The 142,228-nt window shown below is 46.3% G+C and overlaps 2 protein-coding genes across 6 annotated transcripts; one reads left to right on the top strand and one right to left on the bottom strand.

Moving 5' to 3' along the window:
- The first annotated feature begins 43,636 nt into the window (after nucleotides 1–43,636).
- Nucleotides 43,637–109,953, top strand: HPCAL1 (hippocalcin like 1). Of its 3 annotated transcripts, XM_037391179.1 has the most exons (5): nucleotides 43,637–43,777; nucleotides 59,889–59,935; nucleotides 104,223–104,625; nucleotides 105,792–105,897; nucleotides 108,880–109,464. In XM_037391179.1, exons 3-5 carry the CDS (start codon nucleotides 104,248–104,250, stop codon nucleotides 108,975–108,977), a joined length of 582 nt encoding a protein of 193 aa, XP_037247076.1. In that variant the 5' UTR covers nucleotides 43,637–43,777; nucleotides 59,889–59,935; nucleotides 104,223–104,247; the 3' UTR covers nucleotides 108,978–109,464. The 3 variants fall into 3 exon arrangements, with proteins under 3 accessions (XP_037247076.1, XP_037247074.1, XP_037247077.1); XM_037391177.1 differs by lacking the exon at nucleotides 59,889–59,935; XM_037391180.1 differs by lacking the exons at nucleotides 43,637–43,777; nucleotides 59,889–59,935 and adding an exon at nucleotides 44,215–44,382 and having other exon boundaries at nucleotides 108,880–109,953.
- A 22,064-nt stretch (nucleotides 109,954–132,017) lies between these two features.
- On the bottom strand, nucleotides 132,018–141,715 carry ODC1 (ornithine decarboxylase 1). Of its 3 annotated transcripts, none has more exons than XM_037392035.1 (12): nucleotides 141,624–141,715; nucleotides 138,755–138,860; nucleotides 138,455–138,600; nucleotides 138,066–138,239; nucleotides 137,730–137,902; nucleotides 137,302–137,436; nucleotides 137,039–137,120; nucleotides 136,628–136,711; nucleotides 135,199–135,361; nucleotides 134,999–135,111; nucleotides 134,499–134,713; nucleotides 132,018–132,499 (listed from the first exon to the last, which is right to left on the bottom strand). In XM_037392035.1, exons 3-12 carry the CDS (start codon nucleotides 138,554–138,556, stop codon nucleotides 132,358–132,360), a joined length of 1,383 nt encoding a protein of 460 aa, XP_037247932.1. In that variant the 5' UTR covers nucleotides 138,557–138,600; nucleotides 138,755–138,860; nucleotides 141,624–141,715; the 3' UTR covers nucleotides 132,018–132,357. The 3 variants fall into 3 exon arrangements, with proteins under 3 accessions (XP_037247932.1, XP_037247931.1, XP_037247933.1); XM_037392034.1 differs by lacking the exon at nucleotides 141,624–141,715 and adding an exon at nucleotides 141,386–141,612; XM_037392036.1 differs by lacking the exon at nucleotides 141,624–141,715 and adding an exon at nucleotides 139,601–139,882.
- Nucleotides 141,716–142,228: the final 513 nt, after the last annotated feature.

Genomic DNA, 142,228 nt, shown 5'->3' with positions numbered 1-142,228 from the left:
CAGTAAGAAACAGTTCTATAACTGCCACAATTACATTTTACAAATGCAAAAATGTTCATTCTACTGAACAGCTGCATAAAATCACCTTGAGTAGCTGGGCTGGGGTATATCCAGTTGCCCCTGGATGGGAGCTTCTGGAGCTGGCTGTTCCAGCCTGTGGTGCAGCAGAGATGCTGGGGTGCACCTTACAGAAAAGCTGTGCTGGAAAACATAGCTGGCACCTTTGGGGATGGGGTCAGGCTTTGCCTTCCAGTGCAAAGGCATGTGTGCTACACTTTAAAGTGCACTGTTGGCACTCGTCTGCATTAGCAGGCAAAAGTGACTAGAACTGCCCAGGGACTGACATTTCCCCAGTTGGCACAGATGGTGTAGTGTTGGTGTGATGGGAACTGCATCAGCTCACAGGTCTCAGCGGGTCCTGGCTCTGGCTGGCCCTACACTAGCTGTGCATGACAGGCACCTCCAATAGATCCTAAAACTGCTCTTGTGCTCTGTGCAAGAGACCTGATGCTTCTTAGTGATCTTGCAGGAGGGAAGCCTAGGAGTAGCCAGCAATGGGAAGAATCTGAATTATCTTCTTGGTAACTCTGTAACAAAGCACAGGGCAAGAGGTAAACATGAATGCTCTATGATGGACATTTATGCAAGCCAGTCTAGCTACATCCTCTTACTAGCATCGTCCCTCTGAAGAGCTGTTCCTTTTTTATGATCATGACGAGCACTTGTACAACGATTCCTGTTTGATGCTGAGGTCTTTGTGCTCTTTAAAGTTCTTGAGTGGGTCTTTTATAAGCACGAACAAACGTCAAATGTTCCCCTGACTTCACTTGTCAGCTGTGTTGGTCAGTCAGAAGAAGGGCTGCAATATGTTTCTGCTGCTGGAGTTTAGTCACCGACTTTTCTGTCTCGTGCAGTGTTGCTGGGACATTAGCACACTGGCTGATGTGGCAAACAACAGTGATGCTCTGGTTTGAACCAACGTGCTGGTAGAGGGTGTCCTGTCAACATGGAGTGGAGTGGATAGATTTAGAGTATATGGAAATCTTCACAAAAATACATGTCCTTTTTGTGTTGAATATTTTCTGTCTTTCACTTCTTTTTTATTAAAATAGATTGTCCTTTTTCTAGCCCTAGTCTCCACCCAACACCTGGTATTCTATCTATGTACTGTAACACTGTTATTTAAGTAAATACAACTATCTGCTGAAGTGGTATCTCAGAGTAGTTCCTTTCCTTTTGAAGCCCACTGGAATATTCTTACACAAACCATATTATCAGGACAAATAATATTCATCTGACTCCTTCACATATGATACGTTAAAACACTCCAAGTTCATGGCATGTAAGATGCCTCTTTCAGTCAGTACTGGCATCAAGTAAAGGAGGTAAAATAAATTATTCAGTGCAGTTCAGAATTGCTCATGCAAGTGAGTAAGCTCAGAGCTCTTGATCCAAAGCTCTGAAGTGTAGTAGCAGTCACAAGTCCTGCTGCCAGCCTTTCATAAAACCACCTTGTTGTTCCTCCCTATATTCAACGTTGCATATAATGTGCACTGGCTGACAATAAAACACTGCATGCAAGGCTGGAAGTAGAGCACCGTGTGTGCTAAAGCGCTTACTGAGCAGTTTAAGGAGCATTTAAGTTCCTGCCTCTTGGAGATGTTCTGTGGGAACTGTGTGCTGTTCCCATGTGTCCTCTCCAGAGAGGGGGAAGGACCCTTGAAAATATATGCTCATTCTTTCAAGCTGTCTTAGCTTCTTTTCCAAGTGGTAGACTTTGGGAGCAGAAAAAATTAGGTTTTCTGCTCTTAGTAGAGATGGCAACACTGGCAAGGAGTGGACATTGCCTTCCTGGACTCCAGGCTTGAAGGAAATGCAGAGGGAATGAAATAGGTCTCCTCTAATATAGCCAGGTGTTGGGGGGAGACAAGGTCAGGAATGGTCCGCAGATGGCTGGCAAAGAATAAGCAATTTACCAGTCCCTAATTAGAGCTTGGAGTAGGGGAAAACCTAAGGTTCTCACATATAAATTCCAAGGAAGCTGGTTTAGAAATCCCACAGGGTGTGAGGGGTGGAGTAGGTTTTCAAAGTCAAAGCACAGATTCAGTAGAAAGTTGCTTCATTTTTACTGTATTATAGTCACTTACCTTTGCTTGAAGAGCGTGAAGAGACATATTTTGATTTGACCAGAAGAGCCAGTCATTTACAGGAGCACTGTGATGAAGCCCTCCAAGATCAGGGGCCTGAAGTGTCTGGAGCTTGATGGCTAGTGAGGGAGACAGCAGCTCAGATGAGGAGGAAAATGAGATTTGAAGCAATGGACTCAAACACAGTAAAGCAATCATGCCATCATGAATTCCCAGATCGCAGGCTCACAGCCTTTACAGTGACTTTAACTACTGTTCAGTGGCAGTTGAGCAGCTACATCTTTGCTGAAGATGAAGGCCAAAGTTCTTATTACCTTTCTACTGTCACTTGCAGATGTCATTCTGGTTTAATTCCAGTCTTATTCCAGTTTACAAGGCAGAGAATCACAGCTGCAACTGCTGACATTTACTCTTCTCCACAGAGAAGCCAAGTACAAGGACCTGATTCAGTGCAGTAAAGTACAAAGTTTGTCTTCTCTTAAAGTTTGCCAAGCCTTGAAACAAATAGATGTGTGTGAGAAAGGGTGCATTTCAGTGTGTGTTTAATCACAAACCAGCACAGGATGAAAACCTGACTTTCCGCCACAGGTTAGCTAGTCGTCCAAGGCATGCTGGTTCAGTGATGCTGAGAAACGTATGGCAGCTTGACCCCCTCTGTAGAAGAGAAGGCATCTTCAGTCTCCAGGGGTGGTGTCTCAGTACTTCTTGCAACATTTAAATCATTTTGAAAGGTCTTTAGGAATTTACAGCAAGCCCTTGAGTTCTTCCACAGGCCACAAATTAATTAGCTTGCTCCTTAAATTCCAGCAAGCTGAGTGGAAATGCTTCAGAGGTTCCTTCCCTGGAAAATGTAAAACATCCTTTGATTAACTCCCCATTTCATGATAATGAAGGACTAGATTTTTTTTTTAAAGAAAGAGCTTGACGTGATTTTAAAAATTGTTTAAGTGTCAAAGTAGTTTTCCCATCAGAGTGTTTGAGATTAAACTGGTACTTTACTCAACGTTAGAGGGAAAGAATTTAGTTGGCTACCCACAAGGGGAGACCCTTCTGCCATGAGAGAGGGAACGTCCAGCTCTGCCTGCTGGCTGAGGCAGCCTGCAAAACAAAGAGCCCAAAGCAATGTACTGCTTCAAGCTGCAGATGGAGATGCACCAAAGGCTGGGGGCTGCAGGCCCTGTGGGTGCTCGGTATGGACTCCACATGTTAGCTGTCAGTTCTCATGCCCATCTGTGCTTGTCATGAGTCTGGAGAATGAGCCATAACTCATCAGACCTGTAAAGGTGTTTGAGAGAGACTTGTGAACTCTCCCCTGGACCAGGCTATACACGTCCTACCAAAGCATGGCTTGCATTTCCCTGCTGACCAGTCAGCTGTCTTTCTTGCAGTAATCTCTCGAGATGTTGGGATCCTGTGGCCTCCCCCTTGGGTTGCCTTTCCTGTACTGCATGAACACTTGCCCATCTCTTTCAACTGCTTTCAAAGGCAGTACTGGTTTTCCTCTCTTTGGTGCTTGTTTCTAAGGCACGTCCTGCTTCTTGGATCCTCTGGCTGGCAGATTTGAAGTGAGATCTCCTTATAGATCACAGTAAAGGAAAAATAAGCTTATTGCTTGGGTAGCTGCTAAATACAAAGGTCAGACAAAATCTCAAGGGATTTGAGAGGCTACAGTGAAAGAATGGGCTCTTTGAAGCTGCTAAAAGCTATGAGCTGGCCAGTCCCAAAGCAAAGAAATCATACTGTCATTTGTCTAGAGATAAAATAGTCAGAGGGCAGGTGGGATTTCTTGCAAGAAGCTCTAGTTCCAAACAACCAGCCAAGGTGAGTCTGTTGCCAGCTCCTGGTAGCAGGTCCTGTGGGGTTTGGACCATGGAGCTTCAGAAATGGTCAGACATTACCCCCGCCCTGATGCTGAAGCTTCCCCAGGCAAGGCCTTGGAAGAGCTCTGCAAGGGTGCATTGCAGTAGAGAATTGTCAGCAGGCGCAGATATGGCATATCTACGCCAAAATACACAGCTTCTCTGTGAAACAGGCAGCTGAGAGCCCTATCTGGGCCTTGAGCCAGCGACTGGCTTCAGACAAGACCTGGAGGAGCTGGCTCAGTTTAAAATTCAACTTTTCCCCGTTACAGATCTGTTTTCAGAACCTCTCTGCAGTGAGAGTCAGGGCTGGGGAGACATCTCCATGGCCTTCTGCAGCCATGATCACTTAAAAGACTGATATCCCAAGTCCTGGGTTTCCTGGTTCAGTTTCATAAAATTCTGGACAAGAAAACACTCTCACTGAGTTAACTGACATTTTTGCTTTGTAAATCCTGAAATCCTTCATGACTGAGAAATACTACACCTCCAAACTAGTGGTATTTATTTTCTGCCAGCACCAGTAAGCCCTGCCTGCAGGAGATGATGCCACAGAGCTAGATGCTGTACCATCACTACCACCTAGTTGAACTTGTGAAATAACAGACTACCCTACAGTTCTTGAAATGCTTAACACTTACGCTGCCCTGTAGGCTCCAAATACACAAGTGCCCCTGTCACATGAGAGAGCTTGTGCCGGCTCAGTGGTAAATTGCCTCTCAGGCCATTGCATGCAAGAGGGTCCTGGGTAAGATGTCCCCTCTCTCTTCCCTGCCCGTTTCTGCTCGATCCTCTCCCCAGATCTTATTTCTTTCTCTGTTTGCAGTTGCAGGGATGGCTCAGACCCACATTTGTGCCAGCTCAGTGAGACGCTGTATTTGCCTGGGGTACCCAGTCTTGCCAAGATTTTGTGAACAGTGGGTGGACCCCCAAAAGTAAACTTCAGCTGCCTGACAATCACCTTGATTTAGTTACCTAGTTTAATTTGGGCAAGGCAACTCTTGGCCTTGGTTTGTTAGCTGTTTGTGAATGCTTGCACTGTGTGTAGAGTGTGAAAACTTATACAAACTCTCCTGCTGGTTGTATCCTTAATGTACAAGTTGCTAAACTACAATTTATTGATGAACTGGCTCATAAGGGATGAGACTTGCAGGAGGGCAAATCTTGTCTACCCAATCCTTGTTACTAGCTATGTAAAGCTTGATTTTGTTTTTTGGAGGAAGCAAAGTATATAGCTGCCAAGGGTGAAAGATCTGGACAAAAGGCAGTTGAGAGGGAAGATGAGAGAGTAACGAACTGAAGCCTAATGAAAAGGCATTCTTAGAGGGCAGACAGAACAAGCACTTGGGCAGTAGGTCATGAAAGTCTGGGGAGGACAACCATCCCAGCAAAACACTTTATCGCTACAGGATGGTTGCTTCTGTATTACAGCTATTTAAATGCTTTCATCCATCTTCCAAATAAGAATAATGTAAAAACGCTTTCATACTCTCAAGTCAAAAGATACTGCTTTATTTTTCCTTCAGTGGATACATTGTGGAAGGTTATAAATTAGAAAATATCGAAACATTGCTATGTTGCTGCAGGAGAACCAAGTTCCTCTCCCTCTAATGACAGCTTTGCACTCTAATACGCCTGTATTTCTGTATCAGCTTACTGCTCCTTTTACTTAGGTTGTAACGTAAGGCAGGATACAGATTGTGTATTTCAATGAGTGTAGTAGTATTTAAAGAGATAACAAAAGCCAAAGTAGCTGAAAGCAAACCACTCAACCTTATTATAAAGGGGAAACTTGCAAAGCAAGCGTGCTGCAAGGAGAGGCAGTTGTATAGTCTGAGAAAGTAGGTTAGAGTACCCAAGAGACAATTTAAATGAGCTAGTAAGGAAAAACAGATCTGGGACTATTGTGAGACATTCCTCTCTGTCAAGATTGTAGAAATGGGTAAATCCAAGGGAAAAAAAAATAAATCACATTTAATATATACTGTTTCATGATGTGCTGATTTCTTAAGACCTCATTGAACCATCTTTATCTAAACGCTGCGGGAAGAGAGGATGCCAGAAGAAGACTAACATTTGTGATCCGGTATAATAACGTTATGACAAAATTTATGAGGAAAGACTGGGTTTTGTTTTCCATGTTGGGGAACATTTGGGGGCCTTTGCTTTGTTGTGCACAGTGTGTATCCCTGCTAAACTGTTACGGTTGCTATCAGCAAGCAAGAATAAAAGTCTATCCTGACCGGGATGCCCCAATTTAGCAAGATACACAACAGGAGTTAACACGGTTTCTTGAGAGGGTGAAGGACAGGAGTGCATCATGGCACAAGTGAGATGAGGAACATGAATGGTGGCACATGGGCTGGGAAAAGGCTCTTGCTAAGGCTGCTCTGAGCACCATGCCTGCAGCTTCAGCAGCTGTGTCTTGATACAGAAGCTCACATAGTACAAATACAAGTCAAAAATCAGGAAGTGAACCACTGCAAAATGCAAACCATCAGTTTTGGCTCTTGCTAGCCAAAGGCAAGTCTTCATGCCTGAGGCTGGTAATGCAGGGGGCTGCAGCCAGCCTCTGCTGCAGTTTCCATGGCTCTGAGCACCTCTGAGGGTCCGGTGCTCTGGATGCTCTCCTTTAGCCATCCCAAGAGGAGCCCACAATAGAGTCAAGCCTCAGATCTTTCCACCTGGCAAGCTGGTAACCATCTTTTCTGTAGAAAGCATCCTCCATTTTAAACACACTAAATTACTGACAGGCAGAATATCCGTTGGTCCTACAGCAGCTTTTATGCCTTTGTTCAATTACGCTCCAGTTGTTCCTTCAACTGAGAACTTGCCATAGGGGAAAACACCACTTATGCCCTCTCCTTATAGCTTTGTAGCATCTCCAGGTGAACTACACAGTTTAAAGAAACCTCTCAGTATTACTTTCTATCTTCTTTATGACATGGGTCACCCACCTGAAAATAAGATCTTGTCCACTGGTAAAATCAGAAACCTTTGTGTGAAATCAAACTTATTTCTATAGCAGTTTGTAACTACATTTATGTCATTCGGGGTTAAACTCTGCAATTTCCAAATCAGTAACTATGAATGCTGGTGAACCTTATGTAGCAGAACTGCGATGCTGACCCCATTACAGTACATGGCAAAACTCCCAGCTCATCTGGAGCCAGGATTACAACAAGGGAACAGGAGCAGCATACAGATTTTCATCCAGATGTTCCCAGTTTTAACTGTCTGGTAATATCACTAGAGCAAAAGAAAGAGTGCACGTATGCAAGTTTGCTTGTAAATGTTTATATTAATATAGAAAATAGAATTTCAAAATTTGCATTAGAATCTTGAGAAAAAGAAGGGGTTAAAAACAGAGGATAAACTCTGTCCAGCAGCAGCAAATCAAGACAACCCATCTGATTTTTCATACCTCAGGATTTCCAAGATCAAGTGCTATTTATATTTCTACCTATTGGAAGAGAAGAAAGAACAAGCAGTTTTGTGTGCACAGGTACTGATGGAGCCTGATTTCCCATGATTTTGTCTGCCAGTGGACCACTGTCCCAATGAATTCTTCTTCCTAGGAACAGAGGGACCTCATAACATAGCTCACGTAGCTGACATTAATGTGTGAGCTTGGGCTACAGCTCTTCCATTTCTCCAGGCACTTACAGTCTGTTTTTTCTCTCTGCTACTCGCTCCGCCCTTGTGCTCATGAAGCTTGAGGAACTGGATTACTTCTGAGATTTGCTCTTCTTTTGTCAACTTCTGGCTGGGATGAGCCAAAGGGTACAGAGATTCTTAGGAAGAGATGAGAAGACAGTGTGTCTACTTAAGCCTTGTTCCCATAGAAACATGTCTAAAAAGTGTATTCATCGTCAAATGGCAGGAAGAGAGAGCTGCAGGGGATGGCTTGGTGCTCCTGAGAGCTTGGCTGTGGGCAAGGGGACACATGGTAACTGTTTGGTTTGCATCTCCATGTGCTCAATCCTTTGCGCTGTCAGCAGGGCAATAGCCAGGCACCGGGGAGGAAGGCTCCTCCTGGTTGCCTTGTTCTAGCTGCTGGTCCTGGGTGAGGTGGGGACTCTGTTTTGGAAAAGGAACTGCATGTCTGCACCCAGGGAAGGCATGTTTTCAACACAGCCTCCCAGAGAGCCAGGCAGTGGGCAAAGAGACCGGAAAGCTCCTGAGAAAAGTGTGCTCCCAGCTGGATTCAGAGAAGGGGGAAAGGAAGACCTTTTGTTAGGGCTCAGAGGGACGGCACAGGGCTCACTGCAAACTAACAGCCTCGTTAGGCTGACTGAAGGTTAGCCCAGAGACTGGGATCTGCACTGCAAGGCCATGGATGGCAAGGAAGACACCTGCTTACATCTTACCTGGCACAGCTGAGTGTAAAAGCTTAGATAAAAAGCTTATTTTGCAAGTAAAACATAGCCTTAGAGAGTTGAGACTCTCTTGGTGTTTTTGAGCACTCGTGTTAGACCCACCTTTTAGTTTGCACTGGTTTGTGGTAAACCAGCTGTCACAGGCACAGCGGTTTGCCATCGTGGGGTTTCACAACAGCATGCGGCTCTGCTAGAGCAAAAAGATGTGTAGCAGCAGAGCACAGCTGCTTTGAGCTGAGAGAGGGAATGATTTCACTGTGCCCTGATGACAAGGACTCTCTATTCCTATTACACAAATCTACATGGGTGTCCTGTGGTCCTTATGTCCTGCCACTGGGAATCTGGGGGCTTTTCTCACAGTTTATTGAGGGATACCAGGTAGAAGCTGGCCAGAATGAACAGAGTTTCTGGAAATTTGGGACAAACTTGCATATTTCTTCAATGCATCTTTGTAGAAAACTATATTCCAGTGTCCATGTTATCATGCTGTGCCAGGCAGTATGCTGTACCATTACAAAGCAACTTTTGCACCCAAGGTCCTCCCACGTTATTTCTCCATGACAAGTGCAATACATCCTAAAGCATCTTGACTTGTTCTGCACACTGAGAGTGTCCTTTGAACTTTTGACCAGCTGCATGTGCTTGGTCACCAAGCAGAGAGACAACAGGATGATGAGCTTTTGAAGACACAGGTTGTCAGTTCAGTAGACAAGCCTCTACTGGGTCTGCATGAAAGGCATTTTCTGAAAAACCTGTGCAGGGTATTCCCTGAACCGCTGAATAATGGGGGAAGAAAGGGAAGCAAAAACCAGACAAAATCCCCATAAGGGAACACCACATTTGGGGCTTACTCCATTGCTTTTGCTGATTATCTCTTTCAAGGTAGTTACAAAAACCTTCTGGGACCACATCCTGCTCAGCAGAGCTCCTCTTTTTGACACCTTCAGCAAGATTTCAGCCCTTAAATGGACTGCACTTAATGTAAGTTGACATTCCTGTATAAATCTAAGCTAACATTCCTGTGTACGAGTGCTCGCTGTGGTCATCTGGGCTGCTTTTGAAATCAATCATTTAGTGCTTAACAGAGCAACTGAAGCCTTGGAAATACAGAAAAAAGACATAGAAGGATAATTAAAATGGTAATAGGAAATCATATCAACCCAGTCGGTGGGTTGAGGTGATTCCTGTTCTGATTTCAACAGCACGATTCTGTCAGAAATGTTCCTTTTTCCCCACTGGGATGCTGTTGCAGCCTGGTAATGATCCAGGCTGGCAAGGTTGAAATGCCAGCCTGTTCTACCCTCCTTAGCTGCAACATTGCATCAAAGAAGATGAAAAGTCTTCAGTAAGTGTATGTGGAGACGTGGCTGAGGGGTGAGCAGTTAGCATTCTGGCAAAGGCCTGATAATACTCAGCCAATTAAAGATAATTCAGTATGTTTAGGTTCTGATTCAGTAACTGCAGGCTGTAAACAGTTTTTGCAGAAAACAAATACATTTTCTTCCCCAACTATTTGGAGTTGTTGGAGAATTTTGTTATATTTTTAAAGCAACTTTTTAAAGCATTGATTTTTTTTTCCCTCCATGTCACTTGAATCTGATAACTGCATATTTATTTGGGTAAAACAAGCTTGTTTTTCTTTACACTGAAGTTCTTTTCTGTTGGTCTCTGAAATCCTGAGGTTTTTTGTAATCAGCCTAAACTTGAGGAACTGATGAAGACAACCAATTTAAATGTGCTTTGAGAAGAACTGGGTCAAAAGTTCTGGCCTAAAATGTGCTGCTTCTTTTCTTAACTCATTTTCCTTTTGTTAAATCCTCTAAAATATTGGAATGGAAATCTTCAGGCTTTCAGAATGGCATTTTAAATGCACAGTCCTTTTTTAATGTCAACGGTCATTTGTGGGTGTAGCTCAGAGTTTTTGGAAAACTACTTCACTCTCTTCCACTAGAAAACGTCTTTAATATTACATATGTTGAATCCAGCAAACTGCACCTTCCGTAGGCTGATGTGAGATCTTTCCCAGACTATACACAACTACTTTTCTGTATAAGGTTTCTTTATTTCTCATTTGTCAAATGTATTTTCTCTTCCATGTTTCTGGAATTACATGTATAGACATGTAGCCATTTTGCAGAGTTGACACTTCTCTTTTATTTGCCTCTTTTTAGTTCATATCAGTATTCTGAGTTCACCATAGAGCTCTTCATCTAATGTGTGCTCTTATGGACAGAAGCCCCACCGACAGGTCAAGGCTAAGCATTAATGGCACAGCACAGCTGCCTGTGATTGCCAGAGCTGAAGCTGATAAGCCCAACAATCCTTTCTGCCCTGTGTTCCTGCTAGTGAGTTATAAAAGATAGGAAGTTATGTCCTTGTGCACCTCCTTGTAAAGTAACAACAGCAACTAACAGAAGACTGAATGCAGAGGTCCTGTGAAGACACAGGAGTTCTAAATTTTTGGTCATACTAGTTTGGGTATAACCCAAAGTTGTTGTTGTTGCCATTTTACAGTATTGCCATTCTTTGCCATCCAGTATTACCTAGAATAAACTTCTGATGGAGTTCAGCTGTAGCTTGTGCCAAGCACTTTGTAATCACTACTTAAAAGACCATCTGCTGGCTTCAGTTTCTTCTTGTAATGAAATGTGAGGCAAACTTTGGAGAGGAAACTCTTGCACAAGGAGATGAAGTGAGTCACTTGTGGTTGTGCTATCAGTCAGCTGCAGAGCTGGGACCAGCTCTCAGCTCTGGAGGGTCCCACCGAGGCAGCTCAGTCCTGTTTTTAGCTCGACTGATATGAGCTATAACTTCCAGCTGGAAAGAAGAGGTTGGTTGTGTCCTGTTGTGCTTCTTTGGGATGGTGGCAACTTGGGAGGGCTGAGGGAAATGTCCTTCTGAAGCAGAAATTGGGGGCTTTCATGCTTGGGTGGCTTAAAATTGTTTTCCTGTTAAGGGGTGTACTGTGCAGTCCATGTGTTTCTGACTGAATGCAGCCAGAGAGACCCATCTTATCAGTGTTTCTACCCACAAACATCTTTAGTCTTTACTCAGAAATGGGAACTATTTAAAAAACAGGCTGTGAATACAGACTCAATGATGTTGTTATAATTACTGTACCAGACAAGATGGCTCATTTTAGGAAAGGGAAAGTAGTTACAAAAACAGCATCTCATAAAAGAGACTTTAATTAAGTCGAAAGGCAAAATATAATAACAGTCTTTTTGATGTAGACATGTTGTATCAAAGATCCTCAGACTAACACGAAGATTAAGCTGGCTATGGTTTCTACGTCAGCATAACTGTTGAATTCGGCACTTGCTGAAATAAAGCCTGGATCATAAAATAGGTGAGTTCCCATATAGCAAGCTATGGAGTTTTCAGGGTTTTTAAATTTGGATGAATCAGTTCTATTTACAGTGAATGGTTTAATACCATGTACATTTGTATAATGAGAAATGGAAGATCCTTAAATTAATTAATATTACCCAGTGTTATGGTTTAACCACAGCTGCCAACTAAGTACCATGCAGCTGCTCTCTCGCTCTCCCCCTTGCCCCCCCAAGTGGGATGGGAATTGCAAAAAAGGTAAAACTTGTGGGCTGAGATAAGAACAATTTAATAATTGAAATAAAATATAATAATTATAATAATAAAAATAACAATTGAAAGGGAGAGAGAAGGAGAGAGGATAAAAAACTAAGAAAGAAAAATCCAAAGTGATGCACTGTACAGCTGCTCACCACCCGCTGACTGACACCCAGCCAGTCCCCGAGCAGCCATCAGCCCCTCCCGACCAACTCCCCCCAGTTATATACGGAGCGTGATGCTCTATGGTATGGAATATCCCTTTGACCGGTTCGGGTCAGCTGTCCTGGCTCTGCTCCCTCCCGGCTTCTTGCGCACCCGCTCACTGGCAGAGCATGGGGAACTGAGAAGTCCTTGACTTAGAGCAAGCACTGCTTAGCAACAGCTAAAACATCAGCGTGTTATCAACAGTATTCTCATACTAAATCCAAAACACAGCATTGTACCACTACTAGAGAAGAAAATTAACTCTATCCTGGCTGAAACTAGGACACCCAGATTCTACCTCAGTTCTTCCCAATGAAGTTAAATGCTGGGCACATATATACAGTGCTATTCGTATGTGCAGTGCTCCCACTGAAGCACTGCCAGGCATGGCAGCAGCTTCAATGACTTTTCCTATGTCCCACAGAAGCCCTTTAGTAATGGTCCTGTGATGCTCCCTGCTAAATCCCTCAATGACCTTCCCAAAGGTCCCCAGCCTTTGTGCCTCCCCAGAGGTGACTCTACATTCTACCGCATCTTGTCTGTGCTTGCATCCTTTCCCTGCTCTGTGTTGCCGCCCCTGCAAGGGGCAGGGCTTCTGTTTAGGTTGGGCTTGGGATGCAGGAATAACCTCAGTGGAAGCAAGTCAAGCTTTTTCTGTATTCTTATTCTCAAATAAGCAACAGCTTCGTTGTCTGATGTAGAAAGCCAGACTCCTTTGGCTTGATCACTGTCTTTGGAGTGAATGGTCCACCTGGGCTGGCTCCTGGACATCCCTACTACTTCCATGCCATGGTTAAAGCCCCTGGATTGGGCTGTTGTAGCAGCAGGTGAGACCATCAGGGACTGATGCTGGAGCTTGTACCCCAGGAAGGACAGGGTGAACTTTTCTGACAAATAAACTTCAATTGCCTCTTGCACTGTTGGTTTGTGCCACCAAGTCCTTAAGACCTTGTACTGAAATCAGAGGCATCGGTTCCTACCTTTGCCACAGACTTTTTTTTTTTTTTTTTTTTCCCCAAGTCAGATAGGTCCATGTCAATAAAGATAACTTTAGGACCCTGACTCCACTCAGAATGTTATTTATTTCTCGTTAACTTCAGTGTGACTTAAGCACTTGGCTCTAGATCTTCTCTATTTATGAGACGTGGCTCCTTTGCTTCTTATTTGCTAAATCTGGTAAGTCTGTTGCCCAAAATGCTAACTCTGTGTATGTGAAATAATTTGTATAATAGGACACTGTTACAGTAATACTATTAATTGTTAGTGAAATTCTGGCACAGAAGTAGTAAATGAGAGTTGAGGATCACTATCTGCTTATGCAACTTCATTGGGACTTTAAAATGGAGAGCAAAGCAAGAATACAGTGCTATAGACTAGACTGGAACTTCCTGATAATTTTATTTATGATGGTTCTTTTGAATGAAAGATATATTGTAAATGTTATTTGTAATCATTCAATACTTCAGAGCTACCCTGCTATTGCTGCCTGTCATTACCATGGAAAAGGAGGCCTTTGGAATTCAAATGAGATGCAGATCGTTCACCTGGCTGATTCCAGTTTTGTTGGCAATCTATCAAATACACTGCCAGTGGGAATCTGATTCTGCAAGATGAGGAACAGTCAAATCCCTGGGCCCCGCCACACCCCATGCTGATTTTCAGCCAGGTTTGAAGACAGGTTACTAAGTGTCCATTCTCAGCCACAGCTGGTGGTGGGGTTGATCATGGATGTTTGAAATTCTCTTGAAGGTAGGAATGTTTCACAGGCAACAGGAGAGACACTGAAGGCTCCTGGACCAGGGCCTTGTTGCAACATCATCAGCATTTTCATCAAAAAGATCCTCAGAAAAGCATTGCCTCTACCCATAAATATTTTTATTGCTTGGTTTTTTCACTCCTCAGGCCTGTTGGCAGTTTTTAGTAATGATGTAAGTAGCATCTGATTTCACTAGAAGTACATGCACAGCATTCTTGGGAGACAAGCAACCCTTGTCTGGTTAAGGGTTCAGATTGATAGTTTCTTCCATCCAACTTAGTTTTCATTTAACTAAGAAATTACAGGGAGGTGTTGCCTTGGTTTGGAGCCAGGAGGCAGTTTCCCAGAGCCAGGGTTATCTGCCTGTGTGTTTGGGTCAGCTCTCTGGCCACGGTCCCACAGGCGGGGACTCTCTAGGGACATCTGGACAAAGCCGCTGTAGCTGTCACAGTCTGTGTGCAAAGGCTGCTCTGTCCTGGGCTGCCTGGGAGACCCCTCCTCATCCAGGCTGCTCTGCAGCTTTCAGAGGTACCCTTCAGCTGCTTGGCTTCTGCTCTGGGACCGGCCATGCTACGAGCATCCCTCTCCTACCCTCCTTAGGGGGCCACTGGCTCCAGCTCATTCATACATCCCTGCTGTCCCAGGGCTCCCTGCCTTGCTGCCTGTGCTTCATCGCAAGCCCACATCTTATTAACAACTGACGGTTTCAAACCAGAATAGGAAAAGAACAGGTTAGGGAGTAGTTCCTGAAGTTAAGAGCTCATTCTTGCTTTCACCTTTGAAGATAAAGCAATGTGAGGACCATGACGGATGGATGAAGTATTTGGAAGTCCAGGAGCAAGCACACAGGTGTACTGAAGAGAAAGTGAGAGAAAAGACCCAGGAGTGAGTCAGACGAAGGTAACACCCTCTTACCTGAAAGCATGTGAAACAATAGGCTGTTGGAAAGCACCTGGAAGGGCCAGGTAAAACAGGCAGTAGCAAATACAACCTGGTCTCTTAAACTCCCAGCTATTTTCTCTTCATAGTAAGATAAAAGCCAACTGGCTGAAAGGATAAACAGGTACCAGAAATACTGCCCTCAGCCTTTGGATGTTCCATGTGAATGCCCCATCTGACCAGGAAGGGAAACATGGTCTGGCTGAACCTACCATGACATGTGAGGTTACGCGACAGTGTGTGAGGTTAGTTGATAACGGTGTATGAAGTGTGGTAATGGTTCACTTCAAAATGAAATGAGGTTGCCGTTGGGCATCGCTGCATCCGTCCTAATGCAGTTTTGCTCTGTGTCCTTCAAAGATTACCTGGATGATGGACCCAGGCAGGCTGAGCTTGTTAGTCTGCAGACAACATGCAACCAAGAGTATCTGCCAGTGCATTGGTGGGATGGGTGGGAATTCAAAATAACCTTAAAATTGGACTAAAACTGTAGGAGGTGAGTCAGTGATGGCAAATGCAAGGTGCCAATGTGTGGGGGAAGATAGAGAACATGAGGGTGGGTGGCAGCCCCTCTCTGGGGGAGGGATGACAGAGGCGGCAGGCTCATGGTGACCCCAGAATGGGGGTGCTGGGAGAGCCAGAGCAGAGGAGAAATCAGTTCTTCATGCCTTTGGTGAGCAGGATAAGAAATGAGAAGCTTAATTTTGCAGGAAGTAAGATTCAGGTTTTACGTTACCAAGAAACTCTCAAGCTGCCAGGAAAGCAAGGTAGTGGCAAAGCCGGGGGAGGAAATGTTTTCTTTTCTTATGTCCCCCTTCTGCCATCTGCCACATTATTAACGGCTGAATTATTTCTAATGGTGGACAGCCTTGTTCATCCAAATTGGTTTCAGGCAGGTGCTTCTTGTTTTTCAGACCAAAGTGCAGAGTTTGGTGCTCAGTCGTCTGCCTCCATGACAGCAAAACACTAATTTTGTGGGATGGGGAGGGGAGTACTCCAGGAGATTTAAATCAGGAATGTTTTGGCTCTTGAAACCTGGTGGATAAACACTGGTTTTGCTCCTGGCAGATGTTCTTAGCATGACTCTGAAAGTAAGTCAGATGGGAGGTTGGGCAGTAACCAAGTGCATAGGTGGTGCGGGGCGATGCGCTGGCACAAAGCGGGCTGGAGGAGAGGTGGTTCTGCCTCTCTTCACAAAGTGCTTGAGAACTGGTAAAACAAACGGTTAAATGGGAGCCTGGGATTGTTGTTAATGTTATAAATGAGATGTTAGACCAGAAAAAAAATGGAGAGACTGAGTCATTCCTTTTTGTCCCTTACCCTCTCTTGCCGTCTTTAGCTTGCCTCTGCCCATGGTGCCCTCTTCTCGCACAAGCAGGCTTTGGCAGGTCTCCCAGCCCTCCTCCGCAGTTTGACCACTGCAGCTGGAGATGATAAGTTCTGCTGCTGGCCACACTACCCCGAGAAGGTGGATGAAGACACTTCACTCAATGTGGGACTAGATGATAACACTCTTTAAAAATAATGGGTCCTAGATTTTGTGAAGATCTTGTCATGCCTCCAGCTGCACTTACTCCTCTACAAAATCCTTATGCAGTGAAGTATCCCAGCGCCTGCTGTGGTAAGGTGTAGAAATAGCTCACCTAAAGATGCAGAACAGCGATAAACTTGCTGGGTTATATTCCTAGGGGTGAATTGTCTTCTTACACAATGTTGGTCATTCATTTACTAGGAATGCCTGGGTAGGTGAAAGGCAGTGTTGGGTTTCTGTTGCTTTATGTTCCTTCTAAGTTGCTGTCAAACTGGAAATTTAAATAACATATGCAGGTAGAGTTCCAGTCAAGCTGTAGAGGTCCCATTTGGATGCTGAGTGTCAGGAGTATATTCTGATCCTTAAAGATGCTGGTATGTGTTTTGTGAGGGGGAGGCAGGCAGTGGTCAAGGATGCTTGGTTCTTTTATGACTTATTTGATAAATGATCTTTCATTGCTATTGTAGCAATCAGACTAATAGAATGAGTTTTCTGATTGCTTTTGGATATCATTTAGCAATTCCAAATGCTTAAGCACTTTCACAGGTTTTGATATCTGCAATACCAGAATTAAAAATATTAAATAGAAATAAGAGTAAACCTTGTTTGTTTCTCCATGAGAAGTATTTCCTATTTAATTTCTGAGATTTTACCAGTATCTTCATGATATTGGTATTATACTTAGGGAACGGTTTTACCTGGTAAAACACGACAACTATTAGCACAGTATTGGTTACGGGTTTAGGCACAAGGAATTGCTCAAGTGCATAATCCTGCCTAGATGACAATCCAGCCCTTCCCAGAAACATGGTGATTTTCAGAGTTATAGGAGAGTGAAGGTACAGAGTGAGCATATGGCAAAACATTCACACCTTTTTTCCATCTGCATCTCCCATGTGTTGAGAGCCACAGGTGGATTTCTCCAGGCTGATTTCAGTCAGCTGCCATCCTCCTCCACATTTGCGTAACTCCATTTTTTGCACCCACAAGTTTTTTTGTAACCTGTGGCAAGGAGCTCTAGAAATGTTTCATAATCAGGTATTTTCTGCATGTTCACCAGTTTGTCCAGTTGGAGAGCCAACCACATAGGAGCCAGGTTCAGCAACGATCAGTCTGTTTGCCCTCTTTGTCCCACTTGGACTTTGTAGCTCTCTGGGGTGCCTCCAACCCGTTGTCTCTACTAGCCTGAGGATAACTGGCGTGTTGAGCCTTCATTGCCTTTCCCTGTGTCTCTCCCAGCTCCAGTCAATGCTGCTGGAGATGGAGGGCACCTGGCCCGCACACTGTGTGCTAGATGGAGATGTTCCCTGCATGATCCCAATCCCACTGGGACAACTTCTTTCCTGTTCTTCACTTCTCTCTTTATTTTTATGCTCTCTACTTTTAACAGCTAGTGTGTTGAATTTTTCAAAAATTACCCCATCCATTAACCATATGAAAAAAGACAGTTTTAAAATTCATCATTGTGCAGGATTATAATTTTTTCCAAGTGTGTCACTTTCTATTTATCCATAAATTACCCACCAGCTTGCTGCCCAATTGCCTCCCAGTGAGGTCCTTATGAAATTCCTGTCATCTTCAGAATTTTTTTTTGTTCTAAATAACTCTGTATCATCAACAACATTTTTCATGTCATTATTCAAGCTCTTTACAGCTCATTACATCTATTATAACTTCAGGATCTTTTTCCTGAGTGGTAATGGTTTCACCGTTCTTCTCATGTTTATTTATCCACAGTGAATTTAATTTGCCATTATAGAAAATTCTGTTGCTTTAAAAAACAGAAGATATTTATTTAAAACAGATTTTGGTAAGAAGCAAAGTTAAAATTAACCTACAATAATGAAACAGATGATCTGTTTTAAGACATGAAATTATGACAAGCATATTAAGGTCAGAACTTGCTATAATACCTGAGAATTTAAGTTGATGTAAATGAAATATAATGTTTAAGAATAACATTGCTTATTTCCAAAGTTTGAAAAAGAAAGAGCATAAAGCTTGTAAAGTCACCGGAGAAGCATCTAAAACAAGTTTTTTGTCAAAATAATAAGACAGTTTTACAGCTATTTCATCTCAGCAGGAATTCAGTGGGGTTTTTCTTTCAGCATATTCATCTAGTTCAGCTCAAAGACAAGTTAATTGAAAGCTGAAAAATTGTTTCAAAATAGGAAAAGCAAAGTGTGATTTTTCTGCACTAACATAGAAATAAAAGTGGGATGTGAGGAGTCCAGCTCTAATGGTTTTAACGTCTTAAAGGACCTTGTGGTTAGTAATGGCCAGTTCAATCGCTTGTCATAGAAAATACATGTCAATAAATGAGAATTTTTTTCAATAGCAATCACATTTCATTAAGGATTTAAAAACTATCCAACCAGAATAACTGGTTTTTTTAAAGTTGCTATTGTGCTTTGTATCTGTATTTTTAGCCAAATACAGCTTAGGCCAAATTACCCAGGAAAAAAGTAACAAGCAAGTAACAGATCTTTAATTTACATTTTAAAATAGGAAATTATGAGCTGCAATAAAAATTTACAATCCAGATGTACAAACACAGCTCATCCCCCAGTCCTCAGAAAGTACCTTGTGTACCTCCATCTTTTAAGTTGTAAAATGTTGTATCCTGGTGGATGCCAGGCAGTAAGAGTGATATTTTTTTTCCAGTTAAACTGAAATACGCAAAGTATGATTAAAATTAATTTCTGTCTGCAGCTGGTGGAACTTGTTGAAACTGGGGAAAATTGCAAGTGGTCAGAGTCAGCTCTTTAGAAGAGAACTGTCACTGCACATATACTGCAGCATCCTCCAGTCAGCCGGCAGCTCAGTTCACAATTCTCCCTGGCTGATGAAATCAAAATAATCTTATAATCTGACTTCCAAGTCTGTAAGCAAGCTAGCACAGCCAGAGAGTCACACGTGGTACTGGTCTATGGCAGTAGGTTAAAACCAAGGGGAACGGCTGGGTGACTTGAGTAATAGATTTTGGCTAAAGCCTTAATGCAAGTTAGCAGCTATTCCAGGTAAACCTTAGCACTGATAATAGAGGTCTACTGACTGGGAACGAACTGGGGATTGCCTTCTAGATAATGCCTCTGACACCCTGGACTCTTTTGGCACCAATCTGAGTCTTGGCCAGAGCAAATCTGTGTGGCCACGTTGACTGCAAAGGAGGCCAAGTAACAGCAGCCATAGACTGAGCCTTGGTTTTGCATACTCGTGTGTTTTACCTGTACCATAAAAGAAATGTAACTGTCCATGTTGGCAATGGCCTCCCTTCTTCACCTGCCCCCTCGGAGGTATGAATTAGTTTTCTTGCTTCTTCTCTGATGAGCTAAACCAGGGTGGCCTTCTCAGAGGAGGATTCAATTAACATGCAAATATCAGATTGTAGAGAGAATAGCTGACACCTCTGTCTAGACCTTTGTGAACTTAATTCATAAAGCATTGTAAGCAAAATAATTGCTTCTTTTCTGAGGCTGTAATTGCTGAGTACATTATACTCTGTGTTCAGGAAGAAATTATCACTGTGGTATCAGACAAAAGATCAGGAACTAATAGGAAACACACAATTTTATGTCAGGGAAATACAAAACAAGGTCATGTAATTTCTGCACATAATTGTGATAATGTAAGGCCTAATTCTGCAAGACTCTGAAATTCACCCACTGAACAGGAGTCCTGATGGGGAGGGTAATTCAGGAGTGGGCTCCTATTAAAATAACAATTGTGAATAACATCTCTAACTAGATTTACATTAGTATAACAAAGCACTGCAGAAAGTATTTGGATAAGACATGTTAGATTTGATCATAAGATACATATATAGACAGTGACATTTAAAACTTTCAGGAAGTCAGCTGACTTGCTCCTATCACATGTAGCTTTTTAAATCAAATTATTATAACAGACTGCCTAATGAGGGAGATAGTATCTCAGTCGCTGGTTTGAGACAGAGTTTGAGAGTAGACACTTTTGCTCCAAATCAGTGGTCTAGTACCATCAGGCAGATTTCTTTTGACTGCAGTATTTTTGTGGATGGACCAGATCAAGGAGATGGAGATAGTCTTAAAAAGCAGATTAAAAATGTAAAAAAGAAAAAAAATGAAACAACTTCTTAACAAAGAAAATATTAATAGAACTATATTGGAAAAAGAGGATGTTAGATGCTGAAATCTCATGTACTAAACTTGTCTAAGCAAAATACCTGTAACACAGTTATATCAGCTTCAAAAGAAGGCTCGTGTTGGTCATGTTGCCCTCTGAGCTATTGCAGTGCTCCTGGGACAGCTCCGGCATCCAGAACACTAACAAAGCTGCATCTTTAAAAAATGAAGAGGAGAAAACAGTTGTCTCTTAATGTAGCATGGGGGCAAGTAATGACACTGGGTAAAGTAAGAGGAAAGGACTAGACCCCTGCCCAGGCTCTGCCTGGCTGGGTGGCTTGGAGCAGTTCAGAAAGCACCATGCCCTCCCCTTGGGAGCTGCCCTCACCAGGCACTGGAAGGGGATCATTTCAGGTACACCAGGGTATGTAAACACACACAGGAGCAGATGGGATCCTTGCCACCAGCTGCAGCAGGAGGACTGCAAAGCCACCCCCCACACAGCTCTCCCAGCCCCTCGCAGCTGGAGGGGATGGTTGTCAGCAGAGGGGCAGGGCTGGCCAGATTACATGTGCCTTGCCCCTTGGTGTTGACAAGGTGAAGTGCTTTGTAAGGGTGGATAAAGGCCTCAGATGTCCCTGTCCACACCAGAGCAGACAATCTGCAACAGCAGCTGAGAGCCAGTAACTAATGCAACTTGGTGCCCAGTACTAAGCTCACCTGTCTTAGTGCAAAAATGTGCTTCATCTTTCCACATGTGAGGCCCTGATGTGTCATAGTTGCATTCATTTTGAAAGGAGGTAGTAAGGACTGTCTAACTTGCTTTTTAATGCAACTCAGTACTGTTCAGGGAAGTGGACACGGGCTCACCTTGGACTAGGTGAGCGAGTAAGCAAACTCTGACACAACCGCTGTATAACAAGAGGTCAGATTACCCCTTGGAGAGAGATTTTCATTGCTACTAGATTAAGCTATTTAGGCTTACTTGTGCCAGGTATTTATGATTATGTTTAAATGGAAAAAAAAGTGCTCCTTTTTCAGGATTTGCTTACTGCCTAGGTACTGCTTGCCTTTCCCTGCCCTTCACCCATGTGTCAGTACCCAGTGGGAGCAGTCACAGCCTTTGCCAACTGGAGCTGCAGCTTCTCACAGAACGGGACCTCAGGTCAGGGCATCCAGATGCTGCCGTAGGGTAAACGGCAGCATATGGCTAGCAATGCATTACATAAACTATGGGAGAAAGAGATGTTAATATGAGTATGAGACATCCGCCACTGCACTCCTGAATTTCAGAAACAAATACCTTCTGCGTACGCACACCACTCTGTACCTGGGTTTACTGACATAATTTTAATTTATGTGATAAATACAATGCACTATAGTATTGGTGTGATATTGCAGCAATCTTCTTATCTTTCATTACCCACTCCAGAAACAAAGAATATTTTATGCGGGCATCTGCATTATTTGTAAAATGTTCTCCCTATCCGTCACAATAATTTTGTTTCTTCTCTCCTTCCATGTGCATATGCAATATATCAGCCAAGTTTCACCATTTTCTTTCTCTTATTGTTCAAGATTCAATTTCTCAGAATTGTATTTTCTCTTCCAAGTAAGGCTGGCCATGCAGTCTGATATTGCTTCTTTTCTGAGAGTATTAGATTTCTCAGCAGATGAAATACGGACACTATTAGGCAGCATTGAGTTTTTTAAAGCTGTAAGTAGTAACTGATAAAATCAGTAACACAGACCATTTTAAGCAACCTTTCATCCTCATCATTCTTTGGTTTAGTCTGATACGGAAATTAATTTTACATAACGGAAGAAGATATATTTATGGAGTCTTGAAAGAGCATATCTTCTGAGTTATTGAGATGAGCAGCTCTATTTTCTTTTTGAAGTTTGTTCATTCTTTGTGGTAAATGACTGAAGATGCTATTCGGCTCCATGTGTAAAATTTTGTGCTGTGGAAGATCTGGCCGTATAGTTATTACAGTCACGCTCTACGAGGGTTATAACTCCATGAGGGTCTACAAAAGGCAATCTGTAGCTGATGCTGCTTGGCTGTTTGGAGGTGGGTATTTGCAGGGGTTTATTCTCAAAGACAGTAACACCCTGACTTAGAGCAGTGAGATCAGTAAAGATGAAGTCGTGAAGGTGGGATGGCAAAGGTGCCTCTGCAGTGCTGGAGTCCTCTGCTAAGGCTGGAACAGCACCTGGAGAAAGAGCGTGTGGCTGAGGGTGAGGGTGTTGGGATGAAGCCACCTTGCCCAGGGGATATGATGTGCGCTCAGAGCATGTGTTTGGGGATGGTCCAGCGGCTTGTGATGTGTAAGGAAGATTTATGTGAATAGCTGAAACAACATCTAGCAGATCCCTAAGCCTGAGGCATTGGGTTTTTCTCCTTTACCCATAGATGGGTGGATAGAATAGATCCCCAATCCAGAAAAACTAGTGTCCCAGGCACCTCCAAAAATGAGCTGCAAGTGCGCACTAAGTGGAGGACAGAGTGCCCACTCTTGTTCAGAGACAAGTATCTGGGTCTGCGTGTATGGAGGGCGGAGGTGGGAGGGCAGCCTGCAGCGTTAAGGTCAGGATGGGACAGGAGCCAGAGGCTGCAGCTATGGCTGCTGCTGAGGTGAGAGCAATGGCACCTGCTTCTGTGAAGTGTGGAGATGGAAAGAGCGAGCTGGGGAAAAGCTGTGCTGGTAACAGAGAAGTAATATTGTTGATTCATACTGTTGTAGTTCTCGAAGGGCAAAGCTTGGGGGTCTGCTCTGTTGAGCGCTAGGTAAACACGTAATTGCCATCAGCAAAGGAGAGCAAATGTCAGCTTTGCTTTGAGGTGAGGACCCTTTTCTAATGAAGGGTAAACTAAAGCCTATGACGGGCCCAAGTTGGAAATATCACGTTCTGTAGTGTGGTGCACAGTAACGTAGAGGACCTACTGTTTTGGGTAATGGAGCAAGAGATTCCTGAGCTATAATACAGGACCATGAAAGGTCTTCCATCAGCTGGTAACTCAGTCTTGCATTTTTTGTCTTTCAGAAGTACTGGGTATTTAGGAGGGGCTTAAGATGACTACTGGCAGCAAAACTTGACATTTTTCTGGCACTCATTGAGATAAAGCTTGTTAAGTCTCTAATTTTTTGTGTTACTAAATATGAAGACTATTACAGGTAACTTGTAGTTTGTCAAGGTTTACCATTTCTCTGTGCCTCCAGACTCTTGGAGGTGAAGAACATTTAAAGTTTCACAGCTGTGTAGAGTTAGAGTTACTAAACAATTCCATCCTCAAGTCCTGTTTTTGGTTGCTTCTCCCTTGTCAAATTAAGATCCAATTGGATGATGTATTATACTGCCTATCCCAGAACCTGGTGGCTTTGCAAGCTTCAGCAAATCTAATCCAGCAAATCTGGAAAAAGTCTGATACAAAATTATTCAATTTCCTGAAGTCAGAGTTCTTGGAGTGCTTTAGCCCAGACTGCAGTACCTTGTTCTTGAGCAGGAAGTGAAGCTCAGTAGTGGGGTTTGATTTGCAACTGGATCAACTTCCAGTTTTCCCTCTGACCCAAATCTGGCCAAGATACAAACCTCTGAAAAAAAAAACCAACAAAACCCTTCATATTTCATCACACTTTATACGGTGGTGTGGGTAAGTTCTTGGATGATTTAATCTCTAAACCCAAGGCTCCAGCCCAGCATAGTCTCTGGAGCAATTCCTTTGTAATTGGGTGTTGGAGCCAAGAGCAAAGAAATGCTACACTTGCAGTTGAAGCATATGGATGCATAAGGCAGAGCTGTGAAAAGCAGATGAAGATGAGGCAGACTAGTGAGTGGGGAACAGATGTAAAGATAGACAGGGTAATCTGGGTGATAGGAATAGGAACAGGGTAAAAAGCATGGTAAGGAGCCAGGACATGAAGTAAGAAAAGATGGTGGGGAGGCAGGTGGGTCTGTAACCAATGGGACATATGACCTTCTAAGATCAAATTCAGGATGAGTGGGTTTCTTTAGCATCTTACCCAACAAACGGACTAGAAATAATGTCAAGTAAAACGTGAGTCTCCTCCTACACAGAAGGCAAGAGTTTGCTTTCTCTGCTTCCCTAGCTTAATTTGAAGGGATTCACAGACCAAAGCAGCCCAGTTTGGGTAATGAGTGCTTTGGGGTAGAGCATTGAGCCACATGAGATGCCCCATACACACAGAAGACAACAGGCCAGTGCATCAGAGGGAAGCAAGAAAGTGTTGAGACATTTCAGTGGAAAGCGTCCAGTCACTGCTGTGGGGCAAGGCTACCTCTGAGGAACATGACCGCAACATTAAGCAGACTAGTGTCTAGTGATAGCATTTGAATAATACTATCAAAATGCTGGCAGAAGTGTTTCAGAACACTCCAGTGTCTTATACAATGTCAGCCAAGGACTGAGTTGCTTTGCCAAGCTTCATCAAGACAACTGGGACAGATCTGCAGAGCACATCATATCAAGGATGCATGATACTTCAAGGGAGAGAAGTACAGAAGAGAGGAGATACTGAACTTAATATCTTTTGTATTAACGCCAGCTGCAGAAAATAAAGAGCTCTACGTGTTTCTATGCCAAACCTGAAGCGATCCATTCACCTTCATATGGCACATCCTAACACTTATTTGCCATCTAGCTTAAGGGTTTCCTTATCTCAGACAGCAGAAACCACTTGGGTGGCAATAAAGGACTATGAAGGGCTGACAGCATTTGAGCAGTGTTGATGTGGAGATGCAACGTATGGACCAGGCAGGTATTATAAACCTAGCAGGTAGCCAAGGGGCACTGACCACAGGAAAGTGACAGTCCTGCAGCTTCAGCATGGGCTGAGTGTGATACCTTGGCTGGGAGCAGGAGTAGTGAAAGGCTGGGGAAGAACTGAGGGATGCAGCTGAGTCATGATGGCAGGAGGATGCGAGTGTGTGTGTGGGTGCTTTGCGCTTCCATTCAGAGCCAGGGAGATGTGAGCAGCAGTATTTCACTTGTGAATGATGCAAGCCTGTTTTGAGGAAGCAGCCTTGAGTCTCTGTAAAATATTTATTGGAGGTAATGTTTGCAGGAGCAATACCTTTCCAATACAAGCTTAGTGCTCTTGAATCCAACCAAGGAAACTTTTGTGAAAGATGATTTGTCTTGCAGGGAGCTCAGGGGTGCACCCTTGTCTTGTTGGGGCATGGGGGCAAGGAGATCACCCAGCATTCTCGGTAGCCCCCCTGAGCAGCAGTGCGAGGGGCTGCCAGCTCTCAGAGCTGCCAGTTACGTCCTGACCACCTTGATGGGATGTTACATGAATGATCCCGTGGTCACTGAATGCTTGTTTGTAGAACTGCTAGAAAATAGTAATGAATTTGCAAAGGTAAACTCAAATAATTTAATTTACTAATTTGGAAATTTTTCCTGAAGCCTTGCTAGAGTTCTGTATGCCTTTAGCATATGTATAGCCTGTACATGCTAGGAAGAATTCTATATGCAGGTCATGAAATGGACCTTTCAATGGCCCCTCAGGGAAATGCAGGAGTATTTAAAACAAGACTGAAAAGTTCCCCTGTAGAGCAATGCTTTTCTGGCAGAGATTGCCTAAATTGTCCTTTGACCACCATATCAAGATGAAAAAGTGTGTCAGAGTCTTACTTTTAAAAATGGGTAGGAGTCAAAACTCTCAAATATTTGATTTAGCAGAAATATATAATTTAACAATTTAATGATAACAATATATTGATGTAAATTTCCTATTGAGTGCTGCTTCACCTGCACTTAGGCTGAGCCTGGAATAAGGCGCTTGTCTTTGGCCCCATCCTCTGCAGCCTCAGTCTGCCAGCTGGGACCAAGCTCAGCGTTTCTTTCCTGCAGAGTAAAGGGAGAAGCTAGCACATATACAGGTCCTGACGTGGACTTAGGCAATGTCTGGGTCTCTCTGTGTCCAGCAGAGCCTAGCGGATATTGTGTGTATCACCAACAGGCCTTTCCTTGCCTTACAGAGGTCTGCGTAAAAGCAACTAACCTTGAGACACACTTTTGATGGAGAAATAACGTGCTTAAAATACACAGAGAACACAAATGTACAAATAACACTTGATTGGAAACACTTTTTCATTGGACAGCCTTTTCTGTCAGTATTGATGTTTTACCTTGGAAATATGTTTCTGTAACTCTGCTCAAGTTTTTCATAGAAGTGAAAGAAGGTAAATTATGAGCTTCAGTGTATGAGTCAGGGCAGGTAGATAATGTCTGAGAGGGTTTGCAAACTGGTTCTGGTGGTGGCTGCATCATATTTCTATGAGTGCTGGTTTTGGTGCTGATACCACCAACATAGGCCTATTGCAGCAGCATTGTTTATCCAGAAGAAAAAAGAAAATAAAAAAGAAAATATCATTTTGGAGCTGAAGTTTACTTTTCCCTCTTCTTTTAGGCTCATGGCTTTTGTATTGCTCATTTAATTCTGTGCTGTGGTCACTTTTCAGGAGTTCCTGCAGGGGATTTTGCCACCTCCTCCTCCCTGGGAGGAAGGTTATACGGGGAGTTTCCAGCTGTGTTCCAGTACTGTGCAAATATGCATTTTTTAAAAAATCTGTCTTTTTAAAAGGTGACAGTCAGACATCTTTGCACAGAGTTGCAGGAAATGATGGATGAAGTTTGGAAGCTTGTTACAAACATGAATGGTTCTGCTGCCTGATCTATTTGTTTTGTACTTAATTGTGGCTCAGCTTTAAATGAAGCTAAATGACAGAACTGTCAATGTCAATCTAGCACAGAAATGGTACAAAATCTGGGAATCTGGCTGCAGAACTCATGTTGCTCAAGGCAACCTGCATTCATAGTCAAAGGAAAAGGTAGCCCATCTTGTTTTTCCTACAACACACAGTCAGCCATTAGGGTGATGTATATGCTACTGTCTACTGTAAGTGTCAGTGATACTTTCCACGTAGAAAATGCCATCATTGTGACAGATATTCACTGCCAACACGTTGAAATGGAAAGCCTGCTGCAATTCAAATAGAAATATCCTGGGAGATTCTCAGCTATGTTGAATTAAGGAAGGAAGAATAGATCAAATGTTTTTTTCTAAGCTCAGTTAACTCCACGAGAACAGGACACAGCAGTGAATCCCTTAAAGGCAGTACACATTCTCTGCCAAGTTAGAAGGCAATTATTCTTCATAAATCTGTCTTTTTAATTTCAAGCAGATCGATTGTCTCGTCCATCCTTTCCCTAAGCAAGCAGCCAGAAAAGCTCTTTTAGCACCACCTACGACTAAGTACCCCGCTTATCAAGAGAGCCACACCATGGAGGCAAGGAAAGCTCTGTCAGCCCTGTGTATCCCTTTATAAGGGTGGATGTAAAGGTATGTCCAGATTTTTAGTTTTAACCAAGACTTTTCTGTGATGTTTTTAGATGTTGTCTTGGCTTTAGATATCTGACCTCTATGCAAAGAAATAGGACACTCCTAAAAATGTATTGTCTACCTAATAGGCAGAAAAGTGTTGCAAGAAGTCAAGATAGTTTTCTTACATATACTGTCATCGTTGCATCAGCATAGGGCTTTCAGAGCTGTGTTAAACTGGCTTGGTTACAAGACTATAATCTCCTAATAGCCCTCTTCTGCCAAACCACCCTGGCTGTGAAAGTCAGAATGGTTTCTGCCCTTTCTGGTAACCTGTAATCACGGCTAGATGTTCAGCAGGTAAAGGGAAGGCAAGTATTGTTTAGTGCAGTTCTGAGCAAAGCCTATGTAAAAACACTTGTGAGACTCGGGAGGATCGGTTGCTTTCCAGGCTTTAAGGTGCTCATTGTGGTGTGAGTAACATGCTAGTCTTGATGTTTTTATTTTTTGTTTCAGTCTTTGTACAGTGTTTTTTTGGGGCTGTACTGATTACAACCATTACTGCTGTGGTGTGTCTTCTCTGGCTGACGTTTGGTGGATTTACTAAGGCCCTAAAAACCCAACAAACACTATGAGAAAGGAAGAGGAGTTAGCATAAATCATCCTCTCCCACGCTTTAGTGGCACAGCAATGAAAGAAAGGGTGTTCATTTATCTTTTTTTTAATATTATTTAAGACCACATTGGTATATGTTGCTTGTTTGCATTCTGTTGTAATGAAACAATGCAGCTTAAATGAGATGTTTGTCCTTATCAACCAGCCTCCAGAGCCCAGCAGGAGAAGTAAGACAAGGAGAGCCAAGGGGTGGGATACGGTGTGGAATAGAACCAGCAGCAAGTCCTGAGTCAGCTGCTTGGTAGGACTGGGGCAGCCTGGGCACACACACTAGTTGTTGCCAACTTAAATCCAGGGGAAAAGTGTGTTCTAGGTATGAAGAAGTATGGGAAAATCTGCTGTCAATTAGGAATTCTCTGGTTTACCTCTGTTGGTGTCATAGAAGAGCCCTCTGGGGTCTTAGTCCCACCTCTGTTCAGAGTATGGCCAGCTTCAAAATTAGGTGAGTTTGTCTGGGGCCTCATCCCATTGAGTTTTGAAACTCCAGGATGGAGACACCACTGCTTCCCTGGGCAGCTGATTCCTGTGCTTGATCACACACCCTCGTGATGAAAATTTCTCCTTCACTTGTAACCAGAATTTCCCTTGCTGTGTCTGTGACTGCTGTCCCTCGTCCTTTTGTGGTGCATACCTGCAGAGAGCCTGGCTTTGTCCTTCTCTGTCACCCAACATGCTATTAGGCAGTGGGAGGCATTGCTGCTTCCCCCAGAAATAACAAATGAAGGAACTAGAATGGAGCCAATAGATTCACAGTAGCCTCTGGGGGACTGAAAGGTTGTGTGAAGTTCAATTAGTGAATCATTTCTGCTACAAAATCAGAAGGAATTCAGAAAAGTCAACAGTTTGGCATTGGCACTTCCAGGACAGGAATTTGAGGGTTTTTTTTCTTTCACCTTGACTTTGAAGAGACCTAGATGTTGGCGAGGTATGATGGGGGACAAAGGGCTTAAACAACCTGGAAACTGAACAGAAATACTGCCCTTATTTTCACCCATCTGTAATTTGTTATTGATACTTCAGCCCCACAAAAACTGGAGAGGGAAGCTTTGAGTGTTCCTTTCTCAGGTCCCATGGAAACCAGAGCACAGCTCGCTGGGGACTTCACGGGGGCTTTGCACCGAAAGTCATGGTGTGTCACTGGGCTTAGACAAGGCAGCTTCCCCTTTCTCCCAATACCTCCACCGTGGCATTGGCCAGTAAAGCTACATTTTTAAACCCTGAAAAAGTGGAAAACTGCAGCTGTGAATCCTCTGATAAATCACAGAAAAACAGGGCTAGAAAGATTCACAAGCGCTCATTTAATCTTTTCTCCAGCTCGAGGCAGGTTGTACCACTTTTATCATCTCTAACCATGACTTTTCTGACCTGCTTGTAGTGTGATGGAAATTGCAAATCCCCCGCAGCGATACAGTCCGGTGGTCTGCTGCCCTTACCCACAGAATTTATTTTTCCCCATGCTTGCTCTGACTTACTTGCTTTAATTTAAGCTCATTGTTCTTCTTCACCACAGACGTACCCCTCCATTGACGACAACACTTAACATAGCTGGAGGATTACGTTTCACTTCAGGCTTCACATATTTAGGCTAAACCTCAGTTCGGTCAGCCCCTGCTTTTGGGGTGTTTTCAACCTCCCCACTTGGCAGCCGGGCTCTCTGCAAGTGCCATTCCTCAAGCCACAGTGCATCCCTCTAGCTGGTGTGGAGGGGTAACTGCCTGTTGTATGGGTTCTGCTCCTTGTGTATCTACCCTACAACACCTGTCTTCTCCACAACAACATGACGTTGCTGATTCATGTTCACTCTGCATTCCACAACCACCCTCTCAGACCTTTTTTTGGCAGAGCTGCTGCAGCTGAACCCAGGCTGTGTTTGCACAGCTGATTGCTCCTGCCCACCTCCCACACAAAAACAGGACACTACTGAATCGCATTCTTTTTTCCAGGCCTTTTCCCCAACTTGTCAGCATTGCTTTGAATTGTCATCCTGCTCTCCTCTGTGCCCGCAGCTCCTGCTTGCTTTGCCTTGTCTATAAGCTAATAAGCATACTCTCAATTTCTTCATCACCTGTACCCTTAGCAGCTGCTCTTCCCTTCAATTGGACCTAATGTTTTTGGACACAAGGGGAATATGTGATGCTTTACTTGTCACCCACTCAAGAGCTTAAAAGCTCTAAAGAGCTGAGTTTCATAGAGATGGCCCCTTGCTCTCCTTGCAGCAAGAATCCTAACGCAGAGCTGGGTGCTTTTTTTGACTGATTGGCTTCCTCTCTCCAATTGTGTTGGGTCATGTCAAACAGCTCCTGCACTTACAAATGAAGGAGAGGATATCTGCTTGTAGTACGTGCCTCCTCTTATGCACATTTTAAGTTCAAGGAATGGCATGGGCTCATAGGAGAGCCTTTTGCTTTGAAAAATGCCAATGCTTTTAATACATGAAGTCTATAGAAAATCATAGCTCACCTCTATGAAAAGAGCGCTCATTCGATAGCATGCTGACTGTACCCAATAACTTCATGCTGGGAATGAATAACAGGGAGCTCATGGAAATGTGAACTGATGTGGAACAGGCCCCTCTGCCATTCTGTATGTGTCTTTAGTCAGGAGGTATGACTGGAAGTGCCTGGTCCTATGCTGAGTCAGGCTGAAACAGGGCATTGGACATTGAAACAGCTCTTCTGAAGTAGTGATAATCTCCCTGTTTGTCAGGCTGTGAGCAGCCTGCCAATTCTGGCTTGCATAAAACTGATTCTCAGGTGATCTGTTGTTGTTATTGAAAAAAAAGGGCAATAAACCTGCCTCTCTGTGAGTATGCTTTTTTACCAGAAAGCAACGCATAAAAGCCAGAGTCTGTCCTGGGGAGCCCTGTGTGGAGCCTTAGGAAGCCCACTGAGATGCTGAGGGCATTGGGGTGGTGTGATGCCAGCCATAAACCAGTCACCCAACACTGGCCTCTCCAGTATTCAATTAAAATGTGCCCAGTATACAGCCTGACTACATATGTTAGTATGCAAACTATAAAAATCCCACATCCCCCTACATGAGAAGTGGTGAGTTAAATGAGCAGCCCCAAGGATTCAACGCCTTAAACTGGACGCTGTAATGACCGACTTAAAAATTGGGAAACTGGAAGAAAACATCTGTGTTTGCTTGCTGGTGACTCAGGGCTCAGGGTTAATGTTTCCAAACTTGCCGTGAAAAATACAGACAGGAAATATAGCTGGTTAGAAAATTGAAGGTCTGTGTTCACAAGCAACACGTGAATTCCAGCATCTGAAGCTTTGAAAAAAGCCCAAATGTGATAAGGTCTGCAAACAAACTGAGATTTCATAGAACCAGTTGTAACTCAGTAGATGTGATAATGGAGGCAGGGTGGGGGGAAGCAGGTTAAATTAACATTATAACAAAATATTTTGGAAAATATCACTCCCTATTTACACCTGGGGCATGAATGCTAATCCAAAACAATTTCACTCTTTTCTTTTATGCTTTCTATATTAAGAGGTGCTATTTTAGATTTCTACTCATTTCATCAATCTAACTGCAGGGTTTGCTTTCTCTCCCTGGGCTGAATCCATCCTGGGAGGAGCTCTGTAGAAGACTATGCAGTTCTGTTGAGTACGAATTTGACCCACTGTGCTCAGCTGTCCTACTAATGGATCTGTCTTGGATCCAAGTGTTCTCCTGATTTGTACTATAATTATCCTAAACCCAGATTTTTCTAAATTTCATTCCCTTGTAGCTTTTTATAGTTCTGGGAATTAATTATTCAGAGCTGTGGAAGTTCTCAGTAGCACTTTTCCCCAGCTCTTATGGACATGGATGCATTTGGCTCATGCATAGCAGAGTGCGCACTGGTGCTTCAGACTGGGACAAGGGAAGGACTTTGGCCAGATGTTAAACAGGCTGCATTCAGCATTTCCTCCTCTGACAACTTCTTCTTGAATATTTCCAGGCCTAGATAATCTCTGAGCCTAATAACATCTGTATTCCCTCCCTGGCATTCATAGGCTTTAAGGTCTCCCCTTACCCATTAAAGGCTGATGCCACCTGTAGCTTCATGGGGTAGGAGGGGCTGCAGTGAGTGTGAGGACCAGGGCAGCTGCAGAACCGGGCACTGCCAAAAACACTCTCATGTTTTGGCTGGGATGGGAGTGAAGTGGAACAGGGGTGCAGTGAGAGGCTGAAGGAGGCAGACTGGAAGCAGAAGCTGGGGCAAAATCAGCCATGCAATTTTGCTGGCTGGGAACGAGTGGATGTATGGTCGGGGGTGGCCGGGCTTTGGGGGACACACCTAAGGGATGGCTCTGGGGTGCGGGCTGGGGGAGATGTGTTCTTACAGCCATAAGACTTTGTGGGCTTTCACTTGAGTTGGAAGTTAGGATGGTGTGTTTGGGGAGTATGGGGGCACCAGCATGGACCTACATGGCTGCTGCCAGCACAGCTCCTCTGGCTTCCTCATCTGGGGACAGAGCAGTCTCCAGTGCAAGCACGTGGGGAGCAGTGCCCGCATTGGGGTGTCGCTCCCTCCCTCACCAGGCTCACCCTGTCTGCCTGTGGAGTCACAGCCACTGCTTTCACTGGGCCTTTTCCCTTGGAGGTTGCCACTCACACACTGGGTGTTTCCATCGCACGGAGCAGCGGTGGAAGGAAGGGTCTGAGCTGCAGCCGCTGGGCTCTGTGCAGGACATTTCCCCTGCAGTTCAACTGTGCAGAGGCAATACAGAGTGGAAAATGAGGCTGAGCCTCTTCTGCCTCCCACATCCTCGTTTGGGTAAGTGCAGTGTGTACTTTAATTAGCGATGATACATGAGGGAGACAGGAGATGAAGCAATGTTCAAATTAAGTATCTGCAGAGCTGCTGAGAAAGTAAATATGAGCTCCCAGACTTGGGGAATTTTTTGCAGTCCTTTCTTCTGCAGCAACAGTTTGAGTTTTAATTTAAAAAGCAAAGAAATCGTTGTTGCAGCATTTTCTTCCCCCCAAACCCAGCAACTTTGAGGTCCACCTTCACAGGCCCCTGGGCTTTACGGCACTGCAAAACCCAGGGAGGTGTAGCTGGGCTCCCACCGCAGTGGGGGACCAGGTCCCCCCCAGGCACAGCTTTGCATCAGGCAAGGGGCTGCTGCTCCCATGCTGCAAACCCACAAAGGAGAGCGATGGGTTGACAGCTGCATGACACCACCAACCCTCCTGCAGTGAATCGCCCTTTAACAGAAGCGAACCACAATAGGTTTGGGGGTCTTTCCTCAGGGATGGAGGCTTCGGTGACCTGCTAACTGGCCCGACTCCTGTCTCCCATCACTTTGCACTGTTGAGGAGGCTATAGCTGTACCTCTGCCCCCGTCCCTGCACGCATTTCTGCTCCCATGGTCGGGAAGTGCCACTCACAGCCATTTGCTTTGTACCGCTGCCCATTCCTGGGACATTCGTCCTTCACACTGAGTATCCTCATCCCTGCTGGCAGGGACAGGGGCCTCAGACTGAAAGTGGACAGGATGCTGAACGCAAATATTACACATGTATCAGGAGGATAAATGAAGGTTTATTGAAGAATAAATTAACTTTACCTTTCCAAGTGGTTGTTTCTTGAGCACCTGACTTCCTCTGTGCCCTATATGACAGATTTTTTTTGTTTGATTTTGTAAATAATACAGTATTTAATTCTTGGACAAAGCATGCTCCATAGCAAAATATGGTTTCTAATGCTTTTTAAGCTGCTAAATACCAAGTATTCGCATCCCCTTCGCTATGATTTTACTTCAATAATGGTTTTGGTGTTTCAGTATGAGTCAGGCAACAACACAGGAATTGCTGAAGAAATTTCACTGAAAAACTCTCTGAAAAAACAGTTATGAGTCAGAGGAAACACAGCCGAATTTTACTAGTTTGGGTCTGTAATTTCAGAAACCAAATTCCACATCTGGAATTGTCTACTGTTTGGCTATTAATAGTATGTCTGTATTTTTATTTCAACACTACCACCGAGAGATGGGACCTGCCTTGGGGAAGCTGGTGGCTGCCAGCTCCCACCACTGCCTGCCAGAGAAGACCCCACTAGAACAGGAGATTTCCTGCAGAGATAACTCAGAAGAAACAACCTTTTTTTCCAGTGGAAAAATGCATTGCCAATGTGAAAGAAAAACATACACAGAACCAGCCAGGAGAGGAAGACTCTGGAAGACCCCAAAGGCTCCAAAGTCCCTACTTTTTGCTTTCTGCCCCTGCTAGTGTAACTTGTTTATCTGCCTTTTTGTTACCGAAAATTAAATTTGATATGCCATTAAAGGCTGGCTGTTCCCAGCAGGAGCCCAAAGCAAGGCAGTTGTGTTGGTCTGGGGAATTCATGTGTGCAAGGGCAGAAATGTGCTTGTTGCATGGTTGAAGCCAAATGACATTAACTAATCAGCACTGAAACTCTTACGCAAAAGGTGAGCCAGTCCCACATTTTTTAGGAATTCATCTGGTTTAGGAACTCATCAGGTGCCCTTTATTACTTCTTTGTCAGCATGAAGGAATGTCTCTAAAATCTCTATCAGGCAGAATTAATGTCTTTCAGATAGCCCCAGCATGGAGTAAGTAACTGAATTTCTCTTACTTGCCTGGATATCATTTTATATAAAGCAGGACACCTGGTATCATGATAATATGAAAAATCTGATGGTATTTGCACAGCAATCTGAGTGCAGAGGAGCTGCTGTGGTGTCAATAAGCTGTGCCACTGCCTTTGAGTGCTGTTGGGCAAATCGGCTGAGAGCAGCCACCCGCGAGCACCAGGTACCTTGCCAGAACACCAGTGGGATGCTGATGGGAACATGGTGTCACGCGTTGTCCGGGATCCTGCTAGCGGGCTCTTTTATTGGATTATTGTCTGTTCAGAGGGGGAAAAAAATATCCCCTGCTTGAAGCAAATTGCCTCTTGGTTTGTGTTGTGGTAAAAGGTGATTATACATCCCTGAAAACTGTGATTGCTTTTAGTTGCAAAGTTGCTGCTCCTCCTTCTGTTGGTTTTATTAAAAAACGTGTGTCTTGGTAGTGCTGTGGCAGGATGCATGGCAAGGCTAGAAAGTAGCCTGCCTCGGAAAAGTCCTCCCATTTCAGCAAAAGTCCTCTGCATTTTGCTGTGATATACCTGCTGGGTGAGCAGCACCAGCAGGGGGGATGCTGCTCCCCTGTGTGCCTGCCCCAAGCCCACCACATCAACAAGTCTTTCTGCCCCCCCCTCCTCCTCCTGCACCCACCAGGTCACCACCAAGCCTGCAGTGTTGCCCATCCCAGCTAATCCCAGCACCCAGCAGGTTGGAGACCTCAGTGGAGCCTTCTGCTCAGCCCACAGGCTGCGGTGGCTTTGTGGGATCGTGTGTTGGGCTCTCCAGTTAACGGGAAACACACGTCAATTTTTTAGGTGAAGATCAGTGAGTGGAGCACGGTTGACTGCATGCTTGAAATTAAGCATATTCTTCACTACTTGAAATCAAAGCTCGAGGGAGCAGAACTGGGACATTCCTGCAACAGCACAGGGGATGTGGTGATTACCTAAATGCATAATCAATACCACCATTTAATTATTAGTGTACGTCAGTCAAATGCCCAACAATGTCATTACCATATTTAAACTTTTTTCTCCAGGCACAAGCCAACCTTTCTAAATTACTAACTTTTTTCTTATTCAAAGTGTTGTTAATTAATACTTTTATTGTCCTCCCCTGTGATTTGCTTTCTCTTAATTACCAACAGGAGCAATACGAGAGTGCTCCATTGCCTGTGCCAAAATTAGTCTGAATTCCTCCAAATTGCACTGAACAACCCACATGGCTTTGCCTTCAGGTACTGAGTGGGAGACCTTGACCCCATGGGAAATGCTGCTTTATGCAGCCCTCTACTTTCAAAGAACCATGGAACGGTTTGGGTGGGAAGGGACCTTTAAATGTCATCTGCTCCGACCCCCCTGCAGTGAGCAGGGATATCTTCAGGTTGCTCAGAGCCCCGTCAACCTGACCTTGAATGTTTCCAGTGATGGGGCACCTACCACCTTTCTGGGCAACCTGTTCCAGTGCTTCAGCATCCTCATCATAAAAAAAAAAAAAAGTCTTCCTTATATCTAGTCTGAATCTAACCTCTTTTAGTTTAAAACCATTACCCTTGTCCTATTGCAACAGGCCCAATTGAAAAGCCTATCCCCATCTTTCTTATAAGCCCCCTCTAAGTATTGAAAGGATTTTCAATACTAAGTGTTTCAGGGTGGATTTATGCAGACGGGAGCAGTGTGAGGACACGGGTGTTCCAGCAGGAAGGTTTGAGCCCCAGATGAGGAGTGCAAACATGATGCAAAGCCCCTTAACCCCAGAGCGCTGGGGCAGCAGCAACCTGATGCCAGTGTTGGGGGGTCCCCCAGCTCTCACAGGGCTCTGGAAGGCATCCCAGAGCACACTGGCTGGCACAGCGCTAAATTAGCATCTTGTTGGCTCCAACACCCCAGAAAGCACTGTCACGTTTCTTTCTTTTCCTCTTTGTTCAAACATAAGAAAAAAAAAGCAGTCTTAGCAAAACTGAAAGTCGCTGTGGGGAAATACCAGGTTTACTATATTATTTTTTATCAGCCTGATTGAACAAAAATACTTTGTTTTGTTTTCCTTTTTAAAGCTTTTGTAATGCCAGGCTAAAACATTGATTTTCATTTAGACACACCAGTATTTTTCACACTTAATTTCTGGCTTTTGCATTTTCCTGTTGTGGTTCAGAATAGAAACCAGTAACAGCACTGATATTTTCTGCTGCACAGAAACTCTTGAGTCTTCTTACTCTATCCCACCTCTCTCAGCATCAATCTGCCGTGTTGGACCACAAAACCAGAGTTCACTCCGTTGCATCTCACAGGCACAACAGCCTTTCGATGGCTACTTCACTCTACAGGACCTCAATCATTTGGAAGACTCCCTGTTGTTTTCTGCTCAGACGAATCAGACATGTCATTTTGTGTTTTGAAATTGCTTCTGCTGCCAGTCTGAGGAAATAACCCAGGTGGGAATGCCAAGCCCAGGTGGAATGCCACGGGATCAAAGGTCGGCACCCAAGGCTCTGCTGCTCTGCAATGATAGTGGGTCTCCCTGTGTGTAGACCCCGTGGGAGAATGGGGCTGTTGGTAGATGCAACTTGACATAAGCCTGTGCAGGTTATGGAGCATAGGAAATTCCAATTTTTTGTTAACAGATAAAGTTAAAATGCCCCTGGCCACAACTTTGTTTGATGATAAATCCCAGAACATGTTGTGGAAAATCCCAGAGTGCAAAACTACAGTAAAGCGCCACGGAGAAAAATGAGGCTTTTAAATTTTCCCGATTTTGCAAGATTTTTCTCTTCTTGTGTACGATGTTTCAATATTAAAATCTTATCTAAAACACCTAACTTTAGTCTCTGGCACAGTAACTGCAGCCTGGGAGGCAAAATCACGTCCCTTTTAGATTTCCAAGTAATAAACTAGTAGACAACAGTAAATGAAATTAAAATGTGCCTGTATAATTCATAAATTCTTCACCTCCGCCAGGCCTAATTCTTCTTTAATATTTCTACCCTCAGTCATTCTATTGTTGGAGAGAAAAAACATGCAGCCAGATTTCCTTTATGTTCCTTTAATCGCGTCTCTCTGTCTTTGGAAAGGACACCAAGAGTTCTTATATATGTAAATGTGCCCGATGGCTTTGGCTGCGTGTAGGTTAAGTCCCCCGTTGGCATTGGGGTATCCCTGGGGCAACCTTAATAGAAATGTAGGTAGCAAAGTGCATTTTTTTCTTTGTCCAGCTGTGCAGTCTCACATCTGCTGTTTTCAGGCTTACTGCCAATCATCGCAGCTCTTACTATTCATTTTTCCTCACAGGGAAAGAAAGCCCCTAAGACAATCTCCTGCTAAGAGAAAGAAGAGATATCATGCAAAGGTGGAGTACTGCCCCTATTTTTGTTACCATTTTTTTTAAAGAAAAAATCTATCTAATATTACTGGCATAGCAGCAGGCATAGCAAGTAGGCTGGAGATGAAAAAGCGTGCAAAAAATACATTAAATATTGTGTTGTAGCTAAACTCTCTGAACACCCATTTGCCCTTGCTCCACATTGCATTATTCAAACTAGACAAAGAGACTCTGGAGGGTACTAGCAGATTCCCCCCTCCCACCTCTCCCCATCCTCCAAGGTCATTTAAAACAGGCCACGGAAGTACACTGAGAAGATGCTGCAGGGAACGATCCTGCTTTGGCAGGAAAATGCACTGTAAAAACCTACCTTTTCCACCTCCAGTTTCTGTGATCCAGATGACTGGCAAAACCCCTTGGCATATTTGTTTTGGTAGTACGTTAAAACACTGGGTCTGCCTGTTCAGGCGATGCTGCTCGCCCATACTGTGTGTGAGAGCAATGCATGCAGCTGGCATTTCCCAAGATATGTTTGTTTGCCTGTTAAGTCCAACTTGGAAATGCAAAGGAGAACAAAAAGGGCTAAAACCGATGCAGGCAAAGATTCAAGCCCCATCGTCTGGTACCAAAGAATGAGAGGCTTTATAGATGAGCACCCAGATTTTTATTACTGGAAGACAAAACTTACCAAAGAAAATTGTTCTGATGATAAACAATTTCCCCTCATATTTCCCCAAGCACCTGCCATCCAGCCTGGCTTTATCACAGTGAAACAACACTGCCTGCACTTCTCTGTTTCTGTTTTCATTTGAATTTCTCTAAAGTGATTCCTCAGTGAGGGATTTCCAAAAGAAAGGTTAAAACAGGATGAAAAAGAAAAAAATTAGTGTCTTTCAAAATGTTGCTTTCTTCCATCAAATGTAAGTTGTGAGGAAGCTCAGTGATGGAGGGGATGCATCTCTGCCCGCTCCTGTGAGGCTGTCCTGCAAATGCCTCAGCTGGGCAGGAGCTCCTTCCCAGACAGAACTGCCAAGCAGCAGCTCCCCATTAAGTGCCATCCACCTCCAAAAGGACAGTGTGGGGATGACTAGGATGACCATGTCCCCTGCTCGAAGCCAGAAGGCATGCTTTTGCTGTCACTGTCTGCAGTGGAGGCAAGTCCGGCTCTTCTGGAAGAGGCAGATGAAAGCCTGTCTGACCCACAAAAGCTTTCCACCAGACATCTGGCCTAAAAGCGGTTGGAGCAATTGGCCTCCTTCAAGGACACCACCAGCGCTTTCCATCCCACCAACCATGACAGGTATCAGGAGACCAATGGGGAAAGAACAGGCTGAATCCTTAATCCTTCCAGCATTTTCTTCCTTTGTTTTTTGATGCTGGGCTGTCCAGGTTAAGCTAATGAACTGCTCAAAAAAAGTAAATATCACTTTAATCTCTTCCTCGAGTTAATCATGCCAAACCACAGGAAGGCAGGTAATAATTCAAGATTAGCAATAGCCTTATGAAGCTCACATTGTTATGGCAGATATTTAAAGAATAGGAGCATGCCACACACCTCAAATACTTTAGTTTCTATCTAATCCCTTGGTGATTAAACCCCAGACAGCAGAAGGAATTTCACATTGCATCTTCAAATTCAGCATAGTTGGAATGATGCAGATGAGTCTAATTTAATCCCTCTTTGTTTCTTGCTCCTGACTGTGCAAATAGAATGAAAAGCAGAAACAAAAATCAAACAAAAGGTGATATGCCAGAGCAGCTATGGATTTAAGTTTGCAAAGGTCCACGGCTAGGTCATCATGAGAGCATTTCAGATAGGCTTAATGAACATACGCCATCAAAAGAGGAACTTCAAACAAGCCAGATACACCCCATGGGCCCGATTTTGCAAATGCTTTCATAGAATCACAGAATCATTTAAACTGGAAAATACCTTTAAGATCACAGAGTCCAACCACAAACCTAACACTGCCAAGTCCACCGCTAAACCATGTCCCTAAGCACCACATCCTCACATCTTTTAAATACCTCCAGGGATAGTGACTCAACCATCTCCATGGGCAGCCTGTTCCAATGCTTGACAAGCCTTTCAGTGAAGAAATCTTTCCTAATATCCAATCTAAAAGTCCCGGGCGCAACTTGAGGCTGTTTCCTCTTGTCCTGTTGCTTGTTACCTGGGAGAAGAGACCGACCCCCCCCGCCCACAGCCTCCTTTCAGGCAGCTGTAGAGAGCGATAAGGTCCCCCCTGAGCCTCCTCCTCTCCAGAATAAACAACTCCAGTTCCCTCAGCTGCTCCTCATTGGACTTGTTCACTGGTCTTTTCACCAGCTTCCTTGCTTTGCTCTGGACATGCTCCAGCACCTCAATGTCTTTCTTGTAGTGAGGGGCCCAAAACTGAACACAGTATTTCACAAGACATTAAGTTCTCATAGTAGTATGCCCAAGCATACTTATCCTTAAGTGCATAATATGAGAAAGTAACTGCCTATTACGGATCTTAACTTGCAAATGCAGGGCTGGACTGTTTTCACATGGCACATTCTCTGAAGGGGAGAGCAGCACTGGGAGGCTGCAGAGCGGGAGCAGCAGCCCTCACAAAGTCACTGTAGGAATGAATTTGCAGCTTTACATCTCAGATTGTTTGTGAGCCGTTGACAACTTTCTAAGGTCATCCTTCCTTGTTTCCCAGGGGATTTCTGTAACTCAGGATTTCTGTAATCTCAAGCATTAGGATTCAAAATCATCTGAAATTTTGGTGGTGTTTCTTTGGTTGGCTATCTGGATTGTACTGTGTTGTATCTGGGCGTAGCCGGGAGGGTGCAATTCTAGAAGAAAGCTGGGTATAAACAATAGTAACACCTTGTTTGGTCCTTGTTGTGTGTCCCCCAATAATCACTGAAACCATAATTATTTTCAATATTTATGCAATTATTCATGAGATAATATACAGAATACTAGAAGTCTCAAAGAGAGGCAGCCATGGGTGCTTCTCAAGGAAGTAATGTCCCCAAGTCTCCAAGCACAGGCAGCTCCTGACAGAAACGTTCCAGCGCAGTGTAGCACCAGGACACCCACCCACGGATCACCCCAAACCAAAGGCAGGTGCTCGCTGCTGCCAAGCCCCATCGAACCAGGGCATCCCTGCAAGGAACCGCTGCAGCCAGTAGCTGTGGCTGCAGGTCTTGTCTCATAACCCATCCACTGCAGGTCACGGGGCAGCGCTGTGCAGAGGAAAACCTGCTGCTCTCAGGGCTACCGAGTGACAACCACGGTAAAAGTGAAAGTGGGATGGAGTGCCATAAACTGCCACTTCTCGCCAGAAGTCAGCCCCAAGGGCTGTAAAACTTGGAGGTGGCCTCAAGTTAAGATACTTGCTCTGTTGCCACCTTCCTGGGTGGAGAGTGGTGTCCTCACTCACCCCACTGGTAGAGCAGCCAGAGAGGCACGGTGGGAGCCGCAGCCCCTTCCCTGCGGCCAGCCCTGCTTACATGGGCGGTGCTCGGGCAGGGGAGCATTTGTGGGGAAATCAAGGAGATCGCTCACTTGTAATCACCTCCTGCAAGGAGAACCCAGCTTCAAGTATGTGAAGTTGGCAGTGATGGCGGTTGCATAGTTTTCCATTATATACTCCCAGTCTAGTCACTTCTAGTTTTTACTGTTCAGATTCTTCAGTCTCCAAGCTTGTTCTTTGCCTTGGGAAGACATTTTTATTATTTTTCTTAAGCTGGAAAAATGGTTGAACTGTTTCTAAAAGGCCTTGGAGAAAACAGTTACTGTTGAGTAACATTTTCACCTCTTCGCATGGATGTATTCAGTTTCAATGTATTCAAGCGTTGGAATACACCTGAAAGGTTTAGGGTTTGTTTGGGTTTGGCTTCCCCCCCCCCCCCCCCCCCGCCCGCCCCTTTTTGCTCTCCTTATAAAAATCTGTTGGATTTAGCAGAGATAAACTTTGAAAAATTGCTGCTTTGGTGGTGGGGGTTGTGTTTGTTCCTCCCCCTCGGTTTGTGGCTAACATCTTTTAAGGATCTTTTTCTTGGTGTGGCCTTGATTTCAACTCTGTTCAGTTCTTACCTTGTGACTGCACCGCATGTGCTCACTTGGTCTCCTATGAGGGAGGGAGCAGAGGGAAAGCTACCGGTAAGGCGCGTTGGCAGCTATGGTAATCTCCCAGATATTTTTGACTCGAAAATGTGCTGGGTAGGGGCTAGGGGGAAAGCTTCCCTCCTTTGTCCGTGCTGCAGGTCGTATTTCTGAGCAACGCTTCCAGTTACCTCCCTCGGGAGACAGATGAGCATCAATCCCTAAATCCCCTCCATTTTGTGATGGGGTACGCGGGCGGGCTGCGCAAATTCATGCCTCGCACGGAACCGCGGGCGCCCGTCGCCAGCCGGCGGGGACTGCGCCCACCCGCGGACCCGGCTGACGGTGCCGAATTTACCTGCGCCAAATTCACCTGTCCCGCTGCCAGCCTTGGGGGGGGGGGGGGACCGCTGGGGTGGCAGGGGGCATGGGGGGGCTGGGGGGCTGTCCTCATCGCCCTGCTCCGCGGGCAAGCGCGGGGTGCGCTGCGCGGCTGCTGCGCTCGCCTCCGGCGGCCGCTCCCGAGCTGCCACCGCCGCCAGCTGCCGCCGCGCACCCGGGACTCGCCCCTTGCGACCGCGCCGGGGATGCGCGCAGGGCCTGGCACGGGCCGGTGCCGCGGCCGCCCCGCTCCGCCGCTTCCTTATTTGCTTTGGGGCTAAAAAAAAAAGGAAGGGGGTGAGGGGGGCGGGGAGGAAAAAACCCTCAAACGCCGGAAAATCCAAACTTTTTCCTAGCCCTCTCCCCGCGCCCGCGCTGCCGGTGAGGCCGGTGGGGCGGCGCCCCCCCCCTCCCGCAGGCGCGCAGCCCCGCGGAACCTCCTCTCCGCGCTGCCCCGCCGGCCCCGCACTTCCTGCCCGGCGGCGGCGGCGGCGGCCCGGGGAGGCGGCCCGGGCGATACCAAGTGGCCCTGCTCGGCGGGAGCGCCGGCGGCGGCGACGGGCGGGCCGCCCCTGCGCGGGGCTCGGCGCTGCGCACGCCGCGGGGCGGCCGCGGAGCGGCGGCGCGGTGCGCTCCGCCCCCCCCCGTCGCTCCCGCTGCCCCGCCGGGGAAGTTGAGCTCCGTCCCTCGCTCTCCGCGGTCCCTCGGCGACGGCTCCTTCCTCCCCCTCCCTCCAATGCGCCTCCCGCTCATTTCCTCTTTTCCTCCCCGCTCGCCGCCGCTCCGCAGGCGCGCGGCTCGCCCGGGCGCCGCCGCGGAGTTGTAGCTCCCAGGAAGCCGCCGCCGCCGCCGCCACCGGACCCGCTCCGCCAGCCGGGTAAGGGGCTGCGGCTGCCCCGCCGCCCGCGCAGCGCCGCGGGAACTTCGGCCGGGCTGCGGGAGAGCCGCGCTGCCCTCTCCTGCGGCGGGGGCTGTGGAAGAGTGGAGTTGGGTTGCGGCGGGGGGGGCTTTCCGTCTTTTGGGGGGACATTTTTGGGGAGCGGGGCCTGTAAGGGTGCCGGCTGGATTGCGGCCGCGGGCGGGCGTCCCCTCCGCCGTCGGGGGCTGCGAAGCGGATCCCCCCGGCCCCGCCGCCGCCTCCGCGGGGCTGCGATGGCAGCGCCCGCCTCGCCCCGAGCGGCGGGGAGCGCCAGCCTTTTCCTCTGCCCTCGGAAAAAACACGTATGTGCCTCCCTGCGTGTGTCTCTGTGTGTCGGTGTCCGTCCGTCCGCCGCTGCTATGTGTCTGTCCGTGGGGCGTGCGTGGGTCTCGCCCGGCCGTGGGGGGGTTACGCGGCGCGGCTTTGCCGTGGTTAATGGTTTACCCGGCGAAGTTCCCGCCGCATGGATGTTGCGGGGCGCTTTGAGCCAACTCCTTCGGATCCCCACCTTGCTATTTGCCACCTTCCCAAACGGCCTCTAAAAACGCTGGCGTTCGCCTCTGGTGAGTAGGCTTTTTTGGCTGTCTCCTCCCCTGGGAGATGTCTGGGGCCGCGCCGGAGGCTGGACGGCTGTGGCCATGGTTACCCCGGTCCCCTGAACCCAGGGCCAGGGGGGGACACCCTGCGCCCGGGAGGTCGCGGCAGCGAGGGCGTCTGCCAGCCCGGGCGACCCGCTGGGGCGCGGGGCTCCAGCGTGCGATAGCTGCCGGTAGTACCGGGAATCACCAGGAATAGGGAATCAAGAAGGCGGGTTGTGTTTACGACTAAGTTTCCATGTGAATAAGTTTGGGAAAAGGTCGTGTAATGCATCATCTGGAATGAAAAGTTTGCTGAGAAAAACAGCTGGGCGTTCGGTAGGTCTGTGTCTCCTGCTCACAGCTGGGTCGTTTATACCTTTATGACAAAATCCTGAATTTTTTCACAGGAATGCTTACAGGCAAGCACTGGAACCGAGTATTACCCCGTAATGCCATTCACAAGTGAAAATCTGGTAGGGAGATCACATTTTCTGTCTGGGGGAAAGAAGGGAAGCATCAGCTACTCCCTCCCCGAAATATTCTGCAGTTTTCCCAATACGAGCTATTTGTCGTGGGTTTGGATTCAGAAGCTCTTCTTGCCTGAGATGAAACTAGAGCAAAGACCAAGGGGCTATTTCAGCAGCCCCCTGGGATGAGAACGCTGCCCTGCATGGGGTCCCGCCAGCACCATCGGGTGCTTCCCGCGGCGGCCGGGGAGCAGAGTCAGAGAGGAGCCTGTGTGGGGCCCAATATCCACCTCGCTCCTGGTGCCTCGATTCCTCTCAGGTGCTTGGATTGGGAGCCCTTGGACTTGGGTGAAAGGATTTTACAACTGCATATGTTTGATTTCATCTAGTGTGGTGAGGCTTGGGGAAACACCTAATCCCCCCGCATCTTCCCTCGGGTTAGGTGGGGAGATGCCAGCCAGCCAGCACAGCATGCATCACCTCTTCCTGACACCTGTTTTCTGCTTTTCTTTTTTTCCTGCCTTAAATTAGGGTTTCTGTGTGTAGAGGTGGTGGAAATGTAGGAAACTGAGGGGGGGGGGGGGGGGAAACCCGCGTGTGCTGCTATAGAGCGGCTGTCGCAACGCTGGCAGCAGCTCTGCTGAGGAGTCAGCTATGCTGGCAAAAAAATGCTTTTGTTGGCATAGCTTAGTCCATTCAGGGAATTGCAACGGTGAGAAGAGTTCTGCCAGCTGCAGGAGTGGGGTTTGCTCCTGCAGCTGGATGCTTGCACCAGCAGGAACTTGTGTGACAAGTGTAGACAAACCTTTTGAGTTCTCCAGTGAAGCTGTGGCTCTGGAGGCACAGGCGATGCTTTGCTCGCTGTATATCGCAGCTGGCGCCGTGGTACCTTGTTCTGCCACCCGAGCTCACAGGCATGGCAATAACATGGGCCAGTTGTTGGGAGCTGATGATAGAGATTATTTTTATTACTAGCCTAAGCAATGTTAAACTTGGATTATGACTCTGAAAAAAAAAGGGGGGGGAGGGGCAAAAAAAAAAAGCAAGCATGTGAACTGTGATTAGAAATGGCTGCAATTAAAAATACTGGTGCAACATTTTTTATTTTTCCCCAAGCAAGACAATATTCTCTTGATTACTTTGATGTGAGTGAGACAAGAATGCTGGTAGACCAAGGGGGCAGTGTGAATTGAAACTATGTTGTCTGGAGGTTTTTTCTTGCTTTTAGTGATGTGAGACTGTAAGGGATGAGGTTGTGCTGTCTGCGTGTGCAAGACGCATACTCATGGGAAGAGGATGGCTCACTTTTCCAGAGAACTGCTGGTCTTTCCTTCAGTATGTCTTTCAGGTCATATTCAGTAACAAATGCAGTATGTTTTCCACTGAACGGAAGAAAAACAGACGTGCTTTGTTTTGTTTTTTTAAACAAAATGACGTTTAAAAATGTTTTGGGTTTATTTTAATTAAAAAATTAAAAAAAAAAAAGTGTCACGTTCCTAGGATGCTTCCCATAATGTCTGTATGTGGGATCAGTTTCTTTGCTCATTGTCTGTATTAGAAAATGGTTTGTCTCCAACTTTGGCATCTTCATAGAGCTTAACTCAGACTGAAGTCAAATTTCTTTTGGCAAGAGGTGGTTTATCTTAGCTCATGTTGACTGTATTACTGTATTGTGTGGGGTCTGGCCCATGGCTTGTGGAAGGATTTGATCTTGCAAAATTGTTGGGTTTTAGCTTTAATGAGCAGAAAATGTTTTCAATCAATGCCTGAAATGTCTGTCTTTTCCAATCATCCTCTACCATCCTGAGAATATAACAAATGCAAACAATTATCTTCACTTCATCAGCCTTTTGCTGTGTAAAAGCTTTCACAAATTGGTTGTGTTTTGCTAACTTGCTAATTAACTCATTGGTTTCTGCATTTCTTGACTTCCCCAGGTAAGTATCTTCTGCCTATTGTTGTGCTCTGATAATGAAGTAATTGTGAATCCTTAAGTGATGGGGGCAAATACTCCATGGAGGGGCTCCTCACCTTCCCTCCCTGAGTCTTGCAATGGAGAGAACGTTCTTCAGCAGAACCTCCTGGAAATGTGACCTTTCTGGAAGTTCAGTGTTATGTCGCCTAATGACTGAGAGACCCATAAGGTCGACTGCGGGATGAATTATGCGTCCTCCTGCACTGATTACCCTGGAATTATAAGGCAGGAGCTGGAGGGGCTGGATCTATCCCAGAATCTATGAAATATCGCCGTTCTTCTGGATTGTACTGCATGAAATATGCCCTTATGATTATTAAGAAATGCTGCATATAATTTGCACAGTACATTTGTAGATACCTGTGAATAACCAGGTTGGAAGAGATGGCAATGGTACTTTGAGTATTTCAGTGTTTCTTGTCCTCTGGGTGTGTATCTTTTTGAAGTCAAAGAAAGCAGCAAGTAGTTTAAGGAATTCTGCCTGGTCATCTATGTTAGTCAAGATACTGTGGAAACCCACTCCAGCAGCTTTCTGTGCAAAAGGTGCGAGCTACAGCTTGGTCAGTTTTTGTCTTCTCTCACATGCCACATGTTTCCAGATGATTGAACTCCCTCTGTGAAGCCACACAATCTACTTGAAGTCTACCTGGGGGAAAAAAACCCCAGACCAACAACAAAACTTAGACATAGCTGTACTTACATCCAGCTCATGCTTGTGCCTTTGAGACCTTCTGCCAGTTTTTTTGGTGACTTCTACAAATACATTTTAGCTTTATTTTATTTTCTCTGCCCTCTCTTTCCAAGTGAGATCAGGCTGCCTAAATAGGAAAGGATGCAGCTAGATAAATGTGTGTTTAAAAGCTGTGGGGAAAAAAAAAGCATGCTTGCTAGTATTTCAGGTGCTGCAATCTTAATGTATTCAGAGAAGTACTCAGAGCTGGTGTTTCCCTTTAAATATCCACTTGGGTTGGAAAACACTGGATTTGGGTGATGGGGACACCTGGAGACTTCAGAGGTGGAAGGCATTGCTTCCAGAGATGCTTGCTGAAAACGAGGCGTACCGAGATCCTGACACACTTGCCAAGAGCAACAGCTAAACTTGGGCAGCTGGTTTAGCAATTAAATTATGTTTTTGTTTTGGACAGTGGCTTTATCAGAATGAATTAACCGGTGGACTAGTCAGAGTGGCAGAGGGGTTTGTTTTTGATTCCCCAACCATGCAGTGTGCAAGCACCAGGAATGTACTTCCCACTGGCGGAGAAGAAGTGTTTCGTGCCGAGTGCCCCAGGAAGAGGCAGCATGCACGTGTGTCTTCTGGTGCGCAAGCCCCAAATTCTTGTGAGTTCTTGAAAACACAAGTGTGTGATGGATGGTATAGCTTGGACATGGGATAAGGAAATACATCTTGCTGATGCTTGAAAGTTGGCACACGGCTCATGCAAAGTCATTTTAGAATAGGCAGGGGTGGCAGCGGTGGGAGGAGGGAGGAAAAGAAATACCTTCAGGGGGCTGGGAGGCAGCACGTGGGTGTGCTGCAAGCCTTCCTCACGCCTTCCTCACCATGCTTCTCACTCACTTCTGCTCCACGCAGGCTAGCATGTCTGTGCAGAAAGGATGCTTTTCCTTGCTTGGAGGTAGCAGGATTATTTTTCATTTTTTTCCCCTCTTTCTAAAGGGCATTGTGCGCAGGATACTCTGTTCTTGGCAGCTTACCCGTGGTGCGAGGGGAGAAAGCTTTCTGCTTTTGGTCATGCTGCAGATAGCTACCGTCAAAGCCAGTTAACATTTGCAAGACATCCTTTCCTTTTTCTCTTTAGTGAAAGCAGGTAAATGGTGTTTCTCCAAAGGCATTGCTTTGCCTTTCTTAAAACGTACCTGGGGAGATGCAGACTTCCCTTTGGAGGACAGTTTGGGGCTGGTTGATGAGAGCTGCTCGTACGTGGGAGGGGAGCAGGAGTTACAAGGGAGGGTGCTGTGGATGCGTAACCATTAGCACCAACTTTAATTATGAACTGTGTGTTCAGAAGAAAGCAAGTGTAGTTTGCGGTGCTTGGGAAAGGACCTAGAAGCAACAGCTGTTAAATACGTTAGAAGATGCTTGAAAACCCTGTATCCCCTTCACCAGAGCTGAAAGGAAGGCAGCGGCTTGAGGCTTAGGTGTGGGGAGCACAGGCCTGGCAGGAGGTGCCTGGCCGGTGGGTATCACAGGCAGCCGCGTTCGTAGTCCTCTGCAGAGTGGTCAAAGCACCAGCCTGGAACAAGCTGGGCCTTCTGCTGTTCCTTCCAGTTTCCGCTTCGAGTTGCTTCTTGAGTGATCAGTACCCCTGTGTCCTGTGTCACTGGTGTCTGACCTCCTAAAGCTCTTGTGCTGAGAGAGCTGGAGTTGCTGTACGGAGGAGAGGGGAGAGGAAAGCGGGCTGAGCGTAAAAGGCCCTCAGAGATTAGACACTGCTTTGATTTTTTCTGGGCTGAGTTTTATTGCTCTTGAGCTCATGTATGTCAGCTTTGCTTCAGAGAGATTCTGGGGCGCTTTGCGGAAAATGGATGCTCCTGTGTGCGAAGAGTTTATTAAAGGAGGCACTTCTGCAACATAAAACAGAGGTTGGAAATACAGCTATTTGACAGTCACCTTTTTGTGACCAGTTTCTGAAAGCCAGAACCGTTTAAGTGGGAACGAGCATGTGCTGTCTCCAGCTGCTCTCCTGGCTCTGTGCAGTGATGCCGGGATGGCTGCGTCCAGTGGGTGGTGGCAGGGTGGCAGGCCAAGCCTGTCCCTGGTGTAAGGAGCCTGATTCCCCCAAATCCCATGGCAAATGGTTCCCCTTGGCTTAGGTTTGACATGGAGCAAACCCACTGAAGCCAGTTGTCGGAGACCTTTTCATTTCAGTGGGCTCCCTTGCTGTTGGTAACTGATGGGCTGGGGGCTTCACTGGGTGCTGTGTCCTCAGTGGTGGCTGTGGCCCTTTCTGAGGTTGCTGGGACGGGAGTTTGGTCACTGCACGTGTGCCTGTCCCCCTTGGGAGACAGTGTGAGCCTGCCAGAAGATGTATCGGAATTTTTTAAAAATGGAAATTGGATTTCATTCCAGCTGAGAGTAATTGGAGCTGAGGTAATAGTGTGAAAGCAAATGAGAGTGAGCTCTGTAGACTGCAGCCACAACTTTGTTCTGCTCGTGTCATGCTTCTTAAAATGGCATTAATTCCTACATCTGGTCCTAGAGCTCTGTTACTAAGAGCTGTGTTTTTCTCAGGAGATATGCGGTGTGAGGGAAGACCACCCTTGATTTTTAATTCATCGTCTAGCCCTCCTGTCCAGTTTCCTCAAGGATGCCCTGAGCCTGCAAGGCTGACTTGCCCAGCCAGGCTGTCCCCGTGGGAAACCTCCTGCCCTTGGTGGCGCTTTGCAAAGGAGCAAAGAGTCCCTCTCATCCCATTCAGATTGCAAACAGCCCTCCAAAGCAGTTTGTGGTTGCAGGAGGAGGAATCTGGGACTCCAGTAACGTCTCCCTGCTAGCTAGGAGGAGGAGAGGAGTCTTTGCAGGAGAAGATCCCATTGCTGACAGCTGCTGACTGCTGGGTCACCCAGAGCAGAGAGCTGAAGCAAGCGCTGTGCCTGTCACAGGAGGGGTCTCTCTTCTGACAAAATGTCTTACTGCACGTGGGTTTTGCCAGATCTGAGCTGCTCAGACGCGTCGACTGCAATTTCTCCTCTTCTCAAATCTGATGTTTGCCCATGTCTTTCGTCACCCCCGACAGGGACTGTTGGCAGGCTGTTTGCAAGGTGTGTGCTGCAGCTTTCCAGAAGCCCTGTCCCTTAAGAGAGGCAAGCTGTTATGGACTGATAGCACCAGAAACAAGTGGAAAGTGCATTTGCTGAGTGCTCGTTATTGTGGGTGTAATTCGGAAGGCATGGTTTGGAAGTGAAAGTACCCTTGCTGGCTGCTTCCAGAGCTCTGGCTTGTTGCAGGATATGTTCAATGATTTTCTTCCTCAGCAGCTGTCTTAGCTGCCTTCTGGGGACTGGGAGCTTGACAGGCAGGCGTTGGCCGGTGCCATTTGTGTTGGGCCATTAGCTGCCTCTTGGTGCCAAGCTTTGTTTTCAGGTGCTTCGTGTCCATGGCTAGTGCTGGGGTCTTTTATTCCTCGTTAATGGGCTTGCTGGCTTTTTACGCTTGGTGAGGAGGCATGTTTCTAATGGAAATGCTCTGCATTGCTTGCTCAGTTTTCATGAAAACATTTTGGGGGAAGTTTCAGTATTCTTGAGCTGTACGCCTGCAAAAGGCTGGACTGGCTGTTGAATGTTAATGCCTGCTCAGGAGCTTGTAATGAGCGTGCCTCCTGGTATAGCAGTCGTTAGGCAGAAAGACAAACTGTCAGTAGCTTTTAAATACCGCAAAGGGTATGGTGTTGTGCCTCCTGCTTTCCATGCGAGCGCTCATGCTGTCTCATGCCCGGTGTATGGGCAGATCAGACCAGAGGAAGATGCTTAGGTCAAGCCACAGAGATGCCAGGCTCCTGCTTCCCATTATCGGTCTCCATTTAAGCCCATTTCTTAATGTCAGTCAGCACTGCAAGGACAGTGGAAAAATCCCCAACTGGAGTAGCAATGGTGACAGGTCCGAAAGTGTAGTCTTCAAGGTGGTCACCCATCAGTCTTCTCCAGATGCCTGGTTTCACACAGGTTGTGGCTCCCACCAAGTACAAAGAGGAAGGGACTCCCAGTGCTGTCACCCATATGTCCCTGTGGCTCCCAAGGAGGGGTTCACCTGGCTGTGTTTCAGACAGCCCTGCTGCTGGTAGAGCCCCATCTCCACGTCCCCCAGTTGTGCTGGGACAGCCCATGCTGAGGTAAGCTGCAGGCTGTGGGAGGGCTGCATGCGGGCAAGGGGCAGCCTGGCCTGGCAGAGCAGGGAAGACCCATCAGCCTAGAAAAACCTTTATCACCTGAGGTTGATATTTTACAGCCTCTGAAGCTGTGATTGATGTTTACAGGAGGTTTTGCTCTTAAGGTTGCTTTTCTAGCTCTCTGGAGGTTAACAAGACACCAGCGCATCTGGTTTTTGCTTTGCTTTCAAGGTGTTTTGCCTCTTGTAAAGATGAGAATGTGTAAATTTTTTTAAACGCATCAGTGATCTGCCCAGGAGCACTAGTTTGTGATAAACTCAATTTAAATACAGCTCCATATTCCGTAGCAGGAGTGTGGTTTTATGTAGCATAGAAGAGCCTCAATATGCAGAGTGTGTTAAGGTTATATGAGGCACCTTGGCTGTGCCATAGCAGCATTAATCACTGTAATTTGTTTTTTGAATAAATTCAGGCTTCAATTCAGTCCTTGGAAAGTTTTTGAATGCTTTCAGCTGCTCCTCTGTTACGTCCCTCCACCTGGTATATTAGCCGATACAAATTTGCAGTCTGCTTTAATAAAAGACAGTTGACACTATGTCCTGGGTAGCTGCTTAGCGAATCTGGTTTTAGCAGATACCTCCCTTACCATGACCTTCCTAATTCCCTCCATCCCTCCCAAATCTTTATTGTGTGACTTGCATGTAATGTTCAGTTTAGAGCATCCTGTGAAGCAGGGAAATGCAGCTGGAAAGGAGGCTTAAAAGGGGAAGAGAAAAACTTCCTGGACAATGAATCCGTAATGACAGAACTTAGTTAATTGTATTGAAAAAAACTTTAGAAGAGGAAATAGACTAAATAACTGGCACTGTTCTGCCCCCAACTGCCTGTATCCTTTTTAACTGTAGGCTGATTGCTTGTGTGCAGGTCAGACCAGGCAGTACGTGGCATTTGTCAGTAGTCTTGTTGAAAAAAAACAAAACACCAAAGCAACCCTGCAACTCAGTAAGGGAAAAATACTTAAATGAAAATAATTCATCTTGCTCTGACACTTTAAATTAGATTAAATAAAATGTAATGCATTTAGTCGGCAGTCTTCAAATTTCCATACCTTCCTTTCCTGCTTTCATGCACATGCAACTTCTAGGGGAATTTAGTGCAGTGTGTAAGCTTATACAGCTTGCTTTAGCAATCAGTTCTATGATAACATCAACTTACCCAGCTTGGCTTCTAGTCTTAGCCCTAATGCTGTCCTGAAAAAGCCCTTGCCTACCCTTGAATTTGCAAAGCTTCCTTACCCTGTTGTGGTTTCCTTTTAGTTGCTTTTGTGGAACCCAGGTTTGGGGATGTGCTTAATAAGCCAAATAGCTTTGTGTAAAACTGTACTAAAGATATTGATATGCAGATATTAATTACTCATTGAATTGGGCAGAGGAGATGTTTGTACAGCTTGCTCACCCCTCTGAAGCGGGGCATCACTGAACGGTCATCCTCAGTGGCCAAAAGTTATCGGCCAGCTTGTGAGAGGGTCTTTTAGCAGGAGGGACTGGAGCCAAAACTGACGTGTAATGCAGAAATGGAATCTGCAGCTTTGGGTTGAAGTGAGCAAAACTCCTCCGAAGCCAGGGGAATTGGATCGGCCTCCAACGAGATGAATCTGTGGTGCGGTAGCGCATGATGTATTTCATGATAGGCCTTGTTGGAGTGCACGTTTCTCCTTTGCACAGGCCTCTTCTGGTTTCCATAGGTTTCCCTGTTCTTCCCCTGAATCTGGCAGGGATAACTGTTTGTGTTATGATAGCATCAGCCAGAGACAAGATTCTTGGACTGCACACTTCAGGCTGTTCTTCAGTCAATGGTTTAACCATTACATTGCAGATGTGTTCAATAAATAAACCTTCAGGGTTGCTCAGAGTGGGGGGTTTTGGAGGTGTGCAACAGCAGTTACTCACTGGAGACCTAATCTTTTACTCATTTAGGTCCAAACCTTTTGGATTGTAGTCCAAGTGTTTCTGTGCTGTAAAGAGAGATCCAGTACGGCAGAAGTGCAGGGCAGCACGGAGTGTTTCATAAAATCCCACAGTAAGAATCAAGGGGATAGATGCGTTCATAAGATTCCTGTGACTTCTGTGAGCCCAGCTTGGCCATCTCACAGCTAAGGCATGATGTTCCTGCTTGGGTAGGAGCACAAGTCACAGCCTTCCAGACAGAGGCGTAGGTCTCTTACTTGGAGAGTCCACATTCAAGCAGAGGCCATGCTCTTGTTGACTTACCTGATAGACCTGAGTGCCAAGGGAAACTGAAGGAGGACGACCTTCTGCTGGGGCAGAGATTACACTGCCATCCCCACAACAGCCAGCAGCCCCGCTCTCCCTGACTTGGGTTGGGTTTTTTTAAGTGGTACAATATCCACCATTCTTTATTCTGTCTTCTCTGCTGAGAAGTGGGTGTGGCTTTGCATTTCATCCCACTGTTACAGGTTAAATTCATCAGTCTGTGTCAAGGTGGCTTCAAGAGCAGTTGTAGGTACCAGTGATGTTGCAACAGGCTTCAGGTTGCAAAAATTTTTGTTGGAACTTTGTCCAAATAAATTGCAGAGGGAGAAAGCCTGAAGGCAGAGAGCTGGTACGAGTTGGACACCTTCTGAAAGTGCAGGCTGCTATACAGCATGAGACATCAAAAGTAGCCTGGGAGCCTTTTCAATCAATAGGTGCAGGAGGGTCTCCAAATAAGCAAACGTGGCCTCCAATGAATGTTTTAAACTCCTCGCTCTTTGTTTCCTGATACTGTTGGTACTGTCAGTGCTTGGTGTTTCCTTCATGCTTTGGCAGCCACCTGGTTGCAGTCTTCCCTGCGAGAAGTGATGCTTCACTCTGATGACTGCTGGTAACTTTCATTGAGAACTTTTGGGCTGTTTGACCATCTTCCTGCATGTGTCCAGTCTGATGTGTTCAAGTTGAGATTCACTGTTGTTATGATCGTGATGACAGCTGGAAGCAGGTGTAGGGCGCTTCTCCTGACTGCTACTGAAGCTGATGCACTTGTGGCTTGGCTGATGGTCCAGGGCTCAAGGGAGGGACATTCAGTCTCTGGCTTAACTAAACACCTCCCAAGATGTTCCTGGGGAGGCCTCAGGGTCTCTGTACATCAGTTTCCCATTGCAGTGGTTGGATTATAGTATTTTTATAAATATATATATAAAAAATATTTATATATAATATTTCTGGGGGTGTTGCAAGCACATTGCTTAGGTGAAATGGTAATGGGAGAGGTGTAGCTAGTGGTATTGAAGGCAGAGAAAAGAGGGGCAGCAGTTGATTCTGTTGACACAAGAGAAATCCCTCTCAGCAATACCAGCCCCTCAGGGGATGCGCAGCCTGAAATGGATCTGTACTGCAGCCATAGCACCCTATTGAGGAGAACACTTGAATTAGCTTTTACATTAGCCAGCGTCTAAATCTCTATAGGTGTAGCACCCTGGAGCTCAGTATGGGCTGGAAAACCTGCCCGGGAGCTGAGGGAAATGTGCCTGCGCTGGGCTGAGGTCCCACCTGGGGTCTCTGAGCCGTGCCCAGTGGTGTAAGTGATACCTGGGACTTACGCAGGTTGACAGCAAGCTTAGGTAGTGACAGTCCTTTAAGGGACAGGGTGAATTGCCTGATGCCTCTTCTGGGATGTAGGGGCCTTAAAGAAAACAAACCTGGGGGATAGAGTCCTCTGAGAGTATCCTTGTACTGTGGGTTTAATTGTACGTTGAGGTGGGACTTCTCAGAGCTGCTGGGTGGGCTCCAGGCATGGTGGGTGACAGGTCTGGTGTGAAAGGTGAGGAGGAGAAAGGGGGTAAGAGGTGAGTAGGAAGAGACTGTGCTACGGAGGAAGGAGTCATGGACACACTGCGGAATAGTTTGTCAGCTGCCACAGCTACACGTGCAGTCTGGATGCGTCTGCAAGCACGTGTAGAAGTGCAACAGCCAAAGGTGAGGTGCAGTGGTGGGTGATGAGCTGGCCAGCTGCAGGGACTAGAGAAAAATTTAGAACAGAATAGAATTTAGAACAGAAGAGGACAGTTGGAAGGGACCTACAGTGATCACATAGCCCAACTTCAGAGCAAATGGTTAGTTTCTGTGCTGCCCCTGGACTATTGCTACCCACATGTAAAGGGAACTGCAAAATTGTATACGCTATGAGCCCTCACAAGTTTGCATTTGGAAGAAAAAAAAAGAAAACCCAGCATATTCTTATAAAATAGCAGAGTTTAATTGAAGAAGAAATTGCAAGTAAGGCAGAGCAGAGACTTCATGTAGTGCTGGGGATTATATCCATGGCTGCACATGGTGTTTGCAGGCAGGTCATACCATCCATAAATGCAGGAACATTAATAACAGCATTGATTTGTCTTAATGCAGTTATGAAAGCTGAACCTTGGAGGTGTGGGAGGGACTTACCGATAATCAGCACTGAGATTGATCAAGGATAGTATCAGCCAAAGGAGAACAAATGGAGGCTAGAACAGGGCAGGGTAAAATTGTGGCCATTAAAAGGAAAAAAGTGCTCACAACACTTGAGGCTTCTCCATCACATCGAAAGAAAGCTACTTAATACGGAATGTCTATGACTCAAAGCAAAAGAATGGGGTTAAAATCACTTTGGAAAACAAGACAAAAGAAAAATAAAGGTGCCTGCAACGGTTTTGGTGCAAGCTAAGGCAGGTCCAAGGATGCTGCAGGATGTGGCAGAGCTGCAGTGCCCACAGGGGCGGCAGGGGTGACTGTTGCGAAGGAGTTCTGCCCCTGCCAGCTAGGTCAAAGCATAGTCTGAAAAAGACCATTTGTCACCTTGGTTTCTCCAGTCTGTCTGTAAAGCTCTTTTTATAAAGAGGATCTTTACAAATGATTCTTTGGAGCAGTCTTCTCCTTAAGCTTTTTGCTAGCAGCTCTGAAAATAGCAGATTGATGCACTTGCCTGTTCCTGCCCAGCCTCCAAAAGTTACTGACACCTCTTTCTTTAATTCTGCTTTGTAATTGAATTTCTGCCATAAGTTGCTTCTGCAAATTCAATTATAAGTTTTAATTTGGAATGGATTTAAATACTTTATGTGCTGTTAACATAGAAATTAATGTGTGCTGTCTGGTTTACCCCATTGTGTTAGAGCAAAGGTTTTGTATGATTATAATAATTTAAGTTGCTGGGGTTTTTTCCAAAAAATCTTTTAGGATGCCAGAATCTAGCCAAGGACTGGGAAATGCCATTTATTTTGACCATATAAATATGGCCAAATAATCTTGCACTACTCAGCAAGGTCTGTTGAACCGGGAAGGCACAACAATTTTGTACCAGCAACACAGAAGAGAAATCAGAAGAGCTTCCGAGTTGTGTTTCCTATTTTCCCATTGACCAGGTTCAGTCCTTACCTTGCCTTTCCCTTGGGTTTCATTTGGTTGGCAGCTTAGAGAGGTAACATCCATCCCTGCGTAAAATGAGGATACTAGGTTTTCTTCCTAAAAAGATGTTGAAGCTAAAATGACTTGTTTAAATGCTTGTATTGCTGCCAGGTTGCAACATTTGTAAGTGGCTGCTCAGGATCTCAAGAGTAATCAAAAATTTCATGGAGTCTTGGATCTTCCTTCCTGTGAGCAGAAGACTGAAGAACATCTGCACTGACAAGGGAAGATATGGGAAAAATAGGAAAAGAATCATTTAGGGAGCACTCACTTAAGGGTTTTTCTCTTTTTTCTTTATTTTTTCTTTGAGCTTCTCTGGTCCTCGGGGAAGGGTTTGTTTTAAACAACCCCCCAGATGCTTGGAGGACACATGTGGCAGGGTTGGTCTTCTGTAAAAGCTGGTTAACCAGTACCACCAGTGATCAGGGTGCCCTGACTTCACCTCGATGACACTTGTCTCATTCTCATGATTTGTAGGAGCTGGATTTCAGCTGGCTGCTTGACTTTGGTTCTTTTCTGTTTCTTCTGGGTGGTCATTTGTGAAAACCTGTGGTGAATTTGTGAGGTTTCCATAACAATGAGAAAGCAAAAACTATAGTGCTAATTTTTTTAAAGAGGAGGAGATGGACTTGCAGTACAGTCACTCTGAATTTTATTACAGTATTTTCCTGGAAGTTAATAAGTTATTTCCCACCTAAGCATCTTCTGGGTGCTTATGAGTAACAGTCAGCATGGATTAGTCTGGAACAAATCATGTCAGACATCCTAATTTCCTTCTACAGGAGGGTAACAGGTCTTGAGGATAGAAGCAGATGATATCAGTCCTAGTTAGGATTTTGGCATTGTTTTGATATTCTCAGAAGGAAGCTAGGGAAAAGAAATTTTGGTGAAACTGTTGACTTCTGGATGGTGCGGTGTAGGTGTGCTAACTGTGCTGCAGGCTTAGCTCCATATGTCATCAAACTCAGAATTGGGTGGGGATTTCCAGAGGTGGACCCTGTGGCTTGGGTCATTGTGATTGATGCGTCTGACAAAATGCTGGTTCAGACTCGATAGGTAGCTCCAAACTAGGGGAGGTTACAAACACTTGAGAGGTGGCGTTAGATTTTCAAATAGCTTTGGACAAAGCCAGAAAATTAACTTGGAGGGTCCATCGTCCCCGGTGAATGAGTTGGCTGTACAGACTACCCAGGGGTGGTTGGAGGGGCTCCACTGAAAAACACCTTGGGGTCGTGGTGGGTCACTGTATTGGGTCTGGCTGAGATGGAGTTAATTTTCCTCATAGCAGCCCCCGCTACCAAAACTGCGCCACACAAACAGTCACACGCCGCTTCACCAGCATCATCCTGCCCCGACAGCAGCAGGTGGACTTCCGTAATCAGGACGGACTTGCTGCATCCTGCGTTGTGTCTCCTGGTGCTTTGGCATCACTGCAGTACTGGAGCCAGCGTGAGGCACTGCATCTGGGGGGACACGTGGAGAAAATGAGAGGGGCCAGTGGGGATCTGAAGAACAGGAACCAAGAGGAAAGATGGAAAGGAGTGGTGTGTTTGGTCTGGAGAGAAGGCAAAGGATTGGCACAACGGGTTTGCAGTGGCTGGAAGACTGATGCAAGGGGAGAAATATGCGAACCCTGCCCCGTATCTCTTTGGGTTTGGGCAAGTGTTAATGAGTTTGAGTGGCATCACGAAAAGAAGAAACTTCTACTTGTAGGGATGGTGAAGTGTTGAAGGAGGCTGTTGGGAGGCTTTGGTAATGTCTGGGGTCTCTGTGGCAGGGGTTTTGCATTGGACATACCAAATGTGTGTGTTAGGGGTGGGCTTGGAGGTACCTGGGGGTAGGGTCCCAAGCCCGATGGGATTTTGTTTGCAGAAGTTACGGGGTTACTGGGTCAGACAAGGGTCTGGCAGGAAAGAAGTTGGTGTGGTTGGGCTGGAGGAGATGAATGCTTCCCAGATGTGCCTGGCCTCTGTGGTGGTGGAAGTCACGGTCAGCTCTGCAGGAGGGTGGGAACCAGAGAAATTCACTTGTTTTCGATTTTGTAATCCACAGATTTTAAGAGATTAGGAATCGCAGGAGCAGCTGAACTTGCTCCTGGTGCTCTGGTCTGTTACTCCTTAAGCGCTGATCAACCCTCAGGGTTCACAGCTGGCAGATGCTGAAGGGATGCAAATTATGATACTCTGCTTTCTCGAGGAGTGTGCTAAATGGAAAGAGAAGTGATTTCTAACCTTTCAGAGCAATGCTTAATGGCTCCAGAAAACTTGAAACGGGTGCTCTCATAGTTTATTTCTTTTTCTCCTGTTTTTAGATCTTGGCATAGTAATACTTCTGTATTATATAATACATAATACCTCATAGTAATACATAGAGGTACAAGCCAAGCAAACTTTCTGAATCTGAACTTGATACTTGCTTATTTTGAAAGACGTGTTTTACAAAAAAGATTTGAAGTAGGTAGGTAGTTTCAGCAGATTTTTGAACACCAGAAGAATTTGCTGTCTGTGTTCAAGACAAATCTGTACATTTTTCAACATGGGAACTGTTTTCTATTTCAGGACAAGTAATAAAATGCAAATAAAGGCAAAAAGGTTGTTCTCAGTGTAAGGTAAAATCTGGAGCAGGGGTTTTGCATGTTTAGACTACTTCTGATTTCTTTTTCAGCTGGGAAAATTGGTTTTTACAGGGGAGGCCAAAAGGTGGGAAGGTTGTCACTTGGAAGAAAGCTGTAATGTAAAGCGTGTTTGGTTTGCGTCTTCTCCTTCAGGCAATCAAGCCCTGTGGACTTTCTCTGAAGAGGTTCCAAGATAGGTGGTGAGTACTTTCCAGAACCTGTTCCTTTCAAGGCACTCTTTAAATTAGTAATAGAAAAATTAAATTAGTAATGGAAAATACAAGTGCTGGGTTTTTGTTCTGCATTGGGTGCAGAGGTTTGCACTTGCTGAGCTTGTGGCATGCTTTAATTTTAAAGCCGGCAGGGCCAATCTTTGAGTAGGGGTTTGGCATCAAAGTGTTAAGCTTTACCTTTGCATCGAATGAATTTCCTGAGACTTGATTAGTGAAAAAGATGCTGTATATTTAAAAATATTTGACTTGAGGGAAAATCTGAACAATTTACGCTGTATCTTTTACTAAAAGCCTGTTTTTGTGCAGTGGGGCAAAGTGTTTTCTGTGTCAGAGTACCCTTAGGGTTTTTTTTTTTCCTTTCTGTTTTGTCCGACTGTGTTAATCTAAAGGAATGCAACTTCCAGAGGGTTAAATGAGCTGCATAATTTGTGCTAATCTCTGCCATGCGTGACTGATTTTGTCCTGCCTGCACCCAAGACTTTCATGTGTTTCATTTGTATGCACTTCATTAGGTCCTTATTTGTAAGTAAACAAAACATTAAATCAGTTAAGAGCTGCAGGAGAATGAGATTGCTAAAAAATGCCGATGTGTTGGTTGCAGCTGGAGAGCCACCTCTCCCACTGGTGTAAATCACCGCAGCTTCTTTTCCTGTGGTGGAGCCGATTTCCAGCAAGGGCAGCTGGGACTCTGCTCTGTGACACCCTTTGGTGACTTTTTTATTGTTTCTAGAGAAATACATACTCTGTTTCCTCTTTCAATTCTAGATTTCTTTCCAATGAGATTAACCAAATTATATCATTACCCATTAATTGCTCAGGAAGTTTATTCTTTAGTTGCATTTCCCTAGTGCACAGGATACAAGCTATTAGAGCTCTTGTGTATTCAGGCTGGCTAATGAACTTGCAGTTGAATGTCCCAAACCTCTAATGGACTTCTGCATCTTCCAGATCAATGTATTTTCCATAGATAAGGTGCCTTTTGATATGTGTGATCCCAGGTTGATGTGAAGTGTCTGTACAGTTGAAATCCAGCCATCTGCACGTGCTTGTTGTTGGAGCAGGGGAGGATTCTGGGGTTTGGTGTGTTGTACTGTGCTGGTGTTCACCCTAAATACATGTTCATTTTGTCCAGAAAATGCTTATTCAGCATTTGTAAGGGGATTATTCAATGCCCCTTCGATGTATTTGTTATCGATAACAAATGTTATCGATGAAATGTCTTTCATCAACGAAAACATCTACTTAATAAACTGCATTTATCCATGTTTTCTGTATAAGGGAACCTAATTTCACCCCAGACAGTTCTTCTGACTAAGACTTAATGTCCCTAAAACATGAGTCTTACAAGGCTAAATCATTAATCCCATTGTGCCTTTTGCTAAAACGCTCTTGTGAGTAGCTTACGAACCCCTCCTCTCCCCCAGCCTCACAGCTGTGGTTGGATCGGTGTTACAAACCTGCGTGCTGTTTACACTGGTAATTGCTATATTGGGACCTGATTCATCAGTTGATCTTTCTGAGATTTTGAAAGATGAATCAAGCTCTTTTCCTGAGGGCAGAGGGGAGTATGGGGTGGGTGGCTGTAACACCAAGTGTGTAAAGGCCAGGCAATTTTAAACTGTCAGTTTAAATTGCACTTACAATTAGATTTTCTTTTCGTTTTAGGTAACACCTGAATATGTTATAAGTAAAAAATACTTGTTAATGCTCCAGACTGCCCTTGCCACAGTTAATGGTTCTTTCTCCTGGATAGTCCCTTGAGGTGGTGCTTTCAAAAGTGTGAAGGTCCTGTGGTCTTTCAGGGAAACCTGGGCTCCCGAAGCACTTTTGCTAACAGAGTATAGAGGTGTCAGGTGTTCACACACCACATTTTTTTTCTGCTTTAATGGTCTGTATTCCCCTTTGTCTTTTCAAATTCAGGTGCATCTTTTATTGCAGTTTGGGAATTCAGGATCCATGCTGTATGATGGCACATCTCCAGAGTGTAACAGTTTCTGGGGGTTTGGCTGTGTCCATCCGTATTTAGCATGCCGTAAGAGACAGACTTGAAGGCAGCTCGGTGCTGAGCCAGCTGGGCGTTTTCCAAAATGTAATGTGTGGATGGTGGCACATGGGTAGCTTCAGAGCAAAGTATAGCGTCATGAAAACAAAATATATATGTGAAAGTGCCTGAAAGTAGCTTGAATTTTACCCCAGCTGAGCACATCTGGAGGTGAGGGTGCTGGCTGGGGAAGGAACAGGCACTTGGGTGCTCTCCTGACAGGGTACGGCAGGCTCTGACAGAGCAAGCTGCTTACCTGTGTTTCTGCCTGTAAGCGCATAAGCAGCTCGGAGCAGCGGAGACCGGGGAGCCAGATGCGATGGGGGACGGACCCATGTCAGGGCCACCCTGGGCCCGATGGCCAAATGGGCACCCATGCTGGTGGTGGTGGTCTTGTGCCTCAGGAGTTTGCGGGATGCTGCTGGGGTGGTTGTGCTGGGAGGCTGGAGATGTCGTGTAGGCATGAGGGCTGTCCTGGTCCCAGGTGCGATGCAGGAGGGGCGCAGCAGTGGCATCACTGTAGCCTCTGTGCTGCTTTGGAGGAGCACGTGAGTGGTTGTGACCCAAAGCCAGGAAAGGTAGAGGGTGGTGGGATGTGAAATGGCATGAACAACAGCAGAAACTGCCTGTTTCTTGCGTGGACACGGGGCTTTGTGGCTGAAACAGGGCTCCTTGCTTCTCCGGTCCAGAGTTGGCATGCATCGATGCAACATCCAGGCCTTGAATTTTGAAGGGAAACATTTTGCCGCCAAAGACTGACAGATCTGTCCTTCCAAACTGGCTTTGAGAAATGTTTTATTTTTAAACTGAAAGCTGAGGTGAAACCTGTGCAGCCTTTGTTTTCAAGGGAAGGAGGCTGCCCTTGAATGGGAAGTCACATGCAGTACTGGAGGGTGGGCTCCTGGAGATACCTCAGGACCACCTGTGTTTTAGCATGGAAATCGGGCAATACTCTTGCCATTGGTGCTGGGGTGTTTTTGGAAATGCTCCTGTACGTAGAGCAGGGCCATGGGCACCTTCTCATGGCCTGGCTCTGGGACTTTCTCCATCACTAGGACATCCCCCCTCACCAGGATGTCCTTGTCCCTGAGTCCTGGTGCCTGCTGGCACAGCTTCTCCTCTACTATCCCTGCCAGCATCTCACTGCCTTCCCCACAGTCCACCCATGTCCCCATATCCAGGGTCCCAGGGGTCACCCTCCCTGTGAGCATCCGAGCTTTGCAGGGAGGAAAAACCAGCAACAGAGCCAGGCTGAGCACCGGGGTGGAGGAGGAGGGAACGGGCAAGACAAGGGGCTATCTGTGGCTGTTTTTCCCTTTTCCTGGGTATTCTCTGCATCACAACCTCGGCAAATTCCCTGGTTTGAGGATTCAAATCCTGTTGGGGAAAGGGAGACCCTTCGGTGTCGTTACCTATTGCTGTTATCTTCCCTGCAGTCTACTGAAACTCTCTGGGGGAAGCTGCGAGGGCCAGATGTCCGCTGCTGTACATACAACTGTACCACGGGGGGGGGGAACACAGCAAAAGTGCAATGAATTGGAAAATGTGTCTTAAAAAAGAACAAATGGGGAGCACAATAGCAAATGAAGTACCTTGTGCGAGTGGCTTATGTAACAAAGTAATTAAGAAGAATTTATTATGGTTTAATGTGTTACTAATCAAAGCTTGAATTTTGCCTTCTTACCACCTTTAAGATTTCTATTTGAGTCTTTGTCTTCTACATTTTTGTTATAAATAGGTTTTATTAGCATTTTCGCTGTTGAGGCTTTCTATGTTGTATGGCACATTTACTTTCCCATATATACTGTTAGCTCATTCAAGGATATTAAGGAAGAAAAAGCAGAATAAATGTGCAACACTACTGTTCATCCATGTTTGTTTTTATGAATGAATCTTCTGCCTGGGTGCAAACAGACTTCAGGGCTGCCCAGTTTTCAAAAGCTTCTAAAATTCAAACTTCTCTCATTAGTTCTTTACTGTGGTGGTGGTGGGGGAAAATTAAAAGCAGGCTTTGCTTTTAAAAATGTAAGTTATTAGCCAGGATTTCCAAGCGGGAAGATGGTGGGGAGCCAGGTTTGGATTATTTTGTAATACGCTGTTTTCCCCATCATGTTCTGTGCCTCCTACAAACACCACCTGCCTTCTACATTTTGTATAGATGCTGCTATATAGCATGAAAAGAGTGTCTCTTAATGCAAGTATTTCATGTTGATTCACTGCTATACAACTGTTCATCCTCTAATAGTGTGGGATTACAAAGCATTATCATGCTCAGATTGACTCAGGTAGTGCTATTTTTGTTTAAGCTGTATTAAGGTATCATTGTGAATCTTTGGTCTTGCAGCATGGGGGTAATACGATTTACTATTTTTATAAAAAATCAACATAGCTGGACAAATCCTGTCCATAGCAAGAACTGCAAAGATTAGTCATGAGCTCAACGCTTTTCCCCACCTCACCCCTTTTGTCTACAGTGAGTTGTTACATCTTTAATTTTCATGTGACCTCCGTCATGTTGGCCAGGCTTGGAATGAAATAAAATGGTCTTCTTGGCTTATGGTTAGGGACTTGGTACTTTGCTGGGAGAAGCTTTGGTGTAAGCGAGGGGCTTTGGTGTAAGAGGATAGTGGGTTTGGGGATGCTCGGTGAAGTTACCTGGGCAGCCACCGAGGGAACGCAGTGGATTTCATCCACCTTGCAGGATCATCTAATTTAAGCAAATGAGACCTCCTGTGGACATCGTACCAGCACTCGTGTTCCTCCACCTTGCTGGTTTTATGTCAGGCTCCACCCCTCTTAATTAAAAAAAAATGCAGTAATTTGGTGTGGATCCTTTTCTTGTTCCTCTCTTCCTTATCACCCTGCAGCAGCCTGGTGCCCTGATAAAGCAAAAATAAATGTATACCCTAGGGTTGAGTTGGACTGAGGGGTGCAGGCAGAAACATCTATGGATGACATGTCTGGCTGGATCCCTGTGGGTCAGACAGACTGCCAGGTATTGCATTTCCAGGAGGGGAGGGAAAAAACAGCATGGCCTTTCTTGGAAAGGGAATGCAGTGAGAAGTAAGGCATGATTTCCCTCAACTGGGACAAATACGGAGTTGCTCAAAAGTAGTTTCCTTTGCAATAGGTCTCAGAGGAGTTGCCACTAAAAGTCAGCATGGTTTGGTTCAGCTGTGCGGGCAAAGATGGCTTCACAGCGTGGCTTTGGTGCTTCAGGAATTGCCTAGAAGAGTTATGATGTGCCAGGGATCATTTCCCGTAAGCAGACTGGGTGCAGTCCCCTCTCTGGGGAGCGCGGTAGGAAGGAAGGACGTGGCCCACCCCGTACCTTCTCACATCCAGGGTTTGCTGGGATGGGGGGCTGCTGCAGGGCAGGGGATGCAGAGCAGCACTGTCTTGCTGGGGGAGTTGCTGGGAGTCTTTCTGGCATTTGGAAGGAGAGGCGATGATTGACAGGAGAAGAGGAATTGTGATGGAGCAGCTCAGTGTGGGTGTCCTCCTGGGCTCTGCATCCCAGGGTGGCCTGGCTGGTGAGCAGCTTAATTGCTCTGAGTGGCTCGTGGCACCCAAAGGCACCAGGATCCTGGTGGGAACGCTACCATGAGCAGCCACGGCTGTCTCAAGGGTGGTCTCCAGTTGTGTGAGTATGAACACATGTAGACACAGATAAGCATTTCCATCCCCTCCAAGCCTTCATTTGAATGAAGCAGACATTAGCGATGGGGATTTTTACAGCTTTCTCCTTAATTACCAGGAATGCAGAATAAATTTCAGTAATTACTTGACTTCTACCTTGCACAGAAAAAAAAAGCCAGTGGTAGCAGCTGGGTGCCTCACCATTGGCTGTGGGCAGCACAGTGTCCACTGAAGGGATGAGAAGATGCTGGAGGTTTGCCAGCGCAGCATCGCAGCTAGCTTCTTGCCAAGTCTTTCAGTCCTGTTCCCTGCTGACCACGAGCTGTTGGGTTAGATATGGAAATCAGCTGGTGAAGTCTGATCTCCGTATGCACATAAGTTGTCAATTTTGCCTTAATAAAATATGTGAATAATTTTGACGTGGGATGCATGGTGGTTTTGAGAATAGCCAGGCTTGAAGGCAGGAAACAACTTTGAAATGTTAAGGCTGAAAACCCCATCCTATTTTGAGGGGTTTTATCTATCTAATGTGTTTGGGTTTTTAAAAAAGAACAACACCCCTCATTTATTGTACACGTTTTTATGGTTAACGTGTATTTTAGCTGTATTTAAGTGTTTTGGTGGCAAAGTTAACCATTTCACTAGCTAACCACTCGCAGACTTACCGGCCTGAGCATTTAGCTGCAGCTTCGTTGCTGCATTCCTGCTGCGGCCAGGGGCTTGGGCTCCATTGCTTTGGTGTAATGGTTGGGGGGGGGGGGGGGGGGGGGGCTTGGTTTAGGGCTTGTGGGAGGCTGAGGGGTTGATTTTTTTTTTTTTTTTTTTCCCCCCTGACACCACCAAGTGTTGCATCTGCTGGTCGTTGTCCAGACTGCCTTCCTCCTGCATGGCATTCTGGTGATGTTCCAGCAGAGCATCAGTGGGGTGCTTTTTGTGTGAGCAAAGAGGGTCTGAGCTAAGCCAGACAGTTTTATTTCCTTCTCTGTAGGCATTTGGTATTTATAAAATACTGCCCTTGGGTTACTAGAAGATCTTGTCTCTTAGCAGGCAAAAATCCAAGTTGCTCCCTTCCAGAGAGCTGCCCTGTATCGCTGGGGGAAGCAGATGTGGCCATCAGCCCCTTGTCTAAATCTTCTTGTCTGGGATGAAGCATCAGGATCTGCAGTTGGACTGGATGATCATTGTAGGTCCCTTCCAACTGAACTACTCCGCTCAAGTGCAGGCAGGACGGGAGAGCTGGAAGAGGACAGCTGCAGATCCCAGCTGGTATCTCTGTTCCTGCTTTGGTGCAGGAGGGGTGCGAGAGATTTTCTTTGCTAGGTGCTGTCTGTCTGTCTTACACCTTAAAGCCTGAGAATGAATTGTCTCAATTTTGATTTTATCAGCAAATGGAACGTGGTCATAAAATGTGGTGAATCTACTGCAGTAAAGGTGGGTTCAACTGCAGAATTTTTCAGTCCACAAAATATAATCTTCAGTCTTCACTGAATTTCAAGGAGAATATAATTTGAGATTTTCTTCAATGAAATGCCAGGAAAAAAATAATTTAGGAAGAATGTTAATTTCTGTAATTTGTGGAGGAAGTCTCCTTTTAGGGATTTACCATCAAAAAGTTGTTTTGTGGCATGTCGTGTTAAGGCATGTATCCTTAACGATGTATATCATGTTTCATTGTTATGTGCCCTTACTACCTATATGTCAGAGCAGTTAATTACCTAGTTCTGATCACTTATACTGGAATCACTAAGACAGTTTGGTTTTAAGTCTTCTTATAGGTTAAAATACCTTGTCTGGCAAAATAAATATTTCAACGCTGTTACAAGGAGCATAGAATAGATATGTTAATGAAGGAGTATAAAATAGAAACTTAGGGGTTAAAAGCTCTCAGCAGACTGGTTTCAGAATATACTAGGAGTATCTTCCCTGAGTTTGCATATACTTTCTAAGTGTTTTGTATCTGAGGAAAAACACTTTTTCCTTTTGTTTTGGTTGGGTTTTTTGTTCTAAATTTGACCCAAAGGTATCTGACAAGCTCTGTTCCTCACTTAGAATCAGGTAATAGGATGGAATGGTCCCTGTTCACCACTGTAAAGATAGTGGGAGATGGACTTACCTGCAAAGTGGCAGCTGAATGGAGGATTGATGGAAGATAGGAAGTGCAAGAGATATTTCAAAGCAGGAAGGTACTAAATATTGAATGTTGTAGAGTACCTGGGAAATTACTTCAGGTTGTCCTCTTGAGTCAGTGTGCTTTTAAAGATTGTAGGCTGAGTCCCTGAGGAAGAGGGTTTGGTTTTGCAGACTGTCTGGTTCTTCAGTTGTTTCCAGATGTCTGCCAGCTCTGTGGTTGCATTCCCTTCCAGCTACATGCTTTCTCTGCACCCTGGATAACGTGTGTCTTAGCAGGAGAGTGGGCCTTACCCTGCTCTCCATCCCTCCTGAATCCTTCCCACGATGGCAAGGGAGTTGTTCTATTTCTGTCTAAACAAATCTAACAGTTTGATTTTGTTTCTCATTGTATCTCAGGGATCCTTCTCCCTTCAGCCTCCCGTGCTCTGTGAGATGCCCTGGTTGAGGGTGACGATGGCTCTGCCTGGACTCCCAGACACCCCGGGAGATCAGAAGAGCATCCAGCTCCATGACAGCACCCACGCAGAATCCATGGTTTGCTATACCTAAGTGCAAGTCAAAACTTGCAAGAAGTGGTTTAATAATGGGAATATCAGAAGACCTCTGAGTACAATGGTGCTGCTGGATGCTTTCATAAATCTAAGGTTTAGGGATGACAGTTATGATGCATGACACTGGGAGAATGTGAAACTGCAGTCATTAAACGAAAATGGGCTTTTAAACTAATGGCAGCTGCCTAAACAGTTTTGCAGTGAAACAGATTCCCCTTAGGCCACCATTCTTCAAGTAATATGGGTTCTATTGACCTTAAAAAAAACAGGAAAATATTTTGTTTTGGTGCTGTAGCACTGCTTTACATTCATCCCAAAGGTCAGGCTGCTAAGTGTTTGCTAGGTTTTAAGCTGGAGGTGTTAGGAAATAATGAATGGCAATTTTTCCAGATAGTTCATTCACTGTTATTCCTCTGAATGAAGCCACCTGCAATACCAAGGATTCACACCTGTTCCTAGATGGGCTTCCAAGTGAGTATGGTGGCACTTTTCTCCATCTAAACTCGGCTGTGTTTAACTCAGTAGGTAGTTCTGCACCATGTCTCTGTTATACAGAATTTTATCGAAATACCTCCATCAAAACCTGTTCCAACTCCTGGTTTAAAATGATGCACAATAAAGTAGCGTGTTGCCTTGTCTCCTGTGAAGCCATCAATCCCAGCTTAAAGCTGGAGGTGTAGAGGTGCGTGTATTGCCTTTTCCTTTGTGCCAGAGAGGTCCTGATGGACAAGGGCTACCCGTGATCTGAAGTATATTGGCCAGTTTCCTTGAAGAGGCATTTCAGGAGGGTTTGGCAGTTGCAGAAGACCAACTCATTCTCATCCACCCACTTTCATTTCTTTTTAACTTTTAACTTTTCCCTTGCCCAGGCTTGGTTTCTTCCTGAAAATAGCTTGTTTTGGCTCTGTCTCCTTGTCTCCCTCATTCTTCAGCTTGATCATCATCTTCTCCCCTCCCCCCCTTTTATTACAAGGAATAGAGGAAAGGTTGGAATAAGCCAGGCTGTGAAAGGATGCTGAACAGCAGAATTTGGATGGTTTGTGTCATCTCTCTTCATACCATACACAGCTCGGAGCCCACTTCTCTCACTGTAAGCTTAGTTTCAGCCTGGGGCTGGCCTTGTTTGCTGAGTAACTCCAGACTGCTTTTAATTTTTTTTTAAAATGTTTATTTTTTTAAAACAAATAGTTACATTAGAAATACATGTGAAATCCATTACGAGCAGTCATGTTTCAGTGTGAAGGCCTCCATTTCATGAGATGACAGTGTAAAGTTGGATGTTGCAACGCTCTCTAGTTTTTCTAGGAGCCCTGCAAGCCCAAGCAGAGGTTGAGAAAGATGGGCTGGAGGTGCTGACATCTCCTGCCATGGCAGGGACGCTGAGTGCAGCTTTTAGAGCCTGATGAGTTCTCTTCTGAACATCACCTGCAGTCTTGGCTCTCTGCAGGCTTTGGCTGTCCTGTGAGACCTGGATAACATACTGCTTCTTTCCACCACTTTTCTTTTCTCCTTTGCTTCCACAGTCTGTCCTAACCATAAATGTGTTTTCTGTGGGTGGTTCTTTGTGGAAGAAGAGAGCTCTCTTAAGTGCGGTGACTTCAGCTGTGTTTTCTTCTTCCTGGGGAGTATGCTTGAGTCAGGAGAGGAGAGCGGAAGAAGAAAGGTTAAATTAATTGTAACATGAACACTTGAACAGATGGCTGACCTCTGTAACACCAAGAACCATTTAATTTTGGAAATTTGCAGGCTGTTTTAAGTTTGTCATGCTCTTTATGACCGTCTGAACGTAGATACACAACATGATTTATTAGCTTGCCACAAAGCTTTGTTGCTTAATTTCTGTTTGAAACACTGAGCTTTGGGTGGGATGCGCAGGATTCTGGAGTACTGATGGGATCGGCCCCCTTTGTGCCAACTTTCTTTAAACCCCTGGAAGCTGAGGGAGGATGGGTGCTCCTGATCATGCTGGAAGAGGCTCATCTCATCTGCTTCCCTTGCTCCCCCAGCAGCGCTTAGCCCTAGCACCGATGAGGGCCATGGAACAGTTAATTGTGGGCAGGGCAGAGACAGATGATCATCCTGCCCCAAATCACTTAACCGTCTTAAGGGTCTACCCTTGCCTGTCTGAACGAGCCAACTAATCTTCCAGTGAGCCGCACAAGTGAGCGCTGAGCTGTGTATGGTACCGAGAGGGAGATGGTACGAAATGATCAAATTCCCCTGTCCTTCCTCTCCCCAAAGAGCTGTGTGCTGTACACCTGCTTAACGGTGGAGGAACATCACTGTTCAGAGCAAATTGTTTCAGGCTATGGTAGGCTCTCCATCCTCTGAGGGCTTTTAGGTCAGGATTGCATATCTTCTGAAAACATGTGGCGTAGGCCAAATGGGTGGTGGCTGGATGCAGAAATTTTTGGAGAAATTCTTTGGATCAAGAGGTGTTGGACTAAATCAGTGGTTCTCAATGCTTTTTGTGAGATAGGAGCATATTTTCAGGAGCTGCCTTTCAGACGCTTGTGTGGCAATTTGGAAGAGCAATATCTGCATGGTGGCCACATATGAAGTCCTTAGCACTCTCCTGGAGACCTGCTGGGATGAGTGATGCCATGAGTCCCATCTGGGATTCAGTGAGTCAAGAGTGGAGGAGCAACTGTGAAGTGCTTGGAAATTGTCTTTATAAGGAGCCTACCGTGTTAGTCCACCAAAAAGTGAAAGAAAAAAAAAAAAAAAAGACCTGTATCAGCACAGCCTGAATTTCTTTTACAGAGGTCTGACTTATCACTACCATTGGCTTCTCTTAATTACCGCTGATGTTTCTGCAGGCTGTGCAGTTGGAGCTGGAATGTGGCTGGCCTGGAGTCAGGGCGCAGAGGCTTTTATCAGGGCCACTCGGAGACAGGCCATCTGCAAGATATATATATATATATTTTTCGTATTTGTCTTCTCTAAATAAAAACGTGATGCTGTGAGAATGTCTGTTCCATCCTATTGCTTCACTTCACCAAAGCTGCCATTTTCTGACAAACTGTTTTAGAAAGTCGTATTTGGCAAATGGCTTTTTACTTAATTCCTCTCCTGTCATGGCTGCTTGTCCAGGAAACCCAAATCTGTTTGCATGCAAGCTTAGCTGTAGTCCAGTTCAGAGCGTTCTTTAAACCATAGTTGCTTGCTGCTCTTGTTTTCTTTTTTTAGCTCCTTTTCTCTCACAGCGGAGGAACTGCAGGTACTTCATGTCTGACGAAAGCAAATCCAGTACCTGCAGAGCCAAGTGCTTGTAGAAACTGCGACAGCCACGTGGTCAAGTTTCCTTGCTTACCCCAAGTATTGTAGCTTCAACACTCCGCATCCTGCAGCTGTAACACAAAGAGCGTAATGAGGATTAGCTATGCAGGACGGAGTTTCTTCAGTCTGCAGAAAACCATATGAAACCCCACAAAGGGGCATTGGCCCGTGTTGGTTCCCCAAGTCCTGCTGGCTCAGGTCCACCAAAGGAGACTTCTCCATGATTGCTTTCAGCAAAACTAGTGTGTCAGGAGGGGAGACTTGGGAGAAGTAGCTTTTGCTTTTTTGTTTGTTTGTTTTAAAGAAAAGTTATTTCCTTGGGCTCAGTGCCCAGTGATAAACTTACCTACTTAGGACACTGGGTTTCAGTTTAGAAATAGAATACTCCATCATGGTGCTCTGTGCAAAACTGTGCTGTTCAAATCACAGAGGGGAAAAGGACAGTCCCTCGGTGACACTGATTGTTGCAGGATTTTTCTTAAACTGAGAAAATTAAGGCTGTTCCTGGCAAAGTGAGCTTAAGCAGAGCTTAACATGCTTTGCTCATAGTTACTGCGATTTAACCTGGCTCTGGCCACCCTAGCCTAGCCATGGGTGTTTCTGGAGGAGGGTTGCACATAGGGACTTTAGTTAGAAAGGGAAATGCAATTATAAAAGCAAAACAGCAAACAGTTGTTTATAAAAACTGATACTCATTGCTCTCAGGATTGCCTTCCTTGCCTTAAGGTTTTCTCGTTAGGAGCAGTTTCTGTAAATACCATCTCTTTCTTTCCCCTTGGAGAGATCTCAAGTTGCTGGGCTGGATTTGTTGTCTGGGTAATCAATAAACTTTATTCACATGATGTTTGTTTTTTTTCCTTGAAGTTGGTTCTTTCTGTACTGAGATAACACATCTAAAGGAAATGTAAATTGAAGAATTGTTAGATTCGACTTGACTAACTCTTACTATGTGCTCTTACAATTTTGCAATATGAATGTCTTCCAAAACAATTACAGTTATTGCCAAGTGGACACTAAATGATTAATCTACTAGCAGCCAGCCAGTGCAGTAGTATCTTTGAAACAATTTTTGAGCCTCTTCCCTGCCATTCTTTCCCTGCAAGACTGGTTTAAAGATAAGATGCTGATAATAAAATAAATTCTGATTTGTAGCCCTGTTCTTTTCAGTCCACTTCTTTGCTTCAGCGTTGTGCTTTCTTCTCATACTGAAAGGTGTGTAGTGAAAGTCTGCCCTGAGCCAGAAGAACATTCAGTCTTGTATTTCATTTGAGGCACATGCTTAAATTATCATGGGATTGACTGGATTTATTTGCGCGCCTAGATGCATGCTTAATCTGTGAATAACGATGCTTGAGAGCTTTGTTGGTGGCAGGTCACAAGTGCTGTTCTTTTTGAGTTGGTGGCATCATGTGCAGAGCCTGTGAAAATACTTGTTGATGGTTTTACTGTCTGGAGTAGCCCTTGTAATGGGAATACCTGCTTACATCCTGGTTCTCTTCTCCAAAGCTCTCCTTTTGGCTGCATGGTATGGAGGGAGAACTTCCCAGCACTTAGTTAAGGAGCTGAATTTGCAGCTGAATTTAGGGAGATGACTGAACGCTTTAAAATGCAGTGATTTGTGAGAGAAAAGGCAAGACTGCAGAAGAGAGTCTGATTTGGTTCCTCATACATTCTGTAAACTTGTACATTTTTAACATTTTTACAGCTACAAGTCAACATTACGTACCGCTTTGCATGGAGACGACTGACTCAGAAAAAGCCTCTAGTGTCTGTTGACGCTGTGGACTTCCCAATGTGCTAGTGCTGGTTTTAATTGTCTTGCTGTTTGAGGAGATGTCCTCGAATCTGACCTCAGGTTAGAGGTTAAGCTGTTTCTCATTACTTTGAATAGCAATGATACATTTGGTTATACGCCCAGTTGAGCCGGCTTGGAGCTGGTGAGCAGCAGTGGAGGTGGGCATAAGTCATGGAGTTATTCATATAGCTTCTTACCCTTTCCTTAAGTTGTTCTGGTTAATCATATAATATAATAATAATGGGCAACAGGTTTGCTTCCCTGACTTGTGTGATGGCAGCTCTGTTGTTGCAGAGGTTTTGAGTTTTAACTCTCAACAAAGAGAGTTCATGCAGGCACAAAGCCAGTTACTGCACGTATGGCTGAATACTGGCTTGATGGAGCTACAGAGTGTTTTCTCTGCACTTGGAAATATTTTCTCATCTCTAATAGGCAACCCTGTGCTCTGATAGCAACACTTTTGTTGGAGAACTTGAAGGCTTAAACGCTGGCTCATACCGCGTGCTTTTTTTAATCCCAGCTTTATCAGGTAAATTAATCACCTTTTCTTAATTCCATGCAGTGGAAGAAACAGTCATGACAGTGCTTATAAATGATGCAGTTGGCTTTTGCTCAGTGTGCTGGAGCTCGGGAGCGAAGGCAGACATCTGTGCTATGTTAAGGTTATTCAGAGCAAAGCTTGGTTTGAGTCTTAGCTTATTTGCTACCAAATTTTAGTAGGTAAACATGACACAGACTGCTTCTGCGTGGCAACAGATATGGCTGTTTTGGTCGTGTAGCTTTAGTGCCTGTTCCAAAAGGACTCAGATGACCTGTGCTTAAAAATAAGCACCCTCCCCTCCTCTAAACCTCTGGGTGTGGGAGCCTGTGCTCCAGCTCCTGCCAAAGCAGGTCAGACAGGGCTGACGGTATGCTGGGGCTGGAAAGGGATGTGGAGATGCTGAAGGAGGGCACCAAGAGCAGTCTTGCCTGTGGGTGCTGCAAGATAAGGCTACAGGTGGCAATTAATCCCATTTAATCTTATTTTTAAGATAGTTTTCTCCACGCATTGTGAAACTCTCTCATCATCCTGTTGTCTAGTTTCTCTGTGAGCTGTTGGTGGTCAGCATGTTTCAAAACAGCAGTTCATGAAGCCATGTGGATTGCAAAGCCCCATCTCGTGCTGTTGCAGTCAGCAGGGAGTAGACTTCCAACCCGAACAAGCAGGTCCCCTCTTGGGTGCTTGCCCTGCTGAGAGGCTGTTCACCTCCCTCCCTGACTAGAAACTGCTCCACTTTCAGTTTTAACTTACTCACAGGCTGTTGAATAGTTTGGGGTTTTTTTTTGTCAGTGCAGTGGTTTTATTTTTTTCCATCTGCAGTTCACCATCCTGATGTGGTTACAGCAAAAGCTCCTCTGCCTTCCCTTGCTTTCATTTTAAGATGCATCAGCCAAGTGCTGCTAGTTTGCCACTTTCCTTACTCTTTTGGGGGTTTTTAATTTTATCACTGAAGAACATTTTGATCTTTGCTCTTTATTTTTATTTGCATGATCTAATTCTGCTTGACTTTGGCAATTTCTTTTTACCTCTTTGCTTCCTGACCTTCGTGACACAGCTGTCTGCCCAGCAACCCTTCCTTTCCATTCCTCACTGGCAGTCTGCTTAGTCCTAAAATCCCTTTTTTGGTGATGGTTTCTCCAGTTAGATTGGGATTCATTCCCTAGACATCTCCCCCACTTTGCTTGGGGTTGTAAGTACCAATTATTATTTTTTTAAAATCTTTGCCATAGATGTGTTTTAATTAACACTTCTTAGAAGTGTGTCCTTGAGCACTTTGTCCGGTTGACTTCTGTGCCGAGTTCCTTTGGTTCCTCAAAACTTAACGGGAAATTGAAAAGATGAATTTCTTGTTTCACTTCAGAGTGTTCTTCTACCTAAACCACCTCTACATGATTATGATCGCCTCCAGAGTTACTTTCATTTGAGTACTTAGAGCTACTGACAGTGTCTAATTTAGTATTGCCCTTTTTTTAGCTCAGCAGCTGGAGGATTACAACGGCTGTCTGCTTCTTCCAGGAATATCTGTGGTCAGCTCTTAATGTTAATAGTAGCTTTTCCAGTTGAATATTTTGGGAAATTACAGTCCCATAGTAAGATAAGTCCTGTTAGCACTTTCACCTTGCTGTGGACCTTGCAATCTACACTGCACTCCTGTGTAAATTCTATAGAGCGTAGGACAACCCGTGCCATTGCTCCCCCTTCTCCCAAGCAGTGTTGACCCCTTAGCACCATTGGCCAGCCATGACTGCTGTCCTCCTGAATTTCTTCTCCTTCTGCTTCCTGACTTTTCTGTTGTGTTGCCCTGGCTCCCAGTATCAGTATGTTAATCCTTCATCTCTGTTTTTGCTCATCATCTGTGGATTTCTGGCTGATTACCTACCATCCTATCTGACTGCTGTTGTTGATGTTAATATGTTCTTTATTCTCCAAAGTTTGGATGATATTATGTGGGGGTTTGTCCACATTTGCCAGCCCCCCTGTCTGTTTATTAAAACCCAATGTGAGAATTAACTGATTTTGCTGATTTTCCTGTCTCTAGAGGTTGTTTTTTGTTTCTCTAGTTTAAAACTCTCAGCTGTGCCTGCTGTGATCACAGAAGGCCATCTCTCATCCATGAAGAAACATCCTTTTTCCATGAATGCCTTCTGGTGGTGGAACACCCTAAAACTTCCTTTGTGGTGTCAGTTCTTGAACCATATGGATGACATTAACTTGTAATGGCTTTTCCTTCCTTTTTTAGTGTTGAAAGAAAGCCCCGGGGGATGATGCTCAGAGGTGAAGCCTGGTCTCCCCAGGCTCTCTCTGTAGCCTAGAGGGAGGTAAGCACCACCAGGGAGCATCTAAAACAGGCTCTTGCTCCAAATTGCCTTCCTAGTCTGCTTGTCCCGCTGGCAGAGAAACTGTCCTCTCCTGGGCTAAATTTAGTCCTGAGCCTTGTTCTTGCCTGTGGTTGAGTTCTCCATCTGCACACTGAGAGCAGGAGCACCTCAGCTGTTATGGGAAGGCCAAAGAATAACCTCTCGGGCAACAAGGAACCACAATACTCTTAATAATAAGGACCAAATGAAATGTTTTAAGTAAACGGAGAGCTGAGGACAGTACAGTGGAGCAGCCAGGGACACAGGATGGAAAAGGAGATGGAGAAGCAAAGTATGATGGGGAAAAGTCAGGCCCCAGACGTGAGCTGTCACCTTGCAATCAGAAACAGCTGAAAGACTTTCATGGTACAAAGACATCTTGTAGCATCTCTCCAAGCAGGAAGAATGAGTCCAGATTGCTGTGTCTACAGAGAGCAATTGTTTTATTTCCCATTAAGATGGTAGACAAAATCAGATTTTCACTCTGAGTTGTCTTGTATTTTTAGCCTGTGATTGGATTGCAAGTGCACGCTGGATATTTACATTTGTGGAAGCAGGCACTGGTGCTGTCTTCTTAACCAGGATCCAAGTTAATTTGCTAGCTTCCAGATGGGAGCCATTCCTTTCTCTATTAAAATTTGTAGGAATGCTTAATTTAATCTAGATTTTCTAGCTCAGTAGTTTGCCTATTCTAATATTCAAGCATTTTCCTTACCTCCCTTTCTGCCTTTTTTTTTTTCCTTCCCCTTGAGCTGAACTATCCACTTGTGCAGAATAAAGAAAACGGGTTTTGCAGAAGGAACCACCTGTCCATCATCCATGCTGTGTGGAAACTCTTGATAGTCCTTGGATTGGATTCCAATCCTCTTGATTGGAAGGTTGTCCTTGCAACTCCTCTAGAAGGTTTCCTAAGGGGGGACTAAGTGCAAGGCGTAGCTCTAGAGCCTCTTAGCCCTGTTCCACTTGGTTTGTTGAGGCTTATTAAATTTTGTGAGCTTCTTTGTTTTAAACTATTTAATGATCACCTTATTCTGGTCTAGTACATGTGCTGAATAAAGATGTTGTTAAACTACCAGCTCTTTCTCTGTTGCGAGTAGATAAAGAAATTTGCAGGGGGAGGCTCATAATTTTCCTTAGCAACATTCAGCCTCCAGTGCATTGAGTGACTTGTGATTGTATTATAGCCATTTTAATGAAATTTTAAACTACATGTCTCTTTACAAGCACTTCTGCCTGGGGTTCTTAGCCATGCAAACACTATGTATATCACTGCCGTGGCATACAGTACATACTGAAGAAGCAGATGAGGTGCAGACAGGTAAGGTTAGCTCATGAGCCAGCCCCTTCCTTCGTTACTGCATTTTCCATAACAGTTAAAACTGTGGTAGGAAAAAATTATGCATCATGTTTTAGCTACTTTAGTTCCAGAATAGTGTATTGAACCAGCTTGAGGTCAACTTTATTATTCTTGGGTTACAAATTCCCAGTGTTCCCAATAGCCAACCCTCATCCCAGAAAAAACACAGAAGTGCTGCACAGAGAGACTGCATCCCTAAGCCTTGGAGACACAGTGTGCCTGGAGCGACAAGCCCACTGGAGAGCTCGTCCTGGGCAAGTCAGGTCAGTGACCTGCAATACTTAGCACATGGATGATGAGTGTTTGCAATTGTCCTGCATGATTTCTGTGCTGCTTGTGGTCATGCAGGAGTTGAAGGAAGCTGAGGCTGGTAGGGAATACGCAGTATGAAACTCCTGCTTCATTCCTTTCTTAGGATTGTTGCCTGTGAGGCAGTGATGATGGGGATGATGTGATAAGGTACCAGAAGGCACCTTTTCATTCTGCATCTGTACAACATAAAGTCTTGCTGTCTCCTGCTCTGTGGCTCAAGCCTCAGGGTGCCAGGGTGATGCTCAAGGGCAAGGTTGGGTAGGTGGCTGCGCAGTCAGGAGACTGGCTGCTTACTTCTGACTTACAAATAACCTTGGCGCTTTGTCCTTTTGGGGATGGAAGTGTCAGTATTAGTTTTCCCCACAGCAGATGAGTGGACAAGGTTTTTGAGTATTCTGTCAGGTGATGGAAGCAATGGGTGTTCGCTTCTGGAAGGCAGATGATGGAACACGGGGCAGGGCTGGGTGAAGCGATCCCGCAGAGGTGCCTGGGCAGCAGAGCCCAGCCTCGGGACCCAGGGCAGGGGGTACATCTTGTGCATGTTCACAGGGTCAAGGCACAAGCTGGACCCGATTCCCAGCAGCACCGGCAGGCTGTGAAACAACACAAAGGCAAAGGTGGTGGGGTGGGATTGATACGGTAACTGTTTATTTGGTTAACAGTGCTCAGGTCAGCATCTAGGGTTAAAAGGTGGTAACCTAAACAGGGTGGGATTTCTTTAGGAGGAAAAAAGATAAGTGATATTAAAATTCTTATCTTACACATTTGTTTGAATACAATACTGACAGTGGGAGAACTGAATTAGTTTATTTACAGGAGGTGAGATAACATGATAAACTTGAGTAGGAAAAGAATCTGGTATTTTACATTATTTGACACTCTATAAATGGTACTGTGTTTTATTAGAGCATCAGTTTTTGTCTTATTCTACCACTATAAAAAATGATTAATACAAAGGAGAAAGAAACACCATTTGTAGGAGAAACAAGCTTCTGAAATACAGCTGTGGGATAAGCTTGTTACATCCAAACATCAGCCTGGAAGTTTTCTCCCCATTGTGCTGTGCATGGAAACGCATTGCAACCCTTCAGGAATTTCTCAGAGTCTCCTGCTGCCTTAGCGTGACCAGGGCACTGAAAACATGGGGATTATTCCTGTGCCCGCCACCCCCCCCAGGTCATAGCACCATACGGTATGCATGTGTTGCGAAAATTGCAAGGCTGCCCTGCAGCAGCCAGAGCTAGTTTGGGCTCCCTGGCAAATCCTATTAAGTAAGGAGTGTCAGTACAATGTGTACAACTTTGGTTCAGAGACAGCTATTTATAGCTGCAGTAAGAGTATTGTGTGCACAGGGCTTTTCTCTTACACCTAAGTGGGGACCATGGCAGATTCGCCGACCCCTTTACCTGCTCAGCAGCTGGGGTGGCAGACCTCCAAAAGTACCAGTGTTTTAGCTAGAAATCCTGGTCATCTTCTAAGGCCATCTGAAGACCATCATGGAGGAGGAGGTCATGACTTTCCGCCTGCCTCTCTGTACAGCATCTGCTCCTCTCCTGGCTCACTGGCTTCAGCAGTTTGGCTCTGGGGGTGTGCAGTGCCCTGCTGTCACTGCGAGCGCTGTGGTGGGAAGGAGGAGGGACACTGTATCTATGTCAGTGATATCATTAGGCTTCTGAAGCTCTTCTCAGTGATGAGTGAGCTTTCTGAAATGTTTTGAGGTAAAGTGCATAGGATCTGGAGTTTGGAGGGACCGAATGTGACAGCTGCAGGGGCAAGGTAGCAAGGAGATGTGCTTGGTCTTCATGGGAAGGATGATTGATGCACCCTGTCCATGATGTCAGTTCATGCGTTTTGGGTCTGGCTGGGGAGGTAGGAAGGACATGCCTGTAAGAAGTTTCCAGTTTGGGGTGGTCCGGTGGTGGGGCGAGGGCGTCCTTTGTGAGCGTGTGTTCACCGTCTGGTGTTAAGCTGTGTGGCATTTGGTGAGCACGCTAGTGGTACGTCTAGGAATTGCCACGAATTCAGTTTTAAAGTAACACAGTGTTAGTGGAGCACAAAGAGCAAAGACCAGCGAGAACATGCGCCTTCCTGCAGCCAGCCTGGGCTGGGGTGCCACCGCCAGCCCCCCAGGATGCTGCCGCAAAGTGCAATCAAATGAGTTAATGAAGCCTGCGAGCTTTCTGCATGCTTACTGCATTACATCGAGCAAGTTGATTACAGGGGCTGTTTATTTTATGGAGTTTTTACATTCTTATTAGGAGCCATTTGTCAGTCTGCACGGAAATCTGATTAGCTGAGAACTGCTAGCTCTCTGGTATATGTTGGACCTGTAAAGTGAAGGATGCAGCAGTAAGCACAGTCCAATAGGCTGCTGGAGAACTGTGTAGGCTTCTTTGGAGGTTGGAAAGGTGGGATCGTGACTCTTAAATGCCTTTCCCTTGGCAACTTGCCCGTGTTTGGCGTGGGGGTTCTGCGCCAGCATTCCTTGGACGGGGCTGGCAGCCTGTTGGAGCCCACTGGTGCTGCTCACAGCTGCTGGAAGTCTGGGGTGTGGGTATCAGTGGGTCTCTGTGCCCACCCTGGTGGAGAGCCGAGAAGGAGCTGCCTTGCTATGGGTGGTCTCGTGTGGGAAGGGAGCAGGAGGCTGATTTCACTGTAGTTTCAAATCCAGCCCATCAGCAAAGTGGTGTGGCAAAGCCCTGGGCAGCAGGAAGGGGAAGGTGCTGCTTCTGCAGAGCAAGGAAATAGATCATAGCTGACTGTGGTGCTTCTGTGATGCTTCCTAGAAGTAAGCATGCTGCTCCTTGCAGTGTTGTTCATTAGTTAAGTAGCTTTAAAGTCAAGTCTCCTTCACGGGTACAGCATAAGGCTTCCCTTTTTGCCCAGCAAATGCACCTCCCTGTCATTCTGCATAAAATCATTTTTTAAGCAGGGGGTTACTTAAATGTGGCACCAGACACCTTGGTGTGTTGCCGGGGAGTGTTGAATGGGTGCTGTACGCAGTTGGATAAAACATGGACAAGGTGGCTAATGACACCTGCTGCCTTACAGTGATATTTTTGTAAAATGCCTCCAGTGTAGCAAAAGCTTAGGGCTCTTCTCACCAGTATGCTTTTCTGTTTTTTTTTAATTGCCACAAAATATTTAGTTTTTTGTGAACAGTGTAGGAAAATTTTCTGGCAATAAGGCAAGCAGAGGCGTGGAAAGCTTTGCCCTCTGTGGTGATGCGTTCAGGATGCCACTACCAGCAGCACATGAGGTGAGGTGGTTTGGGGCAGCAGAGCAGTGCTGCTTGCATCCCCATTTGGCATCCCCAAAAGAGGTCAAGCCTCCATCGAGGACAGGATGAGTTAGTTGCTTGGCCAAGGTGGTTCTGGGCTGCAGCATGCCTGATCCGCATGTCAGCGTGCAGCTGGCTTTGGTCCCTTCTGGGCACCCCAGTGCGCTGACCTGCTTTGAAAACCCAGTCTGGCTGGTTGAGGCGGGCCAGGAGGGCTGAGTGAGAGTGAAGCAAGGGATGGTTGTTGGCTAACGTAATCTGCTGTCCTAAAGCCAGCCTGTCTCTTACCATGTGTTCATTGGGTTGGACTGGGAAAAGATGTTCCATGTCAGCTCTGTTTCTTAAAACACAGAAAAGTATTTGCCAGCCTTTCCAAAAGATTTTTGAATAAATTAAGGCTTCTGCAAGGCTGCATTGAATTAACTTTTCATCCTAGTGCAGAGGACCACTGAGTGCTTGGAGTGACCCAGCTGTCTTAGCCTCCACCTTTTTATGTTCATAAACATCTTATTATTGTTGGAGTTGTGGAGCAAAGCTTTTGTCTTCCAAGTCTCGTACTGCTTGAAGCTGTCCAGTCCATCCCTGAGCTGCTGTGTGGTATACCCACCAAATTTTGCTTGTCTTGGAGGTAAAAATCAGTAGTGATATGCTAAAACTGAGGCAGATACCTTCTTATGATTTCAAGTGGCTTCACTTTATCTTTCAAGTTTGATTCCATCAAAATGAGAGCTTACACTTGTTGTCTAAGCATCATGGTGTCCAGCAAGCAGTGAGGGCGTTTTTCTGCCTGGGATGAGGCATCGCCGGTGATGTCAGAGTGGCACGGAGGTGGTGTGGCATTTGCAAACGATCACTCATAAACCCCATGCTGTGATTAATTAGGGTTTTCAAAGCTCTGAAACAGAAATTTCTGTATTAATAATGTTCACATCTAAGTGGCCCTCCACTGTCATAGGGCTTCTCTTTGAACAGAGGTTGAAGCAGATAATTTTTACATTAGAGCCTGAATATGTAGCTACGTCAGGCTGTGGGCACAAATTGGGTCTTGCGTAAATGTATTTGCTCCTTGAAGGTTTTCTTCTCTTTGATGCAGAAGTCTTGCTCCTACAGGTGTGCATATGTGTGTGCTGACCTAGTGCCCCCTTTTTTTTTGAAGAAAGATCTGTGAATTTCCAATAGACACATTTTGGAAAACTAGGGGGATCTTTCAACTTTTTATCTTTATTTTACCTTTGAGGAAAACTAAGTGCTGTACCAGAAATTCCCACGGTAGATGGGTGACCAGCACGGTAGTCTCCTAGCTCCAAAAATTTGACCTGGGGAGCTGTTGACTGCAAAACCATCAGCTGCTTGGAAACCCTTCAACCCTTTCTACCTGCCTGCGCGTCTGAAACTAAAGTTTGGGGTGTCTCATAAGACCCCCATATCTTATTTAACTATACTAATATAACTATGTACTAAAGATACTGTAAGTAATGGTGTCTGAGGAGCTGCAGAAGAGACAACAGCCAACTCCTGGCTAGTAGAGATTCTAAACAGTGTTTGAACTCACAGGAAGGGACAAATAATCCCACGCTAACTCTTCCTTCTCTGAAACATATGCAGCAAAGCTTTGGAGATGTGACCTGCATCTTCTGCTGGTTCTCCTGGATGGATGTTCTGAGCCTGGATGTCTTTTGGGGAGGAGGGAAAGAGGGAGATGAGCTGAGAGTGAAGCCACCTGCCTGCTTTTATGCTGTAGCAGTGCTAAGGGTGCGTTCCCCCTCCAAGCTCTCTCTTCAGGCTTTGCCTGCTTTGTGGAGAGACTTAATTCAGTGTTTGTGAGACTTCTGTTTTGCCTGCATAGGAATGAGGATGCTGAGGGGGGATAATGAAAACGTATGGGGTGATACGGTGACATCTGTTCTCCATCACCACCCAGGAATTTCTAAGTGTTGGAAGGATGTAAAATGTAAAACTCGTCACTGGATAGAGTGAGGGTGAACACATGGTTTGTGCATGTGTTTTCATTTCGTATTTAAGAAAAAAAAGTCATCTAAAAATAAACTGCTGGCTTGCATCCACTTCCTGGTTCACGTGGGGCTGTAATGGAGCAGCTGGAGGGATGGGGCAGCGGGGCTGGCCCAGGGAACCCCCCTGCTGAGCCGGTGGGGGCCAGAGGGGCAAGGTGAGGGGGCATGCAGTGGGTGGCCGGGGGGGAGGTTGCTGGTGGCATGCAGCAGCACCTGGCTGGGTGCAGGGAGTCACGCTGCCGTCAGTCAGTCTGTAGGCACCCTGTGGGTGTCTGGCTGCGTGGGGTGGCTGCGTGAAGTCCCTCTGTGCCCGTAAATATATGTTGTGGTGCGAACACGTAGGTCCTCCATCGGTGCTGAGCGTTTTGGTGATGGGGAGGGTGGTTGGCTTTAAATCCTAAATCCTGTGTTTGTCAAGAGCTGCCCTGGGAGCTTATTTTTTCATTTAGGATGCTACGTTTCCCAATATGTTGGGCCTTTTTTTAAAAAACAAACAAACAAACAAACAAACAACACCTTAATGATATTGTGCAGGGGATGCACAGGTGGTCAAAATGTACGTAATACTAAAGTGTTTATGAATAAACTGACCAAGGCAATAGGAAGTTGCATCGTTTTCTCTGCTCTTTACAGGCAGGATTGAAACTCCACTAGCTTGTGGTCAGTAAGATACTGCAGAGCCTGGTTCTGACCTGAGCTGCCAGCAGGGACCTTTACTTTCTTCTCCATGTGAGCTAAATCTGTTTTACTCTGTGAACCTCCATGAACCTTGTTTTTACCTCCATGAACCTACTTCACTTGTCTCAAATCCAGAAGCTGATGATTTGGAAGGATTCCTCTGAAAGTCTTCCTAAGTTTTATCAGTGATTTCTTGTCATTAGTCCTACTGAGATACATATTGCCTGTATATTTACATTGCATGTTTATACTTCATAGCTTGTTAGTTCTCAGAGTTTTAGCAACCTGGAAAAATTTGTGCTGAGCAATGAAGCAGCCTGATGGGGGAATCAGTGGTTTCAGTCTTTCATGATTTCTGTTTTCTGACCTGTATGAATGTATTTTTCCCCCAACCAGAGGAGATGGCATTTGCAGGTTCAGCAGTGGGCTGGCAAAGTGGCACTGAGGAGGTACAGGCTTGCCAAGTGGTGAGTTGCCTATCTGGGGCAGCCGATGAGAAGCATCCAACATTTTAAAAGCATTAGTGGATGATGGATATTATATCTGTATGTAAAAGGTACTTTAAAAAGTGCCTGGAGGAGTTGCAGATTGCCCATCTAGCTGGCAAAACATCTGAACAGCAGAGCTGCAGGGGGGAGCACCTTGCCGTATGTGGGGATTTTCTGAGAGGGATAAAGTTGGTGGGTGCAGTTTAGTTTCCAGAAGACTGTAGGCAGTTTTGCATGAGTAATCACGAAGGGAGTAATTGTGGTTGGAAAGACAAAGGTGGCTGGTGTGGTGGAGCAGGGCTCTGATCACAGAATCACAGAATGGTCAGGGTTGGAAGGCACCTCTGGAGATCATCTAGTCCAATCCCCTGCTAAAGCAGGTTCCCCTAAAGCAGATTGCACAGAGGCACATCCAGGTGGGTTTTGAAGGTCTCCAGAGAAGGAGACCCCACAGCCTCTCTGGGCAGCCTGTGCCAGGGCTCTGGCACCCTCCCAGTACAGAAGTTCTTCCTCATATTCAGGTGGAACTGCCTGTGTTGCAGTTTGTGCCCGTTGCCCCTTGTCCTGTCGCTGGGCACCACTGACAAGAGCCCGGCCCCATCCTCTTGGCACTCGCCCTTCAGACATCTGCAGGCATTGGTAAGGTCCCCTCTCAGTCTTCCCTTCTCCAGGCTGAACAGGCCCAGCTCTCTCAGCCTTCCCTCACAAGGGAGATGCTCCACTCCCCTCAGCATCCTCGTTGCCCTCCGCTGGGCCCTCTCCAGTAGTTCCCTGTCCCTCTTGTACGGGGGGAGCCCAGCACTGGACACAGCACTGGGGATGCTGGGCTGCTGCTGCTGGCTACCAAAGCACCTGGGGAAGAGATGCTCCTGCATTGACCTGAGTCGTGGCACGAGGGCCTGGTGTTTAAACAAGGGCTGCCATCGCCTCGTCCTTGCTGACGTCACAGCCCAGGGATGGCTAGCTGCTTGTTATTAACTGTGGGTTATTCATCTGCTTCATTTTCCCCCGGGGGGGAGGAACCGGTTATAGTGCAGGGATACTTTTTGGTGTATCTGGCGGTTTCAACTCACTTTGAATTTTGCGACTAATTGTTGCAAGAATTGAATTTGGTGTCTGAAGGCAGCACTGCAGTCATGTGTGATGGGAGGAGACAAAAGTAATTTTTCTATTTATCTCCTCTTTGACTCCTTTTAATCTGGCCAGTTTGGCCAGTTTTGTTGTTGGTTGGTTTGGGTTTTGATATTTTGAGGTGTTGATGTGGGATTTTTTTGTTATTAAAGAAAAGACAAAATAATAGCTCCTTTGCTCTTTAATGTAACGTAATTAGACAGGAACAAGCTATTGAATGGTTCTGACTAAAGCTGTAAAAAAGAATAATTTTAACTGCTGTTATATGAAGAATCTTCCTTTTTCTGCTTTTATGGTGATGACTGCCTGTTTATATTTTAGCATCTGTTCCTGTAAGAATGTGGAAGGAAATGAGCTGGCTCAGCAGAAACTGAAACCCAAACTAATCTCAAGCTGTAGTAAATGCTCAATAGTCTCATTGTCCGTGGGCACTTCAGCAGCAAACCCAGAAAAAAACAACCAACCCAGCATTAAAAATCAGAATAGATGGCAGAGAAAGCATCAAAGCTCTTTTGTTGTTTTCCTCAGCATCCCGTGGGCTCGGTGCGTGTGCCTGGTGAGCACAAAGCTCGGCAGCCAACGGCTGGGCGCTTTGCCCTGCTGCACGGCGTGCCAGGCGAGGGGTCCCGCTGCCCGTGCTGCTGGAGCCTGGCTTCACCATCGCCGGCGGCGCGGCCAGTTCCTGCCAAAGCTCTTTATGAGCTTTCCGAGCCTGGCTGCCGTGTGTCCCGCAGAGTCCTGCCGTCCTTTCACCCTGTGCTTCCCCACTTGCATAACTGACTTAGGCATTACCCTCCCTGCTGTCCTTGCCGTGTCTTTGGCACTCGTGCGTCACTTGGCCTCTTTGTTTCGATAAATAACTTTCCAGCCAAGTCACTCCTTAGGTGAGGCTGGGAGTATTCCGAAGCAGAGACACTAGGTTTACATTCTTGCCTATTTAATTTTGCAGATCTCTTTGATACCCCTAAACTCACTGGGATTATTTACTGAAAGTATATGGGAAATAATATTTCTCATTTTAAAAAATCCCAGTAGCTTGTAAACTCATGATGCTTTCTCTGGTCAGAAACTGAAAGTGGAATGGATTTTTTTTTAATTACTTTATCAGACTGAGAGAGTGGAGAGATTAGTGGAGCATAAACAGAAGGAAGTAAAGCAGCTCTCAAGTGTTTTAATGATCTGAGTAGCTAATTTGTTTAGTATGAATTGTCACTGAGCCTTCAGTTTGGCACTTAGGGTTTTAGTTCATTAAATACAAATCAATAAAGCACATAAATACAGTTTCTAGAAATCGTGGTCCAGCTTAACTGTGCATACATTCTTCAGTCCCACATGTGGAATTGCTCGGTCCGTGCTGGCATTCCTCAGCTGGGCTTTTCCTTGTGAGATGTTGTCATGTATTTAACGTACTTATGCCATAGACAGTGGGACTGAGTGCTCCCTTAGCCAGTTTGCAGATGACACTGAGCTGAGTGGTGCAGTTGATGCATTTGAGGGATGGGATGCCATCCAGAGGGACCTTGACAGGCTGGAGGAGTGGGCCCATGCAGACCTCATGAGTTTCAACAAGGCCAAGTCCACCTGGATCAGGGCAATCCCCAGTATCAATAAAGCTGGGAATAAAGGGATTGAGAAGGACTTGGGGGTACTGGTGGATGAGAAGCTGGACGTGACCTGGCAGTGTGCACTCACAGCCCAGGAAGCCAGTTGTTGTGGGCTGCACAAGAAGCAGCGTGGGCAGCAGGGCGAGGGAGGGCATTCCGCCCCTCCACTCCGCTCCGGCGAGACCCCCCTGCAGCGCCGGGTCCAGCTCTGGGGCCCTCGGCACAGGGGAGACATGGACCTGTCGGAGCGGGTCCGGAGGAGGCCACAGACATGGTCAGGGGGCTGGAGCAGCTCTCCTGTGAGCACAGGCTGAGGGAGTTGGGACTGTTCGGCCTGGAGAAAAGGCTCCAGGGAGATCTTGTGGCCTTTCAATATATAAAGGGGGTTACAAAAAAGGAGGAGAGAGATTTTACCAGGGCCTGTAGTGACAGGACAAGGGGCAAAGGTTTTAGACTGAAAGAGGGCAGGTTTAGGTTGGACATAAGGAAGAAATTCTTCACTGTGAGGGTGGTGAGGCACCGGCACAGGTTGCCCGGAGAAGCTGTGGATGCCCCATCCCTGGAAGTGTCCAAGGCCAGGCTGGATGGGGCTCTGAGCAACATGGTCTGGTGGAAGGTGTCCCTGTCCATGGCAGAGGGGTTGGAACTAGATGGTCTTTAAAGGTCCCTTCCAACCCAAACCATTCTGTGATTCTGTGATTGTTCCTGTGAGATCTGGTACCAAAATCTGCATTTGTTTACTGGCAAAGAATGATCGTCATACTGTACTTGAACAACTGTTGGCACTGCTGCTTGATGAAGGTAAGCAAAATTCCTGTGTCTGAATGGAAAAAATGTTCTTCAAATTTAAGGCGTGAGGCATCTAATATTTTCAGTCACGGTAAATTTAATGATATTTTATGGGCTGGGAGGCAACAGTAGGAGGTCTGCAACCTTTTTGAAGGAGAGGAAGCAGATTATTTTTTTTTTAGGCTTGCTAAATGTTGCTGTTTATCAGGCAGCTTTATCCCCAGCCCCTCTCCTTGACCTGCCCAAGAGTGATTTGAAAGGACCCTCCACCTCGTCGATGCAGGGCGGTGTGGCTGCTGCAAGACGTGTTTCTCCAGCCAGCTGCTTGGCAAAGCAGGGAAATCCTGTCAGCTGCCTTTCTTCTTAAATTATCCGCTTTTTGGCACAACAAGAAGCTCTTTTTAGCCCCGTGCATGGTGCCTGGCACAGCAGAGGCCAGATCTCAGCTGCCACTTCGCATCGCAGCAGGAGCCCTCCAGCATCCTGCTTTTGGGCTGGGGCAGCTGCCGGCAGATGCAATTCCCCTCACAGAGCTGGAGCAGCAGGCTTCACCGCTGGTTAACTTTAACATGTACCAGCCTAAGATGTGCTCTGATAAAGAAATGGTAGCTCCCACTGCTTGTATGGATGCATGAAACCAGGCTGCTCATGTTAAACGTAGCACGCACAGGCTGGAGTGTGTGCATGCTGTGGTGCACTCCAGGAAAGTGCAGGCTTGGAAATGCTGGCTGCAACAGCAGCATTAAGAAATTGGATGTGTTTTAGTGGGGTTATTTGTGGGTAGAGAGTGGTGCTCTGTTGTAGAGGAGCTCTGTAAGCCGTGCCTGCAGTGCTCCTGGCAGCCCCTGCGGCTGCATGGTGCAGCCTGGAGAGACGTGCTGCTGCAGCTCCCCTCCCTGCTGGAAAGAGCAGTTTCAGTTGAGAAACAGTGGCTTTTCATAGGAAAAGTCAATCTGGGGGATTCATGCACACACAAATTTTATTCAGTGGCGTGCCAAGGCATGTAGGGGTTTGAAGCTTTTCCACAACTCGCCTGTCAGCAGCGATGGGCCATCAGAGCAAGTGTCCGGCTGAGCAGGCTTATGCCTGGCCAAAGCTACCTGCGTGCCCCAACGTATATCCATCTGTTTTTATGGCATATCTCAAAGTTTTGGCAAACTTGTGGCATTTTTGCATGGTTTCTCCCCATCTGTTTGCTTGCACAGTGACCCAATCCAAGGCACCTCTCTGTTTTGCAGAGGGTCGTGCTATGTTGGTCTGGTGTAAGCGCTGCTTGGAGCTAGGGGAGGAGTTGTGCCAGATTACCATGGTCACACCTGTGGGGTAAAGCAGCAAAGGGCATGCTTCCCTTGATGTCACAAAAAGTGATTTTCTCAGTGCCAAATCTCTCACTGACTGCAAGCGCCATGTGTCTGTAAGCGTGCATGAACACGTGTTTGCTGAACTGCTTCCCCTGCCCCTGCGTCAGATCCTGAGGCTCCCATGCTCCAAGGGGGCTGCAACCAGCTTGTAGCATTCAATGGTATTTTCAGTCACCTTTTTCCACTGGTCTAGTAAACGGGGATTTTCGTATTTTATTATCAAAGCAAACTGCCTAATGGCCTGTTTGTTACAGCTGTTCCTCTGATGTGCCAGATCTGAACCTCCCCCTTCAGGAGGAAAAAGAACTTTATTTTGGATAAAATAGAAATACATGTTTGTGAGAAGCTGCACTTGCTGAAGATGTTTTCTAGTACACAGCTCCTATTGAACAGCAAATAGAGAGTGGTTGTGGTCTCCCCTAGTTATGGCTGTGGTTAATTTGCTTGGTTGGTTGGTTTTGTACAAGCCTGCTGTTTTGTTTATAAAACAAATAAGCTGTTATTCCCTATTCCTGTACTGGATGAGCAGTAGAAGTGGTCCTTCTTGGTTGCCCAACACTTACAGCTGGAGAAGGAACTGGAAAATCCTTGTGTGACTTGTGCCACTAGGTTTTACATGTGCAGATGTTCCAGAAACACGTTGGATTGCTTATTTTTTAACATTGTTTTTCCACTGAGTTTTACACCTCTTTGATTAAACCTGCTCAGCAGATAAGTTTTGGAGCTCCACATTTGGGAGCGCACAGATCAGATGCCTGATGCCATGACACTGCCATTTGTCATTAATATGTGAGAAGATCAGGGCATGGTTCTGAGAGAATGGGGTAACCCTGGGGATGGTAGTCACAGAAAAGGCATGAAACGTGGAGGGGTCTGTCTGAGTGGGGGAGAAACTCTCATCTAGAAACGCAGAGGAGAGGCTGGGCAGAGCAGATTGACCCAAACCACAAAGGTGAAAAGACAAATCCTCTTCTTGGATGAGTTCCCAGTGCAGATAAGGAAACTCGGTGCCGAGGTGAGACCTCATCCAGGATGGTGTGTGCAGTCCCAGTGGCCAGGCGTCAGGAGGCTGTCGCTGCGCTAAGTGCAGAGGAGGATTTCCATGACACAGGGAGAGGAAAATGTGTGTCTGAGACAGGGCAAAAAGAGCCTGGTCAGTTAAGCCAGGAAAGCCAAAGCTGATGTGGGAGTGATGGCTCTCTTTCCAGGTGTGTAGCAGAGGGGAAGTTCTAGAGAAAACGGTGTTGGAACCAGAGCAAATGTAGTGAGCAGCACCAAATACATTTGGGCTGGAAGTTAGAAGATGATTTTGAGCAGGTAGAGGAATGAGACCCATGACCGGAGTGGTGGGAGCAAAGCTTGGCTGGCTTTTGGGATGAAGCTCAGGAAGAAAGTCAATGAGTGATGCTACGTCTGCTGTATTGGGGCCCACACGTGGCATTTCCAAGAGGAGCAGCTCATCTTTAGGAATATTGGAATAATGACTAATTGACTGCAATAAAGTGCAAGTATATTGGATATATCTATGCTGGCATAGCTCTGTATGGAAGCCATTAGGACAAAGCTGAGTAACGGGGGCTTATAGGACACCAAGACAGCTTGGAAGCAACAAGAAAAAGAGAAATAACCTATAATAGCCAAATTGAATTTTCAGGAATGGTGGCACTCAGTGTCTTTGTTTCAGTGCATGCCCATGGTGGGTACGCCACCTCTCCAGGGCTGACACCCAGCCAGGTCTGCCCCTCTCACCCCTGGCTGCAAATTCAGGGTTGCCACGGGCTGTTTCTTACTGCACTTTGTCTAATTTCAGCCCAACAATGCCACCTTCTCAACTGAGTGCTCACTTTATTGCCATAATATGAAGTAGTAGAGAAAACCCAGGAGTTTTTTAACAGCAGTACATTTATTGAACACTTTTTGTTGTCCAGCGAATGCAGAACCCGGCAGATAATTGCTATGAGAAATAGTTTTGACTCTTCCACTCCCTTGTAAAACAGGGGAGGAGTTGATAACCTTGTCTCTCCCAGTTTTGGACCCAGTGCAGTTTTGTTGACTATTTCAGCAGGTCAAAACCACAGACGTTTGTTCCAAACCCGTGGGTGACTGCCTTTTGCAAAGCCATTCATGAACTAATTTTTTCCTCCAGGAAGGCTATGTTTGTTTATTCAATCCCATTTCAAAGCAATGCCATTTCTTACCAGAGACGGTAGCAGAAATGTATGCACAACCCTGTTCTTTCTGACCTGCCTATATCTTTGTTTTTGTTTTGAGAGTATAATTTGGAGTATATTTTTTCCACATTGCTTTTTAATCTGTCTAGTCTGATGTTTTCCAGACCTGTGGGTTCCTTCCTTCTCTCCCTTATTTTCCATTATTAAATCTTCCAGCCCATTATAAATATCAGAGATGTAGACTTAAGCAACTTGGGCATGGCACAAGTCATCTTCTGTTGGATTAATAGGCAATGGGTGCTCCAGCACACTGAGGATGGGTTGAAAAATGACAAACAGGTCTCCTCCCATGGGCCAGTGCCCAGGGCGGAGAACAGGGCAGGTGAGAGGTGTGAAGACTGAGTATGTTCATTGAAATGAACACGTAACTGGTGTAGTACTGTACCAAGGAAAGATCTGGGTGGTCTGCAAATATGTATTACTGTATTTAGGATCTGGTTCTGTTACATCCAAGTGAAGTCAGTATTCCATCAGTATTCATTAGGACTGGGTTGTTTTTTTTTTTGTCAATGCCAATTATTTACTTATCAGTACTGTTGCAAGGCGAGGAAGGTCCAGTGTGGCTGCAGAGGTGGGGAGGGAGGGAATGAGCTGGGAGGGATGGATGGAGCAAGTTGGGTGTATCTGTCTGTCAGAATAAAGGGGCTGCTGCAGCCCTGTAGACCATACGTGAAAGGGTTAAAAAGTAAATGGGGCTGAGAAACAGCATGATGTCAAGATAGCATTGCACAGTGTAAATGTAGCATCTTGATTTTCCTTTTTCAGCGAAAGATGTTCTCAGGGGGCCAGTCTGGCTCAGCACCTTTGGTGGGGGAGCTGGGAGCCCTCTCCTGGGCTTTCCACAGGCTTTGTTATCTGGATGGTGCTGGTCACAATGGGACTGTGGGCAGCCCAGCCTTCCCCTTCCCACCAGCGTGGTGGGAACTGCAGCGGGGTGGCCACATCCCGTGGGAGAGCCCCGGCAGCCTTCAGCAGGGTCCCAGCCAGACCAGACTTTCTTCCAGCGGCAACCCTTTTGGTCTTCAGCAGGCCTTGGGAGGAGGGTTATTTAAAGCCCTTGTCCTTTCTGTGGAGTATAGGAAGTAGGAAGCGCTTCCTCCCCGTAGATCTCTATCCAAAGCTTTTGTCCGCTTCCTTACAGTCCCACCCTGCTTGGAGTTGCTCCAAAACCCAGCACGCTGGGGCCATGCGCCCTGGTTCAGCGGGATCATCCTCAGCTGCAGCCCCTCCTTTTCCAAAGCAGAAGGTTTCGGCACCAAAACGTCAAAGAGTGCCATCCTGGGCTGGGCAATGGGATATAGAAATGCCTGTTCACACTGCCTCACCACCCCTCCTGCAGTTAGGAATGCTGGTGTTGCCGAGAGGAAATATGGGGGCTGACCTTCCTTTGGGAGTCCGATTGATGCTTGCTGCTGCATTTTAGTTGTGAAACTTAAGGGAGATCTCAAAGTCGGTCTGACAAGTCATGATCTCTGCAATAAAGGGTCAAGAAACGAAAGAAAGTAATGTTAACCACAAGAATGTAAGGGCCTGAAATGCTTTCAAGGTACTGCCTGCTCTCTTCAGAGGATGGGGGGGAAATGTCGAACTATTTCTGTTGTGCTGGGTGTATCTCAGGGAAGTCCAGCAGCAGGTCGTGTCTGTGTTTGCATACGGGAGAAGAAGAGACTGTAACAGGAGGCTCAGCCAGGGCAGAGCATCGCCTGGAGGATCTGCCTTGGTGCCTCCGTGGTCCAGACTGCCTTCAGCAGATAAAGCTTCGCCTTCCTCTGGCAGGAACTTCTTCCCTGGTGCCAATGTGACTCCGTACATCTACATCAGTTTTGGAGCTGACTCCTCTGACCCTGAAGGTGGTACATTTGCTGGCCCTTCCTTTTCGGCATACGTACTGCCACAAAAAGCTGTTAGCAGGCTTCAAGGCGAAGGGAAGCAGTCTTGTGGTTGTGTGCTGAAAGATGATGTCTGCACACCCCAGGTGAAGGCACCACTTCAGAAACTTTCAATTAGTGCACCACCCTGCAGCAGCATAGCCCTCCTTTTAACCGCTGCTGTGTCCTTTAAACACTTTTTTCCTGTTCCTCTCAAGAGGAAAAAATAAATGATAAATTATTGTGTTGATGTTACACAAATGTTGCACTTACAGAAAGGTCTTGTTGACATGGATACCTTCTTGTGCAGAAAAGTTGCTGAAAATTTCCAGGAAAATAGATATGCTGTCCTTGGGGAAGGGAGATTGAAACAAACTGACAGCCTGTTGGCTAGCGTTGATCTTGGTTTGTGAAAGATGCAGAAGTTGAAAGTGTTGGGTTTCGTAGGAGTTTCTGTAGCCCTATTAGAAGTGGAGCTGCCTAGTGGTTGATACCAGGTATAGCTTAGGGTCTCTTCAGAGACCAGAGTAATAAATAAAAAGATCAAAAAGTGGCTGAGGTCAGTATCCTGGCATGGCTGGACCCAAAAGAGCTTATTTGTTCATGGCCTGATATGTTAAAACCTTACTGATTAGGTGGGGGTTTTTTTGCCTTTGCTAAAACAAAGTTCATGAAGGTAATGCCATATGAAAGAGAGACCGTAAGGTGGTATCAGGAGTAGGTTTTCTCCCTTGTCCCCCTCTCTCCCCATGAACGTCCACCTTCAACATCGCTGTTGAGAGAAGACACTAATTTCCTGTTTTTCCAGTCAAGCCCTTTGCTGGTGCAGCACCAGGGCTGCAGGACGGGGTGTGCCCCGTATGTGGTCTCAGGTGGAGGTCAGCTCTCATCCCACGCCTGTCGGGGGGCTTCCTGCTTCAAAGCACCACATCTCCTTCCTGTTACCATACCCAGTTCGGGAGGAAAATACACCCATTTGGCCACTACTGGCTTCGCTTAGATATAAATAAAAAATTCAGCACGATTTGATTTTTCGTTTGCTGTCTTACCCAGCCTGCTGACAGAGGCTTGGCCCCAGGCAGCCCTCACCCGCAGCGCTCAGAAAAGCGCATGTGGTGTGGATGTTGCTGGGGATGGAGCCCTGTGGTGGAGGTTAATGAAAAAAGTGATGGCCTGCGTGTGGATTGCACGGTTTGTTTCCAAGATGATTTGCATTTGAGTGTTGAATGCTGTGCAGAAACGCCAGAGGAAAGGATTTTCATAGGGTTGTTCTCAGTGCCCCTAAAAATGTTGTGCCTCTGGGTCAGGGGGTCTTCAGCTGTCTCCTGTGATATGGAGCGCTCCCTTTCTCTGAGACAGACAGTCATATTGCTGTTCTGCGTAATTATAGCGAACGCACTTAAAAGCAAACCGTACTGTTGAGTGTTGAGGATTAATAAAAGTTGCAGCTACTTAGCACCTGGTCTGGGACTGGCAGTGTCCTGCTGTGCTGCTGCATCAGCCTCTGCTTGCCTTGGACTCAGCTGCGGGGAGGGTGCAGCAAGCACGGTCCCTGACAGCTCAGCGAAGGGGTGTTGCCCATGTTTTTTACTGATTTGGTAGGGACTAGTCGCAAAGTAATACCATGTCTCCTGTTTTCTGGAGATCTCCCATTTTTAATAACGGGAACTGAAGTAAGAGGTGAAAGGGCGTATGACTTGTATCACTGAGCATCACGCATGGCCAGAGAGATGGTCTGTCATATCACCACTGATGAAGCAAGGATGCCCTTCTTATCTCTTCAACGGGTATAGAAAATGGCACTTTGTGTTCAGAATCCACCTAACAGGAACGCCAGTGCCCTGCTCACCCCTGCAACCGTCAGGTCTGGAGTTCACACCACCAAGGCACTGCCTTGGGCAGACACCCGCCTGTGCCCTCGCACACGTTGCCCACGGACAGCCAGTGGCTCCGGCGGGCCTTGGCGTGTGCAGACCTTGCTATCCGGGCAGGACAGCAAGATGTTGCCCCAGATGAGTGTCCACATCCCAGTACAGGCTTTGTTATAATTCAATACAAGGTGTTTGGTGGTGTGTTCTCAAGGCACGAAGGCTTGTGGTGGCCCTGATCTCGCATCATGGTCCTCGTGTGATGCTCTTGTCCAAGGTTTGTGCTGGGGACATGGCTGTCCTGCACATGATAGTAGTCTCTGTACTTTTGGCTCCTTGATTTTAAAAACAAATATTTATAAAAAGCCCTGTGAGGCTGGTACAGTCACCTGCACCAAGACTTGAGTAATATCCTCCGCTAGCATAGAGCTTGGGCTGATTCCTACCAGCAGAAGGTTTGGTCTTCTGCTGCCTGAATTGCTGCATCCAGCAGAACCAGGTTCCTTCCTCAAGGGTGAGATGCTGTTCTTGTGTAGGTATTTCACAGAGTTTTTATTTCACAGGGGTTTTATACCTCTGCAAGGAAAAAAAAAGTTGAACTATAGGTTTGCTTTCCATTTTTTTTAATGTGGGTTTTTCATTCGACAGACAAGAGAATAAAGGTGTGAAACAATTTGTTACTATCATTGGTGGTTGTCACTGAAGCGGAAAAATAAGTGTCTTGAGAAGAATTTTGGTTTAGTGGAGTATATTTTTACAAGAAAGTTAACCAGTGGCTTTTGTGCTATTTTAAAATTATGATGGGTGTAAAAATAACAAAATACCACAAACAAACTTATTTAGAAAGCTAGATTAATAAAATAAACAGATTAATTTATATTAGATTTGAGATTTTTGGAACACAAAAGTAGGTAGTAATAGAAATTGTTAGCAATAGCTGTGTATGTAGTGGATGAAAATGTTACTAACAGTCTTTCTCTTTTGGTTGATCCTCCCCCCCCCCTCCAGTGTTTCAGTATTTTTAATTAAACATCTAAATAAATGTTGGGTGAATTCTTCTTAAAGGTAGCTAGTTGACAGATCTTCAAACCCACATTTTTCAGCATCTTTTTACTAAGCATACCTCTGCTAAATAATGCTTAAAAAAAAAAAAAAAAATTTCTTCCCACTCTTTGGAAGCAAACCCAGCTCGATTCTCTTCCCTTCAAATTAGCTACCCTGAAATCCCCTTGATTCCTCCAGCCCCTGTATCCCAACACCGTACCTGCATCTGGAAATGAAGGGCGTCAGATCTCTGATTATTTTTTTTTTCATTTAGGGGCATCGTTAGCAGTGAGGATGGTCTTGCAGAGGGCTGATTATCATCTGCCACTGACTTTTTAGGAAGTGTCATTATCCCCAAACTCCCCATCTTCTTCACGTAAATGGCTCTGATGCTGCCAGGTTTGCTCAGGTGCCACTGGCTGGTTCTTGATGCTGCTGTATTTTGGCTAATTGTTCTGAATTTAATCCAGCTTCCTTTCTCCCAAGGCTGTGATTATTCTTTAGAAAACTATTATGTGATTTGCCTTCATCAATTTAATCAATGGATGGTATGAAACTTTCGAAACCCAATGACAAAAGAGCCCAACCATGCTAACTCTGGGGGTTTAATTACTTTAAAAATATAATGCCCGGTGCTGATTTTTGTCACTTCCCTTTTTTCTAAAAGGTGTGATGTACTCTCTGATTTCCTCATTCCCATCAGGCATTTTCCCCTATCCTGCAGGCCTGCACTCACAGAGCTTTATTTAAAATTATGTATCACAACAGTGTATTCGGTGAACATGATTTGGGCTTTTCCTCATGCAACCCAACCTTCTCAGAAAAAGACCTTGTGTGCTAAGACATTGTGCTGACATGTTTTCCTTGCTCTGTAATATTGTGTAAACAAACCATTTTTTTTTTTTTTTTTAAGCCTTGCCAACATTGCACAGCATCTGAAGACAAAATAGGGCTGGCTGCTCCTCCCTTGGTTTCATTTTAGGGGGGGAAAAAAAAAAAAAGGAAGAGGCAAAGGGAGGCGACAAGGAAAATCCACTCATGATTTTCTTTTCCTGTCTGCAATCGCAAGCTGTGTTGCTGCCTGATCTGCTCCCACCCAAATTAATTCAATTTCCTAATTTACTCAAAGTATTTCTGTGCTTTTCTTATTTGCATTGGGAATATTTGCCCTTTACAGTAATAAGCTCTCCTCCCTGAGCAGGGGAATATTACGGAGAGCTTCCCAAGAAACTGCCACTTTTCTGGTCCCACCACAGGTCTGATTTTTTTTCCTCGTTAGCAGCAATTTGTGAGTGTTTGGGGGTGTTTTGTGGTTCTTTGGTTTCTTTGCAATGAATTTGTAACCATGCCCTCGATGGCAAACTCTCATCTCCTGGTGATGGGGGCCAGTGCTGGTGGGCGCAGCGGGTACCAGCGTGCCCTGGCTTGTCGCAGTGCTTACCGCGGCTGGGGAGCTGCTGCGCTGTCATCTGCAAATGCCTCTGCACCACATACCAATGAGATGAATGAAAAACGGTTCTTGGGTTAATGCATTGATGCTCAGTGTCAGAGACTAATTGATTTTTCCCTCTAAATCGGGAATATAATTCTGAGTAAAGGGACTTCAATAGGCAAGAGCAATCCAGAGACCTGTAAGTGAATTTCTCAGGTTTCAGCCCTTGCACCTGACTCCATGAAATTAATGTGCCAGCCTGGAAATATTCCTCTCACATAGCTGTTTGCAGGATTGGAGTCTTTTTAATTACAACTTGCTTTGGTGAGCTGGGAGGGGGGAAAGGTTACCTATAATGGGTTTTCATCCCAGACGTGGAGTTGGGTTTTCGAGACCACAGAGTTCCTGGGTACGTGTTCATGGGTAAAATTCCAAAGTAAGGTGGCTCAAGGTCCGTTACCGACTCACTGCGCATTTCGGAAGGATGTTCACTATATGTACCTGAATTGTTACTGAGTTTTCTGGAGCTGAACATGTGGGTGATACAGGGGGTGGTCCTTCCCCTTCACCTACTTTTTTTTAATAAGTTTCTGAAAAGCATTCAACTTGAAAATAAGTTGGAAGTAAGCAATGTTACTTATTCAAAGAAAAGCGTGATTAGTCATTGGAAGTGAAAACTTTTAAAAGCCCATTTATTTATTTAGTGTGGTGGGTTCTTCGCTTGTCAGGTTTCATTTCTCTTTCTGTTTCCCCAAAGGCAGCAGGAGAAGGAGCTTCAGCTCCTTTTGGCTCCAGCCTTTCGCATCTCAAACCCCACAGCGTTTCTGCCGGGTTTCAGTTTTTTGCTGCATTATCCATTGAGATTTCTCTTTTGGCTCGCTACTTACTTTATTAGCTTTTCAGGAGGTGAAGATATTCCTTGTTGCATTTCAGACTTTATCAGAAGCTGCTGCTTGTGGCCCTGAGTTTATGGCTTGGGAAGACGGAGCAGGTGCTGCGGTTAGCTGGTACACGAGCATCGGGGCTGCTTTTGCCACAGGGCAGGAAAGAAATTCGCATGAGTTTACCAGGCAGGACCAGATATCTATAGCAACATATTTGTATATCCTGTGCTTTCTCTCTTGCAACACTGGTTGCTTAGGATACTGGCATTAAAACATGTAACAAAATCTGCCCTTTAGTCCAGGGTTCATTATCCATCCCAGGCCCATGTAATTGCACATTTCCCCTCCCAGTTCAGATCAGACCTGTTGACCAGCCCTGGGCAAAGCACGGTGTGGAAGATGTCATTATAATCCCATTTTGCAGCTTGTTTGCTACATGATCTTTTCTTACCGCTAGACATTTGTTGCTAGTTGGGGTGCCCGAGAACCCAGCTCCCTCTTGTAGCTTCGTCCGCAGGAACTGGAGTCTTCTTAAATACATCTGTGCATTGACTGAGTTGGTGAGCAATGGTGCTACCAGACCTCAGAACATTTCTCCTCGAGGGTGCGTTTCTGAAGTGTGGCAGCACAGATCTTTAGTGACTGAGGCTTTTATTTGGACTACCTGTGGGTTTTGTTTGTTTTTTTAATACAAGTATCAAACTTTAAAAAATACAGCCTCAGAACAAGGCACCACAGTTGCTGAATTGCCCCAGAGGAGCAGGACCTCCTCATGGCTCTTGTCTTCACCTGACCATAGAAAAAAGGATATTGAGGCTATTTCACAGAATGGCTGAGGTTGGTAGGGACCTTTAGAAATCGTCCAGTCCACGCTCCCTGCTCAAGCAGGCTCAGGTAGAGCAGATTGCTCAGGACCGTGTCCAGCTGGATTTTCAGTATCTCCAAGGATGGAGGCTTCACAGTTTCTCTGGGCAACCTATGCCGGTGTTTGACCACCATCACTATAAAGCAGTGTTTCCAAGCAAAGCCTTTCTTAACATGATGCTCACAAGGTCCCTGTGGGCTAAATCCTTTTGTCTGTTCTTCTGCAGCCCAAGGCAGAAGGCACCAGTGATGGATCTGACACTTGAGGTGTTTTAGTAAAATGATCTTCCACACCTGTGGGAATGGTTCTTGCATTTCAGACCAACTTCGAGCAGTATTTGATGTCTGGCTTATGCTGTTCATTTGCTTGGGGCTCCTCAGCCCCAGAGGCACTGTGCCTCAGCTTCAGAACCGTAACAGATCTCAGACATGCTTGTTTAGTTTTATAAGTGATCACTGCAAGAAAAACGGTGCCAGATTTCCCCCTGCAAAGCAGATAGCTCAGATAATATAAAAGGTGTTTATTCTATTTCTCTGTGCACTTTCTCTGCTGGAGAGCACTTCTGTCCTGTAGACAGGCATTTCATCAATTTTCCTTTTTTTACTAACACTAAATCAGTATTCAACGGGGTTTGCACAGGGAAGTGCACCTCTAAGGAGTCATTCCTCCTTTTGCAGCCCTAGCTGATGCACTAAGAGTGTCCCATCAGGAGTTCAGTTCAAGGGATTTTTGCCTTCAGAAGGTTTGCAGTGAAAAAGCTGGGTTGGCCTCCAGCTCTTCAGGCTGTGTGCTCCGAGAATGCTTCTACCTGCAGTAACTGGTGGTTGACAAAGTGTTCATGTAGAAGTAGGATGCACTGAGCTTTGCTACAAGTATTTCAAATACTTCAGGGCGTGGATGCTGACAACCCTTCCATCTATTGGTAAAAACACAGAATTGCTACTTCAGCTGTTTAACTGGTGTGTACCTCGGCCTCAGTAAGAGACCTTTTTTTCTCATTGCTAGGCTTTTGCTACGAGATTATTGCTTACTTTTGTTGAGCCTAGAAGGACAGAGGATATATTCAAGTAGGAGTTCTCTGGCATCTTGGTTTCTAGCCTGGCTGAATGTAGGCTTATTGCAGGCAGGCAGCAGCACCACATAATTTTAACAAAAATTTTGGTGTGAAACTGGAACAAAAATGCATCTGCATTTCCCCCTGTTTGAGCCTTACATGACTGAGCATTGCTTTCATGAGCAGTGATACACTTGTGAAGTCTACTGGTCTGCGGTTATACTTCCGAGCTTTTCCTTGTCTGATCACCTCAAGGGCATTCCTGTGATGATTTTTGTTACTGCCATGATAGTGCCGGATGTTCTGAGGGCTTTTGCTCATCATGCTAAGCCAGGATAGACCTTGCTGCAATGTATGCAGCATCACTTCCCTGGATTTCACCCTGGCGTGATGGGAAATGAGGGACAGGCAGGCTGTAATTGGAGTTAGGACTCCGTCGACTGCCCAGGGCAGTGTTGGGTGCAAGGATGTCTCTCCTTCCTTGCCTTCTACACCCACTGCAGCAGGAGATTTGGCTGGTACAGGCTCATTAAGAAATGTCCCACAGCCCTAATCACAGGACTGACCTGAGCATCCCAGACTCACTCCCTGTGATTTCCATTAGCAGCCATCCTCTGAGTGGTCTTGTGGCTAAATCAGCCGGTGAGCCTCTGGAAAGTGATTTGATGAAAGCATTTTATAGCAATCGAATGAAATGTCAGTTGGATGCCAGCAGCAGGGGTTGCTGTCATGATTAATGAGGTATTTAGGCGTTTCACTTTGGAGGAGCTACCTGCAACACAATTCACATCGAAGCTGGGTGTTTTTAGATCGGCTTTAATAAATTAATGTTAATGTTGGATATTTAATTATTTCTAACAAATTAGTTACAGCAACTGCAGGGTTGCATTTGGGTTGAACACATTATGAAGCCTTTCAGAAAGCTGATGTGCAAAAAAGGTTGGTATTCAGAGCATGGCACATTACTTTTCTGGTATAAAACAATGTAAAAGAAGAAGAAAGGTTGAAATAACCTGTGATTTGTTGAATGCAAAGACTAGTTGAATATAAAGCTTTTGAAGCGGATGTTAAATGAGCATCCATCCAAGTAACAGGATATATCTTACCACTAGTAGAAGTAGTGAAATCTAATAAATGAAATGAACACCTTACCTCTTTGTTGTCCGGGGCCCTCTATTTTAAAGGGAACAAGAACAATAAAGATATTACAGGAGCAGGGGAAAATGGCATTGAACCTTTTCAAACCTCTTTTGACTAGCAGTTGGAAGTTTTATGGTCCCTTAACCCTGTGCGTGGTTAAAGCTGAGGTTACTTCTGCTTAAAGTCCAGCTCCTGCATTGAACGGGCTCTGCCAATCCTCCTGCCTTTCTCCCAGGGAAGTCCGAGACAGTGGCAGGTGCAGCAGGGACCGCTTTTGGATGGGGACGGTAGTTCTTACAAAGCGCTCAGGCATCATGAAGTGAAGGGGTTCATTGAAAGATGGAACCTGGAGGTACCTCCTTGCCCAAGGACAGAAACATAGTGTCACAATTTCTGCTCTGAAAAAAAAAAAGGATCACTGTCCACACATTTTTTTGCTCCAAGCCGCTGTTTTCTGGAAATCGACTGCAGCTAAGTAGAATATTGTGTTTTCTGCCCTTGGCACTGCAAGGATGAGTATCTGGAGCAGGGGAGATTCAGAGATGGATATGCAGCGGGAGCATCTGGGAGTTAGTGGTTTAACTGGAGGGCAGCCCAGTGCTCTCCTAGAGATGATGCTGGCAGGGACAGGGAGTGGTAGCATCCCTGCATGTTGGAAGCAAGCAGAGGTATGTCATGGGCCCGGAGAAAACTCTGCAATATAATGGGCAAAAATAAAGTTGCCAATAGTTCAGCTCCAAAGCTTTTCTAGAAAACAGAAGTGCTAATGACAACCCAGATTTCTGTTAAGCCCGATACATTGAACTAATGAGCAGCTGGCTGGTTTTTGTCTCTGAGCATTAAGCCACAGAGCAGGATGTGGATTTTTACATTGCTGAGGCTATGCAGAGACTAAGTAGAGTACAAATAAAACAAGCTTAAATTCAGCTGTTGAAAATCTCTCTGCTGTAGAGCAACTTACTTTTTGCTGACCTTTAACATGTTTTTTTAAATAGGTTCTTATGCGTGCCTGGGATTCTTACTGTCTGGGAAGTGCTTAGCCCGTGTTGTATTTTGCCTGGTCTCTGCACTCTTTGTTGCTTAGCTCTTGCCATTTACTGAGTGGCCACGTGGTGTAACCTGCCTACTGCACCGGCTGTGAGCAAGCCTAACGAGGGCGTAACAGGCTGTGCAGAGAAATGTCATTGATGCTGGACCAGTTTTATGCAAACCAAAACCAGAGGGGTTTGGATGTGACTTTGGGCAAAGCTTGTGAATAAACTTCTTGGATCCGGGGAAGGAGGCGCAGCTCAGCCTTTTGCTTGGCTGCTTGGGTTGGTATTGCTGGGATGCCATCGAAGGCTGAAAGGGACAAAAGCCAAAAATATATTATGGTTTTGTTTGTTTTCTGTTGTTTCCTAAGTGCAAATAGACCACCTTTCATTTTCCTGAAGGAGCTTTCCTGTTGCTGGGTGGTCGCACCTGCATGGTCACCTGCACCGTATGGGGCACTGTCAGTGGATGGGACAAACCCAGCCCCCTCCTGACATCCTGATAAAATCCTGAGGTTAAAATGCCTTTTTTCTCACATTGGGGAATATTGAACTTACTGAATAAGCTTAAATAGAAGTATAAACCCCACTAAACCTGAAAGGAGTTGCTTTGCCGAACATTTTGCTGTAAAAAGCCCTTTTCCCTGCTTGTCCGGGAGGGCAGAGGATTGTGATCTGCTCAAAAGGATGAAGTACCTTGTGTTGGTGCTGCTGTTGCAGTGACCCGTCTGCTTGCGCTGCCCCCACAGTTGAGAAAAAGAGGGAGAAGTCTTTTGGGGTGATGCTGTTGAGCATGGGCTGTGCTGAGCTTACCCTTGCTGCAGCCTTCTGCGACCCCCATGGTGCTGCAAGCAGCACCGACCCAGCCCCACCGCGCTGGGGGGCTGCTGTGGGGCGAGAGGTGCAGGGAGGAAGGAGATGCTCCATAAGCCAAGGAGTTTCAGAGATCATCTGCATGATGCAAACACTGCTGGCACAGAGCCGCCTGCCCTTCCTGCTCCTTGTTCACCCCGGCTTACTTTCACTTTTGAACAGATGGATTTTACTTTTCATCGTTGCTGCTGTCCCTGGCTGCTCCTGCTCGATTGTCACAGCAGATCAGCCTGGTGGGGTGGGTCAGGAGCTGGAATCCAGACCTGGGCATCACAAACCATATGAAAGAGGAGCAGGACAGAGGAGAACTTAAATAACGAGGATTATTATTTCGCAGATAATAAGGATTAATAATAAGGATTAGTATTTCCTGAACAGACCCTCCTGAACTACCTTCCCTTGTCCTTCTGCAGCGTACTAGAACTGAGAGGGCCTAAAGGAGAGGAAAAAAGGCCAAATGAAATGAATTTTCCTATTGCCTAGTTTCCTAGACTTACAGCATCCCTTTTTTCCTCTTTCCCCCTTGCCCTGGGCTGCATTTCCCACAGGGCTCTGCCTGTCCCAGCCCCTCTCCACGGCGTGGGGCTGGAGCTGAGGCGGATGCTGTCTCATTTTACAGCCACTGAACACAGATCCAGAAGAGGATGGGGAAGCAGAACAGCAAGCTGCGCCCTGAGGTGCTCCAGGACCTGCGCGAGAACACCGAGTTCACAGACCACGAGCTGCAGGAGTGGTACAAGGGCTTCCTAAAAGATTGCCCAACGGGCCATTTGACTGTAGAAGAGTTCAAAAAAATATACGCAAATTTTTTCCCCTACGGCGACGCGTCGAAGTTTGCAGAGCACGTCTTCCGCACCTTCGACACCAATGGCGACGGGACGATTGACTTTAGGGAATTCATCATCGCCCTGAGCGTCACCTCCCGGGGCAAGCTGGAACAGAAGCTGAAGTGGGCATTTAGTATGTATGACCTGGATGGCAACGGGTACATCAGCCGTGGGGAAATGCTAGAAATAGTGCAGGTGAGGCGCCGTCTCTATTTGATGTTTTATTCGTGCTGCTGTAACCTCTTCATCCTGAGACAGGTAGAACTGGAGATGAGGGATGTGCTGAGCTGGGTCACTGCTGCCCCAGGGAGGCTCCTGAGCCCACAGTTCCCAAAGGGACACTGGGGTCCATGGTGGGACCTATGAGATGCAGATGAGAGACGGCCCTGAGATACAAACAGGGCGCTTGTGCAACTGGCCTGCAGCCAAAAATCTTGCAGCTCTCCCCAGGGATCGCTTAGCGGCATGTTGTTGGGATCAAAATAGACCCAATGCAAATGTTACTGACCTGATTAATCTCAGAATGAATACTTTGAAACATCAAATCTGAGTCAACATGAGCTCTGGATGAAAGGCTGTAGCATGTCTTTGTTTCCGGAAGGCTGGAAACATGTAGCCCATGGGCTGTAGCAGGGGGGCGTGTAGGCAGTTCCCGGTGCCCCTGCCCCACGCGCCGGCTGGGGCTCGGCCTCGGCAGAGGGCTGCTTGCCACCCACGCTGGGGCTGAGATCTGTCTCCAGTGCGCTGCAAGGGGCTCTGGGAAGCACCTCATGCATTCAGCCGGTGCCAGCGCCCTGGCCATCAGGCCTCATGGCTGAGCGGGGACCATTAGGAGGAGGGCTAGGACTGCAGACGTCCTGAAGAGGTCTCATCTAAGTCTGAAAATGCATTTCCTTACCCATCCACAAAGAAAAGCAATCCCTATTCCTATATATTATTCATATTCACCTGTAATCCATACAACACCCCGCACGCACACACTTAACTGAGTGTATGTTGAGAGCCAGCCAAAGAGGTGATGGCTTAGCCCAGTTGCAGAAAAGAGAATTACACACCATTGCCTCCTGTATTTTAGCTCAGTCCTGCTCGTACGTTAATCTAGACCCTGACTTTCAGTTAAACTGACCTAGCGGTGCGGGAGCTTCTTTTGAAGCTTGAATGAATACAGGAAAGAAAAATAAAAAGGGCTGCAGTCAGAAACTCCTATTTGTTTTGCTTTATAAAGTCCTGCAGCTGCCTGCCAGGGTCAGCTGCATTGTTTTTATTGCTACAGGCTGAAATTCTTTTTCTCAGGCTTGATGCTTTATTGTTTGGGTCGTGTTTTTCCTATATCTTTGTTTTTCTATTTTTTTAATACTCAGGCAATCTACAAAATGGTTTCATCAGTGATGAAGATGCCGGAAGATGAATCCACTCCCGAGAAGCGAACAGACAAGATCTTCAGACAGATGGACACAAACAACGATGGTAGGCTCCCACCAGCACCCCCTCATAGGCTCTAGAAGTAGAGGTTTTCTAGCCCAGCGCTGGTAGAAGCAGATGGTGGTATTTCAGGAGGAGGGGTAGAGGGCAGGGATGTCTCCACCAGCGCCTCTGGTCTCTGCCTGGCCTCGGTGAGCATCTGCAGTCCATAACAAATAGGGTGAATAAGGGGGCAGTGGGTGAGAGACCTTTCCTGCTGTGGGGCTGGAAGGGGAGCAGTCCTTCCTCCGCATTTCATGAGTGAATCCCCTTCTGCAGAGGCTCCTTTGAAAATCCTGTGAGTCTTTGGGTTGTTTTCTTTGGGCATAGCATAAACTACGCACCGAGGTTTTGCTCCTGTTGCCCTTGATCGAGTTGCACTCCTGTGCTTGTCATCGGTAATGTGGGTTGGGGATGCTGTTGGGTACCCAATTTGGGAAAGCAAAAATTCCCCTGGGTTCATAATACTTCTTTTCTGTGCATGTCTATGGCATGTGTCCATATATGCATGGTCACATTTGAATCTGCAGTGTTTACTCTGTTGCAGTGCGTGCGGCAGGGGGATGTAACAGCTCCCGAGCTAATTATGGAGCCACTTGACAGATTACCTGACAGTGCACCCATCACAGCCTGTCCACCTGAGCTAGCTCATTTCCTTAGGCTTGAAAAACACAGGCAAAATGAAACAATTTCCTCTGCCCGTCAGCCTGCTGACATGTTTCCTCTCATCCTACTTGAGATGGAGCTTTTCCTGGGAATTATCCTGGTAGCAGCTAAGGTGGCAGCTCCCCACATCAAAATCAGGAGCTGTATCCTACTGATGCACTCAGCAGGAGCCAAGATTTCCTTCTAGTACTGAGATATGGAGACATGAAAAAACATGATCTTATGTATAGAAAGGTTTTTATTTAAAATAATTTTATGGCTGTATTTTGGCATCTGCAGATGCAGCCCCCAGGGCAAATTCCTGGCCTTGCTGAAGTCCTTGCATATTTTACCTTTAACTTCATCAAAATTAGCACTTCATCCCCTGACTTCACATGTGGAGGGCCCTACAATAACATGATTAAAGTATTTTTTCTTATGCAGAGAAAGTAGCAGTGCATGCAGATGTGCAACAGAGTAGTGGTCAAAAGAACTGCTATATACATCCTCCATCTGATGCACTTTGTTGCTGAAATAACATCATCCTTTTTGCAGTAAAATACCAGCCCTGTAAGCCGTGCAGTGCCAAGCAGTAAAGTCTGTGCACGGGGAAACGCGTGTGCTCTTGGTGGCTGGAAATATTTCTTCTTCCCTATCTGACTGTTGGACATTGCAAATAGATTTTGATTTGTACTTTGCTTTTAAATATTGTAAGGAAAGAAGAAAACTGATCAATGTTCTGATAGTTATAAGTACTCTTTTTCAGGCTGATAAAAACCTAAGAGAACGCTTGGTTTGGGAACATTGGCTTAAACCCCAGAAATTAAGACAGAAGTGTGCCACAGGTTGTTTAGCTTCTGTGATTTCTACAAGAGGAAGGTTTGCTTATTTTGACCTGTTTGACCTGATTCAGGTGCTGGCCACCGAGCTCAGTCCTTTCCCCATCCTTGTGGCAGGCTGGGAGCATCCTGGGGCTGGTGAAAACCAGCACAATGAGCTTGTGCCTCCCTGCCTTCGGGGGCACGTGGCCAAAAGTGGCAGCAGGCAGCTGCCAAGTGCAAGATATTCATGCATGGGTCCTGCCTGTCTCGAGTGGAGCATGTGGGTTGGGTAAGGACGGCCCTGGGGCATTGTGTGCAGGTAGGGGTAGGTTGTGCTGGGAGCATGAGATAGTGGGACATCAGCAGACACAGTGTCAGGGACGCAGCAGATGCTTGTCTCCTCCGGTTCGTAGGGAAAAGTGTTTCATTTCTCATTAATATTTCTATGGCTTATTTCTGCCATGGTTCAGAGTAGTGGAGCAGGAGAGTATTGGTGATAGCAGGCAAGGCAGAGGTTGCTTACAGGCTCCCAATGACATTTGTGCAGGGGTCTGGTCTCGAGTTTGGGAAAAACCTGCCAGGAAGCTTGGTTGCCCCGGGATGAGGTCTGACAGACCAGATGGGATCTTTCCTCCTTGCCATACCGAGCCATGCTGTGCCATGGGACTGTTGGAGCCAGGGCGGTTGCTCCTCATCGTTGCTTTTCCAGAGATTGCCTTTTCAGACCCACGGACTGTTACAGGGTCCATCCAAGTCAGTGCCCCTGGCTTGAACCAAAGCTGTGTAAAGCAGAAACGCTCAGGAGCAATGCGTGGCCGTAGGTGGCTCCCCAAGGCTGGCTTTTCTTGCTGTCCTGTGAAACTGCTGCTGTTCCTGCACACCCAGCAGGGCACAGCAAGTGGCTTGTAGAGTCATAGAATCGTAGAATGGTTTGGGTTGGAAGGGACATTTAAAAGTCATCTAGTCCACCCCCCTGCCATGACACGTCTTCGTGACACTGCCATGTCTTCAACTAGACCGGGTTGCTCAGAGCTTTGTCCAGCCTGGCCTTGTAGGTGCAGGAGAAGCCATCACTGCTCAGCCCTACATGTCACAACAAACAAGGGAGCAGAGTGGGGCAATTTGGGATATTTAGGTTTAAAGTGTCATTTTCAAAGTGTGTACTCTTCAGGTACCACACCTCGTGTTCATGTGTCATGTAATATGTATAGTCTGGTTCTGGGCAAAAAACTGCCAAATTACATTAGAACAGTTGGGTTTATATTTGGTACTGTCTTTTTAAATAAAAAAATAACAGTTATTATGCTAGATTGTTTTGCAGAAGAAAAATACATCTGGGCTTAAGGGCTTGAGTAGGATTTGGCTGCTGTGCATTGCACTAAATTCCCCTGAATGCCTTTGTGATAGATTAAATATATGTATGTTGCTTCGGGGAGGGAAGGATTTTTCAAGCTACAGCAATGGTGGTGGCAACAGCTGACATTTTAAAAATTACATCCCTTTTGGTCTTCTTCCCTTTCAGGTAAACTGTCGCTGGAAGAGTTCATCAAAGGTGCCAAGAGCGATCCCTCCATTGTGCGGTTGTTACAGTGCGACCCCAGTAGCGCGAGTCAGTTCTGATTAAAGTGGACAGTGTGCACAGAGAATCTCGGCTTGTGTCCTTCAAGCTTTGCTCGCAAACGGATGCCTTCTCAACCATCCCTCCACACTTTGCAGATAAGATCCCATTGCCAGGTTGTGTGCGCGTGTGTCCGAGCGATCCAGCCCTCGCTCCCTTCGCTAACACCAGTGCAGCTCTCCTTCGGCAGCTCCATTTCTGCTTCCCCACAAATGTTATGATTCACTCTACACATTTTAAACATTAATCGAAAGGTATGTTTACATGCAGCTACAAAAGAGTTCAAATCTCTGGTGAGATACCACTTCACTTAGTCGGTAAGAAAGGTGATGTTCTAGTAGATCCCAAGAAGATACTAGGTAGGACTTTTACCCGACATAGCAGATGGTAGATAATTTATTTTGCTTCAGAAGTTACTGTGTAAAAAAAAAAAAAAAAAACAAAACACAAAGCAGACTGAATGGAGTAGGAAGTTTAAAAAAAAAAAAAAAGGAAAAAAAAAAAAAAAAGCAGCTTTCCTGGGCATGGTTCCAATTTTCTTTTTGAGGAAAATTGCTTGCACTTATCTAATGGTCTTTACTTTCTTTTAATATATATATAAATTATATATATATGGTGAAGTAAAATTTTAAATATTTAGGTCATCTATTTAAGGCATAAAGTAGTATTCGAGCTTCGTTTCTTCTAGTTGTCTGTGATTTATTCAGATCTTGGAGATTGTTTTTTTTGTGATATTTATGCATTAGCAAATTGCTGTTCCAAAAGAATTGCATGACTAGCAGTTTGTGGATATTTCACTCTGTTTAATTCCTGAATGCAAATATTTGTTCATTTTTACTGTCAGTTGTTCCAACATTACTGTATTAACAAAAGACCTGAAAGGAGTTCATCCTCATTTTGTATTTCTCAGTGGAGTCCTACTTTTGGTGGTTGCTGCGTTAAATGGCTTTTGAGTGCCCCGAGGTGATGTGACTCGCACTGCTGTTCTTGACTTGGCTACACCTCCTCCCTTTTGCTGTCGATATGTTAATAGTCTTGTGCATTCCAGTGTTATTTAATATCTGCCTAATGCCAAGAAATATTAATTGAAATAAAAGACTACTTTTCTTGTCACTGCCTGTCTTGGTCATGCAACAAGTTCCTGGCATCGCGTATTTGGGGGAAGGATGAGGCGGGCGCCTGTGGGATCCTGCTCCGTACCAGCTGGATCCTGGGTGAAGGCAATTCTTTGGTGACGACTGCGGGAAGCTGACAGCTCAGTTTCTGCTGGATGTGGAGCAGCTCAAGGTGGTGGAGGAAGGCTGCCAGCTCCACTGGCCAGGCTGTTGTGACCACAGATTTACAGAATAAAAGTACCTTGCTCCTGTCAGGTACCAGGTATGTGCTGTTGGAATTAAAGTTTGACATTGGTAGCATGGAAAGCAGTTTTCCCCACGTTCTGCAGGTAGCTGCTTAAGCCTGTCCTCTCTGCAGAACAAAGTATCAACAAATGATTTGGCCTGAGGTTAATGTTAAGCATGTAATTAAAGGATTTTTGCTGCGTAGAATGTGCTAGTAGTGGTTAGCTGGTAATACTTTAATATTAAAAAAAAAAAAAGGGATGGTTGCAGTATCCAGATGGAAATGCATTGTTAGGTCAGACTTGGTCCACAATACAGGCTCATGTCAGTGCTGCCAAGCAGAAAAGCGTGTTCATTTCTTTCCTAGAAATTCAGATTTGAGCTATTAAACCAACAGTTCTTTCAACCACAACACCCTGCTGATGAGCGTAACCCTGAAAGCAAGGTTGATCAGAAGCCTGCCTGCTTTCCCTGGGTGAGCCCAGCAAAAAATGCAAACTATTGAAAAAAAATATATAACTCTGTGGTTGCTTATAGTCTGTCTCCACCTATTTGTGTCCATGCTGGCTGGCTGGCTGCCAGAAAAGGTGGTGGTGTTAAAGATGCTGCAGATGTTCTTAGACTAATGATTCTTCTTGCACAGGCTGGGCAGCGGTTCTTCAGAAGCACAAGGTTGAGATGCGAATCAGCCACCGTGAGCTTTATCATCTCTCTGCACTCAGGAGAATGTGGAAAATCATCTCTGACCTTGCCACAGGATGGTGCCTCTGAAAGGGACTGCAGCATTTGAATCTAGTTTGTGTGATCTTAAAATGAGTCCGGCATATTTTTAGTCAAGCATTGCACAATATCCTTTTCTTAAGTACCAAGGATGTAAAAACCATTTTGCTATAGCATTCGTAAATGCAGCAGTTCCTCTGTCATCATTCATCTGCTCTTGCAAGTGGGACTTCTGTCACCCTTTCCACCTTTTCCTGACATCTCACCTCTTCTGGTTTCTACTTCTATCTGTAGCGAACAGCAAATTTAAGTGCTGTTTAACAAAGCCCAAACTCTTCTCATTGGGAAAAAAAAAAAGAAAAAACACTCAAAAAACTCCTTATAAGAGTTCATTTTGACCTTGTTTTTGCAGAAACCAAATGGAAGAGTTTGAATTTTAGTGGTAAAAAATTTGCCATTTCTTTGACATTACAATTTTGCTCTGGAATGTGCCGAGGTACCCACGATGGAGTTTGCTCTCCGCCGTGAGCTGGGCAGCCCTGTGCAGACACAGATTGTGTCCTGCTTCATCCAGCCCAATTTCTTCTGCTTTTCTCTTTGCATCTTTAAGCTTTTGAGTCCCAGGTTTGATTTTTTTTTTTTTTGTCCCCCACTGTTTTCCCAGCTTTTAAGGAGTTTTTCAGGGCACAGTGAGTCAGCTCCATTTCAGACCAGGGCTGGCCGAGGGTATGCGAGCAAGGTGCTCCCAGCTTGCCTTTTGGAAAGCGAGGAAGATGCCCAAGAAATGTGATCACGCACAGCATCCCAGGAGAACCAGGGAGATGCTCTGAAGCCCAGCCAGGCTGAGGTTTTCAAAGGTGGCTTCTGATACAGGGAACCTTTTGATTGCAGGCCAGCTAAGTACTGTAAAGGGCTTTATCTGCTGCTGCCAAGCAGCTCTCTTCAGAAAATCAGACCTGCTTCAGGGGCTGAAGTTGTGCATCTGCAGTCACTGAGTAACTTTAAACATCTTGGCTGTGCTTTGAAGAGCTCCTCCGAGGACCCATCTTCTTCCCTGGCTGGTAACAAGGACTAAGAGGGGGGAGAATTTCCAGGCTCGTTCTCCAGGATGTGTTGTTTTAGAGCTGATCTGGGCGATGTTCAAACACGCTGGGGAGACTGGTGAAGAGCTCACAGAGCTTCACTGCTCACTGTGCTCTGGGGCTGCCTTTTGGGGAGGGACTGGTGTGTAGCGGGTTAATCACTTGCAAATTTATGTCCAAATCATTAATAGAAAACTTGTTAAGTGACTAGTGTTTTGGCAAATTGCATGTTTAATCAAAAATGGAATCTAACTTAGCGAAAGCAGAGTTTAGCACAAAAAACACCATCAGCGGGTCCGTTTCCACCTTGCTTTAATAAGCTATGTAATTATTTTCTCACCATGGAGATACCTAGCACTCCGAAAGGTCTGGCTAATTACTACATAAGTTCAGGCTTTTCTGTATGAATTGCAGGTCCTACTAAGCTAATTCAGAATTATGTCATTGCCTTTCAAATTAAGTTAGTGCCTGTCTGGTTGCAGCTTAACTCCAGCCTGGATGGCTGTCGTGGTTTAACCCCAGCCGGTAACTAAGCACCACACAGCTGCCTGCCCCCCTGGAGGGATGGGGAGGGGAACTGGGAAGGAATGTGAAACTTGAGGGTTGAGATAAGAATGATTTAATAATTAAAATATTATAACAAGAATAGTAATAATGATGATGATGGCGAAGAACAAGAAGGAAAGGAGGGAGAAGGGGAGAGGAATAAAATCCAAAGGGAAGCTAGAAAAGAAACCAAGTGATGCACGGTACAACTGCTCACCACCCGCTGACCGATGCCCAGCCAGTCCCCGAGCAGCCATCGGCCCCTCCCGGCCAACTCCCCTGTTATATACTCACCGTGATGCTCTATGGTATGGAACATCCCTTTGGCTAGTTCAGGTCAGCTGTCCTGGCTGTCCCCCCTCCCAATTTCTTGTGCCCCTCCAGCCCTCTGGCTGGCGGGGTCCAAGAAACTTAAAAAGTCCTTGACTTGGTTTAAACATCACCCAGCAACGACCAAAACCATCAGTGTGCCATCAACATCATTCTCACATAAAATCCAAAACACAGCACTGGACCAACTACTAAGAAGTAAAGTAACTCTGTCCCAGCTGAAACCAGGACAGGGGCAGAAGTGCTTAGATTTGGTGTCGAGTTTCTCTGTCACCAGGTTTGTGTTGGCCCTTTGCTTTTAAATAAAGCCCTTTACAGCATATTTTTAGTTGTTAGCCTCTGGGTGGTGAACACCTGCAAAGAACAACGTGAGCATCTCTGCAGGCACCGGGAGGAAGGTCTCCGTGGACAGTCCTGATCCATTATGTAGAGCACCCTGTATACATATTTAAAGGTTAGGAACAGCTATCAACTTTAATGGTCCAGGAGGCAGATTGGCATTTTGAAATCCCCAGGCACGACGGCAGGTACATTGCTGATGAACCACATAATTAACATGACCTCTTTCAGGAGGAGAGATACTTCATTGAAAAGAAGGAAAAGGCGAGAAGGAGAGCAGGGTGACTCTCTGTGTTGAAGCTGTGGAGATGTGCCCACACATCTGGGAGCAGCGTGCCTGCAAGCAGACCTTACCTGTTGCCCACCTGTATCAGGTGTGAGGGTTTGGACCCAGCCGTGCTTCTGAACAGTCTGTCGTGGTTACTGTGGTTAAAAGGCAGCCAGTGCATCACCAGAGGGTCAGGTGAATCCCAGGCTGATGGCCATGTCACCCAGAAACTACTGGCCAGAAGAAGGAGGTGAGGAAGCTCTTGCAGCAGCTGCCTGGTGTCTTCAGGGACACAGGGGTAAGCCCACGACCACCAGCTGGGTGGGTCATTTTAACAGGCTGCCAGCAAGCTGGCTGTTCCTGGTAGAGGAGCGATTTATCCCAACCAAAATCTTCACTAATTGGGCTGTCATTAGAGGAAATCAACTGTCACCTGAAGGTGATTGATAAGGAAATTCCCCACCCTGCTCCTCTCCACGTACATTCTCCCACTTTGGTGTTTGGTGCTGCTGGGGCTCGGGTGGGTCAGGGCTGGCACGCTGGGTCATCCTCAGCTCCTCCAAACCCCCCCTGCCTGTAGGTCTGCTGCTCTGAGCACATCTTCGGTGTCTTCTCTACCTAGCACTGGGAGCTGCATTACTAAACCTCTGGGCACTACCAGCTTGAATCTGTGCTCCTGCGTCCCCACCCCAGCACTTTTTTACCTTTGCTGCACTTTTGCCCAGGACCTTGACAGCTTCTTTTGCCTTAACTGCATCTGACATGGAGCAGTATGGAACATGGTGCAGAAGGCAGATCACACTCTTAAGTCCAAGTTGGTCGCAGATATATTATAGCAAATATGACGAATTACATCCTGGATGAAGTTTGTCCCTGCATTCCTGCTCCTGTCACCCAGGCCATGCTGCAGGTAATGAGGTGCAAGCGAGGGAGCCTCTTTCTCCCTGGTTATGCTGGCCGTGCCTGCTCCTCTCCGGCGGTGGGGATGAGGTTGCCCTGCAGAAGAGAGCAGGAGTGGGGACAGGTCCCACTAAGGGTCGCATGCTGTCAGTGTCACCCACAGCAAAAACTTTCATCTTTCCCAGGTCAGGACACAGGTGTCTTTCCAGTCGCTATTTGCATTTCGCTCTTTAGTTTCAAAGTGAAAAAACTAATGTCCTGAAAGCCCAGTGTGGGTACAGATTCAGCCAGGGTTGAATCCAGGCTTTCTCCAGCAAAGTCTGGGGAAAAGGAGGCTCAGGGGGGACCTTATCGCTCTCTACATCTGCCTGACAGAAGGCTGTAGGCAGGTGGGGGTCGGTCTCTTCTCCCAGGTAACAAGTGACAGGACAAGGGGAAACAGCCTCGAGTTGCACCAGGGGAGGTTTAGGTTGGATATTAGGAAAAATTTCTTCTTTGAAAGGGTTGTCAAGCATTAGACCAGGCTGCCCAGGGAAGTGGTTGAGTCACCATCCCTGGAGGTATTTAAAAATGGGTAGGTACAGTGCTTGGGGAGATGGTTTAGTGGTGGACTTGGCAGTGCTGGGTTTGCAGTTGGACTTGATCTTAAAGGTCTTTTCCAACCTAAATGATCGTGTGATTCTATGAGTCTAAAGCCTCGGCCATGTGGCCGTGCATGGTCCTGCTCCATCTTGTCCTCACTGGCAAGAACAGCCACGTATTTCTTCTGTGTACTACAGCACCTCCAATGCATTCCTTGACTTGTTTGCACAGGAAGAAAATGCAAACCACCATGTCTAGCTGGTGTCTCCACATGGGTACATGCAAAAAGAAACACCCTCTTCCTCCCACATGGGGTTTGGGTTGTAGCCAGTACTGCGCTGAGCAGAGTCAAAAAGTCCAAAGGAGGCATCTGGCAGGCAGCCTCCCCAGGGTTTGCTCCTTTTCACCTCTGCAGGGCCTCATGTTGCTTCTGAGAACTTTTCTACTGCATCTTCGCTGTGGCTGCAGGGACAGCCCATGCTCACTGCACTATGGCTGTGGGAGCCAGTGTGGGGGTCTGTGGAGCAGGGCTGGGGCGCTCCTTGGCCTGGGTCTGAAGGCAAACGTGTGAATACAGTGGGGCAAGAATCCAGTAAGAGAAATCAGGGGGTGGTTTGGAGAAACGCTGAGGTGCCCAGGCTCAAAAGAGAGTGCCAGCTAACTCATATAATTAGGATATTGGCCCATCTCCTCTTATGGAGAAACAGAGGACCAGTATAGATAATCCTGTGCCTGAAGCTGGGAATCATCTTCCATTTGGACTGTTCCTTCAGGGGCAAGATGTCTTTGTGAGCTTTTTTTTAAAAGTATTTTTGGATCATCCGAGGGAAAGGCAATGTGCTGAGCATCACAGCATGGAGCTGGGGAGCATCATCCTCTCAGGGACACTGGGCGCCCCTACGTGCTGGAGCCAGCAAGGAGCAGCAGGCTGCCCATCTCCAGTTCCCCCAGGGATGCCATATGGGACCACCACTCTCCTTATCACAAAGGTGCAATAGCAAAGGGGTAGTGAGAGAAAAGACCCTTCCTCCTCCCACCAGACCCAGCTGGTGCAAGCAAACAACCCTCCTGGGGCTGTGGTGATGACTGAACCTCCTAGCCGAGAGCCAGGTTGCTGCTGAACCCATAAAGTTTTCCTCTTTATTCTTTTTTCAGTACCTTCCTGGACCCTTTTCAGGGAAAATAATTGATTCCACTGCTGAGTGAATGCCACGGACAGCAGGTGCAATGCTGGCAGCTGGTTCTGGGGGAAAGGTGAGCATGGTGACTGTGCCTTAATATGCCATTCATAACCAGGAACAAAACACAACCACTGCACATGCTTTCCTTGAAGAAAATACATAAGCTCAGCTAATTTGGATGTTAGTGTTGCACAGCCGTGGCTATTCTTGTGCTGCTTTCCTTCTGAATTATTAACACTTGCAAGGCTCGTGACAAGCAGGTTTGATGCCTGCTGAAGGACATGGGTAGCAGCACCGCATGCGTGAGGTGACGCCAAGGAGCAAGGCTGCACACATGCTGTGGACAGTGCTGATGCTCTAGAAACGGGTTGCAGGTGCCAGGGGTCACCCCACACTGTGCCAGCCTCTATCTTGCTAGCATTGTGTGTGGTGATGCCCCAGCCAGCTGCTGCTACCAGGCACCCTGGCCACACTGGGGAAACATGGTCTTTGGGAAAACTAGCTGCGGTAGCCCCCTTGTGCCCCACCTGGAAAGCCCTATGGGCTAAAGATAACTGTATATAGGAAAAGAACTTCATTTTCAAGCAGGAGTGTCTTAAGCCAGCTTGGAAGCGGTGGCTGTGAACCCTTCTGAGCTACTTGGCAAGAGATGTCACAGCCACCTCTTGCTGAGCTGCTTGTCTTACCAGCTGCCCTTCAGGCATGCCACCACCAGCCCACTGTCCCCTGTGGGACCCAGTGACAGCTACGTGGTATAGCAAGGCTCCCCAGACAGGCCCCCCCAGGGATCCAGCTCTCCTGTGGGGTTCCCAAAGTCTTTTGGGACTGAGGCATCACAGGCCACACTGGGGAAACCTGCAGGACTGGTCAATTGATGCAACTCACCAACTTCAAGTCTGCTCAGCCCTTTTTATACTGTCAGCACTGCTGCTGGAAACTAGGTAAAAATACAGGAAGAAAAGTATTTTTTTCGGTTTTTCCTTGGGTGCGACGCTTTCCTGTGGTGCCTGTGAAGGGAGATGCTGGCTACCCTGGCTGTACCTGCGTGTGGCCCCTCCTGCGCCCACTGCATGGCACCTGGGTGATGCTCTCAAGGCAGCAGAGGCCAGTGCCTCCTCAGTTGCTATGGTAACACCAAAAAGGAGCCAGGAGTTAAATTATTTTTTTCCTCTCAAAGCAGAGCAACTTGCTTGAAGAAAAAACTCCCTTTCCATTTCGGATGACTTCGCACGCCTCCCTTCTCTGAGCAGTTCACCCATGCTAGGCAGGATGCTTGAATGGGCCAAAAAGCCCCTGCTGAGCAGCACGTGTGCAACCATGCATGGACTGATCTGGTGAGGTGGCAGCGAAGGGTACCAAAGCCCTTTGTTTCTTAGCTCCGTTGTAGCAATCATCCAGCAAAGTTACTGTCAGGGCAACCGTGGTTTGCACTGCCATGCATTTTGGCAAGGGGCGATTAACACCACCCAGAATACAAGCAAAGAGATGAAGGGGACTATGAAGGACAATTATAGTGAGTTTCCATGTTCTGGTAGCCGATTCTCAAAGCTGACATTTGACCATTCCTCCACTAGCCAGCAAGGTTGGTGCTGTTTCTTGCATTCCCACCATCATTTAGTTTTAGTTTCTTCTGTGCCAGCCACCTTTGTATGCTGCTTCCACCCAGGTACAGGTTTCAGCGCTCTTATTTGGCTTGTGTTTTTAAACTTCCTTTTCACGCTTGAGCCAGCACAAATTGACGGTAATTCCCCTACCAGCCCATGCTTGCTTGGTTTGGGTGTGCCACAAACCTCAGCAAGCCTCCTCGCAGCTGAACCTGCTGCAAGATGAGTGGTGTGGCTGACACACCTGAGGGACGGGATGCCATCCAGAGGGACCTGGACAAGCTTGAGAGGTGGGCCCATGAAACCTCATGAAATTCAACAAGGCCAAGTGCAAGGTGCTGCACTGGGGTCGGGACAATCCCAGTATCAATACAGGCTGGGGGATGAAGGGATTGAGAGCAGCCCTGCAGAGAAGGGCTTGGGGGTACTGGTGGGTGAAAAGCTGGACGTGACCTGGCAATGTGCGCTCACAGCCCAGGAAGCCAACTGCATCCTGGGCTACATGAAAAGTGTGGCCAGCAGGTCAAGGGAGGTGATTCTGCCCCTCTGCTCTGGACCAACCTCAAATCTCATAGTCATTAGGTCGTAGTGTGATGGGGGCCTGTTTAAGCTGCCCAGTAAGACCTGAGCTGACAGTGTGGCTCCATGAGCCTCCACTGATGTCACCTGAACACAGATACAGCCAGATCAGCCAGCAGTGCTGGGTCAAGGCTCACAGACACTGGGAGATTTCAAAGGGGCACCACTTCGCAGGTAGGGCTGGCCCAGCAGGAGCCAAAGAGCTTTGTGCTTCTCCCTGTTGAGCAGCAGCAGGGATCCCACTTGCTCGTGGCTGTATGAGTGGTCACACCAGCAGCCCAAACCTCCAGGTGCTGGTGCCTGGGCTTTCCTGAGCCTCAGGGTCAGTCAGCACGCAACTGTGTGCCATTGCTGCCTTCCCTCAGGCTTGGCAGAGCGAACTGGTGGAGGCTCCCAGGGGGTCTCTGCCTAATTTCCTCAGCATGTGGTAACAGGCAGCAGGTCATCAGCCTGCTAATGTGGCAAATCCCCTGTGGTCAGATGGAGAACGCCACCATAAGGACAGCAGTGTGCCTTACCAAGCTCATCCTCCTGCACGCTCTTCCAGAGATGCATGGTCAGCTCTGTGCAAGGGTTTGCTCTGCTTGCTTGGTGCCCAGCAATCCCTCACCATCCCCAGAGAGTTTTGGGGTTGGGACAGCATCCATCCAGGACACAGGAGGTGCAATGTAACGGTCCAAGCCCAGACACAGCTCTTCCTTGAAAGCTGGGTTACTTGGTCATCTTCCAGGTCCCTGTAGATCACCAGGAATCAGGTGGTAGACTACCACCTTTATTGCCAGTGGCCTCAGCTGATCTGGCCTTGCACATCACAACTGCATCTGCAACAAAACCTGCCTGGCTGGTGTCAGCAGCTGTCCCACAGCACAGGTGGCCTCAGAGAAAATCCCATCTGGATGCCTGTTGTGCAAAAGGGAGGCAGATGCTACCCCAGAGTTTTTCTGCATTCCTGGTATATCCAGCTGGGACTGAACCCTGCAGGACCTCATGGCGCAGGTCCCAGTGGGGCAAGCTTTGTGTCAATGGCCCTGGCACCTCCCACCTTGCAGACTTTCAGTTCCCAGCCACAAAGAGAAAACATAGCTCACCTGGCAAAGAAGCGTGCAGGGCTGGCTTGGCACCATCCGCTGCAGAGGTGAGCTGGAGGGAAGGAGGCAGAGCTAGCTCCTGCAGGTCCTAGCAGACATCCATCCTGCTGAGGCCAACGTCAGCATACCTGCCCCTGGGGGTGCAGAAGGGGTTGTGCTCTGGGGCTGCTGGGCACGGTGGAAGTTAACCCATGGGACGCCCTGCCTGCAGACAGGGACTGCGTGAAGTGGGGGGGAGGAAGCCGTGCTGCCAGGCCAGAGCTCACCTTTGGGGGGAGGGGGGACGGGACGGTCGCCTTTGCTCAGCTCCCTGCTGGCTTCAGGCAGGGAAGAGCCTTAGGGGGAGCTGGTGCACTGGCTGCTGGCTCAAGGAAGACAAGGAAAGCAGTTGTCATTTCCCATGGGTTGACAAGCAGTTCTTCCCTACCCCTCAGCCACTGTGCAGGTCCCATGGGGGGCTGTTTCCCCATTGCCTGCCCAGGAGGCCCCCTGCAGCTGGGTATGCCAGTGGCCCAAGGGAACAAGAAATGGCATGGGCCTCTGAGGAGGTAATGAGCTTGGAGCAGGTTCCTCACCGGGCCTGGCATGCCAGGCACAGATGCTCCTTGAATACATGATCAGCAGATCTTACCTGGACTGGGTAGCCAGAGAAATGGAGTAGAGAGATCCATCCCAGGTCTGGAGGAAAAGAAGGCTCAGCAGACTCAGTTAACCTTTCCTAAACAACTTCAGAATTGCACGGAATAACCTTCGGCAGCAAAAATCCCAGCACCTCCTGACAACAGCCAAGGCAGCTTGGCCATGATGTTACAAAACACAACTTCCCAGAGCCACTGGCTGAATCCGACCTCGCGAAATAACCCCTGTCCTTAAGTGCCCTTGAGCCGGGAAGGTACACAGGCAGGCTCATCAGTTCCAAAGGTCTAACTCATTAGGTCCCTAGCTGGTACGATTCTGGTACACAGCAGCTAGCAGTCTCCCAGCTACTTCCTCAGCAGTTTTGGTTCCTTGCTGCATTGCTTTACACTACTTACAAGCACTTTCCTAAGGATAAAGCTAAATGTCCTGCCTCTGGGTTTGCCTTGTTCTCCCCTGGGATGAGCAATTCCCACTTCTGCCCCAGAGCACCCATCACTTCAAAGCCTTCACCTCTATTAGCTGCGCAGCTCTGTCTTACAGGCTTTTTCTGAAGCAAGACTGCTAGTTGATTCCTTCCTCAGTAATGTGATTTAAATAGCCCTTCAATCACTAGTCATTTCCACATCTTGTGGCAATAAGGACAAATTAGCACCTTAAATGAGAGAAAGGTAATTTTAGGAAATGGGTTTAATTTCTAACAGGTTTTTAAGAAGGGGCTGCCAACCTTTGATCAGTTGGTTCCTCTGCCGTGAGTATATGAAGGAACAGGGTACAAACAGGAAAAAAATGGCACATCCCTCTGTTGTGCATGGCACTGACACAGAAAAACACTTTCTGAGGGCCGTAGGAGACACCTGAGGGGTTACCAGGGTGTTGTGGTGGTCCCTGCCTGCATTCTGCCTTCACCTGCACCAGAAGCTGACAGCCACAGTGGGCGCATTTTTCTGGATTGCCGAGCACCCTCTAAAACTCAGAGGTTTCAGTGCTTAATCAAAAGGTAGTTGCAAATGTGCCCTGAAGAACGTAGGAGCCTGCGCCCCACTGCTGGCATGTAGCCACCTGCCTCATTGGGTGGTGGTGAGATTTACCCTCCAGCTTGACTCCAGGTCATGCCTTTCCCTTAAAAATAGGGGGAAATTAATTTTTTTTATCTAAAAAATAGTGATGCTGGGAGGTGTTAAGACTCAGCTGCAGGGGGAAGACAAGCTCAAAGGCACATTCACTAGATCTCTCCAGGGGATCAAGAAGATTTTTGGTACTTTAGAGAATCGACTACATCTTTAACAGGCTGGACAGACATTCTGGATGACTAATTAGTGATTGACAATTAATTGGGGCCAACAGGCATCCCCTGTCTCATCCTGGGAGAGAGGATGGAGTCACACAGTGAGGACCTGGGTGAGCTGGGGCTGGATGAAACCAGTGCCCAAAGACACCTGCTGCAACTTTAGGTTTCATACAGAGAAGAACTGATGTGAATGGCTTTGACCCAGGCAGGTTTTTAGCTTTATCTGTATCTCTGAGAGTAGCAAGCATTTTTTTCATCTCAGAATAGTCATATTTTACTAGTTGTGCCACCAGCGTGGCAGTGAGAAGCCAAGCTTCAACAGTTCATTTCCTTAATCAAAAGTTACAGCGTGGTCCCCCACAGCCACAGGTGACAGTGACCCAGCCTGAGGAGCTGTCGCCACCTGAAGGCCACAGAAAAGGTTTTCCAGCAGCCTGCTAGAATGAGCAGCAACAAATTGCTCACACCAGGTAGTACTCACCCGAGTGCACCCAAACGGCAGAAGGACAACAGCGTAACCTCTCGTTTATATCACCTCTGGCAAACGTGATACCAGATTATTAGCAGTACTTTTTAAAATTACTTCAGAGCACAGTCTGAGGAACTCCAGATCAGTAAGCCTGATGTCTGAACCAGAAAAAAATTTGGTAGAAATGATAGCAAACTGCAGACATGCAGATCCTAGGATAAATGGGATGTATTAGGGAAGAGTCAAAAAGGGCTTTTACAAATGGACGTCTTGCCTGAAGAATCCGTTTGCAGTCTCTGCAGGAATGAAGAGGTACCACATTCCTAAATGGTCTGAAAAGGGAGGGATGGATAGATAGATACATTGAGGTAAGGAAGTTTGCTAGTGATAGAGGATTTTCTAGGGTCATCAGAAATGGTGCAAAATATTGCAGAAGTGTTTCTCCATATTGATGACCAGGCAGTAAAAAGATTAGTTAAGCTACCTATTATTAACTACCAAAAAAAAGTGCTCAAAAAAACATAGTTCTATCTATTTGTACATTTCAGGGCCCAGATTAACATGATATTGGGATCACTTTGGGTAGAGGTTTGAAAATACCAGGTCAGTGCTCAGTTTCTACCACAAATAAGCTTTTGGGGAGCTTTGGGGTTTAGGGTGTTACTGAGCTGGGTGGTTTCCCGAGCACTGCACCCATCATGTAGAGCCACACCAGCCTCCAAACCCTCCCTCTTCTGCCCAGGCACAGGTGGCCAGTCCTCCCTGTGCAGCCTGCATGCCCATGTTTCTGTGCCCGGAGCTCCTGGCTTGACAATTTAAACTTTCAGGCTATTTATGTGGCAGCTGGTACCTGGCTAAGCCACGTACAGTGTCAGCAGTACTCTGCAGACCGATGGTAAATAGCTTTGCAGCTGCCTAATGCCGTCAGGGAACGTTTTGATCAGCCCATCTTGACCCTGCGACTAATGCAGACCGGCAAATCTGCCTTGGTAATTTGTGTATCAGGCTTGTACCTTTGGCCTGAGGCTGGAGACGATGCTAAACATCTGCCACCAGGCTCCTGAGACTGACGTCAATACTCTTTTGTCCATAGTCTGGTACCAGCTCAGCTGCATCCATCTCTCCTAAATCATATTTTATGGCATGGTATTGCTCAGGATAGAAAAAAAACCTCATTAGGTAATACACAGCTTGACCAGGGCAGCTTTTTGTCCCTTTCCCACTCTGTTTCCTTTTTCCCTTTCTGCCCACACATGTGCACTCTGGCTTGGGGGAAGCACAGGGGGGCTGGCAGGGTGGCAGAGGGTGTCCCTGGGCGTTCCTGGGGACAGCACTGGGAAGCTAGGCAGAGATGTGCTCTGCCTCGCTGCAGCCCTGCTGGTACAACCTGGTACCAAAGCAGGGTTTTCTTCTCAAGGAGAGGACAGCAGCGGGAGAAACTCAGGGCCTCTCCCAGGGCACGTTTTGGGGTGCATCCACATGGCAGGGTGCATCCAAGCCTTTGCTTACATCCAGGCTAAGCTGCTCAGCCCTGGGTATGGGGTGACCCCCACTTTCCACATGCAATACGCGTGGAAGGTATCTGGCTCCAGCCCTCCTTGGGCCACCAGGCACTTGCCTGGCCCTGGGAAGGGAACATGGGCAGGGGTGCAGGGAGCTGGGCACGGCCAGGCTCATCTCACACAGGGTTTTTTAGGGAGCCCTCACTCCACCAGCCTGCCCTCATCTCTCAGCAGCTGCAGATACTCCAGGGAGTCTCTGCCGTATCCTGCAAACTCCTGGACTTGGTGGGTGGCATCAGGTAGAAGGATGCCTGGGGTGGCTGGCAACCCATCTGGAGAGATGCATCCTGGGCAAGGTGTGCTGGTGCGGTCTGCACTGGCCTCTTCCCTTCCCATCATCCTCCCCCCAGCTCAAAAGCCAAAGATTGAAGGAGTTACATTTTCCTTGCAAGCACCCTTCCCCTCTCAGCTCGCCTCAGTGCAGGTCAGTGTATTTGCTGGTAATAAACTTGCTCTCCCCTCCAAAAAATGAAGCGTGCAGGCAGTAAACATAGCCTGGGGAAGGCCCCAGCGCTGAAAGCCTTGCACTGCTGAGGAGCAGCGAGCACCAACTCCCAGGTTTGGGATTTATTTGGGGAGCGCTTGGAGCGAGGCCGCAGTGTGGGCTGCTGCTGCCATCTAGCCATGCCTGCTGCTCAGGCGCAGCCTGCGCCTGCTCCCGCTTCTTGGTCCCAGTTGTTGCTTTTCTGCATCTTTCCTCTTCTGACCCACCAAGAAGAAGGTATGGCTGAAGGTCCCTGCACTTAGCCCACCCTTTCTGAGATTGCCGCTGCAGTACCTAGGGCCAGGACACGCAGCAGCTCGATGGGCGACCCAGTGTGGCACATGCCAGCTGCCTAGCCCTGGACTGCTCCATGGGCTCGCATCCAGCGAGCGCTGTGGGGTCACGCTTGCTGGGTGGCATCCTTCCACCCAGCGAGATTCACCACCCCTGGGAGAAGACACCCTCCGTGCCCTGATGCTGGCATGGATATTGGACCCAGCGGGTCTCCCACTGCCATGCCCGCTGCCCTAAGCCTGAAGCTGGGGACAGGTCTCTGCTTTTTCCTCCCTGCAATGCCTGTAGCTGTCGGCTGACCCAGGAGAGGCAAACGGCGGTCCCCACTCTGACGGGCAGCGCATTCAGCTGGGGATGCAGGGAAACCACTTCAGGAAGGTGAGATGCCGGCTTATGAGGGTCAGGGCTCCCGGGTGGGGAACCTTCTTCACCTTGAGGAGCAGGATGTGGCTCTTTCCTCTGCTCCAGCAGCCCCACTGTGGCTTTCATTTAGCATCCATTTTAGCACTTCTTGCCAGCTCCCATTCTCCCCACTTTTTTGGTGAGGCAGGAGTGGGTCCTTTCTCCTCAGCAGCTCCTCAGAGGTAGCCGCCCAGTTTAGATCCATTTTAGCACTGGGGCACAGGCACTCACCAAGCAGAGCCCCACCAACGGGAAGGCAGCCGAGGAGCTGGTGGTGTTGGCAGAACTGCTGCTGGACTGTGGGGGACAGCCCTGTTGGGGCTCAGCCCCACGGCACTGCCAGACCCACCACAGAGCGGGGTGAGGCCAAGCACACTGGGATTGGAAGGGACTTCAGGTGGTCTCTAGCCCAAGCTCCTGCTCCAAGCAGGATCAGCTGCAAGATCAGTCCATGGCTGCTCAAGACTTTGGCCCATCGGGTCTCAAAAGCCTCCAGAGACGGAGCCTTTCCAGCTCCACCAGCAGCCTTGTCCCTTCCTGGCTGTCCTCTTGGGGCAAGTTTCTCCTTGCACCCAGCCTGACCACCTGGCTCCAGCATGTGTCCACTGTCCCTTAACATCAGCAATCCTGCAAAGCCGCTCTACAGAAGTTGGCATGAATCTCTTCCATGGACCTATCCCCACCCCCCAAAAAAACCCCTGAAAAAACCCACCCCAAACCCAAAACTGACAACAGCAAACCTAAATTACCCCCAGAAGCAATAGAAGAGAATAAAAAATGTCACAGAAATAGTTACTGGAAAAGCCAAGCCTTGGACAGGGCTCCAAGCAGGAAGCTGACAGGACATTTCAGGTAACAGCCTTAATAAATTTTTAAAAAAGCCACTCATTCTGAAGTTTTCTGCGTATTAAAAACCTCAAACTGTGATTCCCATTTCTGTGAACAGATGGGAAGGCAGCTTTGTTTAGCGGGGTTTTTTTGGAGCTGTGCTGTAATTTAATTATTACTTTGTACATACTTTTTCCTTGTACTTTCTTATTTGCATTTGATCTCTCTAGTAACATCTCACGCGTGCTGCAGTCTAACACCAGTTTGGGATTCATTTGGAAAAGTTCCATTTCTCTTTCCCGACTTCCTGGTTCTGACAGACAGGGGTTTTTTTTCTGCTTTTTTTGAGCCGAGCTCCATCTTGCGGGCTTTTGCTTGGCTAATTAGTCACCACACGTTTATCTGCAAGAGGATCTCCCTTGGCCCGGGTCGGAGGAACACCCTCCCTCTGCTCGCAGTCGGGCACCATCAGCCCGCAGGGGGATGAAACACACAGGGCACAGCAGACAGCCCTGTAGCACCCACCTCCTGGGGAGCTTGGCGAGCCGTCCTGGCAGGGCGCAGGAGGAATTTCCCTCTCCCGAATCAGCAGTCCCCTGGGCAGTTGGACCTTCTTTCGCTTTTCACTTGGGTCAGACACTTTAATGGTCTAATGTGAGTTCTGACTGCAGGAAATCAGGGCAGTTGTTGCTGAGGAGCATTTATGGAGCTGTAACAGCAAAATGCTGCTGCTACTGCTGAACTGGAGTTAACGGAAAGTAACAAGAGTTCTTGAGAGGATTTTTTTTCTAGCAACACGATAGATGATTTTCTTCTTGTGCAGCACCTCTGTTACCTTACTGAAAACTTCATCCACGTTACCCTGTTCAAGCATTGCAGTGCCATGCCTTGCAAAAGTACCGACCTAGCGCTAGTATCTTGCTCTTTACAGAATCATAGGAGCATAGAATGGGTTGGGTTGGAAGGGACCTTAAAGATCACCTAGTCAAACACACACACTCCCACTCACCCACACCCCAAGGGCAGGGACACCTTCTGCCAGACCAGGCTGCTCAGAGCCCCATCCAGCCTGGCCTTGGACACTTCCAGGGATGGGGCATCCACAGCTTCTCCGGGCAGCCTGTGCCGGTGCCTCACCACCCTCATCATAAAAAATTTCTTCCTTATGTCCCGTCTAAATGTACCCTCTTTCAGTTTATAGCCACTCACCCTTTTCCTACCACTACATGCCCTTCTAAGAAGTCCCTCTCCAGCTATCCTACAAGAAAGGATGTAACACCTCCCCTGGAGCCTTCTCTTCTCCAGGCTGAACAACCTCAACTCTCTCAGCCCGTCTTCATAGAAGAGGTGCTCCAGCCTGATCATCTTTGTGGCCCTCCTCTGGACTTGTTCCAGCAGTTCCATGTCCTTCTTATATTGAGGGCCCTGGAGCTGGATGCAGCGCTGCAGGGGGGGGCTCACGAGAGCAGAGGGGCAGAATCATCTCCCTTGACCCGCTGCCCATGCTGCTTCTTCTGCAGCCCAGGATACAGCACATCGATGGGTCACGTTGAGCTTCTTGTCCATGAATACCCCCCCAAGTCTCTCCTCAGGGCTGCTCTCAACCCAACCTCTGCCCAACCTGTACTGGTACTGGGGGCTGCCCCAACCCATGTGCAGGACCTTGGGAACAGTACCTGTGACTGCAAAGCACTGCAGGAACCCTTCACACTGCGCTGCTACAAGTGCCCTTTCTCAGCCAGTGTGTGGTGCTTGCTGCGCTCCCGAGGGTCATAGACCAGCCCTGCCCTTCCCCAGCAACGGTAAGGTGTTGGTAGCAACCCAGCTGGGAGCACTGGTCTCTTAACATCACCAGTTTGCAAGTGTCTCTGCCTTTGCCTCCTTCCCTGAATTACTGCACAGCCTTGCTGTCCCTTGACTGCTTTCCAGACTGGAACATGGCAGTTGGCTCCATACCACAAAAGCAGGGTGAGCCAATTAGTCCTTTGCAAAGCACTCTGGGCATGAAGAGAGTATAACTGGAAGGCACTTCTTTTTTGTGGGAATACTGTGGGCAAGACTGGGACCAGCTTCCCAAAATTAGGGGGGGGGGGGGGGGGGGGTTCAGCGTGCTAATGGTTTTGTCTTTACACAAAGACCACGCTGAGGAAAACTGTTGCTGTAGTATAAGCATCAAGAAACACATGCAGATATGGGTCTAATACCAGTTGGAGTGTACTGATACATGCAAGACAACATGGACATACGCAGGAGTGCAGTGTGCTCCCCCGAGGGAGCTCCCTTCCCTTGCCGGTGCTCAAGCATTTGCCTGTGACTTGGATGGCCTCTCCTTACATAAACGGAGGGAATTCAAGGGGCCGCTGCTGTCCATGCCCAAAGTTCTCACATTTGCATTAGCCCACAGACTCGCACTGCAAAGGGCAATGTCTTGGTGGCTGCACCGCTCCGAGCATTCATCATCAGCTTTCCAAAAGTGCCACCGCTGTGGTTCAGCTGCTCTGAAAAGCAATAACAAAGCCTGCCAGAATATAAGTCCCAGCCCCATATATGCTCCCTGTTGTTGATGTATTTTCAGGATAGTAAAATACAGTGTTTTAACTAGCTAAAGACAAATTGCAGTTGGAGGCATTTGTGACACAGGCATTGAAACTAGACCATACCCACTGAGATACCAACCGCCTTCAAACCATAAAAAACCAAGGTGATACTCATCAAAACCAGGGACACTTTTCTAAAGCAAATTATTCTCACTTCTTTTGGTACTGATCAGTGCCTACTTCAAGAGAGAATGAAAAAACATTAATATTGCAATGATTAATGACCTTTTACTTTTTTACAATCAAATAATACACTCATCTCAGCTGTTGTGTATCCATTGCTGTGGATAATGACTTTTTTTTTATGTGGAAGAGGGTTAGGTTTGATATGGGAAGAAAGCTTTCCATTTCAGTCTCACTGCAAATTGGTACTGTGTTTAGCTATAAAAGATCTGTTTAAATAATAGTACTTGCTGAGGGTGAGGTCTGTGACAGGAGCTCTCCCTTCAGCTCCAGGTTTGCTCCTAGCTAAAGCCTTGCTCCTGCCAGTGGAGCTGTGGGGTTCCTGCTCTGTGCCACTCCCAGCTCTGGGTTAGCCTCCTGGTGCAAACAAGGCCTCTGCCAAGGGGACTCATGCACTGACAGTTTGTCTGCAAGGCCTGTCTGTGTTGTAGCCTACAAGTTAGCAGCTTAAAAATTAAATTGTGAGTTAAACGCTCATGCAGTAACCCAAAGGAAATCTGCCTGATGGTACACTGCCATCAGCAACTCCCCCCCTCGTCCCATCCTTCTTTTTTCAGTCTACTCCTTCTACTTCAGCATGCTCCACTCCCTCCTTAAAACATTCCCACCTTTGATTTTCCATCTGATATCATTTCAGAGGACCAGCATTTCTCAACTTTTTTTTGGTATATGAAACCACATTTGCACCAAATGATGTCAGATGAACTCTACTACAGGCCATCTATAGCTGTAAGTGGACTTATAGAAGGTCTCAGACTTGTTTCAGATCTCAAATGGCTTCACCACTCAAGAAAGAGGAATGGGGTGATGACATACCATGTTCTCACGTCAGGGACATGTCTTGGTATTTGCCTCAGATACTACTCTTTTTCTGAGAGTGATCCCAAGAGAACCGACGCCACCATCACCAGTGCCAGCAAGGGGAGCGACTACCAAGGGATACTGGGAGCAGGAACACCACAGTCACTGCAAACAAGCCAGCAGTCTGCAGTGAGACAGACACAGCACCATCTGGAGCACAGTTAGCAAGAAGCAAGCTGAAAGGCACAGGCCATTCTTGGCTCCAACTTTGATATTTGTTGAGCTAATTATGTAAGAAAGATGCAGTTGCTCTCTCCCTCCTGTATCAGACAAGCTTGCTCCAGGGAAGAATAACTAAGATGTACAGTTAGAACAACTGGATTTGATCAATAAACACAGCACAACAGTGCAAAGGCTTTGATAGCTCAAGACTTGGGGAACGGAGGTCAAACTAAACCACAGCAGTTCACTGCTTAATTTGTTACATCTTTGCTGCTCCACATGGTGCTCCAGACTACACTGGGAAACATACCTCCCTATTTTGGATGGTAGGGAAGCCCCCCAGGCAGCATATGACTGAGATTCCTGTCACTTAAGGTGTTTTAAAATCAATTTAAGAAGTGGAAATGGACCACTAAGATTCTATAGAAGGTATGAGATAAAGGATATATATCTCTCTCTAATATTACAAAGCTCAGAACGCTCAAAACTTTTGCTCAGGATAACCCAAACTTTAAATGAGAAATGGGCCTTGCTTAAATCTTTACAGAAATGGTGGTGTGTTTTTATTATTGCCACAGGTACTAGAAGTCAGCTAATAAAACCCATTTGTTTTCTGGTTTGGGTTTGGGTTTTTTTTCTCCCCGTTTTGTTTGTTTGGCTTGGGGTTTTGGTTATTTTTTGGTTCTGCTGAGGGTTTGTCTTGGTTTTGGGTGTGTTTTTGTTTTTTTTTTAAACACAAGATGTTCAAGATTAGCAGTTCTTTTTAGGTGCTTTATACTCTCCTTAGACGTAGCTTAGAGCACCAGCTAAGACTCTGACATACCTGTCATAGAAAAGGAAGGTACAGAGCTGAGGTCAGCTACATCTCCTTTAGGGAACATCTGTAGTTAAACACATTTTGATTAAGTGTTGCCACTGTCCTGGACTCTAAGAAAAAGTTTGGGCTGCTGGTTTTGTTTTTTTTTTTTTTGTTGTTGGTTTTTTGGGTTTTTTTTTGTTTGTTTGTGGTTTTGTGGTTTGTTTTTTTTTAGAAAAAACCCAATGAAGTAACTAGAACAATCAATCACATTAAACACAGATCAAGAAACTAATTGGCAGCCTGCCCAACTCTTCTCAGGGAAGCTTACTAATTAGCTGCCAGAAGCAATTGCCATCAAACTACCTGCTGGAGATAGTCTCTGCCAGCTCTGAGCAAAAGCAGCCAGACTGTGCCACTTGCCTACCAGCACACTTGCGTGATACTTGCACTAGCAACTTGGGTCACGCTACTACTGTACCCCCTTCTGGCTCAACCATCCACAGCCTTCCAACAGGCAGGTTTAAAAAGTAGATACATCTCCTTTAAACAACTACAGGCTTTCCAAGAGCCCTTTTTCTGCATACCCGTTAAGGTTTTTTCCCCCACCATTCAAATGCACTTAGCTCTCAAAGGGCAAGAATTAGATGTGAAATTGTTAAATGGTAACCAAATGTTAATACTATATCACTTTTGCTTTCATGCCAAGAATCATTAAATTTCCACATGAATTTGGAGAAGCTAAAAGAAAGCCTGGTTTGGATGCTGGGAGATTCTTTGAGATCAAAGCTATCATTCTATTATGTGTATGTACTGAAGTTCACACCAGTGTAGTTCAGTAGCCAAACAACTGCTATTATATGCATGAGAATAAACACAAGTGCCATTTCAATCACAAGCCTGAAGCTAGGAGTAAAGCAAATAAATTTAAAAAATAAATCACTTTGAATGCTTCAATAAGCAGGAATGAGGTACCATCGCTTTCGTACACCCTACTAGTTCAGCTAGTGAAGAATGTAGTCTCACCTGAAAGAGGTTGAATATTCTCTCACACTTTGTAGGAAAGCAGCTTTATTTCTCGTCTTGCAACTGCCACGGTTTCTATCAGCAATGCTACCCTCTGGATGACCCTTCAACTTTAACACTTACTCCAAGCTTAAGCTTTACACTTTCTCAATAAACTAAGGTCCTCCCTCTTTACACTTGCTCTTTACATTTGCTAAGGGATGCCTGCAGTCCAGGACCTTCTGGCAAACAAAACAGATCCAGGTCTGGGACCAATAAACTTGCCAGAAACATTTTGCAATTTTCATGCAACAAGTGGCAGCAAACTAGCATCAGGTTAAACAGAAGTCAGAATACTCTACTGCAGTAAGCAGACAACAATTTTATCATCAACACACCCTGTTACTAGCTCCTAGTAGTTACTACTGTCATCTACCACATTTAATCTAAAGTCAGAAGTTTAACAGGGTAGCATGTATTTTCATGACATTAACTAAGAGCTTCTAACAGAACCGAACACACAAAGGATGTCGAGTCCCATCTCTTATCATCCATTTTATACTGAAGCCCTAGGCAACAACAGTAAAAGAGTAGTCATCGCTTATTAGTCAGCCACATGTACATTATGCGACTATGTTAAGCCAGTGTTCAACAGTGAAAGACAAATGTGATGTCACCAAAATTCAATTTGTTGACAGTCAATTTCTTCTAATGACACAAAAAAAAGACAGTTTCCCTACCCATTAAGGTGGTCCTTCACTTCAGCAAGTTCAAAGGGCAAGGGTAGGGGAGGAGATGGCAAGTGTTATTCATTAATAAAGCTCTGGGCTCACAGCATCTGGGTCTGTCTTCATACATGCTGTAAGAGCCATCCACGACAGATTAATTTTCTACGGCTTAACCAAACACAGGACCAGTTATTTCAATATACTTTATTTTAAAACAGGTAGGTCACAAAACACTAAGCTTAGCCCATTCTGCCATACACAAGCTACAAATACTTGTTTGACAGTTGAGGGTCAGTCTTTAGTAGCATACATGAAAAGGGAATAAAAATCCATATAAAACAATATTCAAATAGTTTCCATAGGAACACAGATAATTGTGACCCATCTCCTAGTCATTTTTGTTGTGTTTATGCCAAACCTAAACTTTAAAAAAACCACTTTAAAATTCTAGCAAGAATTAAGTTAATGGTCCCCCAAATGCCCTAAATTCAATGACTAACCTCGCAGTAAATTACTAAGTATTACCTATACATTAATACTAGCCGAAGCACAAGTCGCTGGATATTCAATTCCACTTTCCCAGGCACAAGAGAATGGCAGACTAGCAACATCCTGCTCTTCCACTTCAGCTAGGAACCCTTGCTCCTTGATCTGCTGCATTAGTTGCCTGGAAAGAAAAAAAATAATGGTCAAGAAGTGTTTCACAATGACGTGCCAAAAAAGTGAGCAAAGTACTTTCTTTTGTTGGTGGTGGGTTTGGGGGTTTTTTGGCTTTTTTTTTTTTTTTACTGCCAGGGAGCATGAAATTAACTCTTTACTCATGATCTGCAATCCAGACAATATTACTGGGAGGAAATCAAAACAGAGTCCATGCAGGTCACTTATGGCTGTCTCTGCTTTAAGGCAAATGGCAATATCAAGTTGTTTTTGCCATTTCTGGTTAGGATCCAGATCTGCAAAGATGCACCTAAATATCTGTAGCTACATCTGTATACCACATGATTTAGTGACTTTGTGCTCAATAGTTCAGAATTTCAGACCTATGTCATTATCCCTTATCCCACAGCCTCACATTGAGTAACTTGAATCAAATAGAAGTATGCATGACAGACTGAGAATGTAAAGTAGCTGACCAGTGAGAGCCGTGCAACTCCTTCCACACTCAAATAGGTCTCGTACTGCAAGAAAAGCTCAGAAGAACTTCAGTTGACTGTAATTTTGGGCTTAGTTATCTTATACTATAACACAAGGTGAGAAGTTGTGCTACTACATGGCTTGCCATATACAACTAGCTTTTACTTAGACATGCATAGTCATCTTGTTCCATACCTTTCAGCTATCTAGCCACAAATTTCGTTTACACCTTTATACATGGAGAATACATTCCAAAGAGCTGTTGTCTCTGCTAGAAAGACCTGCACCATAACTTGATACATGCCCCCTCCTCCCTCATTAAGGGCCAGTTTGTATCACACAATCTTCTTGCCAAAGCAGAAAACACAGGCGGTCATGTAGGGTTGAAAGAGGGCCGTAGCCTTAGACGATGGTTATGTCTGCATAATTAAGCTCAGCATGCCTCAGACCAAGTTCTACATTTTAACAGAAACCCAGTGCTACAATGAAAAAGCTATTCTCCTGCAGAGCCACTTCTAGTTCAATTAGACACAAGTCTGGGGTTTTAAGAGAAGTCTAAAAGCTTCATTTGGTTTGAGAAATGCTTCAGTTGACAAGATGTTTCCTTAAGGAAAGAAGCAATACAAGCCTTGCTTATAGAGGCAAGGCTAGTAGAAGAATGGAGGAAGCTTCCTCTTCTACGGCAGTTATTCCCCTCCATTTTCAGTAAATTTGAAAGCAACTAAATATCAAAGTTAATCATGCTTTATGGTAATACTCCTGTCCAGATGCTTTCTGCCAGTTTAGCGAGACAGACTTCAATACAGAGGTAAGGGCTCTTACAAGAAACCCCACTTTTACTGAAAATGCAATCCATTAACCTGTCTTGCACAGAGCAAGATCCAGGTTACAACATTAAACCACTGTTTAAGGTGCAGTTTCACAGTATCCTTGCACCCAAGAGGCAGTCCTGCTTTCTTTGCTTACCTGTTTAATAACTTCCCATGAAGATCTAGCACTCTGCACTGAGCAATGAGCCAGAGCTCAACCTAAACCAAGGAACAGCTCTCAAATAAACAGACAGATCATGTTGTGAAACACCATTATTGAATGTTCCTGTGTCCTGCAGTCAGGATTTAGCAAGCTATCAATTTAGAAGACAGTGTACTATTGGAACTGTGACTGACTAGTCTCTATTTATTGGTCACAGAAGCTAACTGTAAAGAATCTGTAATGATTTTTGTGTTGTGCAAGAGTGAAAAAACAGCTAGGAGCCCAGGTTAATGACAAGACTCCTAACATCACCCCTTTAAAAGCACCTCTCCTGGAAGTGAGTACATCAGAGAGAAGAGTAATTAGTAGTGTCAGCATTGTTCTAAACACACAGGAAAAACCTTCAGAGGATTGCTTTCTTCCACACCACAAGGAGGTTTTACAAGAGCTATGGCACCAAAACTATGGCCCTATTTGTTAAGGGGCAACCAACTGACATGAGCTATTCACTAGTCATCTGCATCAAAAGCACTGATGGATCAAGATACTCTGTTACTAACCATGCTGGTCTTGACATCACATAGTGTATTGTTGGCCTCTGGAATCCATTGAAAGTAGAAGCTGCTGCAACAGTATAGGCACCCATGTTTTCAAACAGGATCCAGTCACCGACCTGCAATTCTGGCATATTAAAACGCTCAACAATACGATCTAGGCCGTCACATGTTGGTCCCCATATGCTGCAGGAATAGCAGCTGTCATCTGGCTTAGGCCGCTGAGGAAGAGAGTTGAGTATAATTAGTCTATCAAAACAAAGCTTCCAGAAGTAATATCATAATTAGTGCAACATTCCACTTCACAAGGAAGAGGAGGAAGAGCTGCTTGCACATCCTTCTCCACCCTTGGCTTTGAATTATGTCCACTGCATGCTTCATTAAGTCAAATGCCAAGTTTTTCAAATGGCAATGTGAAAGGAGCAATGAACTGAGAAGTGACTGCTGTGACTAGGATTCTCCTACAACCGTTACATGACTGGCACGATGCTTCCGGATGAGCATACCTTCTGCAGAATGGGTTTAACATGCGCATGATCATACAAGATGCAGTTGAATGATCCATAGACTCCATCATTCACATAATACATAAGAGTTTTGTCATTTGCATCATCTTCATCTGGAAGAAGTTGAGATACAAGTAAGAGAATGCTTGGCGAGAACCTCACAGTTGGCTAGAAGCAAGATTAGGTCTAGATTGACATACCATCAGAACCTGTTTGCTCCTTTAATACAATTTTTTTGGCAATGATGTTGACTGCCAGCGTGAATGCCGATGCAACATAGTATCTTCCTGGCTCTGCAATAATATTTATTCCAGAATCCAAAGGGAAATATTTATCCAGTGCTGGATTGATTACACTTGTGATCTAGGTAAGAATCAATTGCCAATATTAAACTTCAGCAGTTACTCAGGTGCTATTTTAGAAGTCTGAGATGAAGTCAGACTTTCATGCTCACAATGACATACTGGTCAATTATGCAATAGCTATTAGCATACTGTAATCTGCATTGATTGCTTTTGCTTTATTTTCCCATTCAAAGTTTTGTTTGCTATTAAGTTTGTACAAAGCACCGAAAGCAGGCATCACTTGCAACTTAAGTGACCAAACAGCTCATGTTTGAGTCTAAAGGAAATCACCCCTCCTAGCATCGTTAAACCAGTACTAATGCCCTGCAAGTACCTACACCTCAGTTTTGATTTCTAGTCCACTTGTAGTTCTGTCCATCACTCAGTATTGCCCAGCACACTGCATCCTAGAGAAGTCATCTCACAGGATCTTAATACGGAAGGCTTTGTCATCACCCCTGAAATTCAGCTGCCTTCGTGAAACTTCTTTCCAAGTTCTGATGTTATCCATGATTAAGCTGCTGCCAACCACAGCATTACTGTGTTATGCCACAAAGCCCAATGACATCATTTGCTCTTGACGCTTCATGTGAGCCAATACTGCACTGTGAGAAGCCAGCCCTCATTAAGAGGTACTACAGGGGAGAAAACATCAGCCCAGATTATTAGCAGAAAATTAACTTTATGTAACTTATTTGCTGTCTCCTTGTGTAAATACCTAACATCATTTACCGCCACAGTACATTAGACTGGCAGGTGCTCTGATAGCACTGCTCTAAGTGGAAGTCCTGCTAAACACCCAGCCACTTCATCTCTTCTGAAAGCAGAACTGCTTCTGTGTGAAAATAGACAGAAGAGCACTGAACAATTAAAAAATGATCCAAAAGCTAGTTCTAAACTAGATCAGATCTAAACTAGGTCTGGTTTGCTGCCACCCAGGAAAATATGGGTTCAGGACTACCTTTTCACCCTATTTGGGAGCACTGCCAATCTAGATAGTCTGAAGTTCAGCATCAACTGGAAGAAGTCTATGCCAGTAAGAATCAAGCCTGCAATTAAAACCTGCTTTACAAATCTGATATCTCTGCATGTTTATGCAGACATCTAGTTATGTATCTAATGGGTTCATCCAATTTCCTGTTTTCAGGTTAATTCCTCTTTTCCTCTGAATTGAATTTCTGACCAAGCAGACAAATCTTCTTGCGTGTCCGCATACAAGTAGGTTTTGTTTAATCCAGATCAACAAAAGACTCCACAACTTGACAAGGTCTTAGCAAAGCTATACCTCTTCAAATTTAAGCTTGACATCTTCAGAGCCAGGGAAGCCACCACCAATATCAAGCAGATACATACTGAAGCCAAGTTCAGCCTAAAATGAAATTAACAGCAACACTGTCAAGAAAGCAGTTCTTAGTTTACATTACTTTCTACGCTAAACCAATAAAGTAATTTCACTAATAATTGGTACAAAGCTAACTCTTCATTTTCAAATAATAGCCACTTGATTTGGAGCTGCTGATTTCAGTGCATCTGTAGATGAACTTTGCAGAACTGATCAATGCAAGCTATCATGACCTCAAACTCCAACTTGAAATTAGTTACTTTAGCTAGCTTTTAACCCCCTAACAGTTGTATACATGATTGTTTTGCCACAACAGTTGAGCAGTAATTCTAGAGAAAGTAGAACTAGACTTACTCCCATATCAAACACACAACGGGCATCAGAAATTGCTTGGACAAAGGTCTCTGGGTCTGTACATCCACTTCCAACATGGAAACTACAAAGAGAAACACTGTATCAGTTGCTATTTGGCAAGTTATTTGAGAAGTTTATACCGAACTTAAGTCTCCACATGCAAAGGCATCTCTAGTCAGGTAGACCACTTAAAGGTATTTTATTTAATATGATAAAGATGATAATATTTAATGTATTTTGTATTTTGACATTATCAAACTCACCTAACTCCAATGATGGCAAGGTCAAGTTCTTTTGCACGCTCCAGAAGCAGCCGGCTAGTCTTAAGTGTAGCTCCAAATTTAACACTCAGGCGACAAACTGCTTTGGAATCATCAGTTGTAATGCGCAAGACTAACCTAGAAACAGGAAAAACAAGGGTTTAGGTTCTAGTATAAAACACATCATTATCAGGCAGGTGTGACCTTAAAATCAGACTGAGCTTAAAACATACAAGCTTTCCTGTCTGTCTGTTCCTAATGTGCCACAGGATAAAGCTACACAGGATTAGATTCTGCTGGCTAAATTATGTTCATTTTCCCGTAATTTTGCAGCCTGTCTTAACTAAGAAAGAACGGCTTTCAGATAACAGCAGATGTTTCCATAACTTGGGAACCCAAGCAAGAATTATAGAATAATTAGCATAACTTACTTGGCTTTTGGATGGGCCCTTGCAACTTTCATTAGCTCTACTTCACTATCAAATGTCATCATCTGTACACCACTGCTGGCAGCATGTTTGATTTGAGATACTTGTTTGCAGGGATTTGCATATATTATTCGCTCAGGAGGTACACCAATGCTCTGCACCAGCTGTATTTCCGTCTGAAAAAAGACCAGATTACACTTGTAAAAGGTATTCTTAAATGGATCAAACTAATCACAACAAAAAGCAACACCATTTGGTAATGCTTAATTTTACATGAACACACCTTGTAAAGCTGAACATACACTAACGTCTCAGATCAGAACACAGTCAGGATATTACCTTACTGGCGCAATCAAATCCTGCGCCGAGAACAGCAAGTGTCTTCACTACAGCTTTGCTGTCATTACATTTTACAGCATAGAAGGGGGTTACTCGAGGAAGGGCTTTATGCCATCGCATGTGTTTCTTTACAATATCCCCGAGGTCAGCAACATAGAAGGCATCTTTATCATCCTAGAACAAATACACATTTTAGAGTTACAAACAATGGATACAAACAGGTTAAGCCTAGAGGTAAGCATCTGAGGAGGAGATTGCCTTGCAGAAGATCTGCAAAGACAACGTGTATAAATTTATACAAAGTTACAACAAATGGAACAAATTTGTATAAATTTATACAAAAAAATTTGTACTGTCATGAAATGCAGTGATTTTCTTATCATACTTACAGAAGATGACACTTCATTTATTTTTTGGTCAAGGATATCCTTGGCAGTAAAGCCTTCATCAAGGAAGGTGAATTCAAACTCTTCGTTGCTGAAGCTATTCATGATTTCCAAGATTTCAGATTTACGTTTAAGGATTTAAGTACAAACTGTTGATAAAAAACACACCCCACCATTCATTACTTCATTTAAATTCATACAGTTTGCAGTCACTGAAGTTCAGTTATATGACCACTACATCGTGGTCATACAATTTACAGTTTCTACAGCGACCACCAATAGTGGCATAGGTTAGGAGCTTACCTAGATGACAGTTCAGATTTAATTAGAACCAAGGAGGCACTCCACAAAATCTTGCTAGTCTGAAGGCAAGTTCTTCTCTGTTCAGCAACTGTATGATGTACTCAACCTATTCAAGGGGAAAAAAAAAATAATACTGTCAGATACTTTTAGTCTAAGTCCCTGGAAGTTTCTGCTGTCTTTTCCTTCACCTCCACATGAAAGCTGTTACACTATTATGGCTAATGCCAGTTTAAATCTACTTATCACTTTACTTGTTAGTTTTGTGGTGGTGGCGGTTCTTTTGGGGTTTTTTTTTAATCAACTTCTAAGCACTATCGTAGCTCACCAGTTTCTGGGAAAAGGACTTACCTGTAACTACAGACCAAATCTGAGGATGTTAACTGACTTCTCAGCAACAACTCTCACTAGGTCCAAGCCAGTTCAATACCTGGCTTCTCACTGCAGTTCAGACTATACACAAACCATCCATGAGACCAAGTTGCTCTGTTGGTGGTTACAGCTTCCCTGTTCTACCCATGACCTCCAGATTTCATGAAAAGAAAAGCTCAGCTGTCAGGAGTGGCAGATACACACTGAAAAGAGTGGTTAACTTGATCTGCAGACAAAGCCTTAACATGGATCCCAATTAACACTTTGTAACAGGACTTTACAGAAGTCCCTAACAAATCTTCATTGTTAACAGAAATCTACCAGCCAAGTAGAAGGTCCCTTGAGAACCAGAACTAAAGAACAAAAGCACTCTCCTGCCACCCAAGACCTATGAAGCCCACGGCAAAGTGAGTAGTCCAAATAGAGAATGACAGTCTACTCCATTAAGCTGTTAATTCAAGCAGAAGTGTGCGCTACCTTTTAGAGACCTCAGCATTGCAAGTGAGTCACGGGGAAGATATGGTTTCATGTAACCGGGTCCAGCTCTCTTCCTTCTCTCAGCATTTTTTGCACTCAACCTAGTCATACAGATTCAGACTGCAGATTATGCAAACCCTTAAATTGTTCACTAACATCATCTAGTTACATCACTGTTCCTTCTGTTTTCAAAAAGGCTAGCTATAAGCTGTGTGAAGAATAACATGTTTTATACCTGTTACAGATTAATGAGGTTCGAAGACCAACAGAATCATTAATAGATTCTAGTATACACAGTGTATAGAATGAAAGTTTACTACTGAATGACTTTTCAAAGTCAGTTTTTATACACCTTCATTTCAGCCTTCAGCCACACAGGGCACCCGAACCTGTGTCAAGAACTGTGACCTGAACGCCAGTGTCAAGAACTACCTCACCTTTTGATCATTTCTCACTCAGAGACAAACTAGATTTGAGATGCAAGCTAGATTAAGCTTTAACTCTAATGAAATAAACCCCAGCAATCCACCAAGCCTCATCTTCCCCTCGCTCTCATTCACATGCAGTGTTAATTCTCCCAGAAGCCGGATTAAAGTCTTCTCTTAAAAGCCTCTTTGAAAGGACCTTAAGAAACAGCAAACCAAACAACTTCTCGGGAAGCTGCATCTTATGGCAGGACAATTTCAACAAGACAGTGCAGTTTTGCACAAAGCAGTTCAGGGACTTCGTTAACTTCTCTTAACCACTCTAGCTGTGGGTTAAGCAAACTGAATACCATCAGGAAGAATTTCATTTACCCTCTTCTCTGCAAAGCTGCACTTTTCCTATCGACCTCTAAATGGGGAGTTACTTTTGCCCGCCACAGCAGACTTTGTTATGAAGTTCTTGCAAGGTTTCCATCCCCAGCTTATTGCACAATTTTAACTACAGCTTAATTACACAGAATACAGACAGAACACGCTCACATAGATGCAAACTGTAGCCTGCCTCCCTGTGTATATTTCTATTTGGACTGCGTGCAAAGGGTCTGCACCTTCCCAGAAGAACGGCAATGTGGATTCATTTGGAAGTTCTTCTCCAGAACATTCCCTTATTCAGCAGCTGTATTTAGGCACAGCTGAGTCACGCCTGTAGGCTCGGCACTCACAGCAAAGCTGCGCCCAGAACGGCTGCCCGAGGCGCTCCTGACCCCAGGGCCGCAGATGGCTGCCGAGCGCTACGGGGCAAGGAGCGGCGGGCCGCCCTTCTCCCGGCGGACGCATACGGGGCCCGGGCGGCTGGGGCTGTGCCACCGAACGCTACCGGGGCTTCCCGAGGTGGCGTTTCGGTTCTCCCCTGGCTAACGGCTTCATTGAAGTCTACCTCACCCGGCAGCCTACCCCGCCGCTCTCGGGGACGTGGCGGTGACCCCCGCCGCCCGGCCAAGGGCGAGGAGAGGCGCCCCGGGCCGCGCTCCCGCCCCGCACCTGCCTCTCCCTCCCCACTCCGCGAACAGCCCGGCGGGGCCGCCCCCTCCCCTGCTCCCGGGACGCGCCGCCGCCTCGGGCGAGCCGGGCCGGGCCGCTCGCAGCCGCCCGGGGCCTGCCTTCTGCCCCCAGCCCGCCCCGCCGGGGCCGGGAACGCCCCGGTTGCGCAGGGAGGCCCCGTGCCCGGCGGCACGAGCCGGCGCCGCTTTGGCAGCGGCCCCGGAGACACGTGGCCCCGCGCCGGCCGGCTTCCGCCGCGCGCCCCGGCCCCTTCCTTCCGCCCGCGCCGCGGCCCGGCGCGCCGCGCCGCCCGCCTCACCTCGCCTCAGGCAGCGGTGGCAGCTGCTGTCAAGCCCCGGCGGCAGCCGATCCCCTCGCTCCGAGCCGCCTCCTCCCCCTGCGAGCCGGGCGCGGTGCGAGGAGCCGGGCGGGAGGCGCCCTGCCGCCTGAGGAGGAGCGGGGCTGGCGGAGCGAGCGGGACGCCGCGGCTGACAAAGCTTCGCCACCGCCGCGGCGCTCCTATATATAGGGCAGCCGGCGTCGCTATGGCAACGCACCAGCTCAAACCAGCGCCGATCGGCTGGGACCGGGCAGGGGCTCCGGCCAGCCGCTATTGTGACGTCGGCGAAGAACATGCGCAAGGCTCGCCACGCCCCCCCGCCACGCCCCCCGGGTCCCTGCAGCCGCCCGCCCCCCGCGGCGCGTCCCCGCCCCCGCCCCGCGCGGGGCCCTCACGGCACGCGGCCCTGCGGGGTGGTGCGCGCGAGCCCGGCCCCGCCCGCTGCCAGCAGGTGCACGCACCCCGCCGCGCGCTACCGCTACCCCGGCGCGTCCCGCGCTGCGCGAGGGCGGGGGGCTGGGGCCACCGGGCGCAGAAAGGCAGCGCCGAGCCGGGGCGGCGGCGGCGTGACACCGGGAGCGCTTGTCCCCCCGGAGCGCTTGTCCCCCCGGAGCCGTCCCGCCTGCAGCCCGCGTGGGCCCCGTGCGGCAGCGGTGCGGCGCCTGCCCCGTCCCTGCCCGCCCTGGGCGAGCCCGAAGCGCTTCTCCCAGCGCTCACCCTCTTGTCCCCTTGGCTTTGCTCTGACCCGGTACCTGCCCCCGCCGCACGGCTGGTGCTGCCTTTAATTTAAATGTTAAATTTAAATTAAAAAGTTTAAAATGC

The sequence above is a fragment of the Falco rusticolus genome, chromosome 6, assembly GCF_015220075.1.
Source record: "Falco rusticolus isolate bFalRus1 chromosome 6, bFalRus1.pri, whole genome shotgun sequence".
Classification (NCBI taxonomy): Eukaryota; Metazoa; Chordata; class Aves; order Falconiformes; family Falconidae; genus Falco; species Falco rusticolus.
This window is presented reverse-complemented; position numbering and strand designations above follow the sequence as displayed.

What these genes read in the sequence shown, in the direction of transcription:
- HPCAL1 (XM_037391180.1), top strand. Translation starts at nt 104,248, where the DNA reads ATGGGGAAGCAGAACAGCAAGCTGCGCCCTGAGGTGCTCCAGGACCTG. An exon ending in AAATGCTAGAAATAGTGCAG is followed by an intron (nt 104,626 to 105,791) that starts GTGAGGCGCCGT and finishes TTTAATACTCAG; the next exon opens with GCAATCTACAAAATGGTTTC. An exon ending in GATGGACACAAACAACGATG is followed by an intron (nt 105,898 to 108,879) that starts GTAGGCTCCCAC and finishes CTTCCCTTTCAG; the next exon opens with GTAAACTGTCGCTGGAAGAG.
- ODC1 (XM_037392035.1), bottom strand. Translation starts at nt 138,556, where the DNA reads ATGAATAGCTTCAGCAACGAAGAGTTTGAATTCACCTTCCTTGATGAA. An exon ending in GATTTGATTGCGCCAGTAAG is followed by an intron (nt 137,903 to 138,065) that starts GTAATATCCTGA and finishes GTCTTTTTTCAG; the next exon opens with ACGGAAATACAGCTGGTGCA. An exon ending in GGAGCAAACAGGTTCTGATG is followed by an intron (nt 135,112 to 135,198) that starts GTATGTCAATCT and finishes AACTTCTTCCAG; the next exon opens with ATGAAGATGATGCAAATGAC.